At 43.4% G+C, this 144,179-nt stretch overlaps 1 protein-coding gene across 13 annotated transcripts; it reads right to left on the bottom strand.

Annotated features, from left to right (window-relative positions):
• Positions 1-64,421: 64,421 nt before the first annotated feature.
• Positions 64,422-143,475, bottom strand: VRK1 (VRK serine/threonine kinase 1). Of its 13 annotated transcripts, none has more exons than XM_069559425.1 (15): positions 143,360-143,449; positions 123,992-124,062; positions 118,149-118,263; positions 110,923-111,087; positions 106,133-106,188; positions 98,087-98,156; positions 97,130-97,217; positions 93,004-93,112; positions 92,793-92,885; positions 90,336-90,468; positions 89,442-89,562; positions 89,088-89,146; positions 85,220-85,398; positions 69,246-69,333; positions 64,422-64,636 (listed from the first exon to the last, which is right to left on the bottom strand). In XM_069559425.1, exons 4-15 carry the CDS (start codon positions 111,080-111,082, stop codon positions 64,605-64,607), a joined length of 1,188 nt encoding a protein of 395 aa, XP_069415526.1. In that variant the 5' UTR covers positions 111,083-111,087; positions 118,149-118,263; positions 123,992-124,062; positions 143,360-143,449; the 3' UTR covers positions 64,422-64,604. The 13 variants fall into 13 exon arrangements, with proteins under 13 accessions (XP_069415526.1, XP_069415520.1, XP_069415521.1 ...); XM_069559419.1 differs by having other exon boundaries at positions 69,246-69,336; positions 143,360-143,435; XM_069559420.1 differs by lacking the exon at positions 143,360-143,449 and adding an exon at positions 124,719-125,768 and having other exon boundaries at positions 69,246-69,336.
• Between the last annotated feature and the right edge of the window lie 704 nt (positions 143,476-144,179).

The raw sequence follows: 144,179 nt of genomic DNA, 5'->3' as shown, positions 1-144,179 counted from the left end.
AGTTGATCAATGAAATAAACAGTGATAGTAATGGGTTCAGTTCAGGTCGGTCACTCAGTCATGTCTGACCCCATGAACGCCAGGCCTCCCAATCCATCACCAACTCCTGGAGTCCACCCAAACCCATGTCCATCTAGTCGGTGACACCATCCAACCATCTCATCCTCTGTCCCCCCCTTCTCCTCTTGCCCTCAATCTTTCCCAGCATCAGGGTCTTTTCAAATGAGTCAGTTCTTTGCATCAGCTGGCCAAAGTATTGGAGTTTCAGCTTCAGTATCAGTCCTTCCAACGAATATTCAAGACTGATTTCCTTTAGGATGGACTGGTTTGATCTCCTTCCAGTCCAAGGACTCTCAAGAGTCTTTTCTAACACCACAGTTCAAAAGCATCAATTCTTGGGTGCTCAGCTTTCTTCACAGTCCAACTCTCACATTTATACATGACCGCAGGAAAAACCATAGCCTTGACTAGATGGACCTTAGTCAGCAAAGTAATGTCTCTGCTTTTTAATGTGCTGTCTAATTTGGTCATAGCTTTTCTTCCAAGGGGCAGGCATCTTTTCATTTCATGGCTGCAGTCACTATCTGCAGTGATTTTGGAGCCCAAGAAAATAAAGTCTGTCACTGTTTCCATTGTTTCCCCACCTATTTGCCATGAAGTGATGGGATCAGAGGCCATGATCTTGGTTTTCTGAATGTGGAGTTTTAAGCCAACTTTTTCATTCTCCTCTTTCACTTTCAACAAGAGGCTCTTTAGTTCTTCTTTGCTTTCTGCCAAAAGGGTGGTGTCATCTGCATATCTGTGGTTACTGATATTTCTCCCGGCAATCTTGATTCCAGCTTGTGCTTCCTCCAGCCCAGCATTTCTCATGATGTACTCTGCATATAAGTTAAATAAGCAGGGTGACAATATACAGCCTTGATGTGCTCCTTTCCCAATTTGGAACCAGTCTGTTGTTCCATGTGCAGTTCTAACTATTGCTTCCTATCATTATTATGGCTATGATTGTGCTCATCTTTATGAGTGACCTAGGCATTGGCCACAGGTGGACATTGACCAAAGGGCTTTAAGGAGGTTGAAGGAGGCTGTGTTCTACATTCTAGGAGAATCTCTGTGCTTGGATGCCTTGGTGTCTCCATCAGGCAAAAGACGGCACCAAGAGGACACGTTCACTGTTCACATAAGTTCTTTCTTTCCAAGCACTGCACTAAGGGGGCTCATAACTGATTAAATGATCCAGAGGCACTGCCAACACTGAGATCCCCAGAGGCCTTGGGCTAGCAGTGGTTCCTGGTAGCTGCATGGCACCTTAACCTGCCTGAGAACCAACTCCTTCACTGGAAAGTCTACCGGGAACCACGAAGAAAGATGCTACAGGTTCTATGAGTCTGTGACTTACCCGAAATCTCACAGCAGACCTAGCTCTTCTTTGTTATGAGTAAATCTTTACAGAGATCTGAATTGCCAAGGACCATGGCCGGGTCCACTAGATGAAGGACCAGGGCTTGCCTGGAATCATGCAGAGTCTAAGTGGCAAGACCAACTGTGCTGAGACTGGGGTCTTCCAACATGGGGATGAGACCAAAGGGGCCTTGACAAAGGAGCAGTCTGGGGGAGTGGGAAGGAAAGCTCAGAGGATTGGTTTATAGACACATATCTCAGGCAGGACAAAGAGGCAAAGTCACCAAGTCAACTGCTTAAAGACTGATTTGAACTGATGGGTTTAGGGTCAAATAGCAGCTCAACATTTAGGAGTATATGATCTGGAGCAAGTTACTTAACCTCTGTGAGCCTCTTTTCCCCATCTGTGATGTGGGATTATATCAGTCCCACCAAGAAAGCCTTGGAGCGTGTTGATTCTGTTCCCTCTCACCCTTCGTATGAAGGACTATGGTTTTAGACAGAGTGATAACTAAGGACTAACATCTACAAACCATCCTCATGAACCCTCTCACTCCACTCCAACCAAACTTGCATTAATACGATATTACAAATGATTCAGTGGAGGGCAGAGAGGCTGTGCAGTATGGTCAGTAAGAATATGAATGAGATACATGGTGTTCTAATTGCTTGTTTATTTTAGCATCTTTGGAAATCAGAATGCCTCTTACAGTGGATGTGTTTGTGCAATTAAGTAGCAGCATTTTTTTTTCGACTCAGTGATTCATAAAATAAACAGTGCACTTAATGAAGGAGTGATACCTTAGATATAACAAAATGTGGTCACTTTTCAAACTGTTTTGCTGCTGCTGCTGCTGCTAAGTCACTTCAGTCACGTCTGACTCTGTGCGACCCCCTAGACGGCAGCCCACCAGGCTCCCCCGTCCCTGGGATTCTCCAGGCAAGAACACTGGAGTGGGTTACCATTTCCTTCTCCAATGCACAAAAATGAAAAGTCAAAGTGAAGTTGCTCAGTCGTGTCCGACCCTCAGCGACCCCATGGACTGCAGCCTACCAGGCTTCTCCATCCATGGGATTTTCCAGGCAAGAGTACTGGAGTGGGGTGCCATTGCCTTCTCCATCAAACTGTTTTATTTAATAGTTATTTTTAATGCAGATTCTCATAGTAGCTTTATTCCTAATCGTTCAAACTGCTTTCATGTGCCAAGCGCTGTGCTGAGTATTTAATGGACATGATCTAATTTCATTCTTAAATCAACTATATGAGATAAATTCTACTAAAAGCCACTTGACCAACAAAGAAACTAAAGCCCAAAATGATTTAAGTAGTGCGCATGAAGTCAGATACCTAGTATATCTGTCAGGGTTCCCCGGAGGAACCAAACCAGTAAAACGATTAGAAGGTAGGTAGGCAGATAGACAGATAGATAAATAAATGGCAGATAGATAGACAGGTAAATAGATAGATACACAGGTAGATAGATAGACAGACAGACAGATAGATGGATGGATAGATATAGTCATGAACTGAGCTTTGTGTCCTCCTCTCCAATTCATACATTGAGTCCTAACCCCCAATGTGGTGGTACTAGGAAGTGAGACTTTGGGGTGATTAGGTCACGAGGCTGGCACCTTGTAAGTGGGATAGTGTCCTTATAAGAAATCAATGAGCTTGCTGCTCTCTCTCCCACATCGGAATACAAGTTGGCAGTCTACAGCCCAGAAGATGGCCCCCACCAGAACCCAGCCATGCTGGCACCCTGATCTTGGACTTTCAGCCTCCTGAACCATGAGACATAAATGTTTGTTGTTTATATGCCACCCAGGTTATGGTGTTATGTTTACAGTGGCTCAAACTAAGATAGGTGGTTTCTGTTGTTGTTCCGTCACTAAGTTGTGTCCGACTCTTTGCAACCCCAAGGACTGCAGCACGCCAGGCTCCCCTGTCCTTCACTATCTCCTAGAGTGTGCTCACATTTACATCCATTGAGTTGGTGATGCTATCTAACCATCTCATCCTCTGCCATCCCCTTCTCCTTTTGCCCTCAGTTTTCCCCAGCATCAGGGTTTTTCCAATGAGTCAGCTCTTTGCATCAGGTGGCCAAATTATTGGAGCATCAGCTTCAGTATCAGTCCTTTGTTCAGGGTTGATTTGGATACAATGTCACTATGTGGCCTGGTCCCAGAAAAAGAGAGAGATTTATTACACATAAAGATCTATTTCTGTTTTATTGACTATGCCAAAGCCTTTGACTGTGTGGATCACAATAAACTGTGGAAAATTCTGAAAGAGATGGGAATATCAGACCACCTGACCTGCCTCTTGAGAAATCTGTATGCAGGTCAGGAAGCAACAGTTAGAACTGGACATGGAACAACAGACTGGTTCCAAATAGGAAAAGGAGTACATCAAGGCTGGATATTGTCACCCTGCTTATTTAACTTATATGCAGAGTACATCATGAGAAGCACTGGACTGGAAGAAACACAAGCTGGAATCAAGATTGCCGGGAGAAATATCAGTAACCTCAGATATGCAGATGACACCACCCTTATGGCAGAAAGTGAAGAGGAACTAAAGAGCCTCTTGATGAAAGTGAAAGAGGAGAGTGAAAAAGTTGGCTTAAAGCTCAACATTCAGAAAACTAAGATCATGGCATCCGGTTCCATCACTTCATGGGAAATAGATGGGGAAATAGTGGAAACAGTGTCAGACTTTATTTTGGGGGGCTCCAAAATCACTGCAGATGGTGATTGCAGCCATGAAATTAAAAGATGCTTACTCCTTGGAAGAAAAGTTATGACCAACGTAGATAGCATATTCAAAAGCAGAGACATTACTTTGCCGACTAAGGTCAAGCCATAGTCAAGGCTATGGTTTTTCCTGTGGTCATGTATGAATGTGAGAGTTGGACTGTGAAGAAGGCTGAGCACCGAAGAATTGATGCTTTTGAACTGTGGTGTTGGAGAAGACTCTTGAGAGTCCCTTGGACTGCAAGGAGATCCAACCAGTCCATTCTGAAGGAGATCAGCGCTGGAATTTCTTTGGAAGGAATGATGCTAAAGCTGAAACTCCAATACTTTGGCCACCTCATGCGAAGAGTTGACTCATTGGAAAAGACTCTGCTGCTGGGAGGGATTGGGGGCAGAGGAGAAGGGGACAACAGAGGATGAGATGGCTGGATGGCATCACTGACTCGATGGACGTGAGTTTGAGTGAACTCCAGGAGTTGGGATGGACAGGGAGGCCTGGCGTGCTGTGATTCATGGGGTCGCAAAGAGTCAGACTGAGCGACTGAACTGAACTGAAGATGTATGTGTGTATATATATACACACACACACACATATACAGTTAACCCTTGAACAATGCGGGAATCAGGGGCACCAGCTAGCGGCACAAATATTGATGGATGACTTTGCAGCTGGCCCTTCATCTGCACAGTTCCACATCCAAATCAGCCAACTGCAGAGCCTGTGGTATTTACTATTTGTTTAAAAATCCACATATAAGTGGACCCATGCAGTTCAAACCCATGTTATTCAAGGGTCAACTGTATACACACACACATACACACACACACACACACACATATGACATGTCTTTAGAATTAGACAAATACCAGAAGAAACTATTGAAACGGTTGAAAGTGGTTTCCTCTGGGAGGAGGGATCAGGCGAGGGACAGGGGCTATTGTTTCTCCCTACAAACTGTATAGAATGATTTGATTCTAAAATTCACAGATGTATCACGAGAATAAAAATTAGAGTCGAAACAAGAAGGTTTCAGCAAGGTGAAGTCTCACTGATTTCCCTTTTATACACCTCACTTCAGATTCTCTCTGCTCCACGTCACCAAGCTTCTTCAAGCCTGGGGTCTGCATTTTCTCATGGGGAGAAGGGTGGCCAAGCTGCCTGAAATTCAGAACACTGACCTGGATGGTCGAGACATTGCTGCCTTTCTCACTCCTTAAAGATCCTCTGAGAAAGAAGATTCATGGCATCCTAACTGGAGACAGATGATAAACCAGTCCAGGAGGGAGGCAGTCCTCGCCCTCCACAGCAGCACTCCAGTGAGCAGCCCCCAGATCCGGGCCTGCCAGGCCCCCTCGCATCTTGGGGGGCTTTGCCTGGCTCGCCCTTCTGCTCTGGGCACCTCCCCATCCTCCCCGCCAGCCGTCTCTGCCTCCTCCGAGCTGTAATTTCCAGGTAAGTCTGACCTTCCCTGACCATGCCATTTAACGAGGCCCATTCCATATTTCCTTATCACTGATAGAAACATAACAGTTGTCAACATTTAAAAATCATGTGTTATTTCATGGTTTGCTTGTGTATTGCCTCTTATTCCTCAATAGCCTGGAAGCTCCATGAGGGAAAGAACCACATTCCTTTCACTCAGAGCCTGGCAAAGAGAAGGTCCTCAACTGGATAAGTGAAGAGGGTTTGGTCAGACGAATGTCACAGAGCAGCCCCCATACCCTCCCCGCTAGTTTTGACCAGCTCTCTACTTGATCAAGTTCCCAGACATGAAAGTCTCTAAATCAAGAATTAAAAAGGAGCCGTGGCATCGATTCCTCTGCAGAGTTCATGGGCCTTCCCAGGTGGCACTAGAGGTGAAGAACCTGCCTGCCAGTGCAGGAGACATTAGAGACATAGGTTGGACCCCTGGGTCAGGAAGATTCCCCTGGAGGAGGAAATGGCAATTCACTCCAGTGTTCTTGCCTAGAGAATCCTGTGGACAGAGGAGCCTGCCAGGCTACAGTCCATAGGGTCGCAAAGAGTCGAACACAACTGAGCGACTTCGCACACGTGTATGTACGTAGAATTCACAGCAGTAACACTTACATCCTGCACTCACTCTGGGCCAGACCCTATTCTTAGCAACTAAACACATTCATCCTCTTCATAACTCTACAAAGTGGAAAAGTGTTTCATTCCCATTTTACAGATGCAGAAACTGAGACACAGAGAGCCCAAGTGTCGGGACTTGGGGTGGAGACAGTGGCCCAGACATTCATCTGAACTCTCTTTTCCTTTATTCCATTGAGAGCCTACTGTGTGCCAGATTCTCAGTGCAAGGAACACACAGTCCTTTTCCTCATGGAGCTTCTAGACTATTGAGGAATAACAGGGAACAAACAAGCAAACCAATAAATACGACATACTTTTTAAATGTAGATTATCATTGTTTTGATAAGTGATCAGAGAAAATGGGATGAGCCTCACTGAACAGGATGGTCGGGGGGAAAGCAGCCCAGGGATGGACTGTGCCCACTCCTGGGCACTCTCCACTCTGTGTTCTTCCTCCTTGTCCACCGTCATGTCACACTGTCCCCAGCCAGCACCCCCTCCCGCCCCCGCTCCCACCCCCGCTCCCGCCCTTGTCAAAGGTCCCATGGCTGGTGAGCTGAGAACAGCCATTTGAACCCAGGGCTCAGGGCCTCAAAAGCCCACATTCTCTGCTGCATCTCATGCTTTTGTCCTGGAGAAACAGGAGGAGCCGGGACAGGGGATGAGGAAAAGAAAAAGAAAAGGCAGCCAGCAACTCCTTTAAACACTCCTAGAGGCGGGCAGTTCAGGGCTGAAATGCACCGCCTGCAAGAGACAGCCATTTCTGCTGAGAAGGGAAATGCCCCCACCCCTTTGAAGACCAGGTATCAGCATAATTGAAGTGACAATGCCTATAATCTTTGGGCAATGAAGGTTATTTTGAAACAAAAACTTTTTTTCTCTTTTCTTATTCTTTTCACTTACAAACTTGCCAGGAGGTTTTTCTTTTCAGAGGGAGATGGTTGAAGCTCTGGGCTGGTAAATCGGCCTCGACCCTGTGTTTTGACAACAGTTTCCAGGAGCGTGATCGTAATGTGCCGGGCAGACAGAGGACTCCAGCCATGCTGAATGTGGCATGTTGCCCGGGGAGGAGGTGACCCACCAGCGGGTAACTCTCCATCTCCATCGTGAGGCTGGACAATGGCGGGCAAGGCAGTGAGAAAGAAAGCATCTCTGGAAACTGCCCCTTCTGGAGGCCCACCTAAAATCAAAACAAGAGCCAGATGTAGAGTCGACTCCAGCATCATTCTGCGTTCTGATCACCAGGGAACAGGGGCAGCCTGACGGGTGGACCTTGCAAATCAATTCTATCTTCTATCGATTGGACAGCCTGTGTTTACCTTTCTGAGCTTTCCTTCCACTCTTCCCATGAGAATTTTATGCTTCCAGCAATAGCTGAGAACTCCTTTAGGACAGGGGTCATATCTTTTTACTTTCTATTACAGGTTGGCATTGCTTTGCCTACAAAGGCTCGTATAGTCAAAGCTATGGTTTTTCCAGCAGTCCCATATGGATGTCAGAGCTGGACCATCAAGAAGGCTGAGCACCAAAGAACTGATGTCTTCGAACTGTGGTGCTAGAGAATACTCTTGAGAGTCCCTTGGACAGCAAGGAGATCAAACCAGTCCATTCTAAAGGAAATCAACTCTGAATATTCATTGGAAGGACTGATGCTGAAGCTGAAGCTCCAATATTTTGGCCACCTGATGTGAAAAGTCTACTCATTAGAAAAGACCCTGATGCTGGGAAAGATTGAAGGCAGGAGGAGAAGGGGATAACAGAGGGTGAGATGGTTGGATGGCATCACTGACTCAATGGACATGAGTTTAAACAAACTCCAGGAGATGGTGAAGGACAAGGAAGCCTGGAGTGCGGCAGTCCCTGGAGTCGCAAAGAGTCAGACACAACTGAGCGACTGAACAGGAGCACCCCAAAAAAAGAAGTTGAAGTCCTAACCCTTAGTACCTGTAGCTGTGACCTTATTTGGAGATAAGATCTCTGCAGATGATCAGGTTAAGATGAGGTCATTAGTATGGGCCCTAATCCAATAGGACGGCATCCTTATCAAAGAGAAAAAATGTTCTCAGAAAAGCACTTGGAGAAAACGCCACGTGAAGATGAAGGCAGAGATCAAGGTGATGCTTCTGCAAGTCAAGGGACCAAGAAACACCGATGATCACCAGCAACACCAATAGCCAGATGAGGGGCTCTAACAGATCACCCCTCTCTGCCATCAGAAGGAATCCACCCTTCTGATGGATGGTCAAGTGACACCTTGATCACTAATTCTGGGCCCCTGTACTGTGAGACAATAACTTTCTATCCCTTCAACCACCCAGTTTAAAGTACTTTATTCCTGCAGACCAGGGAACAAATGCAATTTCCTATTCAGCCCAGTGTATCCAGCCCAGTGCTTGATATATAGGAATCACCCAATAAATGCTGGTGATGTAAATGAACGGACACGTGGCTGAAGGGTCCATGTCCAATTTCCTTGCCGGGGTGCTGGCTCCTTTATCTCTACTCACTTGGGTTATCCTTCAAGGCCAAGGTCAGCTGAGCCTCCTCAGGTCATGTGAAAACCAAATGACTCCTCCATCCTCAAGTGGTGGATTATGGCGTAGGGGGCTTGTCCTTCAATATCCCCTTTGCGCACAGGGTCCATGGGTCACACGTTCCTCTGACGGTGGTCTCTGCCACCTTACAGATCCCCGTCCACTCTGGAGCTTCCCAGGGGTCTGGGTCCACCCTGGCATTATTCTTTGGCCCATCACATTTCTTAGTTTTCTAGAGACCAGGGTAGACAGGCCCTACCCAGCCCCTCATCACATCTATCGCTTCCACAGAATATCATCCTTAAGATGTGTTTGCAAAGTTTTGAAGAAGATGAGTTATCAATTCTCAAAGCTTTTATTTGAGAAAGAAACTCAAGTCATAAGTCACATTTTTTTAAAGCTTTTAATTGGAGTGTAGTTGCTTTACGATGTTGTGTTATTTTCTGCTATACAGCAAAGTGAATCCACCGTGTGTATACATATACAAAATCCAACCAGTCCATCCTAAAGGAGATCAGTCCTGAATATTCAATGGAAGGACTGATGGTGAAGCTGAAACTCTAATACTCTGGCCACCTGATGCAAAGAACCGACTCACTGGAAAAGACCCTGATGCTGGGAAAGATTGAAGACAGGAGGAAAAGGGGATGAAAGAGGGTGAGCTGGTTGGATGGCAACCCCTACGTGATGGACATGAGTTTGAGCAAGCTCCGGGAGTTGGTGATGGACAGGGAAGGCTGGTGTGCTGCAGTCCATGGGGTCACAAAGAGTCAGACACGACTGAGCAACTGAACTGAACTGAACCGATCCCCGCTTTTTTAATTTCCTTCCCATTTGGATCACCACAGAGCACTGAGCAGGGTTCCCTGTGCTTGCTATGCAGTAGGTTCTCACTAGTCATCAGTTTTTTACATGGAATCAATAGCAGGTATGTGTTGACCCCAATCTCCCAGTTCATCTCGCCTTTCCTTTCACTGCTTGGCGTCGCCCATCAATTTGTTCTCTCCATCTGTGTCTCTATTTCTGCTTTGCAAATATGTTCATCTGTATCATTTTTCTAGACTCCATATCTATGCATTAATATTCATCCTTTTTTCTCTTTCTGACCTACTTCATTTTGTATGACAGTCACTAGGTCCATCCACAGTTCTACAAATGGCACAATTTCATTCCTTCTTACGGCTGAGTAATATTCCACTGGATATATGGAATCGTCTTTATCCATTCCTCTGTTGATGGATGTTTATCTTGCCTCCATGTCCTGGCTATTGTAAATAGTGCTGCAATAAATATTGCATCTTTGGGGATTCAGCATGTATCTTTTGGAATTTTGCATGCATCTTTTGGAACATTGGATGTATCTTTTGAGCTTAAGGTTTTCTCTGGGTATATGCCCAGGAATGGGACTGCTGGGTCATGTGCTGGCATAAGTCAAGTTCAAATTTAAAGAACTGATTTCAATTCCAATACCTGGAAAGCAGATGCTATGGGTTGAATCATGTCCCTCTCCCCAACCAAATTCATGTGTTGATGTCCTAACACCTAGAACCTCAGAATATGACCTTATTTGGAGATAGTCATTGCAGATGTTATTAGTCAAGTTAGGATGAGGTCATACTGGAGCAGGGTGAGCCGCTGGTCCAATATGATTAGTGTCCTTATGCAAAGGAAAATTTTAATCAGAGACAGACAGGCACACAGCAAGGGAGGCTTGGAGCATCCTTCCCCGGTGTCTTCAGAATGAACTGGTCAACACCTTGAGTGCAGGCTCCCAGCCTGTGGAAATGTCAGTCGAGAAATCTCTGCTGTCTTCAGCCACCCAGCTTGTGGCCCCTGGAAATTCATGCAGCAGATAATGCAGCTGTCTCAGTTTTACAGATGAGAAATAGAGGCTCAAGTCAAGAAGGTTTTCCCAGGGCTCTGGGCTGGTCCAAGGCAGAGGAGGACGTGAACCTGCTCAGGCAGAACCTAGGTCTCCAGCAACCTGAGCTGGTGGGAAACTGGCATCTGTGGTTTTGTGGTTTCCTGAGCGAGGACTGAACAAAGGGCCTTAGAGACACAGCTTAGAGACTCCCTCCAGCGGACATCCCCTGGAGAGCTGGGGCCAGGCAGCCTCTGGCCTGTGTAATGAGCTGGTAACTAGCCTCCGAGAGAGCCCACATCTTTGTCAGCGGGCTTTTCTGCCCCCTAAGGAAAGTTAAGTCCCTTTCTTGTGATCCCTCCTCGCCTCAGATTCTCTCCTAACAGGTTCGCAAGGAAAACATGAACCCAAACGTGGGAGGTTCAGGTCGTGGTGGGAGTTTCCCACGTCCTCTAAGAACCAGCCCCCAAAGGGCTGCCCTCTGCACGCACACAGGCAGGAGCGAGGTTGGCAGGGCCTGGGGTCGGGGGAGGTTCTTGCACATGGTTGTACAGCCCTGGGTGAGGCTGCCTTAGTGGCCCTCCTCCAAGAAACAAGGAAGGATGGGGAACCAGCTCCAAGGAGCACGATGCCGTCTTTGGAGTCCGGTGCCTGGCCGCATCTGAATCGTGCACCAGCTTCCCTGGCTTGACAGTACTCTGTCCCCCCAACACACACCAGCTCCTCACTCTGCCCCGCACCCCACGCTTTTCTGAGTCATCCTGGTGAGACTGCGTTCCAGCCTGTCCTGGCTCCCGGCTGGACCAAGTTACAAGTGCATCCGGAAGAGAGTCGGGACCTTGTGAGATGGAAGGAGACCCTGGCGGGGAGGAAACAAGCACAGCCCAGGTGGAGAGAGCCACGTTCCCACCCCTGCAGACTACTCACTCATGAGCTGCACGCCTGGCCCCGGATCAGCAACAGATCTTTAAATTTAGCTCAAAGAACACGGCCACCTTTCCCAGACCTTCCAGGCTGCCAGCCATGGGCACAGCCAAGCTAAGTGCCCACAGGCCCTGCATCCTCTGACATCTACCCTTTTGGGTCATAAACATCTTGGCGCTGTTCTCCCAGAAGAATGAAAGCTCCTGGGGGAGAACACAGCGAGCTGTCTGTTTCTGCAGGTGTGTTGGAAGTGACCCTAGGAACAGTCTTGGGGGACAACTTTGCCTGCCTGGGGGCCTGAACCCCATCACTAGTCACTTGGTGCTTGGGTAGCAATGGCAAGTGTGTGGGGAGGTTATAATTGTAATAATTGGAGCTGTTGGCCATGGAGCCAGGCTGTTTGGGTTCAGACCTTGACTCTGCTACTTAACAGGGTTCAAAACTTGGGTATGTTGCTTAAACTCTGTTTCCTCATCTGTAAAGTGGAGAGAATAAGAGTAAGTGACTCACACACTGCAACTGAAAATAGGTGGATGTTTTGGAAATATCTTGTGATATGGATCTCTGACATAATTCCACAGTGATAAGAGAACAGACTGCCCGATTTCCATACCTTTGGACCATGAAATGTTCGCACCTTGTTTTATGTCCCTGGATATGTTCCAGTGTCTCCTGGTTTATAGTCTATGGGAACTTGAACAGAATCTGTACCCTGCTGTCATGTGAAAATTGTGTAAAAACTTAATTATGTTGAATTAGTTTGTGGTGCTTTTCAGGTCTACTATACCCTGCTACTTCTCTGTATATTCTTTCTATTAATTTTTGAGAATTTGATTTTGAAACTCCAGCTAAAAATCTAAATTTATCTACCTTAAAAATAATGGTAATATGTAGTGGAATTATACGTCACCTTGTTCTGTACTTTCCACGTCTCCTGTAAACGTGTTATCATACTTTCATAATTTAAAAACGAAAAGAAAAAAGAACAAGTGACTCCCAGGAGCATCATGTGGCTGAAACCCACATAAATCGCTCGGAAGAAGGGCAGAGGCATGGTGACTGCTCAGGAAACAGCACTAACCCTGTCACCATTGGTCCATCCTCCTTCCGACTCCGCAGCTCCGAAGGCCTGGCTCAGGCGAAGGATCTTACCCCTGTGGACGATCCCACTTATTGATAAAAGAAGGGGATTAGATGAGCTGTCCCCAAACCCCCTTCCACTCTGTTTCAGCCCTGTGGCGCCTTCAGGCTACCATGTGGACGAAGTCCTCCCCCACCCAGGGGACTGCCCCCTCAGTCACTCCCAGCCTTGGAAACGGAACCCATCGCGTGGAGAGGCAAGGAGGCCACAAGGAGGAAAAGTTTGTACTCAGATTTAAAACCCTTCTTAGAAAACCTTCCAGCCGGGTCTGTTTACCACACCCAGCTAAGCACTTGATTTATGCCCAGAAAGCTGAGTGCTGACAATTAGGATCCAGCTCTGTAACGATGTCCCCTCCGACCGGTCAAGTCCCATCCTCCCTGCTCATTAAGGTGAATCTCTCGTTAGTGGCTTTGCAAGTTGGGGACAGAAAATAATCAGAAGCAGGTGGGTGGGTGCCGGCTCGCTCCCTTGTCTCAGACCTGCGGGTGTAGACGGTTCCCTTTCTCCCAAAGCAGCCCCTCAGCCCCTCCTCACCAATCCTCTGCCTGGTTTACCTCCCGTCCCTGGGCAGGTGGGGCGAGGGCTTGTCATCCGCCTAATTGTTCAACAGGATAATATGCTGGATTTCAAAATAATTAGGCTGATGGTAATGAGGGTTTGATGGTTTCTGTGCAATTAAACGGATGGACACAAACACTTTGTTTTTAACCTGTGCTGAGGCTAATGACCTCAGGGGGGAATACGGCAGGACTGCATTTTGAAAGGAGAGGGGAAAAAAATATCCTGGGAACCTCAGAGAAAAATAAATCACAGGGTGGGCTCCTTCTCACAGATTTGTTGCTCTGGATACCCGACCAGATGTTCCCCTGACATCGGTAATGAGGGATTTCAGACCAAAGGGAACACAGCTTCACAAGAGGCAGCCTGCTCCGGGCTTCAATCCATCCCACAGCTTTTACTGGCTCTGACCGGGAGCAGGCCACTCACCTAGTTGCACTCAGATCGCCATCTGTAAAATGGGGACAGTCAGGCCAACCCTGGTGGCTCAGATGGTAAAGCATCTGTCTACAATGCGGGAGACCCGGGTTCAATCCCTGGGTCGGGAAGATCCCCTGGAGAAGGCAATGGCAACCCACTCCAGTACTCTTGCCTGGAAATTCCATGGATGGAGGAGCCTGGTAGGCTACAGTCCCTGGGGTCTCAAAGAGTTGGACACGACTGAGCGACTTCACTTTCATGCCAACCCCACAGGCCTGTGAGTCCCTGGCACACAGTTAATGCACAAAAAAGATTTTGGGGGGAGTCTTGAGAGAAGGAAAGTTGGCTGTGGAAATATCCAGAAGCTAGAACACAACAGAGACCAGACATGGGTAGCGAGTCCTTTCCAACCAGCAAAGTAGAGTAGGCATCTTCAAAGGTCCAGACAGGGGCTTCCCTGGTGGCCCAGCGGTTAAGAATTCACCTTGCAGTGCAGGGGATGTGGGTTTGATCCCTGGTCAGAGAACTAAGATCCCACATGCCACAGAGCCACTCAGCCTGCACGCTGCAGCTAAGTCTGTGCACCACAACAAAAGATCCTGCCTGATGCGATGAAGATCCTGCATACCGCAACTAAGACCGGACATGGCCAAATAATTAGATAACCTTTTTTGGAAAAGGGTCCAGACAACAGTTACTATTAGAATATCTCACCAAAAGAAAAAAGAGAAAAAAAAAAAAACACAGAAGTTTAACTGCAACTCGTATGATTTGAGTCGCACTTCCACCACAGTGAAGCCACGGGGCCTTGGGAAAACTCCCAGCTCTTCCATGAGCCCCCTGCGTGGGCAGGCAACGAGTAGCTTCCCCTCACCTGAAGGTTCATGGGAAATAAGGTCTGCAAGGCTAGTCTAGGCACAGGGACCCAGAAACAAGAAGATTGTTGTCAGACGATGTGGTGATTGCCACTGGGGCCCCATGGGCTGCTATCTTCAAGGCGGGTGTCGGGGGAGATGGAGAGAAAATGCCCCCGGCTCTGGGCAGGTGCACAGTACTGGGGAGAGGTTTACCCACCCAGCACATGTCTTCTGAGCCTTGGTCTGTTCAGGGCCCAGTGCTCATGTTTGGGGCACAAAGATAAATAACACTGAGCCCCCACCAGGTGCATTGTCATAATATAAAGCAATAGACAATTTAAGCGTAACTTGCAAGGAGCTTAGGACAGAATGATCAGCTCTTCCTGGATGCAGGGAGAGCTTCCTGGGGAGATTCAGCCAGCCTTGAAGGAGGAATCAGCGTGGCTGGAGCACGAGGGAACCATTTCAGCTGGGAGTCAAGATAAGGACTCCAATCTACTCTGTACAGTATGTGAGTGACCCCAGAAAACATCTCCACTTAATTCCTGGAGAGAAAGAAGAAAACAAAAACTGGCTTGGCAACCGCAGTTTTCTCTGCCTCGCAATTCTCTATGGCTGGGCCACTCCCACAGCCTCTGTCTATCTGTCTTCCTGTCCTAACATTCTTACTCACCACTTCCCCACCAGGCCAGAAATCCCTGGGGAAGTGAGGGCAAGAGTCATCAACACCAAAGCTTCCATGGTGGCTCGGAGGTAAAGAGTCCACCTGACAAGGCAGGAAAAATGAGTTCAGTCCCTGGTCCTAGAAGATCCCACATGCCATAGAGCAACCAAGCCCATGCACAACACAACTAGAGGAAAGCCCAAGCAGCAATGAAGACCCAGCAGAACCAAAGAAATCACCAAATAAAAGTATTTTGTAAAGAAGAATCATCAGCACTAAGAGAGGTAATGGCTGGTGACTGTCAGGACAACGGACAGAGACATCGCTTCCGTCCTGGGCCCCAGGAGGTGACCCACAAATGCAGCTTTGTCCTTGATGCCCACCTGGGCTTCTGTAAACTGTCTTCCTTATTCACGGATAAAGGATGTTCAGCATCACCTTCTCCTCTTACGACATTTTGCAACACTATTAGCAAATGAAAGTCAAAGTTGCTCAGTCATGTCTGACTCTTTGTGACTCTATGGACGGTAGTCCATGCAATTCTCCAGGCCAGAATACTGGCATGGGTAGCCTTTCCCTTCTCCAGGGGATCTTCCTAACCCAGGGATCAAACCCAGGTTTCCCGCATTGCAGGATTCTTCACCAGCTGAGCTATCAGGGAAGCCCCAGGTGCCAAGTTTTGCTGGAATCCATTCAGATTTACAAGACTACACTTGGTGACTTTTTCCAGGTGCCACTTTGATCCAAGTTGGCAGAAGCACTGCAGATGAAAGGGTATTGTGACATGCTCTGCAAGTGTGGGAGTAGGTGAAACCCACAAGATTCTGATCCTGGGATCGAGGGAAGAAGAGGGCAGATGTTTAATTGAAGGCAAGGATCTCAGGGCTCCCCTGGGCCTTGAGTCCCAGGGTGATGCTATGTGTAATCCCCTCATTATGGGACAGAAGCCCAAGGGGCTTTCCTCAGGGGGCTCTGCCCCTTCTTTGCCCTTGGAGAGTCACCCCTCCCACAGGAAGGTAGAACGGGCTGCAGAGAAAGTCTTGAGCAAGGGCCATGCTTAAGGTTAATTCCTTGGGAGAGTTCGATTTCACTGCTGAAAACTCAAGGTCAGTCTGAGAAAGTGAGGGCATGAGGCGACACCCTGACACATCAAGTCCACCTCGCCTGGGTCACAAGGAGGGCCAAGGGAACAGATGAGGACTGGGGGCTGGTTGGGTCTGGCAGATCAGCAGGACGGTGGCTCCATCACACCAGATCCCACTTACCATGCAATTTCCCAGAATCTACAGGGAATGGGCTCGGGAATCTCTGACCAGATCATGGCACGCAATTTGGATGCAGAATTAGATCTCTGGAGAGACCTGCAAGTTTGGCAAGCGACAGGAAGGGGGTGAGAGGCTAAAGATGGATCACCGTGATCCTTGTTCACTGGAAGGTATCCAAAGGCGTGGGCTTTGGGGGGAGGGACGGAACAATCAGTGCCATGAATGGAAAGGAAAGATGGACTTGGAAGGGAGAAACTGGAGGCCTAAGTGCTCCTGGGGTGCTGTTGCAGGGCAGGCATAAAGAAATGACAGCTTAAATCAGGACAAAGGCAGCGGTGATGGAGAGAGAGGAATGGAATTAAGAAATATGGAGTGGAACTGACGGGACTTGACAACTGATTGGATGAGGGGGAAGGGGGGTAAAGATGACTTATTCAAGTCATGGTGTTGATGACTTCGGTGTTTTTAATATAAAATAAAGATAAAACATGCACGATCTTATATTCTTGAATACTTATCTGATTTGAAGAAACGGCCCCCTATCTCTCAGCTCCCAAAGACTTACAATGGCTTGAGACAATATTAATAATGATGTATTTCATAGTATATGAACTTTGCCATCTGCGGTGCAGGCATCAAAAAGTCAATATGAGTAAATTGACAAGCTTGTCAATGAATGAAATTAATTTTCTTTTTCTGCTGCATCACTAAACATAATTTCATGTCTTGGTAATATTCAGTGTCCATTATCATGGCCACGCGATGGAGAGACAGCAGAGTTAAAATACGGAAAGGAACGGTATAATGGTAGCATCTGATGCGCTGGGGCACATGAGCTGGCTTAACCAGGCATTTGTTCTGGTGGACACACAGCCCCAAGGATCTTCTCTCAGAATCTGCCACGTTTGCAGCTGAGAGACCTCTGCCCCCCAAGTGTGAGAAGATGGATTTTAACACATTGCCCAATTTTAACCTAAACCCAAGTGTTCTCCGACAGAACAGATGGTCAGGCCTTGGAGGAGACCATAGAGATCACAAAGTCCAGCCTTTTTATCCAAAAAACAGGGAGAAAGAGGCTTGCTAAAGATGCCACCCAACCAAGCCAAGACCAGAACTCAGAGCCTCCAGCTCAGGAATGAGCCGTAGATAGGGGGCCCTGCTGGGCGTTGGGGGTGGTGATGGGAGGGGGGCTTGGAGCAGCAGCAGACACAGGTCGAGACCCAGGCCACTGTTCTCTGGAGAGGCAGGGTCGGTCAAGAACGTGCAGAAAGGTCAGCGGTCCATTCGCTCACGCAGCTGGTGGACGAGCCTCCACTGAGCAGTGGCTGTGGGCAAACTCCGTTGTCTGCCCAGGGACCCAGCAGAGGATGGGTCCACAGCCCAGGAGGAAGATGCCAAATGGAAATACACAGGGTGAGCAGGGCGAAGGCAGCGGGGGAACCTCCCTGATGGTGCCTCCCCCAGCGTCCAGTCCATTCAGCCATTCTTTCCAAATCAATGAAGAGAGAAGAACAGCCACTGTTTCCTGCTTCTGAGTTCCCATTACGAAACAGGAGCTTGTTTAGAGCTTACCCTACCCGAAGGGGTGGGTCCCGCTGTCCCCAGTGGGCTCACAGAGGAGCTGAGACTGTCCACATGGGTCCAGGGGCCACCCCCTGTCTGCTTGACCTTCTGTCTTCAGCCCTGCCTCGCTCAGCCAGTTTTGCTGAGAAGTTCACATCTCTCCTCCCAACCCTCGACTTCCCAGAATATGAGCTTCCTACAGTGCCACATGGCAGGGTTCTCTCCCGAGCTTTCAGGACTCATCAGAACCTACGTGAGCTTCAGGACTTGGCAAAAGCCAGCGTCATGGCCTCATGATGGGAGGGGCCAGGCTTCACTTAACCAGTGCCCCTAGCTGGACCTCACTTCCTTCACCTTTAAAATGGTGAGAATAATTCACACTGCCCACAGCATGGGCTCTTGGGACAAATGAATGGGTGGAAAATTGTAGTAAAAGTGTCAGCATACCCATTGCCTTGACCATGGCTGACTCCCATGTGTGTACGTGTTAAGTGTCTGGAAGGGCGCTCTGTGGGCGTGCTCAGTCACTCAGTCGTGTCTGACTCTTTGCAACACCATGGACTAGAGCCCACCAGGCTCCTCTGTCCTTGGAGTTTTTTCTTGCTCTCCTCCAGGAGCTCTTCCTGACCCAGGGATCAAACCTGCGTCTCCTGCATCTCCTGCATTGGCAGGTGGGTTCTTTACCACTGAACCACTTGGGCAGGGAGCTCACCAGGCACCATAAGCACCCCCATTCTGAAAAGGGGCACCTGGAGGCTCAGAATGCTTCACTAACTTGTCTGCGCTACAGAGAAAGATAAAATCAGGTATCTGCAAAGTCAAGACTCAGGTCCAACTTCCCTAGGGAGAAATATCACCTTCCTCAGCTGGGTAAGCATCCTGCATGCCGTCCCTGCTGGGGCTGGTGGGAAGAGTCACTGGCCTGCCCCAGGTGCCAGCGGGGGGCTCCCCGGGGGTGTTCAGGCAGAACCAAGAGTAGATGACATGCCTCATTCCAAACCTGGGATTCTCCCAGCTTCCCACGCCAGACAAAAAGACGCCCTGTGCCGAGCCCCGCCCACGGGCTTTCTCTTCCCTTGTTGAGAGAAGAAATGGCCCTGTGAAAGCAAATAGGCCTTTCTTATTTCCTCTAAATGGTTGGAAGTGTTTTGCTTTCTTGTTTTGCCTTCTGGTTGACGATGCGGATGACAAAGGTGGATTTTGGAGCAAGTATTTGCGTTGTTTGTGGCCACGTCGGCCCAGCGGGAGGCGGGCAGCTGGACAACGGTGTCCCTTTGGGAGAGGGGCTGAGGGCTGTTTTCTGCACCACGGTCCTCTTGGGCTGAGCCACTAATTGGAACTTACTGTCCCATTAATGAGTTCTCTCTCCAGAGATTCATATGACCATTTCGACTCTAAAGGCCCTGCCTAATGGACTATTGAACGACAGAGAACCTACACAGCTTTGTCTCAGAGGCTCCTTATTAAATATACAGCAGTCCCCAATTAACCCCGGGCTTAAAAAACAGAGTGGCAAAGCGACTCTCAGGCCAGCTCTTGGAAGGAGAGCTAAATTGGTATGAGGTAATTGCTCTCTCTCCCTGGAAAAGGCCAGCATGGCCACCATCTGAGCAGTGGACATCAGGCCCCTCGGTGGCCAGGAATCGATTTTCATCCTCAAGATCCTGCCTGTCCATTCTGATCACGCAGGCCCTGACCGTGACCCCGGAGGGCCAGGCTCACAGAACCAGAGTCTTCACACAGGTCCCCGTGGACCTGGAGGATGGGTCCAGGACAAACATGGAGCCACGCGGGAAAGGTCAGCCCCGAGGGACGGCCAAGGAAGAGGCAAGTGAGTGAGCTCCTCCCAGCTGGGTGGGGATAAGGATTTCTTCTCCAGAGCCTCCTGTCGGACTCTGAGTACAGGCCTGGGACTTCCCTGGTGGTCCAGTGATTTAAGAATCCATCTTCCAAGGCAGGGGACGTATGTTCGATCCTTGGTCAGGGAACTAAGATCCCACATGTGTGTGCCTGTGTACCAAGTCATATCCGACTCTGTGCGACCCTTTGGACCATGGCCCACCAGGCTTCTCTGCCCGTGGGATTCTCCAGGCAAGGACACTGGAGTGTGTTGTCATTTCCTCCCCCAGAGGATCTCCGACTCAGGAATCACACAAGCATCTCCTGCACTGGCAGGTGGATTCCTTACTGCTGAGCCATCGAGGAGCTAAAATCCCAGATGCCATGGTGCACCTAAGCCCATGCTCCACAACCGGGGAGAAGACCGCACACAGTGACAAAGAGCCCACACACAGTGACAAAGGGCCCAGGCGCCGGAGCTAAGGCCCGACGAAGCCAGGAATAAACAAATATTTTCTTTCAAAAATTCGCAAAACCTTTCACTCTAAAGAAAACGTCTATCTGGTCACAGCCCTGCCCTGCTCATGATCCTTCGACGGCTCCCTACGGCCCTCCACCTAGAACACAAGCTCCACTGGATATAACACAAAGCCTCAGTCTGTACCTCCAGTCTCACCTCCCGCCACAGGCCTCCTCAAATTCTATCTCGGGAAATACAAGTCGCTGTGGTCCTCTCATGCCCTGGCCCTGTTATGCCTCCATGCCTTGCCAGAGACCTCCCAAGGGCAGAATGGCTTGTATCTGAGCACCAATGAGCAGAAATAGACATGCGTGGGTAAGACCCCAGCCACCCTCCTCCCCAGCTCAGTGTGTCCCCAGGCTAGCTGCTTCCTGTCCCGGGCCTCAGTTTCCCCATCTGTGAAATGGGATGATGGCTTAAAGGTTTCCTGCACAGCTCCTGACATTTACTGCAATGTCTGATGCTGGCCATCAGTACTTATTGCTCTGCCACCTGACTTTCTGCCACCCTTTAAATACATAGAAAATTTCACGTTGGATTCGGAGTCCAACCTAACCCTCACTGAGCCCTGTCAGGTACCACTTAGCTCTCATACTGTTATCACCATTCTACAGATAAGGAAACAGAGGTCCGAGCATCAGCTGACTCACCCAGGATCTGTGAACTTACCTGTTGGAAGTGGGGTTGGAACCCCATGTGTTGGCTCCAAGATTGTTAGTACCTCTTTCATCCCCATAACTTGGCAAATCCTCCCCAGCTCCCATCCCACCCCTTCAAGTGACCCCTGTCCACCCTCAGGGCTTAGTCTCATGTCCGTTCCTCCAGGACTTTGGGTCCACAGCACCTGTTTTCTCATTAAGGCATCACCGCTCATCCCCACTAAGCTGTAGATCCAGGTGAGTCAGTGACTGCATGTCCACCACTCCGTCCAGTCCCTGGCACAGTGATGGCATTGGCTAGATGTTGAATGAGTGAATGAATAACAAAGAATGGATAAGAAAGTGAGCTTACAGCAGTGAACTCCAACCAGGAACATGGTGGCCAGCAGGCCAGGGAGAGGCTCCTCAGCTCCTGAATGGTCTTTCTGTGCAGGTGTCTGCAACTTCTAAAGACACGATCTCTTTATAGCAAACTCAATGCCCCACGTACAGTGGAGACGGTCATAGATAGGTGATCACAGAGCCTGCAGTATTTAGAAACAAGGCTCAAGGCCCTTGATATACAGTCCAGCAGAGGCCGAGGCAGCCAGAGGCCTGACGGTGGTCAGCTCCATGGGCAAGGTCAGCCTAGAGCCCACTGGGTCAGTGGATGTGGAGCAGCGACACCCCAATAGCTGCTCCCTCTGATTCCTCCAGCTCCTCCACTGCCTCATGGACTCTGAGCACCAATCCCGGCCTCCTACTGTTCCAGCTTCCTCCCTACACGGCCGGGCAGCCGGGCGTTCTGAGACACCTGTGTGGTCCCCCCCAGGCCACCCACCTCTGCCTCGAGGCCGCCTCCCAGAAAGGCCAACCTTCCTCTCTGCTGTGACCAGGCTCCCATCCTGCCTTTGCATTTTCCTGGCATCAGTCTCCCACATCTACACCACCTATCACGACCGTCAGCTCCTCACAGTGCTCAGCTCCTTCACTGCAGAATCCCCGCTCAGCACAGGCCCTCAGTATAGACATGGCTGTGATGGTTGAATGAGTGTGTTTTGCCAGGAGCACACGTTGAGCTGGCGTGGCCTGATGCCACTGGATGTTGAATTTCTATAAATCCCTCGTTTGGTTACCCGAGCACCAAGCAACCCTCCAATAATGACCCCACATCTCTGCCCAGGAAGTGAGAACATCTTGGTCATCATTCAAGAATTCCGATGCACTCATTTCTCATCTTCACTATAAACTAGCACATTGGATTCTGGCTTCCTAAAGACAGAACCAAGTACTGAGGGACTGCCTTGCAGGAAATCTCCATATTTGCCTGCTACCATCCTGTCTCCCAGGACCGATACTGAAATGGTTCTCCCTTTGTCTCCTCCCAGCCCCTAGAAAGGCAGGCAAGGTGGGAAGAAGAGGAAATTTACGCTAACCTCCCATCTCATTCTCATCTCTTAGCAAAAGGAAAGCTGTGTTTACTGGAAAATACTATACAAAAGAATCTCTTCCCACAGGAAAAAAAAAAAATGTAATCATCTCTTCAGGGGAAAAAAAATAAATACAGGTCCTTAAAAACCCCAGTCATACCCCACATATGGTCTGTTTAAATTCATTTTATTAAGATTGATACCATTTAATGATGGCTTAAAGAACTGCTACATAAACAATACTATTTTAGTGTAAGAGGAATGGAATATTTCTAATTCAAGCCAGTAAAAACTCACTCCTCAGTGATTTAGGGAACTTGAGTACATTGACGCGGCAGCATTCAATTAATGTCAGGCCGTATGGATTTCAATCTGGCTTGAAATATATTTAAACAAATGAAGTAGATACAAATGTTGGCTCTTTGGCCAGCCAGAGCTGAAAAAATCCATTTTCTATCCCATTTATAATAAGAACTAATTTGAATGTCATTTATCTAAAGCACAATGTTTCCTAATTTTTACATACAACCATTACTTATAGTTTAAGTAATAGTTATATCCGCGGATCTTAGTGCACTTAATTGAAAATGCATGTTATTAAAACGCAAGACTTAATCCTTCAAAAATAAAAGCATGATCCTAAAGAATAATTGAATACTCAGACGCAGAGCGAGAGAGAGGGCGGTGGGGGGAGCTTTAGGAAAAGAAAAAAAAAAAAACCTTTAAATACAGCACTTCTCTCTTTTTACGTGGTATTAGAATTATGTCAGAGTGAAATTAGCCACCCTCGACCCGTTATTTCAATTCAGATTACGACTGCCTCTCATCCGGGTGTCAGACTTGGCATCGGAGTCAAATCCGTCTGCCGAGGAGTGACATGTCAAGGGTGACAGTGACAAATTGTCACTAAGTGAGGAATAACACATGACAGGGCGTGTGTCCGTAATGAGGCATATGCATGCCAGGACGCCTCGGGACGCGCGGGGCTGAGGGCAGAATGCTGGGAGCGCTCCTGATACTGCGTTCTCATTAGGGCTCTGTGCCTCCCTGGATGGGGGTTTCCATCATTACAATAAATAAATAATAAATAAGCTCCTAAATGAACAACACACGGACAAAGCTCTCTCTGGTTTTGTTTTGTTTTTGTTTTTTTTTAAAGGAAATCCAAATGTTTGTGATTATTTTTTTCTTTTTGAGGGCTTAAAATAAAATAGGACCTTTCTTTGTGACCTTTTCTTCCACATTCATGATTGGTTTCTTTGTTTCTTCCTTTAACTCCACCAAGATCAAGGAAATCCACACTCCAGAATGAAATGATTCTACCTCAGTGTGTTGGTGCAAATGTTTCTATGAGCACCTTGAGAGTCCATTTTCCCAAGCAGAGGCCAACACACAGATGTTTCACAGAAGCACCAAAAGAGCAGATTTCCTCTTGGTCTCCAGTGCAAATGACTGTCTTTTGACCCCAAGCAAAATGCAAACTGAGAGGGAGAGAAAGAGAGAGCAAGCAAGCAGGTAATAGGTATCATTATGAAAATTAGATCAAGAGGCCACAAAAATGGGAAGCATTAGGAGAGGAAGATATAATCCCCTATTGTTTTGTTTCTTTTTGTTGTCTTTAATTTCCCATATATCTCTGGAATTGTTTGTCCTAATGCACAATGATGTTTTTATACCCAAGTCACAGGGATACATAAAGAGGTTCAGTTCAGTTCAGTTCAGTCGCTCAGTCGTGTCCGACTCTTTGCGACCCCATGAATCACAGCACACCAGGCCTCCCTGTCCATCACCAACTCCTGGAGTTCACTCAGACTCACGTCCATCAAGTCAGTGATGCCATCCAGCCATCTCATCTGTCATCCCCTTCTCCTCCTGCCCCCAGTCCCTCCCAGCATCAGAGTCTTTTCCAATGAGTCAACTCTTCGCATGAGGTGGCCAAAGTACTGGAGTTTCAACTTCAGCATCATTCCCTCCAAAGAAATCCCAGGGTTGATCTCCTTCAGAATGGACTGGTTGGATCTCCCTGCAGTCCAAGGGACTCTCAAGAGTCTTCTCCAACACCACATTTCAAAAGCATCAATTCTTCGGCCCTCGGCTACTCTTGGGTTTTATTGGGTGATAGATCGAGGAATGAATGGATGGATGGATGGGTAGACTGAAAAATGGGTGAACAGATGGACAGTGAATGGATGGTTAGGTGGATGGGTGGATGGGTGGGCACAGAGGTAAGATAGGAAGTGATGAATTCACAGGTATGACTGGGACAGCTCCTGGAGGGAGTCAGATATCATGTAACAGTATGGCTGTCCAAGGTGGTGAGTAACTAGTGAAGGCCCTCAGTTGGAGTGGCGCGGCCAGATCCACACGGTGGGAAGATCACACTGGCTTCGGTGTGTGTGATCAGCGGGGGTCGATGAGCATGGAGACAGGGCGACCAGGGAGGAGCCTGCAGAAATCTTCCAGGTATGAGACAGTAAACCCCAAGATACAGTGCTGCAAGAGATCAGAAGTGGACAGACATAAGGGGCAGTAGAGAGAAATAATCAGCAGAAGCTGGTTAACTGGCTGAATTTACAAAACGGAGATAGAAATTTTAGACGTCTCCAAGGTTTCTGGTAGCATGGTGGAACCAGTGGCCAACAGCAACACAGAGAAACAGCAAGTCGTAGCAACATTTTATAAATGTTGAAATCTCAGCAAAAAACAACAAAAGAAGTGGATTTGGGAGCCGTCAGCACATTAGTGGGAATTGAAGTTGCAAGAGTGGAAGAGATTCCTGTAATCAAAGACTATATTTCTGCAAATTGGAAAGGACCCAAGGGGAGTGAAACGTGTACATTTCTGTAGTACACTTTCTCTACATACAGATCTCCACTGTTTTCAGTGGGATTATATTCTGTATTCTGCTTTATCTTTCTCAGCAAAAGTATCATAGACATTTTCCTTTATCCTTTTTCTTTAATCCCATTGGCAATAGCTGTTTCAATTCACGTCATGAATAACTGAATAGATCCCCTTGTGTTGGGCATTTAGGTTATTTCTGGGTTTTCAAGATTATAAACAGCCTCCTGTGAATTTTGACTCTAATATATTGATCTTCTTAGCAAAGATTCCTCAGAGTTCCAGTGTGATAAAAAAAAAAAAAAGAGGGATGGGAGAGGAGAGGCATGGAGAGCTGCAGAAAGCCCAGATGCTCTTTATGAGGGTCTAGTGGTGGAAGGTGATTTGGGGATCATACACCATCTGGGCTGCAGGGAAAGATGCAGATACCACAGGGGTTCTCCGAACAATTCCTGTCTGCATCTATAGCTCCACCAGTTCCAGGGAGCCTCTCCAGGAAACTTCTTGGTCAACCTTTCACTTAAAAGTCCCTTACAATAATTCAAAAAGACACATGCACCCCAGTGTTCATTGCAGCACTCTCTACAATAGTCAAGACATGGAAGCCACCTAAATGCCCATTGACAGAGGACTGGATAAAGGTGTGGTACACACACACAATGGAGTATCACTCAGCCTCAGAAAGGGATGAAATTGGGTTATTTGGAGAGACATGAATGGACCTAGAGTCTGTCATACAGAGTGAAGTAAGAAAGAGAAAAACAGATATTGCATGTTACACTTGATCTTAGCCAAAAGGCCGAGAAGCAATCAAATATTGTATATTAACACATATATGTGGAATCTAGAAAAACAGTACAGGTTAATCTATTTGTAGGGAAAGAACAGAGACACATAGAGAACAAATGTGCGGACACAGGGTGGAGAAAAGGAGAGTGGGATGAATTGAGAGAGTAGGATTTACGTACACACGCTTACATCTGTGAAATGGATAGCTAGTGGAAATCTGCTGTGTAGCCCAGGGAGCTCAGCTCAGTGCACTGTGATGACCTAAAGGGGTAGGATGGGGGGAGGGGGAGGGAAGTGATATATGTATACTCATAGCTGCTTCATTTCATTGTACAGCAGAAAAGAACACAATACTGTAAATCAACTATGTTGCTGTTGTTCAGTCGCTCAGTTGTGTCTGAGTCTTTGTGACCCCATGGACGGCAGCACACCAGGCTTCCGTGTCCTTCACTATCTCCCAGAGCTTGCTAATGCTCATGGAGTCGATGACGCCATCCAACCATCTCATCCTCTGTCACCCGCTTCTCCTCCTACCTTCAGTCTTTCCCAGCATCAGGGTCTTCTCCAATGAGTCAGTTCTTCACATCAGGTGGGCAAAGTATTGGAATTTCCACTTCAGCATCAGTCCTTCTAGTAAACATTTAGGATTGATTTCCTTTAGGATTGACTGGTTGGATCTCCTTGAAGTCCAAGGGAGTCTCAAGTCTTCTCCAGCACCACAGTCTGAAGGTACCAATTCTTCAAGGCTCAACCTTCTTTGTGAAAGCTCAGACCACTTCAACTGTATTTCAATTTAAAAAGTCACTTATGAAATTCAATACCCAAATATTGGTGCATCGAGTCTCACTGTGACTCATAGAAGTCAGCCTAAGTAAACAGCCTAACTGCCTCGTGACTGAATACAACCAAGTTTCCTTTTTGATCGTGTGAAATACCCTCATGTCCATCGTGGGTCTGTAGGGGACCCTGCTCCATACAGTGCCTCAGGGACCCAGGCTGACAAAGGTGCCACCATCCTGGAGCTTCACCATCTGGAACATTCTGCCTTGTCAGTCACTACAGTGAAGAGAGAGAGATTAGAGGATCCCTTGAGCTTTCCCCAATGGGAAGTTGCACACACTGCTGCTGTTCACAGTCCCTGGGATAAAACAAGTCAGGTGACTATGCCTAACTGCAAGGGGGTTGGGACATGTGGAAAGAGAACTGGAATATCAGAGGCTTTACCACCTCTGCTGCAGCCTACCCTGCCACGGCAGAATATGTCACTGTTCCATGAAATGCCCACTGTATCCCGGCAAAAAGGATCTGAGACAGCCTCAGTGTCCTTTAGCAGGAAACTGGTTAAATGAATCTTACAATCATCCAGGTTGTCACAGAGCACCAGCTTTGGGTTCCCTGCGTCACGCATCACTCCCCACTGCCTATCTATTTTACATATGGTAGGGTATACGCTTCAGTCCTCGTCTCTCAAATCATCCCATCTACAAAAAGAATATATTTCTATTTTAATATTTATTTCTTTATTTAGCTGGGCCAGGTCTTGGTTGCAGCGCTCGGGATCTTCAGCCTTTGTTGCTGCATGTGTGATCTAGCTCCTTGACCAGGGATCGAAGCCTGGGCTCCCTACATTGGGAGTGCAGAGTCTTAGGCACTGGACCAGCAGGGAGGTCCCCAGAGAATATATTTTAATCAGAAAAAAAAAAAAAAGAAAACACTCTTGCCCCAATAGGAAATAATCTCAAAATATATTATGAAGTAAAGAAATGAAAATGAAGAATGGAAGGTGTGGAGCCATGCCATTTGGTAGAAGGGGGATATACATATAGCTAACTAGAGATGGATAGTCTCTGACAAAAAAAGCTGGTAACATTGGCTGTCCTTGGGAAGAAGGTGAATGGCTGAGAAATGGCAGGTCGGACCACGTTCCCGGCTTCCCTTCCCTACCTTTGTAGCATTAAGCCATGTAAATGCATGAACTATTAGCAAGATTTCTAAATCATTTTGTAAAAACCTTTACTGAAATTTGACTTCCAGCCTTCCCTACCCCTGCAAGAACTTGGACACACACACACCCGCGAGCCCAGCCGGCAGTATGAGAAGGTCCCAGCTGCTCTCTCACACCTCTACAGGTCTCCTGTGAAGCCACCAGGTCTCAGCTGTGGCCGCCCACAGCCCTAAGCAGGCCACTTTCCTCTGAGCCGACTCCTTCCGGTGGTGGTCATTGCTCCCGGTCCTGCCCTCTGGCCTCGGAGTCAGGCTGCTGCCTTTTCCATCTGACACCCCTGATTCAAGGTTTTCGGCTGTTTCAAGGCATCAGGGAAGCCTGGGGCGAAACAGAGAGAACCGGGCATCTGCTTCTGGACACGGGGGTCCTTGGGGACCACAGACCCTTCCGGACGCTGCTCCCACTTCCACGCCCAGGGGCGCTCAGCCCACACCACGGGAGCATGCCCTGCGCCGCTGCACGTCCAAGCCTAGGAAGCCCAGAGTCGAAGCTCCTCCGTGGTACACCCACCTGTCCAGCCCTCATTTCATCCCCAAGGCGGGCCTCTCTGCAGGATGACTGACAGCGGAGTAAGCCACTCCCACCGGGGGCGTGGCCTCGCCCTCTGGCCCCAGTAGGTCAGGAGCCCGGGAACCATCCCACAGCTGTGTCTGGCAGGTGTGCAAACGCAGACTCACCTAGGAGGTTCTCCCTGATGTGGCAAAAGTGTGGCAAGCAGCGTGGGCAGACGCATGACAGACCAGGGCGGCAATAGGCTTGCCAAACCCAGCCCTGGCAGGGGTGAGATTCCCACTGAGAGAGAGGCTCTCGAAGGCTCTGGTCCACCTAATTAATTTCAAGTGTTTGGGGAAATCAGAGGAAATATGCTGAAGACGAATCCCAGAGCTCCCATTGGGCAACTGCTCGCCCTCCTCATTTCCCCCTTAAGTCTAGTTCTGATGCAAATGCATCCCCGCCAGCCCCTCTCCTCCTCTCAGGGGCCCCGCTTCCGCTCCCTCCACCCACCCTGAGCTCAGTCTCCCTTCCCTGCCAGGAGCATCCCCTGGGGGAAGCCTCCCCTGCCAGACCTCAGACCACAAAAACCGTGGTGGCCCCAGGCTGCCACCCTCCTGTGGGCAACAAGTGAGTCCCTGTGTTTCAGCGGTGTAACCCAGTGGGGACAGGGGTCTACCTGGCCTGCGTGACTGCAAGGGTCCCAGCTCTGGGGGAGGCAAATCCTGACCACGTGCTGGGCGCCGTTCTGGGCACTGGGGAAGGGGCAGTGAACAGGACGAAAGACTCCCTTGTAGTGGGGCAGGCCGAGGAGACGCACCACAGAAAACAAGCAAAGACTGACGAACGTGGAGCACTGTAACAGACCGTGACACACTGACTCTGGAGTCCCTGGGGTGGGGGTGAGGGGTTAGCAGTGGAGGTGATGAGCCGGTTAGGGCAGTGTGAGTGCAGGCATGTTCCCCGGAGGAGAAGACCCGAGGGCAGGGAGAGGGGAGCGTGTATACAGACCAAACATGAACGTAAGCTGGAACATTCCAGAAACTGGGGGGAAAACAAAACAAAGCACAATGCCTGGGGCAGAGTGAGCCGGGAGACAGGAGCCCAGGAGGCGGGAGGGGTGGGGGTGGGGAGGGGGGCTGTGCGGGGATTTAAGCCCAGGGACGGCTGGGTCATGGGAACACGTGTGAGATGCATGAGCTCAAACTGCACTCGAATTTCCGGTCATCAAAGAGCAGAAAGACAAACCACAGATACCCGCCGTTCACATAACCAGCCAAGTCAACAAATCAGAACGTATATGAAGGTCTACAAATCAGTAAAAACAAAAAGGGAGGTGCCGGGAGGGGACAAGTGAAAGGAAAGACTCTGAACAGACTTCGCAGATGGAGAAACACCAAGAGACCACAGACAGGGGCTGAGATGGTCCGCCTGGCAAATAACTGGGAGATGCCAACTTGCTGCCCTTGGGTTCCAGCTGTGCAGGGTCCATAACGAGCACACACTCCATTAGGAAGCGATTGGGCTTCCTGGTGGCTCAGTGGTAAAGAATCCACCTGCAATGCGGGAGACCCAGTTTTGATCCCTGGGTCGGGAAGAGCCCCTGGAGAAGGGAATGGCAACCCACTGCAGTATTTTTGCCTGGGAAGCCTCATGGACAGAGGAGCCTTGCGGGCTACAGTCCATGGGGTTCCAAAGAGTTGGACATCACCGAGCAACTAACTTGACTTTGACTTTTTGTGGTTGTTTAAGAATAAAATCAGAACATACTTTTTCAATTTGTATTTATTATTTCTTTCAGATAGCTACTGAGATGTTGTTGTTTAGTCACTAAGTTGTGTCTGATTCTTTTGCAATACCCCCCAAAACATATGTCCAAGTGCTAACTTCCAGAACTTGTGAATGGGCACTTACTTAGAATTAGGACTCTTCATGGGACTTCCCTGGTGGCCCAGTGATTAAGACATCACCTTCCAGTGCAGGAGATGTGGGTTCAATCCCTGGTTGGGGAGGGAAGTTCCCACATGCCTCACAGCCAAAAAACCCAAAATGTAAAGCAGAAGCAATTTTATAGCAAATTCAATAAAGACTTTTTTAAAAAAATGGTTCACATAATACTTTTTTAAAATTACTAAAAATGAGTTAGGAGCCTTCGCAGATGGAATTATGTTGAGAATCTCCATACGAGAGCATCCTGGGGTTAGGGTGGGCCCTACTTCCATGATTGGTGTCCTTATAACAGGAAGTCAGAAGGAGACTGAAGGCCCAGAGAGGCCTGGGGAAGATGGATGATGTGCAGACAGAGACTGGAGAGATGCTGTCACAGGCCGAGGATCCCCAGGAGCCCCATTCACTGAAAGAGGCGAGTAAGATGATCCGCAAGAGCCTTTGCAGGTGACACGGCCTTGATGACACCTTCATTTAGGACTTCTGGCCCTCATACCTGGGAGGAAACAAAGTCCCATTGTTTTAACCCACCTAGCTGCTAGCCCCAGGAAATGAGGTTCAGTTGTCATGGGATCTACCACGAGCCAACAGTGGGGACTGGGCTTTATTCAGAATTCAGGATGGAGTTGGCACACTGTAACTCCCAGCAAACCCACCAACTAGGTCCAGACGTGTTTCGTGGAGCATTAGCAACTCTGGCCTTGGCATGATGGTCTCCGCATGTGAGCTCACTTTTTCTTTCTCTTCTGCTGCTTCTTGTGCACAGCATTCCTAGGCAGAAGGAGATGAAGAGCTGCAGTGGGGGAGCCCTTTGCTGGCTCTCATCCCACATCCACGATTCTGTACTGTGCAGTCACGGATCTGCCATGCCCCTCCCTGGGCGCTTGCTGGCCCATCTGCAGATGGCCTTGCAGAGAAATGAGTCAGCAATTAGACCTTTAAAATCCACCTGCAAAGGACCCTATCATGGGCCTGTTAGCCACAGACCACCCTGAGTTGTCATGTCACCATGGTGATAGCATCTCATCCCTGGGGGGAGGTAAGGTGGTTTCTGGATGTATCCAGTCAGCTAAAACTGCCATAACAAAGTACCACTCTGGGGCTACCAGCTGGGTGGGTTAAGTGAACTGAGATGCATCGTCTCCCAGCTCTGAAGGCTGGAATTCTGAGATCAAAGTGTCAGCAGCATTGGTTCCTTCTGAGGAAAAGTGAAATTGAAAGTTGTGTCTGGCTCTTTGAGACCCCGTAGACTATACAGTCCATGGACGTCTCCAGGACGGAATACTGCAGTGGGTGGCCTTTCGCTTCTCCAGAGGATCTTCCCAACCCAGGGACTGACCCCAGGTCTCCCACATTACAGGCAAATTCTTTACCAGCTGAGCCACCAGGGAAGCCTTACGAGGAAGTGAGGGAAATCTGTTCCTGGGTCTCTCCCAGCTTCTGGAATCCTCAAGCATTCATTGGCTTGTAGATGGTTTTCTCCCTGGAGCTTCTCATCGGTCTTCTGTGGGTGTCTCCGTGTCCAGGTTTCCGCTTTATGTCAGGATGCGAGGACTTCATTTTAACTCAACTGCCTCTATAAGTGAGTGACTCCAGTGAAGGTCACAGTCTGGGATACTGGAGGTTAGGACTTCAACATGTCTTATGAGAGGGACACAATTCAATCTGTAACCTTGAAACAGCAACAACAACAACAACAAAATGGGTTGATTTAGCTCCTCCTCACATCTAACCAGCTAGAGGGTGCAGATCTTCCAGAAGTCAGTCCACCGCTTGTCACAGGGGAGGTGGGAAGGGCAAAAAGAGCGATCAAAGGTGGTATTTGTCGATTCGTTGTGACAAGTGGTCAAGTGCCTGGCCATGCTGTCTGGGCTTGAATCCCCAGCTTCATCTTTCACTAACTTGGTGAACACAGGCAATTTTCCTAAACCTTACAAGCCTCAGTTCCTTCTTCTGCTACATGAGAACCAAAGTCGGGGTCCCCGTCCTGCTGGGTGACTCTGAGAGTCAGTAAGATGCTCTAAGCACCCAGAGCAGGACAGGCATGTGGGATGCCCCAGATGAACCAGAAGTGTTACTGTTACTTGTGTACCCAGTTTCTTGCAGCTTGTGGGGGTTCCCTTCGTGCGTGGGGAGTCAGTGTAAGAATTCAGAGAATATATAAATGTAAACCAATATGCTGGCATAATTTTTACAGGTTTAGAAATGACCACTCACCTTCCTTGCTGATGCAAATGACACATGGGCCTGGTGGGCTGGAAAGATTGCCAGTTGCCGGTACGTGTTTCCACCAGGAGCGACTTCCATGGGAGACGGCAGCCCCACGGTTTCTCCCACTGTAGAGACTGGTAAATGTTTTATACTTATTTACAAGGCAGAGCAATTATGTGTAATTATTCCATAATGCAAACACATTATGAATACTTACAGCACCCCTTTCCCCTCCTCCTCCTGAGGAATCTGGCTGAACCGTGCGTGAAAAATATTTTGTGTAATTGAAATTTGGAACAGGTGTAAGAAGGGAAAAAGGAGCTTTCTTGATGGAGGTGAAGAGAACTGCAATCAGATCTCCTGCTAAAAAAAAAAAATCAGAAACAAGGGACTTCCCCGGCCGCTCAGTAGCTACAACTCTGTGAACCCAATGCAGGGGGCCGGGGTTCGATCCCTGGTCAGGGAACTAGATCCCACACGCCACAACGAAGATCTGGTGTGCCACAACTGAGACCCGGTGCGGCAAAATAAATAAATATCTTTTAAAAGAATTGGAAAGCTGGCCTAGGAAGGACTGGGGAGGGACTCTGTTATGGAGGAATCCTGCATATGAGAGAGCTTCAGACTCAATAGGCAGAGAAATCAAGACCTCAGAAGAAGAGGTCCCAGACACAGCGAGGCCACCCCTGAAAGAATCTTCATTTGATCCCTTGCCCACCTCCCACATGGGAGGTCTTGTTCACCGGTGTGTCCCTGTAGCCACAGCACCCCAGAAAGGTCTGGACACACAGTAGGCACTCAATAAATGCCTGTTAAATAAGCAAGCAAAGCAATGAACACATCACTCTCTGGAGGGAAGCCGAAGGGAGGAAGAATTAGCGTTAAATGAGCGCTTACTATGCAGGACAGTCACGTGCTCACGTTCACTCTCACAAACACTCTTGGGTCTGGGGTTTGACCCCAGTGCACAGGGGAGAAGCCTGGGATTCAGAAACACTAAGATCACAGAGGTACCGAGCTACGGAGATTAGAGTCTCGCTCAGGACTGGGCTCTGTCCGCTGCACCCCTGACCTGTCTCCCACATCTAATATCAGCACCCTGATAAAAGGGGCATGCTGTCTGGGTGCCCAGAACATCTTAAGTCCCGCAACTGAACAGCACTCCCACGATCAAAGGAGCCATTAGACACAAACGCTGTTTTCAGAAAAGAAAAGGAAATCTGAGTAGCTGGGGGAGGCCGTTCATCCAGGGAGCTCATTTTCCCCGACAGCTGCGTGGAAACTTGAACTACAGCCTCTCAACCTGAACTTCGACTTGGCCTCATTCTATATGGAGTGGCGACAGTTTGCCATCTGTCCTGGGTCTGGCCTGAAGAGGACCTCAAAGGGCAGATCTCATCTCTTCTTGCTTGGCCTTGACATTCCAATCCGTCTGTTCTTACTTAGGAAACAATACTGGCATTTATGGCCTGACCCCTCACAGATGGCCGGTCAGCCGTCTGCTCCCTCTGTCCCTCCATCTGAGAGAGCTGGGAAGGGACAGTCACTTTCAATCTTGGGTGGAGCCGATAAAAGCCCTCATGGCTGGGAATTAGATGGGACGTGACAGACAACACTCGTGCACCTTTGCCCTAAGTGTCAACTGGAGACGCCCCATGGAGACAACACGGACTTGGGAATCAGACTGTCATCGGACCCCGGCTTCCTCCATGCTAGCTGTGTGAACTTGGACAAAATAATTTACTTTCTCTGTTCAGCTGTCTTTAGCTTCAAAGATTGCCCCTTCCCCGGTGGACTACTGAAGATTTAATTTAATGGGATAATGTCTGTAAATCACCCTGGATCTGACATGGAAGGAGCTTCTTAAACGTAGGTATTACTGTTAGTAGGTTACTTAGGCTCCCAGCGAGTGTGTCTTAAGCCAGAGAAGTCTCCAGGAACATGGCTGCAAATCTTTGCCTTTGTCGCACTAAGCTCTTCCCAGAACCCATCCAGAAAGTAAGTTTATCACAGAGCCATGAGAGATCTTGGAAGCAATTTGATCAGCCCACTTTACAGATGGGGACACCAAGGACCAGAGGAAAGGGATGCCAGAGCCACCCAGCGAGACCGTGGCAGAGCCAGGAGTGGAACCCCAGATCCCCAAGTTCTCCATCCTCACTGCCCCAGCTATGTATGCTCTGTATCAGTTACTCTTGCTGCATAACAAATATCTCCCAAGTTTAGTGACTTCAGACAACCACCACCATATTCTTATCTGTATTCATTTGCTGGGCTGCCAGAGTAAAATAATACAGACTGAGTGGCTCGAACCACAGATTTTTTTTTTTTCTTCTTCTCACAGTTCTGGGGGCTGCAAGTCCAAGATCAAGGTGTCAGCAAGTTTGGTTTCTCCTGAGGCCTCTCTCCTTGGCTTGCTAATGGCCACCTTCTCGCTGGGACCCCTCTTGGCCTTTCCTCCGTGCACCCACATCCCTGGTGTCTCTTCCTCTTCTTAAAAGAGACCAGTCATATTGGAATTAGAGCCGCACCTTTATGAACTCAGTGAACCTTAACTGCCTCTTTAAAGACCTGATCCCCAAATATAGGCACATTCTTAGGTACAGGTTAGGACTATAGCATATATATTTGGAGGAGAGAGATGTGACTCAGCCCATGGTAACAGCTCTCACTGTTTCCGCAGGTCAGGGGGTTCAGAGGCAGTTCTGCTCCCAGTGGGCAGTTCTGCTAAGGGTTTCTCCGGCTGTAGCAGTCAGATGGTGGCCAAGATGGAACCACGGGGGCTGGGACACGTGAGGACTCTCCACACAGTCTCAGGGCTCCGCCAGGCGTCTCTTCACAAGGACTAGCTTGGGTTTCCCCTGGAGGTGGGATGGCTTACCTGGCAGCACAGGGCTCTGACCCAGGTGATCAGCCAATGTGCTGTCAGGTGTGCGGTCAGGCAGGGCATCACTTTCGCCCCTTCTGTGGGTCACACGTCTCTGGGTAGGAGACTGCACACCCAGAATCCATGTATACCCAGAACCCCAACATGTCACTTCATTTGGACACAGGGTCTTTGCAGATGTGATTAGTTACAATGAGGTTCTAGACTTCCCTGGTGGTCAGTGGTTAAGAACCTGCCTGCCAATGCAGGAACACTGGTTTGAGCCCTGGTCCGAGAAGATCCCAAATGCCACGTGGCAACTTAGTCCACACGCCATGCCTACTGAAACCCAGGCACCTAGAACCCATGCTCTGCACCGAGAGAGGCCACTGCAGTGAGAAGCCCGTGTGCCTCAACCCCACTCGCTGCAACCAGAGAAAGCCTGTGCACTGTGCTGAAGACCCAGCACAGCCAAACATAGATAAATTAAAATTTATTTTTAAAAATGAGGTCCTACTGGAATAGAGTGGGCCCTCAGTCCATTATGACAGGGTGTCCTAATAAGGAGAGGGGGATTCAGATCCAGAGACATGGAGGAGACACAGAGGGGAGGGGAGTGAAGACAGATGCAGAGACTGGAGGGCTGCAGCCCCAAGAATCACCAAGGATGGCTGGCTGCCACCAGAAACCAGGAAGAGGCAAACAAAGAGTCTCACCTAGAGCCTTCGGAGGGAGTGTGGCCCAACCAACACCGAGAGCCCTTGGTGCTCCTGAATAAACATCAAGAGACTAAATTCCTGTTGCTCTATCCAGTTCGGATAATTTGTTACCCAGCCTCAGTGAACCAAGACTCAAACCCAGCCAGATTCAAGGGGAAGGGAATAGAGTCCAGCCCTGGAGGGGAGAGGTGAAGGTCTCGAAGAGCACAGATCTTCTTCCAGGGGCACCTGTCACCAGCGCCATCTGCCCCAGACTCTCAATTAGACAACTATGACTTAAGTCACAGGCCTCCAGACCCTCCCGAGCCAATCCAAGCTCTCGGGGGTGGACCACCCCCAGCTTGGGGAGCTCCAGAACCATGAAGATAGTGGTTGGACCTGGGGCCAGAGTGAAGGCTGGCTCAGGTGGGCAGAGAAGCTGGGGAGGAATGGCCTCTGGACTAGCATGAAGCGAGTGCCCTTGAAGCCTGAATAGGGATGTTGACCAGGCAATGCCAAGAGTCTGTCTGAGCTTCAGGGAGATCTCATCTTTCCAGGGCCAGCTGGGGCTAAAGAGGACCCTTCTGATTCTGGAGATGCTCTGCTGCTGCTCCAGGCTGTTGTCCTGCTCTCTTAACACCTCACCCTCCACTGGGGCCAGAAGGAACTGCATTGCAGTTTTTTGCATCACAAGTGCCAACCTTGATTCAGTGTTAGGGGTCCGGGCTGGGGGCCAGGGTTGCGGCCCCCAGCTTTCCAGGGCTACATGCTAAGACCAGTGCCCAGAGGTCTCAGCAGGAAATCCTAATCATTCCATCAATCGGGATGCTGTGTGTGTTTGTGTGTGTGAGTGTGTGTGTGTTAGTCACTTAGGCATGTCCGATTCTTTGCAACCCCATGGACTGTAGCCTGCCAGGCTTTTTTTCCATGGGATTCTCCAGGCAAGAACACTGGGGTGGACTGTCATTTCCTTCTCCAACTGAGATGCTAAGCGCTGCCGTAAATCAAAACTCTACCTCGATCTCAAAGGAAAGGTTTTCCTGCCTAAGTGTCAGATCAGGGGTGGGGCAAACTCCAGGCAGACCGTATTCGTGAAGGAAACTCTAGCGCATGCAAAAGCAAAGTCCCAAGTGATTAATGCCACCAAGTACAATAGAGGTTTATTTCTCTTTATTCTCTTTATTTCTCTTTATTCATGTAAAGCCCAAAGCAGTGTTCTGATGGGCAGGTGCCCCTTCGCCGAGGTGTGATTCAGGGACCCAGGCTCCTTCCATTCTGTGGCTTCTGTATCTTCTCCCATATCGCCACATTCGACTGCATCGTTAAAGAAATGATAAGCTCAGCGTAGAGGGTTGCTTACTTCCTGTCTCCCCGACAAGAATGCAGGGGCCGTGCGGGCAGAAAGTTGAGTCTGTTTTATGCTCTAAGGTATCATCGAATGCCACGCAGTGCTTGGAACATTGCGGAGCCTCAGTAAGTCTGTGTTGGACTAATGAATAAAAGGACTGCCAGAGCAATCAGGGCCGTGTGCCTCCTGATTCACACCAAGCAGGACAAGGAGAGGGGATTTAAAAACTAATATTCCTCCAGCTATGAAATACAGACTCCCTTTTCTGGCTTTTGAATCTGACCAGGCCAGTTTAGGAGGCATGCTACCCCAAGACTAGGATCCCCCACCCTCACTGACTTGGCTCTTTTTATCAAGCTTCTCCCTCGTGGTTGCAAGATAGCTGCTATAGCCCCAAGCATTACATCTTCACACTGTATCATCCAAAGAAAAAAAGAGAACTCCAGCAAAAAGGAGGTCCCCATAGATACCTCTCTCTTCTTGTCAGAGAGGAAACTTTTTCTCAGAAGCCTTCCTGAGCAACTCATACTCCCAAATAGGAAGACAAGACTTCCCCTAGCTGCAAGAGAGCTGAGCAAAGGGACTAGCAGGATTTGTGAGCCTCCAGCATGGAATGTGAACAAGGGTGAGGGGTAGGCAGCCAGTAATGTTTAGCACACAGCCTCATTCATGACCAGCTCAAGGTGGAGCACTGTAGAGGCCGCAGGGAGGAAGAATCCGAGGTATCCAGGCCATCCTGGGAGAGAACCAGCATGAGCCACACACGGCTGTTAGTCAACTAATGGGAGCAGAGATGGACTCTATGCCCGACTCTCTACGCCCCAGCCAGCATCGTCCCCCAAGCCCCACTCCATGGGGTGTGAGCAAGAAGATCCTGGGAAGCACCCATGAGTAGGCTCAGTGGCGGCTTCCCAGCAGGCTCAGTGGTAAAGAATCTGCCTGCCAACGCTGGAGACCCAGGCTAATCCTTGGGTTGGGAAGAGCCCTGGAGGAGGAAATGGCAACCCACTCCAGTATTCTTGCCTGGGAAATCCCAGGACAGAGGAGCCTGGCGGGCTACAGTCCATGGGGTCGCAAAGAGTCAGACACGACTGAGATAACTGGGCACACGTGCATGCAGGTTCAGAGGTGCCCACCTCCCATAAGAAGGAGCACGGGATGGAGATAAAGCACATCACTGCTTTCGACCAATCCCTGCATTTCTGCCATGGCTCCTCTCCAAAATCAGCAGCAGCACGCTGACCAAGGAAGAAACCAGCAAACAGCACTGCTCACCCACCTCACGATACCCGTGCATCCTCCTGAAGCTGTTTTCCTCCTATTTAATTTCCTCCTCTTTGAGCCACTGTAATATACAGTACTATATATATATATATATATATATATATATATTTTTTTTTTTCCCCCCGGAAAGGGCAGCTATTTTATCAGCATTACCAAACACCTTCAATTTGAACTCAGCTTGTAACCACAGCTGAGGACTGCTTCATGTTAAGTCACTATTATGTTGGAATGTTATTCATCACTTTTTCCTATTTTCAGCAATATGTTTTCTATCAATGTGTAAATCTTTTGTGACTCTTTTTTCTTTTAACACGATTGAATTCTTCTCTACCACACTATTACTTGAGGAGAACACATGTGCTAAACTCCAGAGTGTCTTTGACTTCTTGGAAAGGAAAAGCAAGATGGAACTGAATTGAGGCTCTTTTTCCCGAGCCCATCCTCAGGACCTGTGGTGACCCCACTTCCTCCACCCTCCACCTGCCAAATGAGAACCAGGCTCCGTGGGGACACAGAGCAGGGTTGGTCTTCCTGGTTGCCCCAAACTTTGGGGCTTGGTGGGTCGTGCAAGCCCACAAGTCTAAGTTGGAGAGGAGGTGGGTGGCCCTGGAGACACCCCCAACAGAGGGGACAGCCTGCTCTGGCCAAGGGAGCGGTTACAAGTGATGACAAGTGGAAGCAGCCTCAGCACATAGGAGAGTCAGGCTAGGAGCAGAGCCTCAGAGCCGGTCTCCACAAAGAGGCTCATCCCCTTGGGCAGGGTGAGGGCCACCGTCCCTCCTGATCACAGTCTGTGGCCATCTTTAAAGTCAGGGCTCTCTACCTGGGAGTCTTGGCTGGTCTTCAGAAAAAGCAGAACCCACCAACAGGGGTTGGGGACCTGACAGTTTGGGAAGGAAGAGAAGCAGGAAATGCCTTCTAACTTCAAGGTCTGTCCAATGCCACCTCCTCCAGGAAGCCTTCCTGATTCCTCCACCCTCATCCCTGTTGCTCCTCTCACAATATTCACTTGGGTTCTGGGTGTTTCTGCCACACCTGAACTTCTCTCATTCATCAGTGAAAGCCCAGAGCCTAATTTCTTCTGTTTTTTAAGATTTTTTTTGATGTCAGCCATTTTTAAAGTCTTTATTGAACTTGATGCAATATGGCTTCTGTTTTACGCTTTGGGTTTGGGGACCCCGAGGCATGTGGGATCTCAGCTCCCTAAGGATTGAATCTGCGTCCCCTGCATTAGAAAGCAAAGTCTTAACCACTGGACCACCAGGGAAGTCCTGCAGAGCCTAATTTCTACTCAACACTCAGAAAATACTAGCTGACTTGCTTGATGAGCTCGGGCATGTTCAGGGTGCTATGGCCGTAGACCAAGTTGATTTGATTGAGACAGTCAGGGGTGCAGACACAGGTAAAGATAAGGCTGAATAGTGCCAGCCTCTGCATCAAGTCCTCTGAGCTCAGGGTGAGGGCGCTCTCGAAACACAGCTCCTTGAAGAACTGACTTAGAGAAAGGCAAGGCACATCCACAGAGAAGGCGATGGCACCCCATTCCAGTACTCTTGCCTAGAAAATCCCATGGATGGAGGAGCCTGGTAGGCTACAGTCCATGGGGTCGCTAAGAGTTGGACACGACTGAGCAACTTCATTTCACTTTTCACTTTTATGCACTGGAGAAGGAAACGGCAACCCACTCCAGTGTTCTTGCCTGGAGAATCCCAGGGACAGGGGAGCCTGGTGGGCTGCCGTCTATGGGGTCGCACAGAGTCGGACATGACTGAAGCGACTTAGCAGCAACAGCAGCAGCATCAGCAAGGCGCATCCAAGGGCCAGGTCGTGGCTGAGTGGTCCTTTGGAAAGGTGAATCCCATCATTTCCGCATCACCTGGAGAACCTGTAATTAATCAGCTCCTGGCAGGTGTGTTGCCATTTACAAAGAGTTCTGGAGGACAGGAAGAAAAATACATTTGAAACGCCTAGGCTAGTGTTGGGTTACTTAGCATCTAGAATGGCCACACTGCTGCTGCTGCTAAGTCCCTTCAGTCGTTTCTGACTCTTTGTGACCTCATGGACTGCACAATCCATGGAATTCTCCAGCTCAGAATACTGGAGGGGGTAGCCTTTCCCTTCTCCAGGGCATCTTCCCAACCCAGGGATCGAATCTAGGTCTCCCGCATTGCAGGCAGATTCTTTACCAACGGAGATATCAGGGAAGCCCACGAGCTTAAGAGACCACTGATTTCAGAGAGGTTAAAATAATTAAGAACATGCATATAAGAATCCCTGAAACTTGGTTATTTGCAGACCTGGAGGCCATCTGGGGCTGATGGAGGAGAGGAGATTGAGACCAGACAGTGGCTCGAAGCACTGGTCAGGATGACACACACGACTGTGTAAATCAAAACAATAATTCTTACTAAACTTATTAAGATGGGTGTCTATGTGGAGGGAAAGATAAAGAGGGGCATGGGGAGAAAGCGGAAGAAGTAACAAGTAATGAACAACAAGAACAACGGTGACAAAAGCGAGAAAGGGATCTTGAAAATATTAAAGGAGGTCACCCATTCAGGTCATTTAATCCTGACAACTCTGACAACCTCCAGCTGGTAAAATGGAAGCTCTGCAAGAAGGGGATGGAGACCCAGGTCCAGGAAGGGGAAAACTATTTATTGAGCACCTGTTGTATGCCAGGTGCTTGTTTAGCCTCCTAACAATCTGCCCAGGCAGGTACGACTGTCCACATTCTATAGATGCAGAAACTAAGGCTCAGAGAGGGAAGCTTTCTCGTCTGAGGACACACAGCTCAAAAGGACCAGGCTGAGATTTGAGGGTGGGGATGAAGCTCCACAATTTGCCTGTTTCACTGGGTGCCCTCTAAAGGCTTAGGCCAGGAGAGAGAGGCAGAAGAAAGTCTGAGGAGCTAGAGCCTAAGGCCATGTCTGCAGGGAGTTAAAGGGCTGTGAACCCTGGAAGATGGTGGGAATGGGGAGCTCCAGGCAGTGGAGGAGCCAATCCCCTCTCACTCTACGGGAACTACGAGCTCAGATGGCTGCATCCACAGGGCTCAACATGCGGGAGGAGACACGTGGCCCAGGAAGGCTACAGCCAAAGGGCAGGCTTGGTAGACAAACCCCTGTGGGTGTCTTTGCTGCATCCACACTCTGCCCAGACCTCCAGGCAAGTTTCAGAGCATCTGAGCCCCATGCAGCCTTCCTTCCAGCTGCCTACAAACACTTCTGTGCCCAGCATTGGAGGCCGGGCAGGAGGCTGATAACCAAGGGACAGTTCGGAAACAATGGGGTTAGTATTAAATTATGGGCCAGTTGAAAGTCAGGAGGGCTTCTTGGAAGAAGCGATCTTTTGAGCTGGCAGGAAGAAAGGATGACAGCAGCTCGCCAAGGGGTGTGGATAGACCGTGAACATCAAACCCCCAGGGCTGTGACAGCGCTGTCCTTGCACGGCCCTATGCACAGAAAAGGTGTGGCCTGTGTTGCCCTGATGAGAGATCTGAGTCCCAGAGACACGAGGGCTTACTTGGGTCTCTCTACCTCCAAACCCTGCACCCTTCTTGCAGTATCCCAAAGCCCAGCAGATGTTCAAGGTAACAAAACCACTGGGGCACAGGCGCCCTTCAAAAGGGAAGCAAGCTGGGGTGTGGAGAGACCTCGAACAGCCCCCTGTAACTGGAGCTGAAGTCAGAGGGCAGAGAATAGTCATGAGACAGGTGGGAGGGGGAGGCTTTGTTCAAAACTCTGACAAGTCTACCCTGACACCCCCTACGCGACACGTAACATGCAGCCCCCACCCCCATCCTAGCATCCTTATCCCAGTTCCAGTCCAGTTATTCAGTCATTTATCACGTCTTTGTGACCCCATGGACTGCAGCACGCCAGGCTTCCCTGTCCTTCACTATCTTCCAGAGCTTGCTCAAACTCACATCCATTGAGTCGGTGATGCCATCCAACCATCTCATCCTCTGTCGTCCCCTTCTCCTGCCTTCAATCCTTCCCAGCATCAGAGTCTTTGCCAATGAGTCGGCTCTTCACATCAAAGGGCCAAAGTATTGGAGCTTCAGCTTCCCAGCGGGGAGTGGGGGTAAATCCCAGCTCACACCATCAAATCACACGCCAACCAAGCAGCTTCACTGGCCCTTGGCCTTTGTGCCCTTCCCACATGTTAGTTACTTTATGTATTTAGCTGTTGTTTCCCCCCAGGAGACTGCAGCCCCCATGGGGGCAGAATCTGCTTTCTTCTCTGCTGCATCCTCCGATCTAGAACAATCTCTGTAAACAGGCAGGCTCAGTCAAAGCTTTGTTGAATGAATGAACTCATGTCCGTATTCCACACGGTAGCAGCACTACAGCACCCATGGTCCTGAGCTACTGGAGAGGCCACTGTATAGTCTGAGCCAAGTTGGGACATGCTCAGATGCGCAGGAGTGGATAATGGTCAGGAGACAGGTTGCCAGTGTGGGATTCCTGATCCTATCTCAGGCCAGGTAGTTTTTTTGTAGTTTTGTGGTTTTGTGCAGGTCACTGAATTATACCTTCCTCATATGCAAAACAGGAATGAAAATAGTACATCCTTCATGGTATTTTGTGAGCAGGAAATGAGTTAACACACATCGTGTTCAGAACAGTGCCTGGCACTTATGAAAGGCCAAAGAATTGATGCTTTCAAACTGTGGTGCTGGAGAAAAGCCTTGAGAGTCCCTTGGACTGCAAGACCAAACCAGTCAATCCTAAAGGAAATCAGTCCTGAATATTCTTTGGAAGTCCTGATGCTGAAGCTCCAATACTTTGGCCACCTGATGAGAAGAGCCAACTCACTGGAAAAGACCCTGATGCTGGGAGAGACTGAGGGCAGGAGGAGAAGCAGGTGACAGAGGATGAGATGGTTGGATGGCATCATCGACTCAATGGACGCAGCAAACTTCGGAAGACAGTGAAGTGCAGGGAAGCCTCGTGTGCTGCAGTCCATGGTGTGGGACAAGACTTAGCGACTGAAGAACAACAGTGGAAGTGTCAGCTGTGTTATCTGTTCGTGTTTACTGTGTAACAAGCTACCAAAAGTAGTGACTTAAAATGGCAATCATTTACTTAAGGCATGAGTCTGCCCTTTGGCAATTTCGATGGACGTCAACTATGAGGTTCTTCTGCTTGGCCTGGCTGGACTCATTGGTGCATGTGCTGGCAATCAGAGATCACGCTCACATGTTGTTTACAGGGGGACCTGGGTGTGTGTCTCTTTCATCTTCCAGCAGGCCCTCTCAGGCTTCGCTATGTGGAGGCAGGCGTAGTTCCCGAGAGCAGAAAGAGAAAGCAAGCCCCCACATGGAGGCACTTCCCAAGCCCCTGGTTGCCTCATTTTGCTAATATCCTACTCACCAAAATAGAGCCACCCCAGCTTCAAGGAACAGAGAGAGACAGACCATACTTCTTGATGGGAGGCGAAGAATTTGTGGCTGTTTTGCAATTTACTAGCCTTTCCTTTTTCAGAAAGGCCAGAGGCAGCTAAAGGGAACTCAGAAAGCCTTTGCTGATGGCCAGATCGGCTAGAAGACTGGGAGCCCTCTGGTGTGTGGGGAATGGGAAAATCCACCCATCCCCCCCCCCGCCCCCCGTTAACATTACTTCCCAGTCCTCTGCCATAAAAACCAGTTACTTTGAGAGGCTGATTTCTGCCCTGTCTCAAATGGTCCTTAAACTTCGGGGGGTGGGGTGCCGTCTCAGAGCAGACCCTCTTTCAGGGGGTGGCCCACCTCTGCCTGCAGCATCCTTCTGGGGTGGAGGGTGGTGTTCTCATCCTCAGTCCACACCATCCAGGCTGTAAAAGCCCAGTCTCACTCAACGCCTGCTCAAACAATAATTTGAAATCAACGAATTCTGCTCTAACGTCCTCCGCCCCCATGATTACTGAGCTCTAGACACAGGGAAACAGACATTCTCCGCTGAGCCCTCGATCTGTGATTACCGTTATTGCATAATTGAGGACATCAGGAGCAACCGAGGGCCTCGAGCTGCCAGGCCCCAGCTCCCACTCAAATGGCACCCTGAGTTCAGCTGCTGGGAGACGGGGAAATGTTGGGTAATTGAGACTAAAGACTGTTCTGTGCAGCTTTCTAATTTTCTACAGTTAGTTCCTATTCATTCTGCAGTGGGGTCCTTTTGGTAATTGACTTTCAAAAACTACTTGTTACATATCGCACTTAAGCGGGAGTGTTCATGGCAGGGCTGAGCTACACAACGGGTCTAGAAGTGGATTTCATTAGGGAAGCCAGCTCTGCAGATCTAGGCTACCCCCAACCGTGCCTGCCACATGCAAGTGCTCAAGAAACATGAGCTATGAGACACATTCGCACAGTTAGCAGTGGACAGAAATCACGGCACGATCCACGTGGCAACCACAAAGAGAATCCCCACGTCTTTCCTCTCACATCACAACATCTGGTAAAAACCTCAGAAGGACAAGTGATAAATAAGGAAACTGAGGTACAAATTTGGATCAGTCCTTCCCCCATGCAGTTTATTACACACCAACTCTAAGCCAAGCTGGAAATACTGACACGACTAAGGTACAATGTTCACAACCCTGATAGGGACACTGGTCGGGAGAGAGAACAAGAAAACAAATCGTAGTAAGGCAGCAGGAGCGTCTACATGAAGAGGATTGATAGAAACGCCACGATGGGGCTGGAAGGAGAGGAACTCCCTGCGGGCACCAAGGAGGTAAAAATCTAGTGGGGTCCTAAAAGGTGAGCAGGAATCACCCTGGTGAGAGAGGGGTAAGGCACCCCCGTTAAGGCAGCAAACAAATGTGCTGTCTATTGTAGGGAAAGGAAGAAATTCCCCAGGACCCATGTGCCAAGGGCATGCAGATTGGACTGACCTCAAGCCCCTGGCCTGGACAACATCCACAGTTTTGGGGGCACATGCTATCAGACTGTTTTGCAGATAAGCTGTCCGTTTCTGCTCACGTGGGTCCTCACGCAAGGCTCCCATGACATCCTCTGGGGAAGCCACATACACTCCAATCTTGTTTGGAGTCTTGTTTTCAAATTGCCACTGGAGTCCCTTTGTAAGCCATGTAACACTTTTGCTTTTATAGCAATATAATGTTTTTGATCCCAAGAGCTATATTCCTCAGCGTAACTATTTTGTTGCTACATGTGGATAACTCCAAAGAATTTGGAACTATCTCCAAACATTAAATCTAGCCTCAGAGATTGATGATGATCTCTGCACTGTGCATTTTCAAAGAAATGGGCAGGGGACCTGGTGCCCAAACGCTGATGACCCTGAGTATCCATCAGTGGCTCTTGTCTTTCATTTAGTGGGATTAAGCTGGTCCTGTCCTCATCCCCACCTTGGGAGTTAGCCAATTTATTCACTCTGGTCTAAAAAGGTCACTTTCATTTGCAATTCTTGTAACTCAAGGTCAGTCAGAGGAGCTTAGGACCCCAAGATTTGGATTGGGGTTCAGAGAGCTATAAGAGGTTCTGCTTACTTTGACAGACAACATACTTACTGAGGTACAGACAATACAGGATGTTTGTTATCAAAAGTCTGATGAGTGTTTAAAAGCCAGTTTGTATGCAGACAATGCTGGGAAGAGTAGCAAAGCATTTTCCATTAAAAAATGTTGACAAAGTCTTTTTCCAGGGAACACGATCCTGAATCCAGATACATGAACCCAGAGCCCACTTCTAGGCCAGTGCCTGAGTCACAAGATTCCCCTCCTGTTGTCAAGTGTGGGGGTGCCCCCCTGCACCAGGCTGGTGTGTGAGCCCTTAGTCCGGAACGCCCCCGACCCCGCCACCCGGAGGATACTGCTGTTCTAGGGTGCCAACTCTGGCTCTCGGAATTACATGCTGTGAACTAAAACCCCAGGGCCACAGAGAGTAGCAGAGAGAATGACTGGCATTTCCAGCCTGGGAATTCCAGATTGAGGTCCCTGGGTGGGGGCTATGGTCCCCCCTCGCTCCTGAGGGCAACCAGGTGGGTGGCTGCCCCGCTTTCCCCTTGCGCCAACGAGGAGGGTGACACCGTCATTCACCAGGAAAAGTTCACTTCCCAAAATACCACATGCTGCAGGTAAACGGAAGAAAGGTCAGAATGATGTAGCGTGCGTGTTATAAACCATCTCGTACATAAAAATTGCCTAATTACTGGGAAGATGTGGAAGAGCACATATTACTCTGAGCAGTGGACCCTCAGGGCTGTGCAGGAGTGGGGGGTTGCGTCTCAGGATGCTGAGAAATTCATGATTCCTCTCGCTGCAGAAAATGCCAAAATTCTTCATATCCCCATCCCCATCACGTTATTACATATAAAGCAAGCTCTGTACCAATAGAAGGGAACATCACGCATATGCGAATCTTCTGTCTTCATTTCACACTTAAGTAATGTGACCGATCATTGTTTTTGACTCTTTGCTCTTGGGTTTTCATTATGAAGATTCAAAAGGTGTAAATTTCATCCATTAGGTTTGGGAGCACACATAGTATGCTATCTGAATGAATTACATTTTGTTGACTTGTGTCTATTTCAGTCAGATTTCAAAATAAGATGGGTATACATGGTATGCCCCAATCTCCTTTTATTTTGCTGGGTACCCAGTCTCTCTGTGGCCCAATTCAGCAAATAGAGGCTCTTTACCATTCAAATACAGTCTCTTCTGCAGCAATACCGTTGTTTTTTAAAAAAACCTCCTAATTCAATTACCCCACCCAAAATCTTTTATTAAATGTCTCTTATGTTGTAGACCTTGGGCATTGCTCCCGTATTTCTGTTACCTTTTTGGAAAAAGACCACATAGCAGATATGTAATTATAAAACTAGCTGTTCATAAATGTAAGACAGGGAGCAAATAGGAGGTTGATGGGATCTAAGCCAGCATGATGGGATCAGGGAGGTCTTCCTGGAGGAAGTGAAGCCAGACTTTTAAAGAATTAGTTCATTGCAAATGGAGAAGGCAATGGCACCCGGTGGGCTGCCGTCTATGGGGTCGCACAGAGTCGGACATGACTGAAGCGACTTAGCAGCAGCAGCAGTTCACTGCAAAAGAGAAGAAAGGGCTTTGGGGGCAGCGCGAGTGTCCTGAGCAAAGACATGGAGGCTGACGGAGCAGCTCATTTGAGTAACTGCCAGCTGTTTAAGATGCATGACATTGTCAAGAATTGTGAGTGGCAAACCCTTTATTTCCAATTAGTTTCTCTGTGCAGTAAATAGAGCTCCTTCTTGAGTCTTCCTTCTTCTTCCCTTCAGGGTATGATGGTGACATCAGTGTTAAAAGTCGATACCGTTTTTTCTAGGAAATAGCCACTATTAGAGTACAGAAGCCAGGATAACAGAGATTTCTAGGGAGATGGATGGCAGGTGGAAGAGAGCAGACAGTGAAGCTTTTGGAAGCGCCAATGAGGGACCTCTCTGGTGGTCCAGTGGCTAGGAGTCTGCCTTCCAACGTGAGGGACACAGGTTTGATCCCTGGTCAGGGAACTGGGATCCCATATGCTCTAGGCAGCCAAGCCAGCATGCTGCAATTAAGACCCTACATGGCCAAATAAGAAAATTTTTTTGTTTTAAAGGCTGATGAAACAATCCAGGGGCCATGGGAAGCAACTCTCTGACCATCACAGGAAAAATGGCAGATGCTGGTTTCTGCAATTCCGTTTCCCATTTCTGCATGTGTGAACACACACACCTAAGGGTCATCTGGGTTGACTCTTGGGTCATTTAGGTGAAGGGTTGAATAGATTCAAACAATAGATGAAGAGAAGGTCACTCATGTCAGACAAGGAACTCTCCAGAGACACGGCTCACTGCTCCTTCCTCTGTAGTTATCAGGGCACACAGTCAGAGTAGGTTCTTCCTGGGGAGTCCTGCCCTGGACTAGCTGTCCTCTGTGGACGGGGCACATAGGAGTGGGGTGAAATATCCAAGGAAGGAGGTCATGGTCTTAATATTTCTAATACTCTTCAGATAACTACGTTCCATTAGTGATGTAGCATAGTGTAGTGGTAAAGAATCCGCCTGCCGGTGCAGGGGATACAAGAGATGTGGGTTTGATCCCTGGGTCGGGGAGATCCCTTGGAGGAGGAAATGGCAACCCACTCCAGTATTCTTGCCTGGAGAATCCCATGGACAGAGGAGCCGGCCGGGCTACAGTCCGTGGGGTTGCAAAGAGTTGGACACGACTGAGCACACACACACATTAATGATGCGCTTTGGGCAGCTGATACTTCCTGTCTTTCTAACGCGGATCTTCCTAAAGGACTAAATTAATTTAAAAAGTGAAAGAAAAAAAATGCAGCCAAGGGCCTGAAATGTGAGCTGGACTGGGGCTGTGGTCCCCAGACCTTTACTGAACACGCATCCCATCACTGGTCCACCCACCGCTTCATGGTCTGACGTTTGTCAAGCACCTTCTAGATGCCAAGAGTCGTGGGAGACGCGAACCAAGAAGTGCTTCCGGCCGGTGAGGAGCAGTGAGAAGATGTGATCACGCTGTAGGAAGGGGGCTTGGGAGCGCCGCACCCCCACGCTGTGCAAGCAGAGGAAGGGCAGCCCCCGTCCAAAGACGGTGATCCAGGGAAGGCTGCACAGGGGAGCACAAAGGTTTGGGACCCCTCCTCTCGGGGGAGGTGCTGGGGCCTGTGACCACAGTGTGGTCTAACTTCACCCTCTGTCTCGCCTGGCTTGTTCCTTCACTCCCCATGGGCACTGATATACGACCCTGGGCACCTCTTCCCAAGTCTACCTCCTGTCACATCAGTGGCTAGAAATCAGCCACGGGGGGTCTTTTACCCCAGGGAGATTGTCAAACTATAGATCAAGACTCCTCCCCGCCAGGAAGTGGTTGTTAAACCAGTACCTACATGCATGCCCCACTGGTGGTCCCCAGACAACTCAGCGAGCTTCCTGCCTCAAGACCCCGTCCCTGCTCGGGGCCCCTTTCCTGGAGACCCGGTTAAAGACACCAGGTGACTCTAGGTGGGTACACACTAGCCCTACCTTGACATGGGGACTTCGGGCACTTCACCTGATCACAGTGAGCCTTCTGTTTCCCAAATGCATTCTGGGTTGTGTTACATGGAGTGTGGGATGCCCAGGGCACCTGCAAGGTGGTGGAGAGGACACCTCATCCCAGCGCAGCCTGGGACCTAAGCCCCAGGGTCCCCGCCTAGTAAATGGGGATATGTCCCTCAGGTTACTATAAGGAATGGAGGAGACCAGAGCCCAGTCCAAGCATCTCTCTGCATGAGTGAAAGGCTCTCAGACGGTGGTCCCTGAGAAGGGATTCTTTACTCCCCCAGAACCCAGTGGCTCAAAAACGTGCCAAGTGATTAGACAGAGTAGGCCACAGCAAAGAAACAGGTAACCAACCAATCCAAACACAAGACTTTCACTCCCTTTTCTTGTTGCCAACGTAAACAGAAGGCAGAGACTTCTAGGAGAGGCATGCAATAGCCACAGAGTCCAATTCTTTAGGACCGCTCCGCTCTGCTTCAACCATCAGACTACCGGAGGGTGTTGGTTTTCGGCATCACGCTCTTGCTGCAGAGAGCAGGTCAGATTTACCCTCGCCCATCTGCATCCAGCTACAGTTGAGGGTTAACTGTTACCTTGGAGTGGGTACGTAGCTGTAGGTCTCTCCTTGTGGAGCCTAATCAAGAGGATTTCTAGTAACCCAAGATGCAGTGTCAGGCTTTTCTTGGAAGCAGATGAAAGCCATTTGTCTTTAGCATTCCATCGTGCACCTAACTGATCCCTAAATGATGTGTTCGGGAAGACAGTCTGAGACACTGCTTCCGCACGGCTGTTTGGCAGGGTGCTTTCCCAAACTCTGTCTCACATCATTTGGAAATTAGCAGCAGGTGCAATTCAGGTGGGGTTTAGCAAGTAGAAACACAAGACACCCAGTTACATGGGAACTTCAAATAAAGAATGGATCGTTGTTTTTAGAAAAAGTATGTCCCAGGCAATACTGGGGAGATGTTTATATGAAGAAGTTACATGTTCATCTGAAATTCAAAAATAACTAGGTATCCTATATTTGGGGGCTTCCCTGGTAGCTCAGCTGGTAAAGAATTCACTTGCAATGCAGGAGACCTGGGTTCGATCCCTGGGTTGGGAAGATCCCCTGGAGGAGGGCACGGCAACCTACTCCAGTATTCTTGCCTGGAGAACCCCCATGGACAGAGAAGCCTGGCAGGCTGCAGTCCATGGGATCACAGTGTCGGACACGACTCAGTGACAAACACTTTCTTAGCCACCTGCGACATCTTCTAAGTGATCTCAGCTACTGCCCCATGACCAAGTCCTGCCGCTTTGTCCATCACGCCCGTGTTCTTCTGGAAACAGAGGGGAGCTATGAGTTAAGAACCTCTGCCTTTTCTAAGTTGGTTTATTTCTGGTTTGGTGCTTGATTTCCAAACAGGGGAGGGTACCACATTCTCTCTGAAAAGTCGGTGGTGGGTGGGGAGAGGAGAGTAGAGGGTAGAGGAGATTGAGAGCCAGAGCTAGAAAGACACAGAGAGACAGGGAGAGAGATCTGAAACTGTGTGTAGCACTGGGCTTGCCCTCAGCCAGAGAAGATGCTTGATGGATTCTCACCTGCATTCCTGGACCAAATGAAATAAAGAGGTGGGGTGGGGGCGGGGGCGGGAATCTAAAAGCTTCTGCACTTCTGCTGACTATAGGATCAGTGCTACCATTGCTCACCTTTGGCCACCCAGGCTTGCACCCAAGGGAGTTAACGACTGAGGCTGTCCTCGCAGTCCATCGGTAATTATAAAACAAGATCGTCTTCCATAAGCTACAAGCAAACTCAGCTCTCATTACTTAATATTGCTACATTATGATCTGATGTCAGTAACTTGTTATTTCAACCCCTTCCTGCTTAGAAATGAACGCCACTCACGTTGCTGACCAAGTATTCCCGGTTCTTCTTCCCCAGGAAGGCTGGGTCGTGGAGTCTCCAAGGCCTCATACTGTTTGTTCACAAGACAGATTTTCAGCTCTCTGCCGACACTGGCCTTCTCCACCACACTCCCCGAGACCACTTCTGTCCTCTTCTCCAAATGAAGTTATCCGTTTTCCCACTGTTCCCTGGTGTAGCATGGTTTCTTAACCATCCTCTATCCTTCCTACACTCTTTGGAAGCACCTTCCTTTGTCTGGGTCCATGCGAATGGGGCACCAAGATGTGGTCTATTGGTTGCAGAGTGTATCAGCCAAGCAGCTTCTGGCTGGTGACCGCCCTTCCACTGACCTGGCCCAGGAGACGGTCAGCAGCTTACGTCTCCTTCCCTTCCCTATGATTTGCTGCTGGGCCATGCCTTCTTCATCCTGCTCTTGGTTAAGTGTTAGTCACTCAGTCGTGTCCAACTCTTTGCGACTCCAGAGGTAGCCCACCAGGCTCCTCTGTCCATGGGATTCTCCAGGCAAGAATACCGGAGCGGGTGGCCATTTCCTTCTCCAAGGGATCTCCCCGACCCAGGGGCTGAACTGAGGTCTCCTGCATCACAGGCAGATTCTTTTCCACTAGTGCCACCAGGGAAGCTGATACTCTTGGGTAACCAACACTTTTTCCCTGAACATTTATGCTTGGCAGATTAATTTCGTTTTCCCAGTTTTCCTCAACTTCCAGCCAGTCATTCATTCATTCAGCAAATATTTATCCCCCATCAATTATGTGCCAGATGCTGTGCTGCTACAAAGACAAGACAGGAGGCTCAAGGACTGCTAAGGGGGAGGGACCGATAATCAGAAAGGCTGTCCAGACTCTTCTGACTTCTGATATCATCCAAAGTATAAGTTTCTGTTGCTGGTAACTTATTTCATCCGTAGACATGACGTTTTTGGGGCTCCAAAAAAAAGTGTCATGTCTACAGAAGAAAGAATGACAGCAAGGAGATCAAACCAGTCAATCCTAAAGGAAATCAGCCCTGAATTCTCATTAGGACTGATGCTGAAGCTAAAGCTCTAATACTTTGACCACCTGATGCAAAGTGCCAACTCACTGGATAAGACCCTGATGCTGGGAAAGACTTAGGGCAAAATGAGAAGGGGGTGGCAGAGAATGAGATGCTTGGATGGCATGACCGACTCGATGGATATGAGTTTGCACAAACTCTGGGAGATAGTGAAGGACAGGGAAGCCTGGTGTGCTGCAGTCCATGGGGTCACAAAGTCGGACACGACTGAGCTACTCCACACCAGCATGATACGCAGGTTCTTATGTCTCTATATAAAAGACAAAGGAAATGTGTAGAGGACTGAGCAAGACAGCAGGACAGTGAGGACTTGTCTGGGGAGCTCTGCCCTCCAGCTACGACCACCTGATATGATGCCCACATTTCTGCACTTTTCCCAGGACCCTTTGTTTTGCTTAAGTTTCACTTTTTATTCCTAACTAGTGGCAAAGGAAATATACGAGAGAGGAAGGGAGGAAGGGGGAAGGAAGGAAAAAGGGAAGGAAGGAAAAAGGGAAGGAAGAGGGGGCGGGAGGAAAGAGGAAGGCTTAAAATGAAAAAAAAAAAAAAGTTACATCAGCATCATGTTTAAATAAATCCAGAATATGATGTGATGATGACACTTGAAGATTTGCCCAGTCTGCTATTTTTTTTACTTTTTTACGGGTTACTCAAAAATCACCAACTGTGTTTCAACCATCACATACCAGCACGTCCTGGCTGTTCCCTAGGGCTCAGAGGTCAGTGCTTGGACAGCTCGGTTCACGTGACGTGTCCTCCTGACTCTACACTTTTCTTGAGCTCTGAGCACTCCTTAGAGAAATATATTCCTTTAATAGTTCTGCTTGCCCTTTCCTCTGCCAACAATTACACAGCACCTGGCAGGCAGTGGGCACCCACTGGTGTAGCAGCACAGAAGCAGCCCCTGGAGGGCTCCCCTGGGCAGCACAGGACCCCAGGTTTCCCAGGGAGCCGGGGAGAGAGATGCAGGGCTGGAAACGAGGCAGCTCACTTGGACCCTAGTCTTCCGTCCCCACTCATTGTGGCCTTAAACATTTAACATTATCTCTAAAATGTTTAAGGCTAAAATGAAGGAAACCTCCCCAAAACTGGGATGAAAAAAATTAGAGAAAAAACAAAAAAGAGGTCCAACAAGTAACTGCTAAGACATAAAACAGAGAAATCGGAAGGAAGGACATAAAGACGACAAGAACGCTTCTCGGAACTGAGCGGCAGTCTCCTCTGGCCGGGAGGGCCGTGGATGCCAAGCCACAGCATGCGAGTCTGAGACGGCCTCCGCAGGGCTCGCTGCCCGCGTCTGCTCCCGCTCCTCTGCGGCCGGTTCTCCCAGCGCGCCTCAGGTTGTCTTTTAAAGGGGGAAGTGGCGCCTACCACTCCCCTTGTGTCCGTGTGTAACATTCCAAAGACTTTCCATTTCAAGGAGAATAAAACCCAGACTCTCTCCTACAGCCCTGCGTGGTGTGGCATCGCTGAGCTACCCAACCTCACTTCTGCCAGTCTTTCGTCCACCTCTCCCCCAACTCTACTCCCTGCCCGTCAAAACGCGCTCAGCTCAGGACCTTCACACTTCCTTTTGCCTCCAATAGAGAACCATCCTCTCTGGATTGCTTCCTCCTCCTCCTCACTCACCAGAGCGATCTCATCAGAGGGAGAGGGGTCTTCCCAGGTGCTGTCCCACAGACGTCCTCCAAATTCATTTTTCTCTTCTATGTTCTTCACTGTCCTGTCATTATGTGAAATTATATAGCTATCTGTGTATTTCTTAGTTTCCCCTACCCGATTATAAGCTCTACTGAGAGTGGAAACCTCATCTATCTTACTCACACATCATCTCCAGTGTTCTGAACAGTGCCTGGGACAAAGTAAATTCTCAATAACTGGCAAATAATTGATTTCCTAATACCGCAAATGACAAGATGCCTTGTTGAGTCGTGAACTGTTATAACAGCAAAGTTAAAGAGAAGATCCTAAACGTTTCAGAGAGAAAAAGAACCAACGCACTGGACGTCCCTCTGGCAACATTAAATGCCAGAAGGCAGTGGTGCAAAATTCTAAAAAATCTCAAGGAAAAGACTTTTCAACCTAGGCTTCTATACCTAGCTAAATATCTATTACATATGAAGACAGATTAAAGATACACTTTTTCAGACATGAAAAGATTAAAAAACAATTAACCTCCCACACGTTTTTAAAGAAACTTCGGGAGGATTACTAGCACAGAGTGAGGATCGAGAGAGGAGCTGTAGACCAGGAGATACACTACAGCAAAGTGACACGGAGTTCAGTATTACAACCAGGAGATGCCCTCGGTACAGAGCTCTGCAGGAACCCAGGGACTGACTGACTCAACAGAGCAAGGCAGGCTCCAGCTGATTTTTAGCATATATATGTAATATACTATAGGTTCCCAAGTGTTATATGGCATGCTATTTTAAAACTACTGTCAATCACTTTTCCCCATCATCCTCTCTATACAGTTTTAAATAGTAGACATACAATATTATTTGTTACAGACATGCTATATAATTACTATTTACTATTCCTATCGATTTATTCAAAATGAGTATTTCCTAAAAATTAGTTAAAAATGATGTATGGATAAGGGAGGTCTAACATATATTGCAGACATTCACTTAAAGCCCACAAAGGCCATCCATCAGCTAGAGGGTCCCCTGAGAAACCACGGGAGGGCTGTTTCTGCCTTCAGTCGCCACAGGAGAAACCATCAAGCCCTGACCTCTGAAGAGTTTGACCTGATTTTCAAAGCCAGTTCTATTTTTATCAAAGGCCAATTAGTTACATATACATTTTTAATAGTATATTAATTTGACAGACTTCAGAGTTGAACCATAAAGGCGGCTGAGTGCTGAAGAATGGATGCTTTTGAATTGTGGCACTGGAGAAGACTCTTGAGAGTCCCTTGGACAACAACGAGATCAAACCAGTCAGTCCTAAGGGAAATCGACCCTGTTTTGGAAGGGCTGATGCTGAAGCTGAAGTTCCACTTCTTTGGCCACCCAATGTGAAGAGATGACTCATCAGAAAAGACCCTGATGCTGGGAAAGACTGAGGGCAAAAGAAGGGGGCAACAGAGGCTGAAATGGTTGGATGGCATCACCGACTCAACAGACATTGCACAGACCCTGGGAGACAGTGAAGGACAGGGGAGCCTGGTGTGCTGCAGTGCACGGGGTTGCAGTTGTACATGACTGAGTGACTGAACAATAAAATTTGACTGCACATAATCTAACACGGGATAAAATGACCTTGCCCTCTTCTGTCAGCTTCTAGCAGAGGACAGAAACCACCAGAGAGGCCCTCCAGCATTTCTGGTCCTCTTCTACGACAGGTGAAGCTCTTCACCCTCGTCAAGGAGGGTTACTCTCTCACTGATGGCAGCCCAGTCATCTAGCCAAACGCTACCGGAGCAAATCCCGATGAAAGACCGTGTGTGAATGAGGACTATGAAACACACTCACAGTGGAAATGTAACTATAATGAATGCTTGGGTTTCACTAGAATTTGTCTGCCAGGTGGCCTTCAGTAGGGAGGATAGCACCAGCAAAGCTACAGCTTCACAGTTCTGAGAGTGAAAGCTAACCCAAGTTAACAGCCAGACACTGGGGAGGGGAAAATATTCAAACATGCTTACTGCTTTAAAAATTAACATTAAACTACAATTCCTAATATCTTCTAAATGGGGAAATTTACAAAGCCACCATTTGGAGTAAAAAAAAACCCACACAAATAAACCTGTACATTTTTGATGGGGATCAACTATTCCCATTCCAAAACAGGTCATGGGCAAGATGGGCAGCCGGAGGTGGGAATGAGCTTCGGGTGCACTCTTCTGAGTCAGGGTGACAGGACCTATTTACCGGCTAGTTTCTCCCCACATCTTCATTCCCAGGGTCCTGACGATTCAGAGAGGAAATGTCAACTGAACATGCCTGTGCTAGTCTAATTTCTTTTGACAGCCTGTTTCACAAATTATAAAAAAAATTTTGAAATTAAGGATCTTTGAAAATGGAAAACAGACGAACTGTCCCAGTACGGAGGGAGGGGGCACGCCATGTAGAAAGTAAAACTGTGGCAAACCAATTTGCAAAGGGCTGGGGGTATCAGTGTTAGAAATGGTCTGAATTAAAAAGCACGAACAATAGAGACCATCAATTAAGCACGAGGGCTCTGAGCCTATGTGCTGGCTCGTCTACAATTTTTTTTTTTTTAATGTCTGGCAGAATGTTTTACAAACTAAAACCCAGCAAGACTACAATTCTACCAGAAGGTGCCTCAGATGGTTTTGCTAATAATTTTGATCAGCTGAAATGGAGAAAAGCATCATTTCAATTATTCACTTTTCAAAACCTGTCAATTTTAAGTTGGAATATTAAATGCCCCTTTTCTTCCTCCACCACCAACCAAATAAAACCAAATCCCAAAAGAACACTCACAGAAAGGAAAAGGGGGTCGGCAGTGACATTTTCCAGTATGTTAACATACTAAAAATCTTGATGTTGATTTCTTGCCACTCAGAAGGAAGTAGGAGTCCAGCTTATACGTAACTTTGAGGGAGAGAAAGTTCCTTAAGAGAGTGAGCTGGGGGGAGGCTGGCATTGCTCCTGCCACAGAGATACAAGTGCGAACCACCATATATTGGCTTTTGCTTTAATAGCCTTTTAACCAACTTTGTTAATGGACTGAATGCAATTTAGATATGGAACTTGGCTAAAACGTAGCTTCAATTGGCTATTAAAATTTAAGAGCCAACTAAGATAGCTAATTACAAAAAAAAAAAAAAAAGCCCCAGTGATAATGCTAAGCAGAATTAGTAATAGCAAATGACAGTCTGTCTGGTCTTATTCCCACAGGGAAAGAAACTCTTAACTGAAGTCAACCAGAGACTGCAGCCAACCTAACTGCATCACTGGCATTGCGGCATGCAGACCTGGCAGCCTGCTGGGACACAGCAGAAGAGGCAGTCTACCCAGCCCGAGGCAGAAAGCAACTGACCCTCTTCTCCATTCCAGTTACAACAGGTTCCGGGAAATTCTTTTTTTATGCGGTCTTTTTTTATGGTGGTCTTTCCTGAGGAAATCTCCCAGTAAAACCCTGTGAGGAGTGAAGACGAAAGCAGACAGACTCCCGAAAGCAGTTCAAAAGGAAAAGAGCCTTCATGACACGGAATGAGATTCTCCCGTCAGATATTTAGGACTGAAAGAGACAACAATAAATATCTGACTGCTAAAAAGTTGAGCTTGAGGCGGGGGGCGGTCAGTGGTGGTGGTGGTGAAAGTTCCACTTCTTTGCTTCATTATAGATACCCTCATTATGGCATCGGGGAAGTGCAGACTAGCTCTCCTGTGAAGATTTATCGTGTGTGGTGGCCACTTTGAATAGGAGGTGCCGGAGTCTTTAACATTCCCTAGTCAAGTGTCTCCCTGCTGCGTCTGTAAATGTCAGTCCAGTTTTTTCACGGCTGTGCGCACAGATTAGAAACAGCAGGAGAGCCGGGGAGTATGACTACAATACCAGTCAGGACACTTGTCTTCGTGGCACTGCTCAAGTGATTCTTGGAATGCAGGACCCCGCTGTTTTCTAATATTTACACACAACTGGAGTCATCAAGAGCAGTAAATGCAGTCTAAAGGCAGTCTGCTTCTTTTGTTAGGGACTTTACATTCAAATAGGGACATCAACAATAACACCAGGAAAAAGAAAAAAAACCCACAACCACCATTTTTAAAAGTTTCGTATTCCCCTCCAACCCCCACCCCCCCTCCACCCCGATTTTGCTGCTAAACGACCAACCAGGTATTATCAGGACTGTTCCCTTAGCGCGACCCTCTCTTCCGAACATCTTCTGTGAGCATCACACAGTTCATTGGGAACAGCAGGGGTTCTGGATTCTTGACCCCGAATTGTGATTCTGCAGGCTGCGGTTCCTCTGACCTCCAAACGAACAGACGGGGCCTTGGAAACCATTTTGATGTAATTTCAGCCACCTCTGCTTTCTGAACACTTTGCATGACATATCAAAGACTATCTGGGGCCTTGTATCACCTGGAATACAGACTTCTTTTTCAAAAGCATGGTTAGGAGCTTTAAGAAAGGGCAGTTGTGTGTGGGGTGAGCCCACTGTAACTGCATATGTATCTTAAGAAATGTCTAAACGATCCTATTTTAAATGATAAATTATAGGGTAAGTTATGTATTTGGTCTTAAGTTTTTAAACAACTGCCAAGAATTTGTGGAAGAGAAACCCGAGAGGTGCTTTTCACCTTATGAAACCTACAGTGACGTTTGTCAATTATTTCTCAGTGAAACTGGAACAAAAAACAACACAACACAACTTCGGTGGCTGGTAGAAGGTGATGGAGTGCTTACGTGTGGACCACACTTCACACACTTTGGCAACCAGTGCTAAACAGGTAAGGATATGCATAGCACTCCTCCAGGTAGACTGACTCATGGGTCAGCACCAAAATATTCTACAAGAGGTAAAAAAACACATGAAGATAAAAATTTAAAAAAAAAAAAAAAAAAAGCTTTTTTTATTTTTTCAGGGGTTGGGGGTGGGCAGTGCAGTGTGGAATCTAAACTGCCTAGAACATGAATATCTTCTTAAGGATCTTAAAGGCACAGGTCTCCACCTTGAAAAGTTCAAGAAATAAACCATTCCTCTTGGCCAGGCAATCTAACAGAACAATGTGTACTTCCAGATGTAATCTTCCGAGATACACAGCCCTAGAACGTCACAGTGTTCAGGGTTAGCAGACCCTTCAGTTGCTTCACTATGAATTTTAAGTACATCCGTATGAGGAAAGCTTGAAACATCTCTCAGATCTGAGAATACCGAGAAGGTGCGCCATGAACTTCTGTACCATGATTTTTGTGTTACGGTCAGAAAAATTGTAAAATGCAGCAATTTTTTAGTTATTAAACAAACTGAGGCCCAGGTGTTATAATGTGCTTATTTACATAACTGCGATCACATTTCTAAATCATGACCACTTGCTTCTAAGACACCAGAAGCAGGAAAACCTAGAGAAAAATGGAAACAGATTTCAGCCTACTGTCCCACCCCCTCCCCGCCCCCACCCAAGGCTGGATTCGTGCCTTTAAAATTCCTTCCTGCCTCTGTACTCCAACCACAAAGATTACCTTATTTCCACTGATAACTTGACCCCTGACAAATGGTGGACCTAACCAAGACAAAAAGAAGAGTTTTTCTGAAGAGGCTTTTGCAATTCACAAATAAATCTGTACTTTGCTCAATGGAGAAATTTTACAGGTAATTTCATGACAAGTCAAGACTACAAAAATTCAGGACTACTACTCATCAGCTACAAAATGCTACTGCTATAATAAAAAAAAAGCTCACCAATATACGAATAACAAGCCTTAGTACAGTGGAAACAGTAGTTATTTTATGTGTAAAATAACAACCAAGTGGTATGAGTTGCCTAAACCATCTGGGCAACAATATACTGCACAGAATCACTAATATAGTGAGTGCGGCTGTATTTACCTAAAGAACCCCTTTCCAATGTTAATTCTTCAGTGTGTCTTGTATTTTTTACATCAGTAGAGCTTAATGAGTGACAGGTATATAGAATAAACTGTGGAACTTTAAAAGACACACATGCAAAACTTTAACAGCGCAACTAGTACAGCCGGAAAAATTACATGAAACAAGACTGAAAAATAATATAACCAAAGGATAAGAGTTTGATTTCTGTGGCAGTGGTGAGGTCATAAATGAATTTTTTTTCTTTCATTTTGATTTCTGTTAATGTGGTTTGGGCAGTAAATAAGAATTAATAAGTAAAACGGCACTAATTAAATCAGCGTGATGCTGGCATAAGAACAGACAAGACAGATCAATGAAACTGAACTGACAGTCAGATCCTGGTATAAGAACTTAACATGTAATAAAACAGGCAAAACAGACCAGAGTGGGAAAGGGGTAGGGAAGAGAATTTAACAAATGGTAGTGAAACTACTGGTTAGCTCTTTGGAAAAAAATCCATTGTGATCCTTATCTCACGGTATACATAGCAAAGTGAAAGTGAAGTCGCTCAGTCGTGTCCGACTCTTTGAGATCCCATGGACTGTAGCCTACCAGGCTTCTCCATCCATGGGATTTTCCAGGCAAGAGTACTGGAGTGGATTGCCATTTCCTTCTCCCATGGTATACATATACACTAAATTTCACATGGATTAAAAACTCAGAAGCATTAAAAAAAAAAAAAAGCCCTGGTAAACATTTGATATCAGGATGAGAAATATTTTAAAACAGTAGCAGAAATTACGATGAAAAAGATCAATAGATGAAAGCCACAAAAATTAAGTCTTCAAAAAAAAAAGGTCAGCAACAAAGATGACAAAAGATCATTACTATACAAACAGTGTAAACATACACATTCAGAAAGTGAATAGAACAGTCAGTTTACAAATGCATGCTCAGGTTCACTAGCAATTTTAAAAAATTACCCTAAAGTGTAAAAATTAGTAGTAGGATGACAAAAATGTTAAGCTGAGCACTGATTTATTGGGTCAAGTGTTAACTGGTGTCATTTTGCAAAGAAAGTTGATAATGTGCACCAAAAACCTTCCATTTTCATAGTCTTTCACCCAAAAGTTCCCTTTGGAAAATCTAAGGAAATACTTCCAAACCTAGTGAGACTCTGAAATGTGTGTTAGTACTTTAGGGCTTCCATAGCTCAGTCGGTGAAGAATCTGCCTGCAGTGCAGGAGACCTGAGGTTCGATCCCTGCATAGGGAAGATTGCCTGGAGAAGGTAATAGCAACCCACCCCAGTATTCTTGCCTGGAGAATTCCCTGGATAGAGGAGCCTGGCAGGCTGCAGCCCATGGGGTCACAAGAGTCAGACACGACTCAGCCACTGAACCACCATCACCACCAAAGAAACACTTGTACATGTGGACAAAGACTTCTGCCCAATTTTATCCAAGAATATTGTTTATAATACCCTAATATGGAAAAAAACTTAAACGTCCAGTATGAGGGAAACGGTCATGAAAATATAACGAATTCATAAGAAAAAAGTATTATGGAAGCACAAAGACTATATTTACAAAGGATCTGTAATAACATGGTCAGTATTTAACGTTCACTTTACAAAGCAGAACATAAAGATATGTAAAGTATGATGCTTAAAGACAAAAATGCATAGAAAAGATATGTCAAAATATTAACCACGGGTTGCCTGTGTGTGGTAGAATATGGCTAGACATTTCTCTGTATATTCTAAATTTTCTACAGGGATCATGTATTACTAACACACTATGATGACAGAAGAATACAGAGCACTGAAAATAGAATTTTAAAGGATAAACAGCATAACACACACCGATACAATGAGGTGTTTATATTTCCACCAATTATTTACCGCTATGCAACTCAAGCTCTTGATATGCACATTTAAGTTAGAAATTAAAGAAGTAACTGGTGAGGATGGGGGGGTGGGGGTTGCTGCCCTGGCCTATTAGCGTTTGATTTGTCTTAAAGATCATTATTGAAGAACACCTAGGAGCTACCTTACACCAGGGCTTCGATGGTTATCTTAAGATTTATCAGTTGTTTTCTAGAAAATACAGAGCACCTCTAGCTCTCGTTGTCTGAAGGCAAGTGCCTGGCACAGGTGTGGGCCCTCAACAGAGCTGAAACCCTCGCTCATCACTAAGAACCTAAGGAAACAGAGGAGAAGGCAGGCCACGGTGGGGACAGGAACACGCCCCACGTGGACACTGCACGGTAAAGGGAGAAGGAAGAAAGGCAGACCCACTGGATGCAGGGACCGGAAAGACAACCCAAGACTGAAAACAACAAGGATGGAGCTGAAAAAGTCAAGGATCGAAAGCCTAACTCCGAATGACATGGCGGTTATCTAACCACGTTTTAGAAAAATATATGGGTAAGAAAAACCAGAGAGAGGGAGAAGAACAGCAGAATGAGGGATGCAGCTGAGGAATCAAACTGGCTACTGCGGCTACTGGGTTTTCATTTCTGCAGCCCTGCCAACAGAGCAACATTCGAGAAAATGCCAGCACTTGTTAAAAACAATATGTGAGGAAATATTTGTTTTCTTAATATTTAACCAACAGGTTTTTGCTATGTTTTTGTGTTTTGAAAAATAAAAAGGCTAAGGCATACACACAAAAACACGCCACACACACTTTATCCTATTTTAAGCGTCAATGTGCTTGAAACAGAACTCGAGAGCTGATTTTAGGTGCTGCAAATAAACCTGAGCCCACAGCACTGATGAGCACTAAAACCCAGCAATCTACAGAACACTGGAGGAGGCTCTGCCCAAATCTAGTTCTCTATTTTGCAAAGACACAGAGCCCAAGAACTACAGGAGGCATTTAAGATTAACCTTCAAAGGAAAGTTTCAGATCTGCTTTCATATTTCAATATCCAACCACCACAGTGATAAACGCTTCGTGTGACAACTAAATACCCACACTGGAGAGCAAAGGGTGAAGTCTTTGTGTTGGTTCAGAGTGGCTCAAACCTGGTACAACCCTGTCAATTTCTGGTGTGTCTACATCCACCTGTACTATTATTTAGTTAATATTTTCTTCAAATTAACTTGCTTTTTGAAAAAACTCTAATACCTAACTTTAGCCTTGTCCTAAGCAAGAGAAATTGCCAGTTTAATGCGCTATTTATATTCTGAATACATATTAAATAAACACAAATATTTAAATAAAAGACCATCTAAAAACACTGTATAGGTTACAAGTCATAAGGCATTCCACCCTTAGAAAATCCAACCCGATTCCAATTTCTCTAATGAAGCAAATCTTGAAATTGTTTATGTTTAAATTCCAAGCTTTATTCCTAATACAACTATAAAAAGTCCACATTTTAAACTTTCTAATCACTTAAACTCTAAAGTGTTTGGTTTTCTGTACAAATATACACTACAAAAAATAAAAACTTGTAAGAAAAATAATCTCCTGTAAGTGAACAATAAGTCACATGTATATACTTGACAGTATTTCCTTAAAGGAAGCCAGTCTATAAAATCTTTGATCATGCCACCATGTGATAACTGTTTTCTTATCATACAGCTTGCACACTTAACTAATTCTCATGTAATCTTTCAAATACATATTTCATTTCTCACTGATATACTTACTATTCTATGTTTTCTTCCATAATCCTTTCCCTCCTTTTTGTACCTCTCATTTCATACAGCAGGTGATTAATAAATGCTTATGAAACTGAACAAGATCAGTACAAACTAAAATCTTATGGTCACAACAAATTGTATATTTGTATCAAGCAAAAAAGGACCTTTATTTTAAGTTGTGTATTTCCTTAAAAGTAAGGCTTTTGTCGGACATTTATACTCTGGAAAACATACAACAATTAAAAAGTGCAAACAAACTGCATGGGACATCTTAAAGGGTATAACCTTAAAACTGTTAAATTTTATAAATTAGGCTTTAATAAATTGTATAAAGCATTTATTTTAAAAAGTCTGCTTTTCAAACACACAGGTACTTCATTGTTACCCCCACTTCCACGAGACACACATGAAAATAAAACACTTAATACAGAAAAAGAGGAAAAGGTCGAATTGAAAGGAGGAAAGCCAAAGGAAAGGAGGAAAAGAAAACCAGTTCACAATATTTACTTCTGCACTCTCTTTCTGGTTTTTGAACCTTGAAGAGAAAACAAAGAGATTTAAATCATTAATCATTAATTTACAAAAGCAAAATAACAGATATATAAGCATTTCCATATACAGTTACTAATATTCAAAATCTAACTGACTATGATTTTGTGTAGTCAGTGGACATGAAATTCAGACACCAATTTATAACTGTTAATACCCTGAAAATCTTAGAAAATTGTGTCCTTTTTTTTAGTGTGTCAAAAGACTTGCTAACGAAGTCTACCTTCTACTTTGAGGTTATATGAGAATGCATCCACTGGTAAAATATACTCCATTTACACTGGTCATGAACTATTTCTCCCCCAAATTTTTATTGTGCAATTTAAAACATTAACTCCTAATATAAATCATAGCAACGAGGTAGGTGTTCCTTGGGGGAAAGCACTGAGTTACGCTATTATGAAAAGCCAGGAATTTTGCCTAGATGTGTTGCTTTTTAAAGCCTGCTCCCTCTACTCTTCAGGCAGGAGAGCAGTGGGCTATTCCGAAATGCAAAGTCTTGTCCACTAGGAATTAAGTAGATCCCAATCAAGTCGCCTTCTAGAAAAGCATCACATCTGACATTGGCCTAACGTGCCTTCGGACAGCTCCTGGGCTGGGAGAAGCCAGCGCTTCTTTATCCGGGGCACGCGGATCTGCCTCCCCAAGGAGACGCTGTCCCCCTACACCCCAGGCCACCTCCACCTCGAGCACAGCAGAGGCAGAAGGACGAGCCCGGCCCAATCAGAGCCGCCTGTGCTGGCAAGTGGAGTGTGCCTTCCAGGCCTCAGGGCTTCCTTCCGCCAGGAGAGAGCAGCGGAACCAGGGTGAGGGCAACGAGGAGCCCGCAAGTGATCAATGAGCGCACTGAACAACGAAGAGATCAATATTTCTTTTCTGAAGTGAACAAAACATCCTTTGAATCTAGGACAAAATATCTACCACACATGTCTAATCACACACAGTTTCTAAAGGCTTTCTGATTATAGGTTTATTTAGATACTTAATTGGAAGATCAGGGTTTTTTTTTAATTTTTCCAGGTTCTAGTTTCAGTGGCCATACATTTCAATTCATGCAAACTTTAATCTTATATAAATGCCTTTTTTTTCACCACCACTCATAGTGCCCAGCCTATATACTCTGGTGGGCTGAAGAGTTTTTCTTCAATTTTTGTGATATGGCCTTCTTTTAAAAATATGCCAGGGCAGATTTTTAGGTTTTTACTATCATAACTTTGAAATTAATTTTGCATAGAAAACTGAGACCGCTGTGATTGTCTGAAACTGGCATAATAGAATACCACAAAATCAAGGTCAAAGGGAACACATCTCCCTTTCAATAAAATCTGAATCTACTGCCACATTACAAAGGACACTAAAGTTAACAGTTATAACTACTTTCTCATTAATGTCCTAATTTGACATTCTACCCTTAGATTAAATACCACTGCTACTTATCCCCATTCAATCTAGATTTCAAATTTTCCACTGCAACTAAAAGCGCCATCACCACCTGGAATTTATTATATAATAAGTATTATGCAATTTAAGATACCTTGCTACAGGTATCAACTCAAAATGGCTCCTAATAACAAATTCTGACTGTTTCAAGAAAAAACCTATTTCTCCTCCAATCCCTTAAAATATATACTCATTTTCTTAATGTTTTACTATGGGTAAAAGGCCCAATCATAAGACTAATGTGTAAAATTTAACATTTGAAAACTAAAATATACAAGATTGGGATACTCTTCTATGATGCAGAAGGAAAAAAAAAAAAGTGGGAAATTTCTTTGCAGGGTGCCTTAGAAATATCTCTTCTTTTACTAGACCATAGCTCTTCAAGGGGTAAACATGTCATGCTTTCCTCAAAGAACCCTCAGGAACAGTCCAAAGTCCAAGGTACTTCAAAAATACCATCACCAAGAGTAGGCTGCTGAGTACTGTCTATTGTATGAACAGTAGGGACAAAGTATACTAGCCATAAATATCATGGCTATATTAACTGTTAGTGCAGTTCTAAAATATTGTCATGGTTTTGAAATGCCAGAATACATGTGGTTTTTTTAAAGGTTTATCATTTTGTGGGGGAAAAAAATTACTTGCAGCAAATTACCAAATTTCCTCAATTGGTAAAAATTATGCCTTGCATAAAAATAAAAGGATTAGAGGCCTCTGTTCTTCCTGAAAACCACCCCGTCACCCCCTCTCTTTCTTCAAGAAAACCTACACAATACACATTTTGAAAGCTTTCAGAAAGTGTTCTTACACAATAGACCCCCAGCTAGTCAAAATGAGTTTAGGTGTATCAAGAAAATTATACACATTTTTTAAATGGTCTAAATAGATATTAAAGGAAAGTTGCTCCCATTTTGCTAGGCACAGCATTCTGAAAGATCACACAGTGAGAAAAATCTCTTACCATATTGTAAACCATAAATTGTGTTTGAAAATAAAATTGTTAATGAAGAAACTGACATTTCTAAAGCAGCTGTTAGAGGTAACCATTCTTGAAACATGTTTCTGACACAAAATCTTAAAGCTCTAGAAACACAGAATTCACTGAATCGTATTATGTTATTTCTTTAAAAAATTCAAATGTAATAATGTGCCTTCTCCTTCAAGTTACTTTAAATTGATGAATACAAATACATACATTTTCATGAACCCCTGGATGGATTTTTTTCTTTGCAAGAAGCAATAACATTTTACTATCTCAGGTAAAATTTCTCTCATTTATGAATATTTAGACAGCAAAATACCTTAACTAGTCTTATATTTTAATGGAGGGAAAGAATTACAATGGGAAAATAACCGCATTTAATTAAAGCAATTCAGAGTTTATATGAGTAAAAGAGAATCTATTATCTTCATTTTTCATAACATCAAAAAAATCTGGATTGTTCTTAGTGATGGAGTCTATTCTCTTCTTTTGTCATTAATAAATAAAACAAAGATACTAATATATTTTCTTACAGTAAAAAACCATCAGTATAAGGATCTTAAATTAAAATTTCAGGTATAAAAAACACTTTTCATAATTACAGTCAAACTGAAAATCAGCACCAAAACAAATATCTCAGATGCTCATTAAGCAAAGTTCAGGGAACAAACGACCCTCAGGCATGAAGGGAGGCAGGAGACTCCCCAGGCACAGCTGGGAACTGGCTTCAGTCTACATGGGTATCAACCTTGCTATAATATCAACGCAGGCCCTCTCCTAAACTAAAATTGCCTGTTTTAAATGTAAGGGGTTTCTTTAGGTAAAAATATTGCTCGATTGTTATAAATGCTCCTTAATTTGGCTCCCAGTCTCCATCATAGCTGTTGCCACTAGCCTCTGGCTGAGACATACTTCCATGTATTGCTCCCCGGGAATCCTCACTTTCTAATAACAAAATGAACAAGACAGGGGAGGGGGAGGGAAAGAAAAACAGGAGGGAATGGGAAGATGGCAGCGGAAAAGTGAGAGGCACTGTTTCAGAGCCTTTAGCTTCCAGAGTGATGCTATACACTCCCTCTGCAGGTGCCCCAAGGGTTCTCTTGGGTAAATTCAGATAAACCTAAGGATGAACTATCCATAATATACAACGAAGAAAATGATCGTAACATCAGGGTGAAGGTGATTCTCTCTCAAAAGTCAATTTTTGCCTTTCACAAACATGCACCAGTGCTGCTTGTCAAAGGGAAGGAAAAATACAGCACTGGCCTGGCTCTACAGGGCACTGACACTTTGATGAAATTTTTCCCAAAATAAGCCTTTTCTTTCAGAAATCAGAAATATTTCAGGGCCAACAAACTAATAAATAAAAGGCAGACAGAGAGGAGAGAGATTTGGTGTGGGGGGAGGGGGGGCCTGGGGGCGGTGAAGAATGGTACTGTAGCCAGCTCTGAATCTCTCCTCAGCGAGGCAAGCAAACCATCTCTCATGAACCCTGGAACATTCCCCCCGTTTTCTGAGCCCCACAGGTGTGCCTACACACCACAGGCTGGCCATTCGCTAACCAAACCGAAGTCCCACCTCGTCTTGCCCTTTGCAGATGCTGCCTTGCTAAGGTCACTTCTGGAAGCCATGCTCTCAGAACCAGTGTAGGAGTCACTGAAGAAATGACTTTATACTTTGCTTCCTGCTTCAAGAGCTTGGAAAAGCGATGATTCAAGGCTTTAATTCCTTGCAGCCCAAGCTGTTGACAGAAGAGCTGGCAGACCTAGCGGTAAGTCATGTACTAACCACCTGACCTGACATGGCCCTTCAAGCCCAGAGTTCTATGGTGAAGTGTGGGCAGCCGGACAGAGAGCAGCCAGAGAAGTAAGTGTTCTGGCCTCCACCTCTAACCCTTCCACAACATTCTGTCATGTGAATGCTCCGTGTATTGGGCTCCACATCTGCAAAACGAGACCAACTTCTGGTCCCAACTTCAGGATTACTGGAAACATGATGAGAGTATATAACACAAAGCATGAACAAGGGACAATGTGATGGATGGTGTCTAAGACCTTCTCTTACTTTTTAAAATTATACAGTGAGAATGTTATGACCCAAACAGTTAACCCTTTATTCCGTGGGAAGAAATGACATTTGCGATTATATAAGAACTAATAGACCGTCAACTTACGGGTTTGCGTGGCCTCTTCTGTCTGTCTATCCGAGCATTCCATCTCTTCAACACTACATTCTACGCTTTCCTCAGCTTCTTTCTTTCTCTTCTTACATATAAAAATTAAAAGAAAGAAAAAGAAATGTCGCATGATGGTTAAGTAAATATACAAGTTTACCAGATATTAGCATGAATGTATCTATACAGGATTGAGTGTGTCAAAACATACAGGAGAATATACACAGCTTCATGGGTGGGAGTCACCTAAGGAAAGGGTAAGGGATGAGAGAAAATGTGGTTAAGAGAAACTTATAGGTACCTATATAGTTAGCACAGGAATGGGTACGTTTGCAATATCCACCTTTTTATGCTTAAAATTTATCATTGAAAGTCATGTTTTAGCCACCTGGACTGACTATACAGAAACCCTTTTTGAAAGCAAAGTGTTTTACAAATTTGATACCACGGCTTGCTCAAGCCAATAATACTTTTGCCATTTTACACTGTGGAAGCAAGGGTCGGGGGTGGGGGGGGGAGTAAATTCATTTAATAGGAAAATATATACCTGGCCCATGTATTGCATCCGTGATTATACCGTATAAGTTGGTTGGAAAATTGCATTAATCAATCATGGCAAACTTCCAATAAATTTTTTTTTTTAAGTTTAAGGCCATAAACCTTACTGTAAAGGAAGAGTCTTAAAAGTATACAGTGCTCCTAAAATCTCAGAAACAGAATGGATCTTCTAATACTCTCTCAGGCCTTTGCTGTTTTCTATGTACTTTTCTAGGCAAGTGTTATTAATACTTAGGAGCTAAGGCCTACATTCTGTCACATCCAACTCTTTCCAAATGCTCATATAACTTATTTTCCTTATTTTCTATCACAACTATAGTTTCTAACTAGTTCAATACTGAGTAAAACATTTTAAAATTCTTTTTTTTTCTTACTTTCTTAATTTTATTTTTTCTTGAAATACAGTTAAGTTACAATATTGTGTTAGTTTCAAGTATACAGAAAGTGATCCGGTTATTTTTTTTTAATGGAGGAAAATTACAATGTTGTGGTGGTCTCTGTTGTATATCAACACAAATCAGTCATAATTATATACATTTGTTATTATTTAGTCGCTAAGTTGTGTCTGACTCTTTTGTGACCTCAGGAACGATAGCCCACAGGCTCCTTTGCCCATGGGATTTCCCAGGCAAGAATACTGGAGTGGGTTGTCATTCTTCTCCAATCATATATATATATATATATATATATATATATATATGTGTGTGTGTGTGTGTGTGTGTGTGTGTGTGTATGTATGTATGTATGTGTGTATATATATCCTCCCTAAAATTCATAACATCTCTATGTGGGTATACCTATAGAAGGACATTAGGAATGAACCGAAAACTTTGTATTTTTCATACAGCTATTATCCCATGTAGTCTCAAATTTAAATGCGTTGAAATCCACATCAGAACTCAGAGCTTCTCTTGGCTTCCTAAAGTAAGTCTGTAGCATTTAGGAAATCATCTGATACCTCCCAAATCTCAGAGATCACAGCACATCAGAAGGTCCTCATTTATATCTTCCTAACAATTCATTTTAAGTTAAACTTTGTTGAAAAAATAATTTTCCCAGCTTCAGGCCATACTGTGTACAGCTATGAAAGAGTGTATATAATGCCTGCTGACAGGACATGGTTCTTTTTCCTAATGGCAAGCATGGGTTCCGTTCCACAGACAACTACAGGGAAAGCACAACTCTATCCAAATGACATCATCTTAAAACCGCCAAATGGTCAGAACTGTTGTTATCTATGTACCACAATTAATCCCACTGTTTCAAAACACGCTGAGGGTGGCTGTGGAAAGATGAGAACTCAGACATACCCACCATGGTCCTGAAGAAAATGTGTTGCAAATATAAAAATAATATCCTGACTAAACCTTAAGAAACTTTCAAAGGCATTCATTTAGCAGATTTGTATATGGAGGTATTGCTTCTCAAAAGTAGCTGGAAGAGGGGCTGTAACTTCACGTAAGTGATGAGAGAAGGGGAGAATGCCTCACATCTTTCTTTTCCAAAGTGTTGCTTCATGATTACCATCTAAACCCTGCTGGGCTGAACAGATTGGTTCGATAATTACATACAATAACTGCAGTGGGCAGGTAACCCTCAGCTGGCACGGGGCAGCTCCCCTGTGAGAACTTCCATATGCAAACTGCACTGATGGAGCGCATTAGGTGCCTCTCTCCTGCCGGTGCACAGGCCTGATTAACGCCAGCCAAGACTCCAAGGTTAGCATGTCAGCAGATTTGTGATGCATTAGGCAGGAATAAACACAGACACTTTTGTTAGTTCGGACCAAAATTAAGAAGGAATATTTCAGTACTATGTTGCTTTCCATACAGGAGAGAATGCATTTTCCAGTTTTAGGAGGGCAGATTTTTAAATGCTCATTATAAAGGGAGCTATCCAATACGTTCTACCCAAGAACCCAATGCATTCATCTTGTTTTCAAGCTTATGTAATAAGTAGGAGCTTTCTTTATCCCCATGCAGGTAAATTACAGAGGAATGAAAATCAGACAGTATTCAACCAACAAAAGAAACACCTGTGTTTGAGCAGGATGCACTGGGGAAAGCACTGAATTTCATGAATCCACGCTCCAGTTGGGTGTCTCTTGCCCAACTCTTCTGACAACACATACAGTAAAGATGGAAAGGACCAACGGTCTACAGACTAAGACCAATTAACAACAAAAAGAATATCTAAGTATGTTACTCATTTTACAAGGCAATGAGTAAACTTCCTAATAATGTGCTGCCAGCTTCTTTCTCCCGATATCACCAAATGCTTCACTTTGTTACCTGACAGCGTCCTGGGCTTCAGACAGTGCATTATTTTGGTTCTCTGTGAACAGAAAACAACTTCACAAAGTGTGCTGAGCTCTGACTTTGACATATTCCATATCAGGTCTCACAGGTCCCTTTCTTCACATTTATAAACAAAACCAAAATATTACAGGACATACAAGAGTAATTCATAAGCTTAGGATAAGGCTTTCTTTTAATTCAGCATGGCTAGAATATCTTTTAAAAATCAGGTTTATTTCAAAGGGCATGAGTGCATACATTACACATTGTATTTCTAAGTGCCTAGATATGCTGGCTACAACTTACTTAATTAGCAGCTTCTCACCTCTAATTTAAAAACGGGAAGACAAATCAGCTAGATGCACTGAACTGATAACTTACCAACAGTCTAACTGAATGGAGGCCAGTAAGCTGTATTAAGGAAAAAGAGAAGAAAAGTCTTCAGAGACAAAAACCAAGGACCAATTCTTTGCACCCCAACTCAAACATCCAAAGTGAAAGTGAAGTCGCTCAGTCATATCCGACTGTTTGCGACCCATGGACTGTAGCCCACCAAGCTCCTCTGTCCATGGGATTCTCCAGGCAAGAGTACTGGAGTGGGTTGCCATTTCCTTCTCCAAAGATAACTTCTAAATGCTTTTAGCAGCATCTAAGAGAAGCCAATCAAATTCATGGTTACAGCAAAGGAGATGTGTGCTCAAGGACTGTTATTGGGTTTTTTCCCTGCTTATTACAAAAGTCATAAATGTTTATTACATGGGACTTCCCTGGTGGTACAGTCAATAAGAATCCACCTACCAATGCAGGGGACACGGGTTCGATCCCTGGGTGGGGAAGATCCCACATGCTGCAGAGCAACTAAGCCCGTGCCACAACCACCAAGTCTGTGCTCAAGGGCCCGCAGGCCACAACCACCGAGTCCGTGCTCGAGGGCCCAGAGGCCACAACCACCGAGTCCATGCTCGAGGGCCTGGAGGCCACAACCACCAAGTCCGAGCTCGAGGGCCCAGAGGCCACAACCACCGAGTCCATGCTCGAGGGCCTGGAGGCCACAACCACCAAGTCCGAGCTCGAGGGCCCAGAGGCCACAACCACCAAGTCCAAGCTCGAGGGCCCGGAGGCCACAACCACCAAGTCCATCTGCTGTAGCTACTAAAGCCCACGCGCCTACAGCCTGTGCTCTGCAACAAGAGAAGCCATGACAATGAGAAGCCAGTGCATCACAACTATAGCGTAGCCCCTGCTCGCTGCAACTAGAGAAAGTCCATGCGCCGCAATGAAGACACAGTGCAATCAAATATACACAATTTTTAAAAAATTACTGTTCCCTCTATTCTGTTCCCTCCCTTCCTCATAGGAAACCGTATTTTTAAAAAGTGTTTCTTACAGAAACTTAGAATGCACAGCTTAAAAAGTTTAAATGTTTGCTATTGCACATGTGTCAAAGAAAGAACTCTACACACAAACATGAGATTGCAACAGACAGTTAATCTTATTGGACTTCTTTGATTAAGGCCACTGAAATCATGGGGCAAATGTAGACACTTTACAAATTACTATTATATTCCTTAATAGTAGCCAGAAATAGAATATTTGTTACTAGTGGTAACTAAAAGGAAAAAGACAGAATGTATCTTCTATGACAGTAAAGAAACCTATGTGCTGCTGCTGCTAAGTCACTTCAGTCGTGTCCAACTCTGTGTGACCCCACAGACGCAGCCCACCAGGCTCCCCCATCCCTGGGATTCTCCAGGCAAGAACACTGGAGGGGGTTGACATTTCCTTCTCCAGTGCATGAAAGTGAAAAGTGAAAGGGAAGTCACTCAGTCGTGTCTGACTCTTCGCGCTACACCACAATATTTATAAAACCAGTGGATCTTAGTTAAATTTCACTATCTAGGCAGAAAAAACTGAGGCTGGGACAGAAGCAAAGCTGGGAGAACTCGTTCAGTATTTCAATCTGGTGGGGTAAGGCCGTGAGGACTCAGAGCTCATGGTTCTTATCAGAACTTCCTTCCACAGGACCATACTTCCTCCCACAAGACTTTTCAGAGTGACGTGGTGGTCACCAATTGCGGTGCTTTCACTGTAACAGACCCCTTCCTGGAGAGCCAGTGAGCACTTACATTCATGTGTTCCTGGCCAGCCACTGCCCACGCCCTCGTTACCTGCTCTCCCACCCGGGACCGAACCGCCATCATGCATGTTACACACGCATCCGTATCTAGGGGTCTGCACCTGTTGAGCAAACAGTCCACTACTGCAGTGAAAACAAAGAGCCGACGATGCAAGCCCCTTAAAAACCATGTAAATGGACATGAAGTAATTCTAGAGATGTTTTGAGAAGAAGTAGGAAACGATCAGACATAACGGAAAAGAGAAGAGATGAAAAGATGGGAGGTGGGTTAGGAAATAATCCCGTGACTTAAGTGAAGGGCAGATGAAATTTAAAGAATGGTCTAAATGTTACAACACATCAAAGTGATTTATTACTTTAGATGAGTCTGTGTGTCAAAGGCTGTGATAAGAACACCACATGCTGTAATCTCCTTCCACAGTGACCTTGATTCTACTGGAAAAGAGGCAGGAACCCCGTCATGTGTTTTCTAAGCACCTACTGCATACCAGGCTTCCCTGGAGATCCAGGTTTGATTCCTGGGTTGGGAAGACCCCCTGAAGAAGGGACAGGCTACCCATTCCAATACTCTTGGGCTTCCCTGGTGGCTCAGATGGTCAAGAATCTGCCTGCAATGTGGGAGACCTGGGTTTGATCTCTGGACGAGATCTTTGATGCCCTGGACGAAGGCATGGAAACCCATTCCAGTATTCTTGCCTGGAGAATCTCCAGACAGAGGAGCCTGCGGGCTACAGTTCACAGGGTCTCAAAGAGTCGGACACAACTAAGCAACTAACACTTTCACTGATAAGAAGTCATTTCAGAGTTCCATAAATGAGTCCAATGTAACCACACATATAGAGAATTTCACTCTGTGAAGTATTAATTCATCTGTAAAGTGACACAGGCAACACGACATGGTCAAACCCTGATCTTCCTTCCATGGCTAACAAAATGTGGAATATCTACGTCCTTCACCAGTTCAAGCTACCACATTCTTTTGCCATGAAGAATGAAGCACTGCCTGTAATTATATGAAAATGGTGCAGCAAAGATCACTGCTAACTCATGAGTTAGCAAATAAAACCAATGCATCTGTAAACTCTGTCAGAATACATAAACAAGTGGAATCACTGCAACTTGGTGGCAAGCACACATGATTGCTTGCTCTATGGGCAACACATTTTTTAGCAAAAACTGCTTTCACAATGTAGGCATAAAAGTCCACTTGCTTATCTGGAGCAAATACTGTCACCCACACTTCTACAAAAAATACAGCCACTGAGCAGTTAACGAGCTGAAAAACAAGCTGAATCTGAGCACGTGATCTTCAAGGAATACTACATGACTGAGAACTTACTCTCATCAAGTAATAAGGACAATCACAGCCTGGCAAGACCTCCCAATATAAGCACTTTGGGAAACAGTAAATCCATCTTCCACAGAGTTGGCAACAATGGCTTTTTGAGACTCTATCATCACTCACATCACAAGCACCACAAATATGATCAAACTTGTGATCACTGAACAACTGAGAGCTGTATCCAGACATTTAACAAGGAAACGTCTAAAAACTAACACACGACAGTACTCTCTTCTGTGTTGGAATTAATATGACCTGAGGCTTCCATGACCTGTACCATTAACGTCAAAACCTCCAGCAAAGTCATGGTGTTTCAAGGGCAACTTACCAGGAGAGGCAAATGCATAGCTAGTGATGCTTTAATTGTCTTTAATATTTTATATCTAAAACCACTAGGAGATTTTCAAGTGCCTTGAGTTCATATGAGGGAAAAAACTATATAAATGCATAATAATAATAATAATTAATGGTTATATGGCCCTGAACAATTCATCTAACTTCCGATTTTCACTTTCATCATTTGTAAGCAGATATATATATCATATCAGTGCTGTAAAGTATACGCAAAATAACGTGAAAGTACTGAGAGACTACAGAGTACTACATAAATGTTCAAAGGAGACCCAAGGTTGATATAACCAGCACTGAGCACTATCAAGTCCCCTGGGTAAATTTCAAACTAAGAATTAAAAGCACAAGACTCTGAAGCTGCAATGTTGCAAACTAAAGAGGCCAATATTTATAAAAATACATATTTCAATGAAAACCAAATCCTCTGTATGTATTGGTGGGGAATTAAACGCTCTCAAGGCATTCATGAACAAGTTTCTTAAAAATAAACCAGGCTGCATTAGAGTTCCTATTAAAAACAGACTGCCTGACCTCCCCCCACAATACATCTATGCCACAACATTTCTAATTCCTAAACAACACGGGTGAATGGTGAACACAGAATCCTCTGGCATCAGAAGTCCTCTGCTTTACATCAACTGCCTAGGTCCTTTAGTAGCAATTAACAGCTTGAGGAAAGAAAGTTAACTTCAAACTCATTAATTTAACCATTTTTAATATGAGTGAGTTATGGAGCTCCAGTTTGGAACCTTTATTTCATAGCAATTATCATCTTGTCTTTCTTGCAAAATCTACTTTTACCCATTCCCCATCATTTACTATTCCAAACAATCAACTTGAACACACATACTCACCAAGTCAATGTAAGCCAGTCTTCGTTCACATCTGCCTGATATACTTGATTGCATAAACTGAACTTTAGTGATATATGATCTTAGTACAAGAGGTGTTGAGAGTCAAATAAAAGTTATTTCATTTGACTCTTTATTTTCTTGACATCAAGACACCAGAAAGACTTGAGAAAATGCACTCAGTGAAACAGCATTAATGCTGCAGTTAACACTTACTCATCAATCATGAGCTCAGCACTGTTCTAAGCACTCTCTAAATCTCATTTAATCCACATAACAATCTTATGAGCACGACAGGCAATATTATTATTTCCACAGAAAGATAACTTCTAAAAAACTCATCCCTTATTAAAAATAAATTCATACAAATGTTTAATATAATTCCTAAAAACTAGTCATGATATCACAGAAAAATGGAATCTTGGTCTAATACTGTCTTTTGAGATCTAAGTTTTGAGCATACCTTATAAGCGTATCTGTTTATTATGTCCAAAAATAAATCTCCCTACATACCATTCAAAGCACTTATATGATGCCAAATTTCCTTTTCTATCTCTTCCAATAAAAATTAAAACATGGCATGTATGAATAACTGCCTATGAATACAAAATGGTCATGAAGCTGATAAGTGCTATTATTTAAACTCTTTTCAGACTTAAATGCCCAATACCTGCTTTGTCTATTTGCAAAAGGAATGCTTTCCACATGGAAGTTAGAATTCTAAGATACTCAAATTTTGGTTGGCAGTGGTTCTCAGCTATGCCTGCACAACATAATCTCCCTAAAATCCTGAGGCCTAGGTCCACTCCCATAGCTTTTGGCTTAATTGGTCTGGGGCTAAGCCAGGTAGCGGAAGTTTTAGACGCTCCCAGGTGATTTTAATATGCAGTCAAGGAGGCCACCCCCTGCCTTTCATTTGCACTACAATCATCTGAGGCACCTGTGGTATGGTGCCCTCCCAGATCACAGCATGCAATACACAGCTGGAGACGCCACCGCAGAAGAAAACAGAGTCCTCCCCTCAAAAAGAAAGCTCATAAAGTAAACTGGAGGCTTAAAAAAAGATTTTAACAATTAAAGAAATGAGAAATAAAAGAAAAATAACAGGGAAACCAGATAGCTAATAAGAAGAAAAATAATCATTATTGAATTTATAAGTATATTACAGAGCTGACAACTAAATGACATGAAGGTCTGGGATGATTATAGATGATGCAAAAGGAACAAACTAAGAATTAAATAAGCAGTTAGACATGGAAGATGTGTATATTCTCTACACCGCCAGATGCAACCACAAACATCACTGAGGTCAGTAGAAGAACACCTAAATAAATATAGAGGTATACCATATCCATGGAAGAGAAAAGAACACTGTGAAGATGTCAGTTTTTCCCCCAAAGTCAATGCAATCTCAATCAAAATCCCATTAGTATTTTTGAGGAAATTAGTAAAATTTATAGGTACAAAGGGCCAAAAATAGAAAGAGAATCTCATAGAAGAACAAAGCTGGAGAACTTAACTATCAAATATTACCACAAAGCAGTAGTTCAAGCAGTGTGGCACTGATACAAACACAGGAGAGCAGGCCAGTGGCAGAGAACAGAGCATCTAGAAACACATTCAGCCACATGTGGCCACCTGAAAAGCAGCTTCCTGCTCTAGGGACACTATGATCTTCCCAGTAAATGGTTCAGATCAGCCAGATAACCAGAGGGTAAACAAACACCAATTCACACCATTCACAAAATCAGATTATGTTAAATTACAGACCTAAGTGAAAAAGAAAAATTTCTTGACAAAATGATTGTGAACAAAATCTTTCTCGACTAGAATACACAAAGCACTAGCCATAAACACATACACACACCAAAAACCCCTGATAAATTAGGCTTCATTAAAGTTAAAAACTTCTGTTCAAAGATGTCATATTAAGAGAGTGAAAAGAAAAACCGCAGACTGTATTAAAAAAATGTGCAATACATATATTGTGTATATACAAAGTACTTAACTCAGCCAATCAAAGAAAAGCAGACAACTCTGACATATTTTAATGGACCTGAAATGCACTTCACACACACACACACAAAGGTTAAGACTGATGTGCACATGAAAAGGTGTTCAAAATCAATATTCCCAAGGATATAAAACTAAAACCATAAAGAAATACTAGTAAACATCTACCAAAGTAGATAAAATGAGAAATGCAATAACTAGTGTCAGTGAGCAACTGAGACTCTCCTAAGCTGCTGGTGGGAGAGCAGAGTAGACAGAGCCTTGGCAGGATCCGCTAAAGCTATTAAGCATAAGCTCCTATGCCCTGGTAACTATACTATGTACACACCCAACTTGAATTAATTATGTGTTTCTTAAAAATAATTTGTAAGAGTGTTTTTAATAGTATAATCGCAATCACCGAAAACTGGAAACAATGCACGTGTCCATGAACAGCAGAAGAAACAAATGAATCATGATACAGTCACATCAGAGTCCCACGTGTGTGCTCAGTCACTGCAGTCGTGTCTGACTCTCTGTGACCCCATGGACCATGGTCCGCCAGGCTCCTCCGTCCATGGGATTCTCCAGGCAAGAGTACTGGAGTGGGTGGCCACTTCCTTCTCCGTAACAGAGTACTATACAGGAACAAAAACCAAAAAGACTTTTGCTACTTGCAACATCACAGAAATTTGAAATACAAATGAATCAAAGACTCAAAAGTGTACAAAACATATGGTGGTACTGCTAAGTTTTTTTTTTAATAGCAAAATGAATTCACAATGTTAGATGTCATAATGCTGGTTGTTCCTAATGAAGGGGTAATGGCTTAGAGAGGTTTCAATGATCCACATCTTGATTTAGGGGTCATTTAAATGCATGTGTTCACTTTCGTGAAGTTCAAATTTCTCACTTATTTGTGCACTGTGCTGCACAGGGAGGGCTTCCCTTGTGGTTCAGCTAGAAAATCCACCCGCAATGTGGAAGACAGAGCTGAGTTCAATCCCTGAGTTGCAAAGATCCCCTGGAGAAGGGAAAGGATACCCACTCCAGTATTCTGGCCTGGAAAATTCCAAGGACTGTATAGTCCATGCAGTCACAAAGAGTCAGATACGACTGAGTGACTTTCACTGCACAGATATAATCTCACTTATTTTAATGGATTTTTACAAATTAGGGACAAAAGATACTTGACAAAATCCAAATAAGACAATGTTCAAAGTAAAGAAATCAATAATGGGATTTATTGATACAATAGGATTTATTGATTTATTAAGGACAGAAATGGTATGGACTTAAGAGAAGCAAAAGATATTAAGAAGAGGTGGCAAGAATACACAGAACTATACAAAAAAGATCTTAATGACCCAGATAACCATAACGGTATGATCACTCACCGAGAGCCAGACCAGACATCTTGGAGTGTGAAGTCAAGTGGGCCTTAGGAAACATCACTATGAATAAAGCTAGGGGAGACGATGGAATTCCAGCTAAGCTATTTCAAATCCTAAAAGATGATGCTATGAAAGTGCTGCACACAATATGTCAGCAAATTTGGACGACTCAGCAGGGGCCACAGGACTGGAAAAGGTCAGTTTTCATTTCAATCCCAAAGAAGGGCAATACCAATGTTCAAATTACCGCGCAAATGCACTCATTTCACATGCCAGCAAAGTAATGCTCAAAATTCTCCAAGCCAGGCTTCAACAGTACATGAACTGAGAACTTTCAGATGTGAAAGCTGGATTTAGAATCGGCAGAGAAAACAGATCAAACTCCCAACATCCACTGGATCATCAAAAAAGCAAGAGAATTGCAGCCGAATATCTATTTCTGCTTCACTGACTATGCTAAAGCCTTTGACTGTGTGGATCACAACAAACTGTGGAAAATTCTTAAAAAGATAAGAATACCAGACCACCTGACCTGCCTCCTGAGAAATCTGTATGCAGGTCAAGAAGCAACAGTTAGAACTGGACATGGAACAACAGACTGGTTCCAAATCGTGAAAGGAGTATGTCAAGGCTGTATATTATTAGCTTATTTAACTTATACGCAGAGTACATCATGAGAAATGCTGAAGCACAAGCTGCAATCAATCAAGACTGCCAGGAGAAGTATCAATAACCTCAGATATGCAGATGACACCACCCTTATGGCAGAAAGTGAAGAGGAACTAAAGAGCCTCCTGATGAAAATGAAACAGAAGAGTGAAAAAGTTGGCGTAAAGTTCAACATTCAGAAAGCTAAGATCATGGCATCCGGTCCCACCACTTCATGGCAAATAGATGGGGAAGCAATGAAAACAGTGAAAGACTTTATTTTCTTGGGCTCCCAAATCACTGAAGATGGTGACTGCAGCCATGAAATGAAAAGATACTTGCTCCTTGGAAGACAAGCTATCAGAACAAACCTAGACGGCATATTAAAAAGCAGAGACATTACTTTGCTGACAAACGTCCATCTAGTCAAAGCTATGGTTTTTCCAGTAGTCATGTATGGATGTGAGAGTTGGACCATAAAGAAAGCTGAGCACTAAAGAACTGATGCTTTTGAACTGTGGTGTTCGAGAAGACTCTTGAGAGTCCCTTGGACTGCAAGGAGATCAAACCTGTCAATCCTAAAGGAAATCAGTCCTGAATATTCACTGGAAGGACTGATGCTGAAGGTGAAGCTCCAATACTTTGGCCACCTGATGTGAAGAACTCACTTCTTAGAAAAGACCCTGGTGCTGGAAAAGATTGAAGGCATGAGGAGAAGGGGACAAAAGAGGATGAGATGGTTGGATGGCATCACTGACTCAATGGACTTGAGTTTGAGCAAGCTCCAGGAGTTATTAATGGACAGGGAAGTCTGGTGTGCTGCCGTCCATGGGGTTGCAAAGAGTTGTTCACAACTGAGCGACTGAACTGAACTGAATGGGATTTATAGGGAAAGGAATTCTTGGTAAACACCAAATCCACTTAGATATAGATTTAAGAGCAAACTACCATTAAAAAACAAATGTTATCAACTGCAACAATCTAAATTTATATAGTTAAAATACAGCCTGCTATTCTATCATACAAAAACAGCTAGACAGACCTTCACCAAATTTAGATGGTATATTTGGAGCAATCTGACTTCAATTACAGGCTACATGGTGTAAATTTAATGATGCTGAGGTGTGATCACATCAAAGAGACAGAAGTTGTCCACCAGAGCAGCTGCAGGCCACTGATGGGAGCTGGAAGATCTTTCTTTGCTCTTGTTCAGTTCTTTGTACCATGTTCCAGGCTGAGTGCCAGCAGGAATTTATTTATTATTTATTTAACAATGGTTAATGATTTTTCAGAGGAACTATGGAAAGGTCAACTAGCATCACATAACTTAGAAAAGCAAAAAATTGGAAAGTAGGAAAAAAGGGAACTTGGACATCACTTACAGGGAGCAACAATATATACTGCTTGAAAATAAAGTTTAAAAAAAAAAACAAAAACAAATTGTAGGCCCATGCTCTAGACCTAGTCAGCAGATCTCCAGGGATGAGACCCAAGAGATTTCAATCAACAGCTCCTTTTGTTGGCTTGGGCAAGCAACTTAATCAAAACCTTATAAAAAAATAGCTAATGGAGGTATTAATGTCTTTTAACTTGCTGAGTTCTTTCCAGTAAATTAAGCTGTTCTTAACCCAGATGGGACAGGGAGAAATTCTTTAAGGACAGAACTACATGTTATTGATCCCTGTAGCCCCGGGGACCTAGCCTAGATCAGGTACATAAATTAGACCTTACACATAATTGCTGAACGGTGATTTAAGAGTACACAGTGAATCCAATAACTGTTGGAACTATACCGACAGATCCTAAGTGTGGAGTTCTAATCAACAGCTGAAATTTTTGGCTGCAGTACTTTTAAAGGATAAACTAATACTTAGTATCTTTCTACTTCAGCTTTATGTCAAACCCAAATTCTGTGCTTTAAATAATACCCTTAGGTTATTGAGACCAAAAACAGTTACAAGGGGATACATTCATATTTCACTACAGTTTCTAAATTTACTGTATCACAATCAAGTATGGTTATAAAATACTAGATTGAAGCCTTGCTTCATTTCACTGCTGATCAATTCTTACAGGTTTTGTTTTTTTAAAAACTCTTATCTCTTAGGAATATAAAGAGAAATATACATTGAATTAATTAAACTCATCCCTTTCAGAGATTTGCTGCTGCTAAGTCGCTTCAGTCATGCCCGATTCTGTGCGACCCCATAGATGGCAGCCCACCAGGCTCCTCTGTCCCTGGGATTCTCCAGGCAAAAATACTGGAGTGGGTTACTACTGCCTTCTCCGTCAGATTTGAGTGTCCTAAATACAAAGAATGTATACTTTTATTTAAATGTTTTAAAAAATTATGACAGAGGAAAAGAATTAAGAATAAATATGCAATTATAAGGATTAATACAGCTTCTATGACAAAGCATTATACGCAGCTCTGAAATTCTGAAAATCAGAGCAAAAAAAAAAAAAAAAGAGGAATTTCAACTAAATACACGTTCCTAAAAAAGAGATGGAATATACTAATTTCTCAGAGAAGAAAGCTTTCTCTTTTTGGAAGTCCTCAGACTCACAAGTTGGATGAAGCTCTGCTTTCATCTGTTTTAGATGTGGTATATTTGGAATTTATTTGAAGAAAGTGTTCTGATGCTTAAAAACAAAAACTAATTCTTTCATTTTACAAATAACAAACAAAAGGCTAACAAAATCAACAATTAATCTACAGTTAAATGCCTAACAAGCAGCTTCAGGATCTTACCTAATCTTAACTTTGATTAATTTCTTTTCAATACAAAAACAGTCCTGTGCCAGTTTTGAGGTGGAAAAAAAAAAGGAAGCAAACCAATGAAGGAAACCTAATGGTTCAGTTTTTTATTCATGTTCTTTCCTTAAATGAAGCTTTATGCATGTAGGGGATGATCTAACAAGAAATTTCCAGCTTTCTGAACTATCCAAGGACACAAGAGAATTATAAGGTCACAGATGTTAGCTCTGCAGCAGACTGACCTATTCAGCTGTAAAGTCAGCCAACCTGGGGAAACAAAATTTTCTCCAGCATGTAGTTACAAACAACAGCGATTTGCACAGGGAAGGGCGATGGCACTGGACAAGTTCTCAGGACAACAGAGTTATTTTTCAATCAGCAAAATTTTAGAGCAAAACACTAAGAAGCCAGCTATAAATATTAATGCACAAAAATCTGTCCTGAGCAAGATGTGAGCTGTATGTTTATACATATATGCAAATTCTAAGTTTACCACCTTCCTGAAAAATCCAACTCAGTCTTCAATTTATCCTCTTCACATAAAACTGGATATGGTTTTCCTCATGGTCGTTGACCACAAAAATGGAATAAGGTGCAATTAAGAGAAAACTTATGAAAGCAAGATGTATATATAGATGCATATGTTTAATTCCAGATTCTATGATGAAATTATAAAGAAATCTACTATTAGCCAAAAAAGTCAAATTTATGATCCAATTTCAAAATTCCTATCTACTCTGTAAATTAAAAAAATTATGGAAAACTTTTAATATGCTGCTTATTTTAAAGGGAGAAAATCTGTTTTTAACTCTTTATCTCAGTTTGGAATATGAGACTTCCAAAAAGTCTACTCGAATTTACAGAGTTAATGACAATTAAAAGTCAATAATGTAAAAATATATTTTTCTTCTAAAAGTAGTCTTCCTTTTTCATATAAAAGTAACTTACACAATTTCAGATTAAAAAAGGAAAAAGTTAACCACTAATTATTAATAACAACCAGTAAGATAATGCATACCTTAAAATCTGAATTTTAAAGTGATACCAGGGGTTATCTACAAGTCTGTACAATACTTCTACCATAGGTTTATTATTTAACATTTCTTTCCAAAAAATTAATCTTCTTATATACAGATACACAGCTTTATGAAGTGACATTTCTGTAAAGAGCAAAATAATGTTTAAATGGGAAATATACCAACAAATAAGGAAACTTTCAAATGCAATTTTCAAATGATAATTTTTCAAAACCAATTTTCAAATGGGCAAATACTTGGACCACACCAATGAACAAGGAAATAGTGAAACATGGGATCAACCGAAAGGGATGGTGACATGGGAGAAAAGGACACACGGTATGTAAATTGAGTGCTCCATCCAAATTCCTCTGCTAGATAGTAATATCCCAAGTTAGACTCGTTCAGGGAATTTCTTAACTTGCTACCGAACATAAAAAATACATACTCATTTTTCTAAAACCCTCTATGTATTTTTCCGTATCATAGAGTTTGCTTTTATGTAATGATGATAAATATTTAACTGCAGAGCAATCTGCTATTTTCTTTACTGAGCTACTGGTTTACTTGCCTATATTTGTTGCAAACAGTCACAGGTAACCCAAAGGAAAATTCAATAACAAAACTCACCTTTGCCACTGGTTTTGCTTTCAAACTTCCATTCTCCACAACAGTGAGGTCCAGCTTGCCATCATCCTTACTTCCTATAGCTTTCAGTCCTTGCAAAAGAATATCTCGTAACTTTTGATAAAGAGGTTTTTCGACATAATCCAGTAATTTCACTGTTTCCATGTACTTAGCAATTTCATCTAAAAGAATAACACAATTATTTTGTAGTTTTTTATCATACATACAACATACTTACCTCTTCTAAGAAGATGATTCACAACTATAGTAACATTAGAATGCAAATATATAGCTTGTTAAATATGTTTTTCTATCACATCTTCATTGAAAGTATGCTTTTGAATTCAGGAATTGTCAGATAAGTCAAATTTAAAAATGTATTTTTAGATACAATGCAAAAAACATCTTTTAATTCTGACAGTAAGAAAAAAGACAAGCTTAAAATTTAAATATATATAAAAACAATTACTAATATAATTTTAAAGCTACTTTTTAAAAGGACCTAAAATAAATATTATGAAGTAAAATGTGCTTAAGTACAATAAATATCATAGCCAGAATTTTTTTTTTTTTTTTGGCCACAGAAGCCATTAGTTCTAGAGAAGACAGCTGCATTTTTTAGGTAAATGAAAAATAAAACATGAAGATCAGGTTGAAAAAAAGAAACACAAGCAAGGCCTGGTTGTCCCATATAAGAGAAAAACCAACTTGTGAATGATAAAATGTCTACTGCACAGAGGCAGAACCAAACCCATAAAAAGAAATCGTACTAGTCAAGATCAACACCTCTCAACACCCATCTAAAAATCCATCTTTGGGTTAATGACTCATACATGTATATGCCTAGTCCAGCCTTTCCACTGACCTCCAGACTTGTGTATCCACTGACTTCCACTGACTCATATACTGGTTCTGTAACTGGCATCTCACATCCCAACCAAATCCAAAATCCTGACCAACCCCTAAAACCTGCTCACCCGATGGTTTTCTCTGTCTCAATTATAGAAAATCCCATTCTCCCAGCTCCTCAAATCCTCCTCCCACATCCAATAAATCAAGATATTATGTCAGTGCTACACACACACTCATTCACTCATTCATTCATTCATTCAGACATTTTAAGTACCCACCACATGTCAAGCATGATTCTAAATACTCAGGTACATGAGAAAAAAGAAACAAAAATCCTTCCTTTCAACTTTCTTAATCTGACAAAGGGGATCTACAGAAAACCGAAAGCAAACGTCACCGAGTGTGGTGAAATACTGGACTTCCCTTCTGACAGAAGATCAGCAAGGGAGTCCATCTGCACCATTTCCATGCTGCCTGGAAGTCCTGCAGCTTGTAGCCAGTACAGGAAGGCAAGAAAAGAAACAGACGGCACTGAGCGGAATGGACGATGCAAAACGGCTTATTCACAACGTGAGAGTGCATGTAGAAAAGCCTAAGGAATCTATCAAAAACCTTCTAACCAATAGGTAAAGTTAACAGAATCACGGGACATAAAGTATTTAAAAATCTATTTTACTTCTATACACTAGCAACAAGCAACTAGAAAAGTAATAAAAACATATCACATACAATACCATCAAAAAGCATCAAATACCTACAAACATATATAATGAAAGATGGGCAAGATTTTTCCCAAATGAAAACTATAAAACACAGATCAGAGACACTGACACCAAATTCAATGGAAGCTACAAAGTATCAATTGTATAAAGATGCCAATGCTCCCCAATTAGTCCAGAGTCCCTGCGATCCCACTCAAAACTTCAGCACATTGCAGAGGGAGAGGATATGTGTGGAAATGACAAGGTGACTCTAAAATGTACAAATATACAAAGGATCACACAAAACAGCAAAGTCAAGTTTAAAGAAGAAAAAGTGCCAGAGGACTTAAACTACCAGAGAAAGCTATAGTAATTAAGACAGTGTGCCCCAAGAACAGAAAAAAAAAAAAAGAAAAAACTACTATGAAAGAGCCCAGAAACAGACTCACAGATTCGCACATGATTGAACACAAAGGTGGCATCACAGAGCAAGGCTGGTCTTTTCAAGAAAGGCCGCTGTTAACGCTGTGAACTATGAGAGGTGATAGCGGTGTTAAATCATGTTCATCTTGGTAATCGGTCTCCAGTCTACACGTACAGGCAGATCTCGGGAGACACCGTGGGTTAGCTCCAGACCGCCGCAATAAAGCAAGTATCACAAAAAAGCAAGTCACCTTTTCTGGTTTCCCAGTGCACTGAAAAGTGATGTCTATGCTACACTGCAGTCCATTATGTGTGAAATAACATAATATCTAAAAAAATGTATATACCTTAATTTAAAAAATATTTTATTGCTAAAAAGTGGCCACCATTATCTGAGCCTTCAGTGAGTCATAATTTTTTGCAATAATATCATTGATCACAAATCACCAGAAGAAGTATAATAAGAATGAAAAAGTTTAAAATATTGTGGTAGTTACCACAATATTTGACACAGACAGGAAGTGAGCAAATGCTGTTGGAAAAATCGGCACCAACAGACTTACTCAACATAGGTGGCCACAAACTTTCAATTAGTAGGAAAAAAAACATATGTAAAGTGCAATAAAGTGAATCGCTATAAAATGAGGCATGCCTACACAGAAAATCATCACATTATAGAATATTTGTCAATTATTCCTCAATAAAGTTAAAAAATAAATAAAAACATTAAAAAAACCTAACAATGGGAATGAATTTCACAAATGCAGTATTGAAAGAAAAAGAATGCCACCAGAAACTAGAACATTAAAAATCCCTGCCCTCATGAAATTATCTGTTTTGTTCACTCTATGATTCCATTTCCATATAGCTCAAAGAGAAATCCTTGATGTTGCAAGTTGTGCTAGTGATTCATTAGGCCAGAGGAAAAGGTTGGTGACTGGGAGAAGGCAACAGGGAGCAAAGCTGAAAAAGCGCTAACATTCCACTTCCAGATGTGGTTGATAGGCTGCAAATTTAAACAGCTTAAGCTCACGGTAGACCTCCCTGAAAAGGAGACAACTGAGCAAAGGCTTGAGAAGACCCAAATTTATCCAGACTGACCACTGCTCACACCTGCACTGCTATTTCCCTTGCGAGGATTAAGGCAGGAAGCTCCTAACCGGCTCCTGTTTGTACCCGGCCTTGCCTCCTTAGCGGTCGATCTTCAAGACAGAAGCTGGAGAGAGTTCCCTTAAAGACAGGCAGTTCACATCCCTCCTTCCCTCCACACCTCATGCACTCTTGCTCAAAGTAAAAGCCAAAGCCCGTGATGGCCTAGATGCAGGCATCAGCAGGCACTCATGTTCCTTCCGCGTGGACATGTTCTTCCCCAGAGCTCACTCCCTGTCTCCTTCCCACAGCTGCTCAAATGGCACCTCCACAGGAGGACCATTCCAGGCCATCCTATTTACAGTAACAACCCACCCCATCCCTCCAATTCTATTTCCTGTGTTTTTCGTTTTTGCCACAGTACTAACCATGCAATAAACTGTGCAATTTCCTCACTTGTTTACTGTCTACCTTTCCCAACTAGAGCTTCATGAGGATAGGAGTTTTTATGTATTTTGTTCACTGATGTATTCCTAATGCCTAGGAGAGTCTGAGGCACAAAACAGAGCCTCAACTAAGAAAACAGCTGCATTACTGAATGAAATGTGGTTCCTTGACCGAAAGCACTGAATAACAACTGAGTAAGGCCACTTGTGGAAAGGCCTACGTGAGCAAGGCTCCAGTGAGATGGTTACATTTAACGACACCGAAGCTCTTACATTAAGGGTTGTTAGTCTACGGACCTCAGGATGCTTTTCCTCTCAGAAAACAAAATCCTTATGAACGCTGAAGAAGTCTTTTCTTACCCGGCTTGTTTCTCTCAGGAAAACATTTGTCCATCAAACTTGCAATATTTTCTCTGTATCTGTTAAAAATGAAAAGAATGAGCCACTGTTTGATGCTTGATGCCATGGAAAGTTATTAATACTTAATAACAGTGAAGAGCACATTAAGCAGCACTGTGCTATCCTAAATACACTTACAAACATTCTTCTAAAATAAATTCAACAAAAATAAATGCAAGGAATCTTACTGTTAAACAAGTACTTTCTTATTTCTACATTAGTGTCAGTTAAAGCTATAGTCCTCGTGAAGAAGTTCTGACCAAACATCTGCCTCATCGTTTTGCCCGAAATAATTTACTGTAAGTTTTCCTTTACCTGATTTTGGAATCTCTAACGTAGTTAGGATCTTTCAAATTATCTTCCCATGGCAGATGGCCACTAAGCCACTGGATCATGCAATAACCAAGGATTTCCAAGTCACCGCGTCTTGATGGCGCTGTGAAACAAAAGAAGCAGATTCAGCACAGTGAAATGATGTTTAAGGCAGGATTTCAGGTATATCTAAAGCAATAAGGTAAAAAGAGTCAACCCTACAGTCTTCTTTTTCATCATACAATCTTGACTCCATTTTGAAAAAAACATCAAATACTGGGCAGTATCAAAGAACTCATTTACCTCTGACTAATAATTTACTTTATAACCCAAACTGGCAAAACTCTACAATTTCAAACTGAGACTACCAGTCTACGAAATAAATTATAAAGCAATGACACATTTAATAGTGCCCTTGGAAAACGTGAAGATATTAAAAATGCTGCAAGCTATTAAGAAGCCCAGAGAACTGGGGGTTTTGGCTCCTCCACAGTGTTGGACACAGGAAAAAAAGAAACAACGGCTGAAGAAGTAGGCCAGCTGAATGAGTGACAAAGTAAGTCTACTGGTTACAAAGTTGTAGCTGCATAAAAAAACACAGACCTTTATGGGGGAAACCCCCAGCATTCCAATTAAGCTAAAGAAAAGCAAAAGAAGCCTCACTGCAGCTGACTGCACTACCGTGCCACCGACCCGTCACGACCTCTGAAGGGTGAGAGGAAGACGGGGAGCAGGTGTCCTGTCCCTCAGATGCAGTAGCCTGAGCTCTCTCTTCTTCCCCATCCTGCCTCTTCAGTTCTGATCCGTCTGCTTATCTACTGACGCAGGACGAAGAGCCACAGGAGTTCAGCGGAAAGCACCGGCGCTGTAGCTAAGGTTCAGGTGCCTCGGACATACCCACACCGTTGTGCGCGTCGATGCTGGTGAATTCAATTGTGCCATCGTGACATCTTTTGGGGTCTTCTTTGTATTCTTTATGAGTCCCTTCTGGGCAGTATCGATAAGCAAGGCCATAGTCTACCAAGTACACCTATAAATGTCCAAGCACCAAGACAAATTAAAGCCTGTAAAGCTCAGAAACAGAGTACTGTCACTGGAGGGCAGATTCCGCCCACAAAGCCACACTATGACACCCCACATGTTTGATCCAACACCCGAACAACATCAAGTACTTAATTCTGAAATGCCTTTTATTTAAAGAAAAACATTAAATGACCATGTAGCTACAGTGCAGATAATACTAGCTGACTTTCCTACGCAAGTATGTGCTTTACTTGTAATAATCTTGTCTCCTCAATTTGAGCAAGGATCATAAATCATACACTTTTTCTTATGGCATCGAAAACAAAACTGAGCAGAGTAAACCATCAATACTTGTCGCAATACAACTGCCACACACTGAGTGCAAGTGCTAACTTAGCTGACACGTGGCATGTTAGTTTTCCCTCTCTTTACTTGTAGAATAATCAAGTATCAATTCACTTCATAAAAATATTTTCAAGATTATGATGATGACCTGAAGAACTTTTAGATGAGGCTCTTAGGTACATTTAAATATTATATGTTAAAGTCAAGTCTTCATAATTAAAACTAAATTTTAATATAATGTATACACATATCTATGGGCATGTACATGTACATCTGATTAGCATACAAAGCTAATAAATTTGGCTTTCCTCTGTCTCAGAGCCACATATTACATCTCCAACTCCGGGTAACTGTCTCGCAGATGTATGCATCTGGTCACAGGAGGGAAGTGTAGTAAAAATATGGGTCTGGATTGAGCACATACATCAAATACTAAAAAAATTATCCCATCCAAAGCCTATGCCCAAAGGATAACCAAGCTGCAAAAATATCTCCACCCGAACAAAAGGCAGCATGTTTCAGTCAACTATAAAGAGAAATCATATTTGTATTTATTATATAAGTCTGGTCTACTTCAATTAACGGAATCCTTTCCATTCAGGTTCTTAACTATGTGTTGTTTGCTTGCTTGCTTATTTTTAACATAAATGCAAATAAAGTAAGTTGCCTGGAGATTCTGTGGCTGCCTTTAGGATTTCTCCATTAGCCTGCTCTAACCAGCAACTTTCTTCTCTGGTACCTATATAGCTCCTTACAGCCACCGTAACAGAGAGAGGGAAGGGGAGGACAGGAAAAGAAAGAGGAGTCAAGGGAGAAAGGGAAAGCTAAGCAAGAGGAATTCAAAGTCAGGCCTAAGACAAAGAAGAAAAAAGTACAGTATATTGACTTAACACACCTAAAATGCCTAAGTATCCCTTTCTTTCACAAGCTCAAGTTAAGAAGTGAGAACATATATGAAATGGATTAAATACAGAGGCCCAACTATGACTTCAACTAAACCTGTGTTGAAGACGACTCTTGAGAATCCCTTGGACTGCAAGGAGATCCAACCAGTCCACCCTAAAGGAGATCAGTCCTGGATGTTCATTGGAAGGACTGATGCTGAAGCTCCAATACTTTGGCCACCTCATGTGAAGAGCTGACTCACTGGAAAAGACCCTGATGCTGGGAAAGATTGAGGGCAGGAGGAGAAGGGGACAACCGGATGAGATGGTTGGATGGCATCACTGACTCAATGGATATGGGTGTGGGTGAACTCCGGGAGCTGGTGATGGACAGGGAGGCCTGGCGTGCTGCGGTTCATGGGGTCGTAGAGAGTCGGACAGAACTGAGCGACTGAACTGAACTGAAACCTGACTTTTACCAAAATCATGGAGTCAGCTTCAAGAAAATTATAAACCCCTCTAACTCCAACTAAATTGACCCAAAAAAGGTATAATAACATCAGCTTTTCTCTTCTCCTTAAAAAGTGAAAATTACAAAGTCAATGCAATAAGCTTAGAAAATGCATATTTGAATTCCAAACCCTATACAAATTTAGACAGCTAAGATATTTCTGTAAACCAATTGATTTCAATAATCAACATGTTAAAGAGCAAATTTTCCAAGTAACAGAACACTTACATTTGATGGATTTCTTGAACAAAGGAAATTTAAAAAGTGACAAAGCAGACAGGCGAGCGCAATTCATCGGTGCACTGTGTAATTTTAAGCTCCCGCCCCCAAATAACTATTTGAAATTCATTTTGTATCACAAGTACTTCCTCTGAATATTATTTAGGGCAAAATAGCCAACTTGATAAAGTGCCAACAAATCGCATCAAAAATGTAGAATGTTAACTAGATAAAAGTGTCAGGAAGAAATATTATTATTACCATATCTACTTCAAAAAGTAAAACTTCTGCATGGGTTCAAAAGTTCATAGCAACTCTATTTGTTTTCAAACAACAGGTTTTAAACAGTAGAAATTAAAGTTATAAAGCTACCTGGTCAGGATTCTTGTAGCTGAGAAGAAGATTTGAGGCCTTGATATCTCCGTGTACATACTCATGCTCATGAATATATTCCAGGATATCCAGCTATAAAGCATCATATACAATAAATTAATGCAGTACCTGACACCAACCAGCAGAGGACCAAGCGTCAACACAACTAGCCTTTACTGGATTAAAAACGAGAAGAATGTAGCTCACATACAATTCTTAAGCTTAGCTGCAAGACAGTTTTCCGAGAAAATCTTTTGGCATTTGCTTCATATATTTTCTGAAGGTCACTCCCAAAGCGATCTATTATCATAAATCTGTAACTAAAGACAAACAAGAAAAGTCAATGAACAAAATGTAACTCAGGAAAACCTACTCTGCCATGAGTACTCTCCTTTCAAAGTAACTTTTTTCAAGGCAATGTTTAGTAAGAAAGTAAAAAGTGAAAGGAAAGAAAGACATCTGAAACTAGTTCTTAAAATGAAAAATCTCAAGAGCTGCAAGGGCTGTCCTGGTTTTGCCTTTTATCTTAGGGGCCTCCTGGTCTCAACAAGTTACATGATACCGTATTCAATGCAAGGAAAAAACACCCACAGAGAGAAAACAACAGATGCTTTATGGTAAAGATAATAAAGATAAAATAATCTGAGTAAGGCTAATATCACTGATTTTTGTCATAAAGTTAATTTATGCTTCGGGATATCAGCTTCCTGTCTCTGACTGTTCTCTATCTTTAAGGGACATTTTAGCAGTATTACATTCTGTTAAAATCAAGACTGTCAAGAGATGCTATAACAAAAGCTAAATGCAATAAAACTGCTTAGATGGTATAAAAGAACTGTATACTAAGTACTTGACAGGTAAGATTTGGGGAACAGTCAATGCACCAGAAAAACACAGATTTTCAGTTTTGCCACAAAAGCAACTCCTGTCACCTTGGCTGAGTCACATCTCTTGTTTGGGCCCCAATTTCCATAGGTGTCAAACGAGACAGTGGGGCCTCACGCCTTCTAAGGTCTTTTCCAGCACCCAAACTCTACGATTCAGTAACTATACATGTATTTCTGTATGCTGTGTATACAGTACACTTCAGGGCACTGGAAAGCAGCACCTGGTCGCAGTGAGATGGTTCATCTTTTGCTCTGTGAACCACTTTTATCTTTATTCTGAGCTGTCTAGTTAAACCATTCAATAAATCAATAAAAAAACCAAGATGTATCAAACACTCAAAATGTATGAATCTATTTTCTAATGGGAATAAGATTAATAATCACTGTAACAACAACAGCTGGCATTTACTGAAATATGAGAATGGCCCTATTCTAAGCACTTTAGATGTATTAATGTCAGTGCATTTAAACCTCCCATCACCCTGATGAGGCAGGCACCCCCAGGAGCCCCATTTTACAGCAGAAGAAAACTGATCATTAGTCATTTGTCCTCTAGGAAGTGGTGAATCCACGTTTTTGACCACCACACTAAATTTATCAAAATAAACAAACGTAAGTAGGACACAAAAATCTTACTTACATATTTTACGTTTCTAAGATACAAGTACAGCATGACAATTCTATAGGAAAAAGGAAGAGCTAACAGTTAAAAGGCAATATGCCAAATAAAAAATCCAAGATTCTACCTATTCTTGAGCTGGAAAAGAATTAGAGATCCTTCTAAACATCTTTTAATAAAATAATTAACATTTATAGGGCAAAGTTATTTGTCTAAAGTCACATAATTAGTCAGTGGCAAAATGTCTTCAGTTTTCTAAGACCTTCAGTACCCCGACCTCAAACATAATAAAGAGGGAACAGTGATGCTGACTTCCTGATTTCCTCTGTACAATAGGTTTTGAGAGGTTGAGGGAGGAAACCAAGGACACATGGATGTGTTTGTTTTTACAAATGAGTGATATCATTGTGTAATTATTATAAAATAACATGTAGGTAACAAAAATACAGCCTCTGCTGACACTCTGAAAGGGAGCTGAAGCACACGTGGTTTAATTCTATTGGAGATCTATTAACACATCACAGGACGGGAGCTCTGTCTTTATTCACAGATCACCCCACCGCTACTCTCAACAGTTCCTCCCTCTTCTCACCATGCCTGAACTAGTCAGAGCAAATGAAGCAAGATTCTGTATACTGCACAGAAATCTTTACCACGTTCTTCCACAAAATTATTTCTACCACTGAGCACTAAAAGAAAAGCTACTTCTAAGTAACATCTCTAAAGCAAAACCACTGATGTATGCTTTCCTGGGGACTTGAATAAAACAACGCAAATAATGGGAATCTATAAATCAGCATAAATGATTTAATAATGATAGCAGCTAACATTTTTACGAGCCTAACACTGTGCTAAGCACTATATTCACATCACTTCAGATGAGTTACAGGAAGAAGTAAGGACTTCTGGCAGGGGAGGAGGGCAGGAAGGAGTCTTACTTTCTTTTTTTTTTTAAACTTTTGTAAGAACTAAAATGATTATTTCTTAAGAGCTTCAACCTAAAAAGTAAATCATTACCTTACGGGTGATGTACTTTCCCATTCAGAAGATATCTGCAGCCAACTCTATGTCACAGAAGACATGGGCTCAGTGGTAAGGTCACCAGGAGTCAATGGGGGGTCAGCTGTGCCTCAAACATGTCTGTTCCTTGTTTAAGCACCTGCAGCAGCTTCCAGCCACCAAATGCACACAGGCTCCGAAGAGCCCTTTCTTCCGTGTCTTCCATTACCTGCCTCAGCCTCTTTCTCCAAGTCATTTCCTTCTCTTTGTCATGTGTGTGCAATCACCCTTTCTTTGTTAAAGACCGATGGCCACAAGGCCACCCCGAAGGCCAGACGCCTACTCTGCCCCCGTGTTCAGGTCACTCCCCGCTGGAGATGCTAGTCCTTGTCTACAGTGCTTCTCTAAACCAGCAGTGCTTAATATTTAAGGGATTACAGACCCCTTGAGAGTAAAGCTAACACTCACACATATTCTAACAGCTTTACATGTAATACTCTTTATTACGTGGGTAGGTGTTACTCAGCTTCATAGATGTGGTAACAGAGGCAGAAAGGAGTAATGTACCCAGTCACACACATTTTAAGGGGCAAAACACAGATTTGAAACCAAGTGTCTGCGTCTAGCCTGCTCTATACTACTTCTCTAAAAAATTTCATGAAAACTACAGAAACTTGTCCCAGCAAAACTATAACAAAATACTATCTGGCCATTCCCTGGAGTTGCCGGGCTCCCTGGGTTCCAGGATCAGAACTTCCTGATGCAGAGTGCTGGCCACCCACCAGCAGCTCCTCTGATCTCCATCTTGTCCAGCGGAGCCCCGCTCAGGTTCAGGCTGTCTAGCCTTTTTCCTCTGTCTCATCGCTGTGACCACCCTGCCCTTGCCAGTGGCTGGTTTAAGAATGAGCACTGATAAAACTCCAACAAAGAAAACATGGAGGGACGTCGGCCACAAGACCCTTGGGAATGGTTTCCCTGCCAGGAAACTGAAACTCACGAGAAGCAACCCTATTTTCTGCTGTGGCAGGACTGTTTGCATGTGAAGTCTAGAAATAGGCAGTCACCATGAGACTGCACAATGGAGAATTAACAGAGAACAAAGCCAAGATAAAGGAACCCAGGCACTTGATGGTGACTTTAAGAGAGCTGAGTCAGTTTTATCTTTACCTGCAGCTGAGAGCATCCTAACCAGTACATCCCAGTTCCAACCAAATCAACTCTCCAAATCTCAGCTACCAGCATTGCTGAATGACACTCTATTCATTCAATCAAATATTTTTTAAAGTGTCAATTATGCATCAAAAGCATTGGAGGTTTCCTCCAACTCAACTCTGCCAACAATGTCCTCTCCTCTCTGAATTCCTAAGACACACACCAGGCAGAATCACACAATTTGGCACTTAAACTAGTCTCTGGTTGTTTCAAACAACTTTGCTTTTCTCATCAGCTAGACTGAAATCTCATCAAGGTGGGCAGATTATACTGATGTCTCTAACAGGAAATGCCATATTGAAGCCCGAGGGCTCCCTTTGACATAAGCAACATGAAGTTTTCTCTTTGCTTATTCATTATTAAGAGGAAAAAAATAATGCAGGCACATTTGGCTTTGTGTTCCTACTCGTCAGCTGAGTTCCAGGCAGCCGCTACCACTTGGGACAAGCCCCCCAGATGAGAGAGAACACCTTGTTCATCTCGGCAGAAGGCACTCCACACACCCAGGTGAAGGCCAAGCAGTACTGTAGGGAGGCGCTCAGTACATAACTCTTGACTAATCAAACTGAACAATAAATGCTCAAAACGGGAGGAGAAAAACAAAACACGCATGTTTTTACCTTTTTCCATTTTTGTCATGTAGACCAGACCCCCAATACTTAGGGACACCCAGGTACTTCAGTTTATGGGTACGAATCCATTTCTGAACTACAAGTTAAAACACATGCTTGTGATTTCAGTTTTGTTATACATACGCAGGCTTTTATATCTTCAAGAACAGAATGTGTAAGAGTCCACCTTAATTCACAAAAAATAAGTGAACAGTACATAATAAGCAATAAATGAAAAGTACTTTACAACTGAAACATTTTTATTAACCTACAAAATTGGGCTATCCTGCCCTAACTGTTGTCTTTAAAATGAAAAATCTGCAAAAGACATTTTTAAAAAAAGTCAAACCACAGTACTGCCATTAAGATTAATATCTCCAATTACCTAAGTGTTTACTTATTTCCAGAGTCTTACTTTTTACCTCATTCTAAAGGTCCTCAGCCAGGAAATCAAGCTCGAGGAGAGACAGAGCCTCTAGAGAGATTCCCAAACCCAATACCAGCCTACCAGGAGACTCCCTGGATCTGCAGAGGGGATGGAACAGGGGAAGGGGGCAGGACAGGCAGGATCAGGGGAGCGGGAAGACATCTTGCCCTCCCCCTTGGCGGTCTGTTCTAGTTCATCGTGATGGCAACCCTACAAGTCATGGTCTCCAGAACTGAGGAAAACACTCAGAAGAAGGTTTGGAGATCCCTGAGCCATTCTCATGGATTAGGGCTCTCAGTTTTTAACACTATGTCCTAAATCACATATTATTTATTAACTCTGTATTATCAAGATAAGTGAAATCTTATCACAACAAATCCATTAAGAGATCAAAATTCTTTCACACAAATCTCATTAAGTATAATCTATCTATAAAGTAAAAATTAACAAAACCATACTGCTCTAATCTTGGCTTAAAACAAAAAACAAAACCAGTGGTCATTTTAAAACTGCAAACACACGTGTACTGTATTTCTTACTTTGTTCTGGTTTGGCAGCTCGCTGGTAGAACTTTAATTCAGTAAAAAGAGGTCCATTATCACTGGGTTCCTTAAAATAAAAGAGTTCATTAGTACACACATTAGTTAAAATCACTGAGTAATTTTCAATGAGCCTTCAAAAAACACTAATGTATCCATTTTTCTTTCCAGACTCTTTGTGACCCCATGGACTGTCCCCCGACCAGGCTCCTCTGTCCATGAATTCTCCAGGCAAGAATACTAGAGTGAGAAGCCATTCCCTTCCTCAGGGTACCTTCCCAACAGGAACCAAACCTGGGCTTCCTGCATTGTAGGCAGATTCTTTCACCATCTGAGCCACCTAGGAAGCCCTCTTCCAACAGTGTGATTTTGATATTTCAGTTTATAAACTGTGTTTGAGACTAAGTAAAATGCTTGGATATGTTTCAGATAGTCTCAGAAAAGTCCATAAGTCTTGTATTTCTGAGGGTTCATTTCTACATGTGGTAAACTATACAAAATCAGATATATAGCTTAATCTTTGCAGAAACTTAAGAAAAATTGTTAACCTTATTTTCACCATTATTACACTGTCTCTTAAGCAAAGATCAGCAACCATGTTAACTGTTTCACCAAGGGGCTACAAGATTATTTCTGAGATTTAACAAAAATTTCAACACTTGATTTAACCCATTAGTGGCAAAATCCCATTCCTTTCCTATTTCTCATTACAGTTCTATCTAACTGGCAGGAAACCAATCTGATCACCAAGACAAGTGTTCTGGAACCCCAGGGCAAGCAAACATGTCCACGTGACTAGATCCTCTGTTTTCATTCCTATGATTTTCAAGGAGGGAACCCTGCAATTTATTCCCCGCATGGTAATTTAAAGTTCAGAGGGGAACGAGGCTCAACAAGCACGTTTTCCACCAATGTTAGTGAACTATACTCATCTAAGGGATATGAACAGTCAAAATTATTTGTAAAGAGGCTTACATTCATAAAAAAGTACTTGAAAAATAAGAAACATCAGCCTGTTGGGACTTTTGCCTAGCTAAATAAATCTGGGATGGTGGGAAACATAATTTTGTGAACTTTCTAAATAGTAAATTTGGCCTAATTAAAACTGATCAGTATTTAATGTTTGATAGTTCATGTTGATATTACCTTAATTATTAACAGTCTAAAAAATTTTGAAAAGTATCAAATTTTCAAATAAGGAGGCTAATATTTCTAAACTAATTTTGGGGCTGTTTTCTTTTGGAGAAGTTCGGGAAGAAAGTTATTTCAGTCAGAATGTCTGTGTAACCGGACTTCCAGGGTCAGCAGAGCATTAGAAGAAGCGGTAAGAGACGTCTACTACCGTACCAGAGAGAAAATTTGCAGAAATATGCAGATTTCCACAAATATGCAAAGACTTAATATATGTTCACGTTTTCTTTATTCAAGATACTCTCACTGTCAGAGAAGTTAATTTTGCTCCTTAAAGTTTAAACAAAACTACTCTAAATACACAGTTTAGTATCTCAGATTTCCTGTTATTCAGAAGAATAGAAATCCCTAGTTTAAGTATTTACAGGAAGATTGATTAGACAATATGCAGAGTCAGGCAGTAGCCACTAAGAATAAGTATTCCACAGCAAAAGAGCAACATACATAATACTGGTATCAGAACCGGAAAATAAGCTAGCCTTATTTGTTACAGGCAAGCTTTGGAAGAGACTGGTATACAAGGGCTGTATACCATGTCTTAAGAAGCAGAAACTAACCAATATACTAAGGTGTGCCAAATCACTACCTGTGGACTCACAACCCAAGTTTTGCCATAACCTGTAGTTTTTTCCTTGCAGCAACTGGAGCCAGGCAGACACTTGTGAATGCTTAGAGCCCATGGCTGAGAACAGGCCTGCAGCAGGAGTAACAGACTCAGTGTAAGAAATGGAAATTCAGGAGAGGAATTTTGGGAAGTTACTCTCCAAAGGCTAACTTTTAGAGTAGCTCATAACTCAGGGTTGAAAGGAGTTTCCTAAGACACATTCCTGGCTTATTACCATCTGTATAAAATTCTGATTTATTCAGTTTCAACCTATGTCATATCAACTTTAATTTTCAAGCTTTCCTTCAGGCAATAATTTATTAAACTTATAATAATAAGAATCAACCTATATAAATCAAGCTATTATATTGAAAGTCCCATTAAAATAAAGACTCTTTGATCTCATTTCATCCTTTTTTCTAATTCAATAAAATTCCATTATAACAAAATAAAGGACCTACTTCCTTGGCATTGCACTCCAGCCAAAGCTAGCTATTTCTGTTGAAGAAAATACCTTAACTCATAACTAAAAATTTTATTAACATACTTCAAATCTAAAATACTTTGCCAACTCTATAATAGCCAAGATTTAGAAAAGAAATTGGGACTGACATTTTAACTAGAATATCACTAAACGTTTCCTTAAGACTTCTAAGTGTCAAAATGAAGATGACAACAGAAAAAAAATTAAAATGTGATATATTTCAACAGCACCATCTAAAAGCAACTGGCTGCCATTTAAAAATGAAGCTGTATAAAGTTTCTCCTTCCTACCAAAAAATTATGATATATGAATTGAAAATTCAGGTCACTTCTCATAACATCAGTGTGGGAAATGAAACATCAGTCTTCAACTTCTTTCCAGAGAACTTCAGACTACAGATATCTGTTAGTACACGCCGGGAACAGACTATAACATAAAGAACTGTTAGAATACAAGATCCCAAAGCCTGACCTCTACCCCCAGTTTTGCTACTAGCTCAGGACATGACCACAAAGGGGGGCTGAATGAAGTAATCCATTATACAATCTGTTAATAAGGAAACACAGAAGGAGGGACTTCTGGTGGTCCACTGGTGGTCCAGTGGTTAAGAATCCACCTTGCAGTGCAGGGGACAGGGGTTCAATCCCTGGTGAGGGAACTAAGATCCCACATGCCGAAAGGCAACTAAGCCCAGGCAGCACAACTAGAGAGAAACTTGCCTGCCACTACAAAAGAGCGCGAGGGCCACAACTAAGACCCCATGCAAATAAATCAGTATTAAAAAAAACCACAAACACAGAAAGATGTTTTCCTCCTTGCATTATCCAATTTGCCATTTCTCTCTGCACGTTTACTTTCCTGAAATAAAATACAGAGAGTGTCTCTCAGGTCTCCATCACAGGTGACCCAGCACCGTGAGTCCAGGACCACTCCCATAAGTCAGTAAGGGTTAACCAGACACGGTCACTGAGGAGGACAGAGACTATACCGGCTGCTGCTGCTGAGTCGCTTCAGTCGTGTCCGACTCTGTGCGACCCCATAGACGGCAGCCCACCAGGCTCCCCCGTCCCTGGGATTCTCCAGGCAAGAACACTGGAGTGGGTTGCCATCTCCTTCTCCAATGCACGAAAGTGAAAGTGAAGTCGCTCAGTCGTGTCCGACTCTTAGCGACCCCATGGGCTGCAGCCCACCAGACTCCTCCGTCCATGGGATTTTCCAGGCAAGAGTACTGGAGTGGGGTGCCATTGCCTTCTCCGGAGACTATACCTAGCATATACCTACACATCTATCTTAAATGTGTTAGTCATTACTTCACTTCAAGACCAAATGTAAGAAATGCGTGGATTAGTATTTGGAGCTCTTGTGCACACCCGTTAACACTGCGAGTGCAATAATCAAATGTTCTAACCAGTCCTCCACACGGAGACAGCAAGCCTACCAGAAGCACAGGGCACCTGGTGACCCCTGGGAATAAAAGGATCACAGGCAAAGGTAAGCATGGCATGGGCACAGAATCCCACTGAACACTTCAGAACTACGGTGCTCTAGGCGCCAGACCCCACCAGTGGCTCTCAACCTTGATGCACAACAGAATTTCTTGAGAAGACTTTACCAAAAATACGGATAACCCAGCCCTGCACTTGGAGATTGCAATTATCCCGTGTAACTGGAGCTGAGAACCACTGTTTGATTTGATATGCTATAAATTATTAAGTCTAATTTCACATTAAAAATCTATTTGCCTTTATTTCTTAAATAATTTTTTTTCTTTCTCTAAAGATAAAATACCAATTCACTTTAGAAAATCTGGAAATACTCTATTTTCTTTCTATATATAGTTATTTTATAAAATTACCTCTGTATTATAGTTTTATATCTTGCTTTTTGGGTAATTAATTATGAAGCTTCCCCAAAGAATAATACTTGTTCTTTGAAAAAAATGGTATTTAATAGCTCCTGATGTTTAAACAGCAAATGTTCATAAACAGTTCTGATCTTAATACTGGAAAGAGGTGATAATCATTTCACATGTTTGTATTTGATGAATCATTCTGACTTCTACAAAGCTCTATGAGAATAAAAGAACTGCAGGTTAGTAATGAACAGAGCTACGGCACTGCCTATCACAAGTGAAGACAAATCACAGACAGGCCTGCGCTAAAAGGCACAGACAAGAGACAGAAACAGGCGCATCAGGAAGTTACAAGGTGGCAAGCAATTATGGCCAAAAAGTTTTGAAAAGAATAAAACAGGCATTTAAGGGTGGCATAAAGAAAACAAACTTTAAAACAAGGCCCTTAAAATCTAGGTAGGGAGATAAAATTAACACATAAAAACTAAAACAAGTAGAGCCATGAGAAGGATATTAGCAAGTGAAATTGTAAAACAGATGAAACTATATAAAATGGGGGCTACAGCGGTTTAAAGGAGTTCAGGAAAGACAGGTATGAGGGAAGACGACCAACAGCAGTCACTAACCCACCTCTTAGACAGGAAAAAAAAAGTCAGCATTATTTTGCTTATGGCATTCTTCCAGGATCACAGACAAACCAGGACACTGAAAATGTTACTGAAATATTAAATGCAAGAGAGAAATCAGCTGAATATTTATCATCGTCCTAATTACAAAGAGAAGACGTAATATAGGCGAATGGGAGTAGAACCAAATTAGGAGACAGGAGACACAGAGGACTGAACCAGGGTTGATGACAAATGGCTTTTAACTTAGAAATGTAATTTGCTACCTTAAGCAGTGAGGAAATACTTGTTTCTACCCATTTTCTTTCATAATTCTGTAAGCGAAAAAGACACTGAATAACAAATAAAATTCTTAGAACTACTCATAATGAAGAAGAATATTATAAGCCTAAAATAAAACATACTTTCAAGAAGCTAGGGTTACACAGAAGAAAAAGAGACACGGTTACATAGCAGCCCCACCTACAAGCCACACGGCTCAGACACTTTCCTCCGAGACCTAGAAATAACTGTTCAGGTAAAGCAGCTGCCAAGTGGTCAGAGGCACTGTATTTTCTGAACCTCACTATTATGACAAGTTCATAAGGGGACTTGTTTTCTTCCCACAGTGGAAACTATTTAAAGATTCTAAGAAGAAACTAATCTTACCCATAGATTTTAATATTTTAATTTGTCATATCAAAGACAAATGCAGATAATATTCCATGCAAATTCCATGCAAATGACCCAATTTAACAGTAGAGACTTCTGTTCCTCTGATATAGCAGCAAACTAAGTATTTCAAAGGAATTTAATACATGAGAAGGAAGAAAAATCCAAAACGGAAAGGCATAAAGTGAAATGGCAGGGGAAACAAACCAATCACATCCACTCTAAAGTTACCCACGTTGCTTCCACCCACGGGCGTGACGGAATAGCTGGGATCCAATTAGCCCTCTCGAAGTAAACAAATATGAACACTGGACAAAATACAGGAAAATTACTATTCTCAGACATCCGACAAAACAGACAGTACAGGACTGTGACTTCTAAAGGACTGGAGACAAGCAAATGAGCCCCAGGACAGGATACTTGAGACGCTGTGGGGCCAGAAGGGGAGACCAAGCTCAGTGCGCCAAGAAGCTTGACACCTACACCAAACAAGGAGATGAGAAATGCTTTCATTGCAGGAATATTAGGAAAAATTAACAACCGACATCCTTCATAAACAAAGATGCAAAAATCCTTAATGAAATATTAGCACATCAATTCCAGCATTATGCAAAAAGCATAATACATTGGAACTAACTGGAGTGTCTGTTAAGAATACAAAGTCAGTTTACCATTCAAATATCAATCAATATAAATGCCACATTAACAAAATAAAAGAAAATGCTATGATTCATCTCAAAAGATGCAGAAAAAGTATTCAGAAAATAAACAGACAAACTACAAACTAGGAGAAAAGATTTACAACACATATATTTAAGAAAGGACTTGTATACAGAAAAACTCTTACACTGAATTATAAAAAGCAAAGCTGAGTTATTAAAAAAAAGAGGGAGAAGGGCGGTGCCAGCAGACCACAAAAGACTGAAGCGGCTCCACAAAGGAAAATATATAAATTGTCAACAATCATAATGCAAAAGTGCTCAAAACCAGTCAGCAAGTAAATATAAGCTAAAACTATGAGACACTACTATACTTCCGGTATCACGGTCACAACACACCAACAACACACCTGACAATCCCAAGTGTGAAAGGGGACACAGAGCAGCTGGAATTCTCACATGTTACTGGTGGCTGTGTAAAATAGTAACCACTTTGGCAATCTGGTTAGTACTTTCTTATAAACTTAAATATGCACCTTCCCTATACACCAGTAATTCTAGGTACCGATCCAAGAAAAACAGTGACCAGAGTATTTACAGAAGGTCTATTCATAAGAGCCCCAAACTGGAAACAATCCAAATGTCTATCAACAGGAAATAGAAAACTAACTCTAATATAGCTACCATATAATACTACGACATAAAGACTGACCAAGCAACTGAGATGCCAGCAATATACCCAAGCCTTTAAAACACTATGCTGAGCATAAGCAGTCAGAGACAAAACAGAATGTACTGCATAAATACCATTTACAGGACATTCTAGAAACAGTCCACACGGAGGAAGGAAACTCAGACAAGTGGTTTCCTCCACGGTGATCAGAAAATGACACCAGAATCTTCTGGGAGCGATAGAAATGCTCTGTATTTTAACAGAGGTAGGATTATACAGGCATATGCATTTGTCAAAAAAGGATTCAAACTGTTTATTTCATATCTATTTCATTATAAAAACAACACGTGAATAAAAACTTGGTGAAAACAATAAAAAAAAAAACTCAGATCCAAGAGTTATTAATTCAAATGGCATCAAATATTTTTTGTTTAAAAAAAGAGAGTAAAATAAGACAAATCAAAACAAAAAACCTTGAGGTAATTCTAATTCCAGAAATCTGTAGCCTTTAGGAAAAAAAGCAGTGTTGGGGAACTCTGTGGCAATCTGCCCAAATAACAGACCCTTTCACTTCTTCTATTTAACAAAAACATGCTCTTCATACATAATAAAGAATTTTGAGAGGGGAGTTACAAATGTTGGTAAGCAACAAGACGCACACACCCTCACTTACTAGCAAATAGTAGTTAAAATGCTTGTTACTGCCAATATATAAATTGACCCGGCTATTCAGAGTATGTCTATGTTAGACAAGATATCGTCTGCCTTTACCCATTACAAATTAATTTCAATGTCAGTGTAGCAAAAAGAAGTTTCAAAGTGACCACAAATAAATAACTGTATTTACTAAAATGAAAGGGGAAGGGAAAGATAATGGGAAATAAAAAGCAAACTAACCAAGTGTAAGTTCAGAAGCAAATGCATGACAAAATACAATAAAGGTCATGAAAGTAGTATAATCTTGTAGGATATAAAAAAAAGCATCTTATCTGTTATAAATACAGCTGAAATAAAAAGAATGAGCTAAACATTTTTATTCCACACCTGCAAACCTCCAGCCTTTCATTCATTTTTTCCACAAGTACTAGTGTCACTCTAACTCAAAAGAGGGGAGAGAATTTTTGAATTCAAATTATTTAAAACTATAAAACTACGTTTTGTCTCATTTAGTAATTATGAAACATTATTAAAAATGCAGTACCTTATGGTTTAATTAATTCTAGTTATTAAAAAGAATGCTTTACAAAATATATACTACAACTAAATCAACAGAAAAGAAAAAAATCAGCCAGAAACATTTCCTTACCACTTTTACAACACAGGGTGCATCGCTGCCCACGGATTTTGAAGAATTCGTATCAGCTGTTTGAAAAAGTGACATATATAATATCAGAACAAGAAGTAGCACTATTATAGCCTATTACTAACCCCTTATTAATATGTAGATCTGTATATCTATAACCTCTTGGTAGAATAAATTTCAGTTCCCAAATATGTGTCTCAGGATATCATTACTGCATATTTCATCAATTTTAAGGCTTTTTTCCCACAATTTAACATGCCTGAAATTGGAAGTCATCTTACAATTGCTGCTATTTTCAATGTGATCATTAATTAAGTATGGAAAACTGAGTTAAAGATTTCTTTAATTCAAAAGTACTCATGATCTTTGACATGCTAACATATGCTCTAGATTCCCAAGAGGATGATAACTGATACAATTTCCTAAATTTAACAAACTAGGGAATCCTTTTAAGAAGTAGCATTAGGTAGGAAGGTTAAGAAGAGAGGGAGCTAAAGTTCTAAAAAGCACTCGTTTGGGGTAAAGATAGACCAATGGTTCAGGATATTGGCACTAGACCTTTGAAATGCCATCCAGAATAATTTTAATGTGGCTGTCAGTATTATTTTGTGCAAATAAGAAGCATAGTTGCCCTGAAATGCTGAATTAGGAAAATAAGGTTTCCCACACTCATTAAACACATATTTTTTACCAGATAGCTATTACATGCCAGTTTCTAAGAAATTGATTTAGCAATGAATAGGAGCAAACAATCTCTACTTTTATGATGCTAACATTTCAGTAGTTGGACACAGACAACGATTAAAATATAAAGTATATTTGATGGCAGTAAGCGCAAGAGAAAGAAAAGCAGGAAAGGAAGGTAGAGAGCTGCAAATTAGTAAGAGGAACCTCAGTGATAGGGTGTCACTGGATAGTGGTCTGGAGACAGTGAAGGATGGAGCCATGGAAATAATCTGGGAGAACATTCCAGGCAGTCCAGCGCAAAGGCCTACATGTGCCCGGAGAGGAACAAGTGAGGTGCAAAGTAACAGGGCACAGACCAGAAAAGCAGCAGAGAACAAATACAAAGACAGGTGACCTAACGCTGTGGCCATGAATGCGATGGCGAGCCACTGGAAAATGGAGAAGAGAAACGGTAAGCTCAGACTGATTTTCTAAAGAATTCTGCGAGTGGCTCTGTGAAGAATGGAGGGTGGACAGTAAGAGCAGAGCAGAGAGTTAAGCTAGGCTATTAGAATACTCTGGGTGAGGAATGGTGGCAGCGTGACCAGAGCGGCAGCACACAAGGTGGTGATAAGTGGTCGGATTGTGGACATATTTTTAAAGAAGAGCCAACAAGATTTGCTGATGAATTAGATACAGAGGGTAAGGCGGGGTCGGGGGGAGGGGTCAGGATGACTCCAGGTTTTTGGCCTGAGCAACCGGAAAGAGGAAGTTGCTACTTGCTATGACAGAAAACTGCAGGAGGAGCTGGTGTTTTGGGGTGTCTTAAGTTTGAGATGCTTATTAAACATCCAAGTTCAGGTGTTAAACAGGCAGCTGACGTACAAGTCTTGAGTTCAGAAGAGTGGTCCAAGTTGGATAAAGAAATTTGAGAGTCATCAACACAGAAATGCTATTCATTCAAAGTCATGAAACTGGAAGGGCCCCTAGGGAATGAGTATAGACAGAGGAAAGAAGAAATCCTAGGACTGGGCCCTAAGGCATTCTCACAGAAGAAGCTGAAGAGATGGAGAGGGACAGGCAAAGGAAACCGAGAAAACATCAATCAGCTGGAAAGCAGCAGTGCTGTGAAAAGGCTGTAGCTAAAATACTTCAGACGACAGAAGGACCACCAAGTCCTAAAAACAGCCAAATGGGCAAAACAGTAAGTCTGAGCTCCTTAAGGAACAGTCCTGCTGTGGTGACTACATCACCCAGACACTGGATTAATAACAGAGCAAAGTTAAATTTTTTTAAATAAGCATTTAATGCACAAGTGTTGAAATGAGGATCGTATCCCCCAAATACTGCACAGTTCAAATGAGGAAAGGAGCAAAGGGAAGTTCGATAATTCATTCAAACAACAAATACTGGAAAAAAAACGCCAGACACCAGGAAACAAGAAGAAGAGTTGCTTCACTGCCAAGGAGGACATATTTATTCTGGGAAAAACAAAAGTAATCTCAGTGCAGCGTGAAACATACTATGAAAGGGTTAACAGAGGAGCATTATAATCAGATACCACCTGCCCTAAGTTCAGCTTTGGAAAAATAAAGCAAAAGAAACATCACATACAAAGATCAAGAGGCAAAGGGCAGCATGAGAGTCAAAGACAGATTCTGAGGAAATAAAAGGGATGAGGAAAAAAGTTACATAGGGACCAGACTGCGCGGAAGGTCTGGGACGCCATTCTCAAAGTCTGGTACTGCATCCTAAGGTCCCTGGGGGAGCCATCGGAGAAGCATAAACTAAACAGAGTAGGTCACTCAAGCCACAATGTGAACAGCAGGACGTAAGAGGGCGGGGCTGAGCAGAGAAAAGTCACTGCTATACCGAGAATCCAGACAAGACATGACAATGACCTGCAGGACCAGCAAATGCTGCAGGACCAGCAAAAGAGAGGGAGAAATGAATGTATCTGAGAAGTCTCACAGCTGAAGCAACAGCACCAGATGAAATACCAGGAATATTAGTGTAATAACACTTGAGAATGCTTTCCAGTATCTGGCTTGAGGGGTGTCATTCAATCAGATCATCTTCTTCTGATCCTGACAGAATCACAAGATGGAAGAGGATGATATAAATTTTAGACATGCCTGTGGGTCACCCAAACAGAGATCCCTTGTAGGTCACTGACTATGGGCTTGGACTCAAGGGCCCAAGAAAGGCCTTGGCTACTAATAAAAGATGGAAATCAACAAAAGAGAGACAATGGAAGCCAAGAGACTCAATGAGATCACTCTGAGAGAGACTACCCAGAAGGAAAAGCGAGCTGAGAGTACAGAGGTACCTACAAAGATGACCAAGCACATCAAGAGGCAGGACGAAAACCACAGGTAAAGGCGTGTATTATGAAAGACGATGGAAGCAACGTTCATGAGGAGAGGTAACCCATGTCAAATGCTGCAGGAAGTAGCTAGACAAAAAGGCAATCTTTTAGCAGAAAACCATCAGTCAGCATAAACTGCTGATCATCTTGAAAATGGCTGTTCTGGTGTCAGTGGGCAGAGAGAGAGAAAGTGGAGGCTGCAATACTGAAGAAAACTCCTTTTCCAGATCAATCTAGTTTTTAAAAAGTGAAAGCTTTATTACAGAAATCTGTCAAACCACTGAATATTAAAAATACTGTTAGATGGCACTTTCTGATGAGAAATACCAATACAGATAAAACGGCCAGCACACAGGGAAAGCAAGCTGCAAATTTGCCAGAGGTTACAAAAGCAGCTTAACTAACAGAAAATGAAGAAGTTACTTGCTTTAAGACAAGCTCCCATTCCTAGTATAGGAAGTCTTCAGTATACACATTCTGTAGTAGAGCAAGCTTACAGAATTGCCATCTCTAAATTACAAGGTGACAAATATAGACCTGGCTAGTGTAGCTACTAACCTTTCATGACTTATGAAGGCTTTCAGTTTAAGTCAGATAGTCTAGGTCCCTGGGATGGGTTTGGTTCTTAATAAAACTAAAGAAACAATTTGTTTCCCCTAAGACAGGTGCCACTGATCTAGAGACACAGCATTTATAAAATACAGTAAAGTGCTGGTTTTCAAACTATGTTTCATGAACATACCTCTAGAGACTACAGCTAACCAACTACAACTCATTGGTCCTGGTTGAGTTAGACCCCTCCTGACTAAGAGCAGTTGCTCTTCCATCTATGTCGGTGGTTCTCAAACTTTCCAGGCATCTACCTGCACCACCTGCAGGGCTTCCCAGTCACAGGGATATACCTTCTCCCTACAGCTGCTGATTCGTGGGTCTGGGGTGGGACTCAAGAGAGTACACTTCTAACAAGTTTTCATACGATGCTAACCTAGTATTAATAGTAGCATTGTGAGGAAGATGTTGCTTGAAAGAAAAGGAAAGTTTTTAAAAAGAAAATTTTATAAACCTCATACAGAAATTTAATAATTAAATAAAGATTAGAGGAGTAAGAATATACAATAGAAAAGTCAGAGAGAAATATCAAAAGCAATCATTAAATGCACTGTATCAATACTAATATTCTGAGAGACACAGCTTTAGAAGCAATCAGGTAAAATGTTTTTCAAATAAACAAACTTACAGTATCTCAGGGTTCCACAATGGGTCCCCTAAAATTTAAATAATATGCTAATTAAATAGCACATTTCAGACTTAATATGCAATTTCTAGGTCATTCTCTTAAATTCCACCATGATGACTATTAAGTTTGCATAGAAAGAAAAAATATCCATGCCTATTAAAGATATGAAAAATCTCCAAATTATACTAAAACAAAGGGAATGTATCCTAACTGGGTGGAGGTGGGGAAAGAAAGATATGGCTGTCTTTGGGTCTCAAAGGAGATTAACAGCATACAGAATATCTAAGAAATGTGAAGCTTATGCTCACTGGTGGCAACCCTAGAGATGTTTTATCCTCTATTTCTGCTGTGATTGCATCAACCGTCTTCTCCACTCCCACATCAGAGGGGTATTTTTGCCTAATAATATTATGTTGACGTAGGCTATTAGGAGCATCCTGCAAAAGTCTGCAATTAAGAAAATATTTTGAAAACAAACTTGTAAATCTTTGGACTGACAACCAGAAGTAGTGGAATACTTACCAAGATATATACAACCAAAGCCACCTTGGCCAATGGGAGACCCCAGTTTCCACTCCTTTTTGGCCATATCAGTGATTATCTCCCCGGCTGCAAAATGTTCTGCGAGACGTCTCTTTGCAGGGCCCTGTCTTCCAGCCTGAGCCGCTTTTACACGAGGCATTTTCACTATAAAACAAAGCAACACTCAAAAATGTTTTCACTGAGGAAAGCTTTCTAGGCAAAGATGCTATTCAAATTCCTACTTACTCCGAAGTTTAAATAAAGGACTCATAAGTGCTGAATTCTGTTTATCTCTTAACTTGGAAGAGGAAGCAATAAGTAACATGATCCATGCAATTACTTGCTAGAAAATATTTCAAGTTCCAGTGGTATAAAATCATCAATGACTAAAAATGCTATTTAATGCTAACAGTGTATGGGGGTGGTGTGTAATTTCAAACTCTAAGAAAAACCTATTTTAATCTACTAATTGAAAAATATTTAAAACAAACAGTTTTTAGGATTCTATAGTTCCTTAAAACTATATTATAGATACAGTAAAGAAAGAAAAGAGATCGATAAAAGCTGTAAGGTAGTCTGTAACATCTGAAATGGCTATTCAGATAAACGATGTCTGTTAAGACTTGACAATTTATGTAAGTAGTTTGGTTTTGAGCCTAGATATTCTAAATACATACACACCACATTAGACTGGAAAATTTAAGCAAGTATCTACCCACTATCAATTCTACCTACACAAACTCCATTTATGCAAATGCTCTTTATTAATTTACTGGGAATTTTTAAATTTAACTTTTCCTGACAGAGTACTGATATATATCTTCATTGTCTATATCCTAAGTTTTCAAAATAAATGAATGTCAATTAATATCATATCAATTAATTCTCTTAATGTATCTGTAATCATTAAAAGTTTCCTGAATGGCATTTCAGTGCAGCCGTTAACAGCCCACATTCAAAACATCAAAAAGAGGTGATTTTGACAACTACAGTTAAATAGATTGAGTATAATAACTAAAACACACAGTACTATCAAATACTAAAAGGAATGCCTTCTAAATTTTATCCAACTTTATCAAACCACCAGAGTGATATCCTATTAATTTCCTTATAGCAGTCAAGACAGTTTAAATGATTTAATTAGAGAAGATTGCTGAACTTAAAAAAAAAAAAAAAACCATGAAACTACAAAATGAAAGATCACACCTACATACTAATCAACCCAGGATGACCAGCTCTAAGACACAGCCTAGTCTGGTAAAATTACTGAAATTAACAATAGAAGAAAATATTCTTTGTGCTTCCAGGCCAAAAAGAAGATATTCTGTAAGGAAAGTAAAATCATATTGTCATCACAATGACAGCAACACTTTATGCCAGGAAAAAAGGGAAGTAACATATTTAAGACTCAAGGAATGAAAATACGAACCAAAGAGTCTATACTCAATTAAATTTCAAGTCTAAAGACTTCAAAGTGTTATCAACATAGAAATGGGGGAAAGGAGTAAGAATCCACAAGAAAACAAGCCTCAGATATCCCAAATGACTAAAGAAACGTCACTGTAAGAACTGACAGTGAGCAGTAAATAGATAATTATTTGCAGAACTGAGTCTCAACAAGGGTTATAAAGGAGATGATAGACTATATAATAGGTATATGTTCTGACAATGCAGACATAGCACAACTGCAAAAAACGGGAAAACAAGCTGAAAAAAATCAACTTTCGCTCATACTGTGGTGATCCTTGGTTTTGTTAACTAAGGATATTGTAGGCAGACATGGAATAATGCAAATGAATAATTATGTGATGTTTTAATTTTACCAGTGCTGTGTCCTTAAAAAAACAAGATTCAAATATGGAAGAGGATGCAGATGAAAGAAGAGGCAGGATTATATTTCGAAGTATTGTTTTTAATTCAAAAGGTATTTTCTCTTTTACAGAAAGAATATATATATAAACACACAGAGACATATACCTTGGTATTCCCAAGCCCCATTCATAAATAAAGAAGCTTAGAAAAAGAAACAACACAGTAGCAAACAAAGAGCATTCCTAGTGTACAAACTGTATTCTTGAAATACTATTTCCTGTTAAAATGGTGCCTTCAACAAATTACTGATTTCAGGTGTGGAGCTAGAAATGTACAAGATAATCTTGGAAGATCTCGTCATTTCTAGATGTCAAGGACGCTATCAAAAACTACTACAGTTATGTCAAATATGTCTAAGGAGTCAACCTGGAAGATGCTACCACTAACCAAAGATGAGTCAATTTGAGTCAGTAAAGATAATAACCATAATGGATTAAAACACATAAAATGGGTAAGTCGAAGAGTTTGTAACAGTAAGAAAACTTAAGTGGTCACCTCCAGAGGATAGCAAGAAACCACTCAATTTTGAAAACCAGTGAATAAAGGGAAACAATCAAGCATCCATCCTTCCTTTCATATATGAATTGTACCACCAGGTAACCAAATAGAAGATGAAGAGAAACTTCTCCTTACACAGAAACATTTCAGCTAATAAGTGAGTAAGAATGGTTTTAACTTAACACCACTTCTACCTCCTAATGAATTACGGGATCCAGGCATGGAGCACTGATGGACACCAACATCACAAGGAGAGAACTATTCAGACAGTACATGCCTCCTGATAAAAGAACACGCCACTAGCCATGAAAAAATCCTGCCAAAAAGAAACAAAAAATAAACAGACCCTGAATCTGATTCAGCCTATCAAGTCACAGGATATGAAGGGGCCAGAACAATATGATAAACTATGACACAGGAATGCAGTCAGCAGAATTCTAACTGTGGGAAGGAAACCCTTATGGCGCATATGTTCCCACTTCTTCAACAGATACAGAAGGGAAAAAGAGACGGGGGAGAGGAAAACTAGGTTTAAAACACCTTAAAACATATCTAACAAAATCTGGCAAATCTAAACCACAGTGTTGAGGGATACACACCTGAATGATAAAACTACAAAGAGAAGAAAGCAATTACCATAAAAGCTGGAGGTGACTCTGGGGAAGCGTAAGAAAGTCAGGATTTGGATGGGGCCCACGGTGGGCACATTTTTCTTGACACAAGTGGTGGTCATGACAAAAGTTCCCTCTGATTCCTTATGTCTGTATGTGCATAATAAGGTTTTCTGAATTGTGACATATTTTATGGTTTTTAAACTTTAGAAAAAGACTGTTCCTATAATTAACAATCACCAAGAGATCAAAATTGGAAGTCTTTCATACTCCATGAGCTTGGTCCAATCACACACACACACAAAAAAAAAAAAAAAGAAAGAAAGAAAGAAAAAATAAGATTCCCAAGTAAAACCTGTACTTCATTTCCTGTGAACTATTGGTGGCCTTTTGCTTTTTCATTCACAGGCACTCCTTATACATTCTATACGTATTAAAGAAATGAGCTCTTGGCATTGCAACTAATCGTCCCAATTTATTTGTCTTTTGACATTGTTTATTTTCAGTTCTGAAGTTTTATGTCATCCTTAGAAAGACCTCTCCCAGTAAAATTACTTTTTTTCAAACATCTCCCATGTTTTCCTTTAGATATCTTATGGTTTCATAAAATTCTTTGCTAATTTTTTTGTCTGTCTACACTTATACTGGTCTAAGATATGAGGTGGGAATCCAGTTTCTTCCCTTTTAGTCAGTCATCCATACACATCAGGGAGCTGCACAAGTATTGGAGAAGCTCACTCCAGTGCTCTCGCCTGGAGAATCCCATGGACAGAGGAGCCTGGTGAGCTACAGTCCTTGGGGTCTCAAGAGTCTGACACAACTTAGCAACTAAACCATCACCATATATATCAAAAAAACCCAAGTAAACTAACTATAGAAAACAGTTCATATAAATTGCATAACGTAGGTCCTCTGCATCACCAGTTTATTTGGAATGGAATGGAATGGAAGGTTGGTTACTAGTTAGTATTTGCAACTAACCTCATCCCTGGGTTAAAACTTCCCTCATACCTCTATCTACTCCACGTGAATGTGAAGAAGTCACTGAAATATACTCTGCTGCTCTGACAGAAAGGGGCCACTACAACACAGAATTTTCTTTAGAATAATCTTAACTGAAACTCCTTTCCTCTGGTGCCTTTTTGTGGAAAAAGATACGATGGTCCCCCTCCGGGCAGTCCTACAATCTTAGATGGGCCACAGACAAACAACAGCCACGCCAGTGCTCAGAGCTGGCTTCTGCTGGGTGTGAGAGGGCAACAATGACAGTCGATTAATAAATAAGCATCTGGTCAACAACCTTTTTAAAACATTTACTTTTAATTGAAGGATAACTGCTCTGCAATGTTGTGTAGGTCTCTGCCATACATCAGCACAAGTCTGCCACAGATACACGTGTGTTCCCTCCTCCTTAAACCTCCCTCCCATCCCACCCCTCTAAGTTGTCACAGAGCCCCAGTTTGAGTTCCCAGAGTCATAGAGCAAATTTCCCCGGCTATCTGTTACATATGGAACAACCTATCTTTTAAAATGTGAGGACAAACAAAAGACTTAAACAAATGCAGCTGGTTATGCTCATTTCATAAAAAGACTTTAGAAGTTTGTCTTCTCTTACCACAATATACAGAGTTTAAACAGCATTTAAATTATCTATTCCTAAAAAGTTGTGAAGATCTGCTCTGTGGATGCAGAAGGCAATGGCACCCCACTCCAGTACTCTTGCCTGGAAAATCCCATGGACGGAAGAGCCTGGTAGGCTGCAGTCCATGGGGTCACTAGAGTAGGACATGATTGAGCAACTTCACTTTCACTTTTCACTTTCATGCATTGGAGAAGGAAATGGAAACCCACTCCAGTGTTCTTGCCTGGAGAATCCCAGGGACGGGGGAGCCTGGTGGGCTGCCGTCTATGGTGTCGCAAAGAGTGGGACACGACTGAAGCAACTTAGCAGCAGCAGCAGCAGCACTGTGGAAGCCTGACAATACCAAGTACTGGTAAGGATGCGGAGCAAAAACATTTCAACCACTCTGAAAATCTGTTGTGAGGAGCTGCAACCCGACCCAACAATTCCTCTCCTGTGCACATACCTAAGAGAGATGGATACACATCCACCAAACCCACGTTAAAGGATGACAGCAGCTTTACTCAGAATGGCCAAACACTAGAAACCCACATGTCCATCAACAGGAAAACAGATACAATAAAATAGATGAACCACCGGAGACATCACTTTGCCAACAAAAGTCAGTATAGTCAAGCTTTGGTTTTCTCAGTGAGAACTGGATGTGAGAGCTGGACCATAAAGAAGGCTGAGTGCTGAAGAATCGATGCTTTGAACTGTGGTGCAGGAGAAGACTCTTGAGAGTCCCTTGAACTGCAAGGAAATCAAACCAGTCAATCCTAAAGGAAAGTGAAAGTCGTTCAGTCGTGTCCAACCTTTTGAGACCCCATAGACTGTAGCCTGCCAGGCTCCTCTGTCCATGGAATTCTCCAGGTCAGAATACTGGAGCGGGTAGCCATTTCCTTCTCCAGGGATGGAACCCAGGTCTCCCGCACTGCAGAAGGATTCTTTACCATCTGAACCACCAGGGAAGCCCAAGAACACTGGAGTGGATAGCCTATTCCTTCTCCAGGGGATCTTCCCAACCCAGGAATTGAACTGGGGTCTTCTGAATTGCAGGTGGATCCTCTACCAGCTGAGCTACAGGGAAGCCCATATCCTAAAAGAAATCAACCCTAAATATTCATTGGAAGGACTGATACTGAAGCTAAAGCTTCCAATACTTTAGCCATCTGATGCAAAGAGCCAACTCACTGGAAAAGACTCTAATCCTGGGAAAGTTTGAAGGTAAAAAGAGAAGGGGGCAGCAGAGGATGAGGTGGTTAGACAGCATCACCAACTCAATAGACATGAATTTGAGCAAACTCTGGGAAATAGTGAAAGACAAAGGAGACTGGTGTGCTACAGTCCATGGGGTCGCAGAGTCGGACATGACTCAGCGACTGAAGATCACCCACCCAAATGGTATGTTGATAGAAGGAGGCCAGACACAAGACGACACACTCCATGATTCGTCTCATGAATCCGTGATGTACTAAGTCACTTCAGTCGTGTCCTCCTCTTTCGACCCCATGGACTACTGGAACCCAGCGGGTTTCCCTGTCCATGGAAGTCTCCAGGCAAGAATACTGGAGCGGTTTGCCATTTCCGTCTCCAGGAGATCTTCCCAATCCGGGGATCGAAGCCGCATCTCCTGAGTCTCCTGCACTGGCAGCCAGGTTCTTTACCGCTAGCGTCACCTGCAAAGCCCACGCCGTAATGACAGAAGTCAAATAGCAGGACCACTGAGTCAGAAGGTTTCTGGGGCTCTGGTCATGCCCCATACCCCAGTCTGGGTAATATCTACATTGTATGTTCACATCATTAAAATTAATCAAGTTATACACAGGACTTATTTCATTCTATTTTTAAATTTATGTAAAATTAACAGCTGATTACACAAACCTTAAGTGTTATTAACAGTCAGGATCCAATCAGGAGTTAAAATGCATAAGTAACTTAAAAAAACTTATAATAAAAATTTATTAATTTCTAAAAGGTACTATTGACTATTAAAAGGGGTAAGAGAACTCTAAGGAAGAGCAGAGGCAGGGAGCAGGTACAGTCTACAAGATCAAAGGAGAGAAGACAGAAAGGAACTCCTCACTCGATGGGCTGTGGGCACAGCCCACTGGGCGGCAGAGCCCTCGAGGGCGCCTGCCGCACCCAGGACTCCACCTGCTGGGGTCCTGGTGGAAACAAGAGAACTGCTACTGGGATGCTAAACAAAGCCGTGGAGGATAAGCATGCTTTGCTCATCCACGCTTTAAAAGGGGTGGAGGGTGGGGACCAAGCACACCGCAAGAGCAGGAGAAGCCCCTTCCCCACTCTGCCTAGCAATGTCCCTCCCTCACCCTCTACTGACTAACCTAACATTGTTCTGGAAAGGAAAAATGCTTCCAGGGTCTAGTTCAAGCATCATCAACAGAGCGAAGAAAGATGCTTATGGAATTGAAAGGCAATAAACTGATAACCTGCATAAATGTTCACAAAGGCTGGCAAATCTCTGTGTGCACACACATGTGGGCACCAAGCACACTGGAACACTCTCACCCAGCAAGGGTCCCTGGGCCCTCTCTGCCTCCAATCCAGACCTGATCAGGCCTCAGACCTCCCCTCCTGGCACCCCCTACACCCTGTCTGACCTGCACTCCACTTGGTCACTCCTCTTATTCTCTGGTTCAGAGTAAAAGACGGCTCCGAGCTTCAGAGAATATGAAGTCTGTGTGTCTCAATCTCCTTGTCCTTTTAAGAGGATTTCTAAAAAGAAGAAAGGAGAAGTACTTAAAATCAGAAGTCTCTGGTCAAAAACTAATAAATAACATGACCATAAGCACTTGCCTCAGTAAAGAACTTAAAATATTCATTGGAATTAAACAATTGCTTTAGTATATTATAGGTTTCTGTTAACAATGAAACCAATACCTACATTAAGGTTTCTATTAAAAGAATAAACCAGAGGGAACAAACCTCCACCAAATTAAATCTTTCTGCATAATTTCTGCCCAGCTGGAGCAAAGCAAATCCAAGTTATGATGCCCAATCCAAGAGAGAGATTTCAAAGAAAAGAAAGTTCACTGCCACTAACCATTACATAATCTGACCACTTCTTCTCCCATTGACATTAAATGAAATTCACATTCAAGTAAAAAGCACATGAAAATGTAAAGCAACACCACCCTTTACTGAAATCATTTGCTGGTATATTCCATATTAGCATATTCACCAAAACTTAATTGTAAACAGAGTAATTATGGTACTAAAGTTATTAAATACACAAAGCAAGCTTGGAACTATACATATTCAAATAGAATTTCAGTGGCAGATCAACTTTTATATTTGAAACAATACCCTAATTAATAGTCAGCTCTGATAATAAAATGGTCCTCTGTTTTTCAGATAACATTCCAAAAAAAGTTCTGCTATGAATATTAAAAGAAAGTTTTGTGAAAAGATTCTTAAAATTTCAAGAGCTATATTTATCACAATATGGTACTGTATTTAGACAACCAGCATTTTCCAAGTCCTGGATTCAAATTTGGAATTTTTTTTTAATCCTCTGTTGAAGAGAGGGAAAAAAAGCTTGAATGAATCCAATAATGCTGCTTACACTCAATGAGCTCTGAATTCATCATATCCAAACTGGGAAATTACAATGCTGTATAAAGCTTGTCACGTATCAGATGACTAACCATACATTTTCCCTAAAATAGGTGTGTACTTGAGTTTCTCTGAGGGGATCATATATTTTTATGAAATTTTCTTTAAAGTCATAAGTTCTCTGACGCTTTTAAACTGCACAGAGACACGCTGATTCAAGGATAATTTTGAACAACCTGGACTATTCACCAGGCCATTAACGTGGTACCAACACATTGCTAGCTCTACTCTTTGCAGCAGAGAGCACTTTCTCGCCCCCACTCCCCATATACACTTGCTGAAAATATTTTCCAAACACAAAGATCTAGCTCTTTTGCAGTCAGACATGACCTCTCAAGTCCTGTTCTTACTGCGTATTGCATTTGATAAATGTTCCCTATAAGTTTATGAGCTCCCTAACTACGAGACCTGTCTTACAATCACTGCACTTGGTAAGAATTCAATATATGTGTCAAAGTATGCAGCAAAAAGGTTAATAAGTTATTTTTTCCTCAAGTACCTGACATCTAACTTTATGCTTAATATACATCCAAATGGAGAGGACAGTGCCACTCCTTCGAAAAGCCCAGCAACTGAAATCCATATCAAACCCTATTTAGTCTCCTCAAAACTGTAATTCTCCTCCCTAACTCATAATTCTCAACAGAGGACCTCATCTCCTAATTTAGAGAAAAAAGCCAGAAACTTCAAAGGGAGTTTCTCTATCTTTCCAAGACTCAAACCTACAAACCACCTGCATCCACTTCAAGTCCAACTCTGCCTCCATCCTATCCTCCAACACCAGCTCCTTCACCTGTATCCCATGCCCTTCTACTTCCTGACTGAAACTATTAACTAACCCTTCTCTCAAACATTCAACATCTCCCTCAACTAGAGCCTTCCCATCAGCTCTTAAATATGCTCATGACATGCCTATTAAAAAAAAGAACTTTTTAATTCCCCTCTGCTATCATCAGTACCAACCATCTTAAACTTACCTGTTCTTACTAATGTACCCTTTCGCCTCAAGTCACCACAACTCACTCCACCTGGATCATGAGTCCACTCGACCAAAACCCAAGTACCCTTCGAATCACCTCATTCACTCTGCTCATTCCCCAGCAGCACTCAACACTGCTGTTCACCCTTTCTCTTGCTTTTCTTGCACTTTGCTTTCATTCTCTTGCTTTTGCTTTCTCAACAAAACACTTTCCTGGTTCTCAATCTACTGCTTCCAGCCCTCACAGCATAGATAATTTGGAAGACACAACAGTGAGTAACAGCTCATTCTTTCAAGGAACTCGTTCCACTTTTTGATGTATATTTTTCCAGGATTGCATCACTCTAAAAAAGCAGACCATCTATATTTCCACAGCTTACACCACAATACAAATTTATGAGAATAAATTACATAAAAGAAAAACATGCTGTTAAGTAAAATTAAGACCTCTGGAAATAAAGCTAAGAGCTTTAAAAGATGGAGGCATATGCAGAGAACATAACTGATTGATGTGACTTCCTTAAGCTAACAGATCTCAAGAGTTTATAGCCTTCAAGCAGTATGTGCACACCCGTGCTCAAAGCAGCACTATTCATAACCACCAAAATGTGGAAGCAACCGAGATGCCTGTCCACGGGTGGGTGGGGACACAAAATGCGGTGAAAACATGACGCAGAATCTGCAGCCTCATAAGGACGGAAATTCTAACCCAGGTCACAATACGGAGGTACAGAGACCAGCGGTATTATTTCAAACGCTGTTCTTGTAGATGTTAATTACACAAATCTATCCGTCATCACAGCAGTAAATAAAGGTCAACTGTGAGTGATGTGCACTTATGAAGGAGAGGAATGGTTTGTTCATTCACTCATTCATTCATGCACTCAGCAAGCATTCCCTGACCACCTGCCACTCACCAGGCACTGCTCTAGTTCTCCTCAAGCTCTTCACTGCTCTCCAAGGAACCAGAAAAAGGTCCTACCTCTGACACATTCTGTAAGAAAGAGAATAAAACCTACCAGAATGGGAAGACTATCTAACATTTTAGAGGATGTACAGGCTATGTTCAAAGAGAAGAAGAGCATGTCAGGCGACAGAGGACAGGGAGAGCACAGTGGCTGGGGGCGGCGTGTGGTGTCAACAGAGAGGTCACTATCAGCCCCCTGAGAAGGGGAGATCCGAGCAAGGACAGGAGGGAAGTGGGAAAGCTGGCCATGAGTATCTGGGCAGAGGGCTGAGCGGTGCAAAGCCCCTAAGTAAGGAGTGTGCCATGCAAGCAGAGAGCAAGGGTGCCAGGTGCTGGTGTGGAGTGGGCGAGGGGAAAGAAGTCAGAGAAGGAACACAGGAGCAAGAGATCAAGGGGAGCCCCAGGGGCCACTGCAAAGACGCTTCTGACCTTAGCAAAAGGGTAAACAGGGTACTAGGAACAGGTATTATACTTGCATCTTGATTCACAATCCTTCAAATCAGTCAGGATGAAAATCACACTCTGATTACTCAAGTCAAGACTTCTCCCACTGACCAATTTCTCACCAAAATGTTTACATTTTTAAAATGTTTCTGGCTAATGTGAATTATCCCATCCTCAAAATTTATTCCATCTACAAGCTGAACTTGATATAAATCTAAAACCTTAAGTACTTTTGTCATTAAAGTCACCTCAAGGTAGGACTGGTTTTATAAAGGATCAAAATTCATTTCTCAACAGCACAGACTAGGACTAGACCTTACCCTCCCTTTAACATACACATAAGTCACGTGGTAATGCTATTACACTAAGTGGCTGCAACTTTGGGGCAGGAAATACAAAACTTTACTATGCTATGCCTCCTTTAAAATTTAAAATAAAAATAACACTGAATCATACAGAATTCTGTACTACAATATGTAGTGTCTGCTTCATTAACTCATTTGCTCACCAAATATTTACCTCCGTGCCAGTAACTGCTCTGGCAGATGGAAATAAAGCAGTAAACAAATCAGACAAAAATCCTGCCCTCACTGAGCATAAGCTCATTATTTGAGGAGAGAGACAATTTTTTTTCAAATTTGAAACATGTGCTATGTCCAATGATGACAAGTACTGACGGAAAAAATAATAAAGGGCGAATAAAGGATGGGGTGGGGGAGCTGGGGCTGAAACTGAAATGTGATCGGTAAAGCCGCACAAGAAAGTGACATTCAAGCCAAGACTGGTGCTTCCCAGGTGGCTTGGTGGTAAAGAATCTGCCTGCAATGCGGGAAATGTGGGTTCGATCCCTGGGTCAGAAAGGTCCCCTGGAGAAGGAAACGGCACCCACTCTGGTATTCTTGCCTGGGAATCCCGTGGACAGAGGCGGCCGGCGGGCTATGGTCCATTGCATCCAAGACTCAGAGACGACTTAGCAACTAAACAACAAGAAAGCAAGGGAGGCCGGCCAGGCGGTGACGGAGACGAAAGGCATCTCACGCTGAGGGAGCCACAAGCAGAGGCCAAGGGCCAGCGCCTGCCCAGCACAGCAAGGAGGCTGGCGCAGCTGGCGGAGAGTGCGCTGGCTGACGTCAGACGCGGAAGAGGGCCAGGTGCAGCCATCACGTCCAGGACACAGGCCACTGTGAGGACACTGACTCTAAACCTCACTGAGGTGGGAAATCATGGCAATGTTTGGAGCAGAGGAGTAGTATGCTCTGACTGAGGTTTTCAAAGGACCACTCTGGTAGAGATGTCAAACAGACTTGGGGGGCAAAGGGGGCAAGGCAGAAACCGCTACCAGCTACTAGGACAGCATAGCCACTGGAATAACCAACCCCTGCCTTCATGCTTCCTGACTAGTCGGAATGGCAAGTTTTTAAAAACTGATTTTAAGCCACCAAAGAGAGGGATACAGAATAACAGGAGGTTTTTCCAACTTTTTTTTTTAACTTTATACAAGCTATCCACTCCCAAAAAAACAAGGCTCCAGTGCCAAGTGGAAACAATCAATATTAGTGACAGATGGTCTAGGAAACATGCTAATCATCTCTTCCTCTACATTGTCTAAGCTCTATCTCGTGGCAAATTAGTTCACCAGGAAATGAAACGTTTGAACTCATTTATTCCAAAGGCCTTTATAGAACACCTCAGTATATGCGCTGGGCAATGTACTGGGGCTACAAATATAAACACAAAATGCAACATTTGGCTTCAAGAAGCTGCACTAAGCTTCATGCAGAAACACCATCACACAGTTAGGATTGAATATTAGACCATCAGCTTCAAACAAGGATCAATAAAAGCTTGCCAGGTAAAGAATGTTTCTGAATTCTTTGATAAAAACTATTTATTAAAGAAAGTGAGCAGTTGCAGATATCTACAAGATCAAACTTTATTAGTTTCACGGTGGGAAAAAGAAGTGCCTCTTCAGTGACGGAAGTTTTAAGCCATTAAGAGCTATGAAACTCCTGTTTCCCTCTTTTCACTGAGTGGCAGGAAGTTCAAAAGAAAAGTATAAACTCGATTACATAACTACCCATTGTGGGAGACAGTAATTCTCAAATCCTGGCTACACATGATTATCGGTAGAACTCTAAAACACTAAACCTATTTCACAAGAGTCGCAGTGCCTTATGTTTTAATCCTGCACAGGCAGCTGTGAAGTGCAATCTGGACCACTGGTCTATATACATCATCCCTCCGTATCGTCAGGAGAATGGTTCCTCGACCCCCTTAGAAATCAAAATCCATTCAAGTCCCTTACATAGAATGGCACAGTATTTGCATATAGTCTATGCACATCCTCCCGTATACTTTAAATCGTATCTAGATTATCTATAGTAATGCAATGCAAATGCTATGTAAATAGTTGTTCATGTGGCAAACGTAAGTTTCACCTTTAGGAATTTTCTGGAAATTTTTTCTGAGTATCTTTGATCCAGTTAGTTGAATTCACAGTTGACTGAACCTGTGGATGCAGAACCAATGGATATAGAGGTCAACTGTGTTCTGGCACATCTTCCTTTCCTCATTAAGTGAATCATTTTCAATTAAGGGCTCTATTACATACAACTCTATTGCATCAGAAAATTTTAATAAAAGCCTCCTTCATTGCAGAAGTTGGGTAAAACATATAAAGTAGTGAATGAATGATTCAGAACGACTCCCCCCGCCCCACCCAATCACCTTTTTCGCATCCCACCCCAGGCCAAAAACCTTCATTCATATTTCACACTTATTTGAAATTAAGAAATAATTACATATTTGGTGTAAATGGCTTCCTGCCAGTCTACAATAAGTCAAAGAATAAAATCAACTAGAAGATAATCAGTCAATAAGAACTTCATCACCTCTTTTGCTAAATTGTATCAAGAATAATTTGAAAGCAATACATCTAAAGACAATTCTCTTACAAATGAGCCAGCTAATCAGAAGTTGATTAATGTATCTGATGAGTGCCAAGAAATCATATGAAAAATATAGACTCTTGAGTTTATATATCCTTCCCAACAATATACAGGGTCTCTTTCATATATTTACTTCATTTTATCCCCACAAATCCTACAGTTGAGACAAAACTGTGAGGATGACCACAGGAGTGAATGCAGACTTACTACCATTTACCATAAACTAGTGAGAAGCAGGAAGGTTTCCTCTGACTTCCTGTTCAGTTCAGTCACTCAGTCGTGTCCGACTCTTCGTGACCCCATGAATCACAGCACGCCAGGCCTCCCTGTCCATCACCAACTCCTGGAGTTTACTCAAACTCATGTCCATCGAGTCGGTGATGCCATCCAGCCATCTCATCCTCTGTTGTCCCCTTCTCCTCCTGCCCCCAATCCCTCGCAGCATCAGAGTCTTTTCCAATGAGTCAACTCTCTGCATGAGGTAGCCAAAGTACTGGAGTTTCAGCTTCAGCATCATTCCATCCAAAGAACACCTAGGACTGATCTCCTTTAGAATGGACTGGTTGGATCTCCTTGCAGTCCAAGGGACTCTCAAGAGTCTTCTCCAACACCACAGTTCAAAAGCATCAATTCTTCGGTGCTCAGCTTTCTTCACAGTCCAACTCTCACAGCCATACATGACCACTGGAAAAACCATAGCCTTCACTAGATGGATCTTTGTTGGCAAAGTAATGTCTCTGCTTTTCAAATATACTGACTTCCTGTTAGAGACACCCAATCAATCTCCTGGGCTTACCGTGTGGCTCAGCTGGTAAAGAATTCATCTGCAATGCTTGAGACATGGGTTCGATCCCTGGGTTGGGACCCTGGAGAAAGGAAAGGCTACCCACTTCAGTACTGTGGTCTGGAAAATTTCATGGACATTATAGTCTTGGGGTTGCCAAGAGTCGGACACGACTGAGCGACTTTCACGTTTCAATCAATCTCCTAGTTTCACTTAGAGAACCATGCATATCAATACAAGTATGAAAAGTAATCATGGCTGTTATGAATACCCTCAGCAACACTAACAAGTCAGTTAGTGTTAGTCACTCAATCATGCCCAGCTCTTTGTGACCCTATGGACTACAGCCCACCAGGCTCCTCTGTCCGTGGAATTCTCCAGGCAAAAATACTGGAGTGGGGCTGCCATGCCCTCTTCCAGGGGATCTTCCCAACTCAGGGACTGAACCAAGGTTTCCAGCATTGCAAGCAGATTCTTTACTATCTGAGTCAAATATAAGACAACAAATCATGCGAATTTAGAAGTGAACTTCCACAGAAAATGATCCTATCAATTCATAGGTTTATTCCTGAAGAACATTAAGCTAAACTCAAAGAAACATTAAGCTAAACTTAAGACTGTGACACAATCTTTAGAAGCAATTTGTCATACTAGTCATGTTTTTGCACCTAAGCTGCAAAGCACTAGGTGAAGACTCAAACTTCTAACTTGGAAAAATAAAGCAGATTATCTTCATAGGAGAAAAATTTCCTCCTATTCAGAATTTTTAAACTTGTATTAAAAGTGATTAACATTAGATTTTTATAAAAAGTTTTAGTACAGTGAATAAAATGTTTAAAATACAGTATCAGATGTACTTCAACTTTTATTTCCTTTAAATGATATCCAGAAGCTCCAAAAGAGGAACACTAATTGCAGAACTAACTTTAACTGAAACTATATAGCACAATATACGGCACAATTTAAAACACAAGCCCAAGACACCTCACTGCCACCACTTCCCCACAAAAGGAACAATTTCCTGTGGTTTCTGCTGAGCACTTCTCCTTCCAACTTTTGATGTAGTGGTTAAAAGATCCAAATAGGTCTCCACGAATCAACCGTGAAGAAGACACTACAGTAATACCTGGAAAACTCCTGACTTTGCCCAGACGAAGGCATCGACTCAAAGAAAGGAGCAAGCTTAAGGACGCCGAATTCAAACGGAGGCAGCACCTGGCCCCTTGACCCAGCAGCTCTACAAAAAAGAGCTAAAAGGAATGCTTCTTTATGTAAAGAAAACACTGAAAATTTTCTAAAATTAGAAATTTTGAACTATATTGCTAATTTATAAGATAACATTTAGCACACTTTGATGATCTTGTTAAATGACAGACTTCCCATTAGCTCTATGGCGGCAGGGTGCGGCACGGCGGAAAAATTAACTATACCGAACTTGGGTCACGGTAATTCTCCAGGTGTTCACTATTAAATCTCCACAGGACAGCGACTGAACAACATCCTTCCTTGTATATTCTTGCAGCAGGGCTCCAAGGAAGACTATTTCTACATACTCTAAAAGAAATTAAGATGACCAAACAGTCACCGCAAATCAGAATAGGGCTACAGCCATTAAAAAGTTCTGCATGGAAACATAATAAACATTTCAGCATCCCAGAGAAGGGTGTTCTGTGCAACACACAAAATAAAACACACAGGCCTAAAGAAAATTAATAAATTTGACAAAATAAAAACTCTCCACAGATTAAAAACACCATCAACAAATTCAAAGACAAATGAAAAATATCTACAGAATATGTGACAAAGGCTTATTTTCTCAGTACATATTAAAGAATCCTATAGATTATAAGAAAGTCAAAAACACAACAGAAAAATGGCAAAGTGACAGAGAGAGGCAAATTCATGGAAAAGGAAATACAAACAGCCTGAAAAAAAAATTAGAGGAATTAGCAAATGCAAACAAAGTAAGAAAGGGATATAATGAACTCCTATGTACACATCACCCAGTTTCCACAATTACTCACATATTACCAGTTGGTATACCCAATTCATAGCCCCTCCCAAGAGTATTTCAAAGCACACCTCAAATACAGTATCATTTCATATGTAAGAAGTATTTACTTCTAACAGGGACTTTCTAAAAATACAACATTAACATTGCCACATCAAACAAAATAACAATTCCTTAATATCACTTAATAAATAAATGTTCAAATATCCCCAAGTGTCTTAAAAAAAAAATCTTCCTATAGTTGATTTTTTAGTCACTGTAACTGGCTGATATGTCTCTGAATCTCTTAAGCAGACAAGTGCCACCTCCCTCTTTTTCTTTTTCTTTCCCTTGTTGGTGTTCCACACTTTGGATATTGCTGATTATCTCTTAATTGTCAATCTTTACCCCCGTACTTTTTGTTGCTGTGATTACTAAAACTGCTCTATCTCTGGTATCTACCTTTCAGCAAGAGACCACCAGAACACACCTCTAGTCCCAAGAGTTGGAAGAACACACACCCACGGAACAGTGGGGCATCCTGATAAGAGAATGGTGTAAAGAACTCCCTGGGGCTACAGTGGATAGGAATCAGCCTGCCAATGCAGGAGACATGGTTTCAATCCCTGGTCCAGGAAGATGCCACATGCTGAGGGCAACTAAAGCCTGCACGCTGCAACTACTAGAGCCTGCGGGCCTAGAGCCCGTGCTCCGCGATGAAGGGCAGCCTCCACCCACCACCAGAGAAAAGCCTGTCCGCAGCAACGAAGACCCAGTGCAACCAAAAATAAACAAACTAGTCTAAAAAAGAAAAAAAAAGAATATGACAGGATTTGGGTTTTGCTTGGGTAAGCCTGGGGAGGGTCTAGGAGGGAAGCTTCCCTGATAGCTCAGTTGGTAAAAAATCTGCTGGCAGTGGAGGAGACCCCAGTTCAATTCCTGGGTTGAGAAGGTCCCCTGGAGAAGGGAAAGGCTACCACGCCAGTATTCTGGCCTGGAGAATTCCACAGACTGTACAGTCCATGGGGTCGCCGAGTCGACACAACTGAGTGACTTTCACTTTTCAGGGAAGCCAGAGTTTCTCGAAACTGGGTGCAATTAGAAAGCAGGGGGAGTCTATGTTGGGTGTCTCAATAAATCTTATTTGAGAGGAGACAGGAACAAAGACAAAGTGGTAACTGGTAAAGAAGCTGTGGTCACTCACTCCAGCCAAGTATTCTGCGGATGGCAGCAACTCTGGCTTTGCTTGTGCTTTGTCTCGGTTTTCTGTGCCCGCGGAGAAGCCTGGTGTGAGGCGTTCTGTGAGGCTGGCTGCTGAGCTGGAGGACGCAGGGCCAGCTGTGCCCCGGGCCAGCTCCTGACGCTGGGCCACTCCTCTTGCTTTTCTTTTGCCCTCGACAATGAAGCCCTTCCAGCTGGCCACCCTGTCCCTCTGACTCGACCCCAAGAGTGTTGGATATTTTTCTGGTCTCACAACCCGGGACAGTTAACAGGGCCAAGAATCAAAACATACGGATGGCAAGTATAATTTTTTGTAGAAAATGCCTCTTTTGCTAATTAACAGAAGCACTGAGAGAGTAGAGTGCATACTGCAGAATCATCTGCAAAATGAAGTTTTTGGGTGGTAAAATATTTGCTTTAATGACTAAGTATATACACATCATGAAAGTAGTATAAAAGACAAAACAGAAACATATCCTTGTTACTACAAATACACAGCCTACTGTTAAAAGAAGGATGACTTCCAAAGATCAAGAGGACAAAAGTAACAAAATAACCGATGTATAACTCGCCAGAAAAATGCTTCTCGTTGCAGTTTACTAATACAAAACATGACAAAAATTCAGCTGGAAAAACTTGATGTGATAAACTACTGCAGAATATATGATAAAATAGTTAAAATACTGTATAAAAATAGTATGAAGAGACTGTCTTCTAGATTTCAGTGACAAACGCTGAAGATTCTAAAGTCAGTTTCTTCTGCAACCTCAGCATCTGGATGATGGCATTTGTGTTACCATTCCTTACTGAGAGGTCCAGATAAAATCAAGTACTCAAAAATCTACCTGCAAAAGAAAAGTGGTAAGAGCACCAGCCCATACCTCCTTGCACACCTCTCACAATGTCTGTGACACTGTATCACCATGAGTTGCCTATGTGCTGTGCCTGTGTGATGTATTTTATGAGGATATGAAGTCAGGGAATCTATCTTACCCCAGTATCCCTTGAGTCTAACATATCACCTGGTGAGAAACCAACAGCTATTTCCTAAAACTAGGCTGAATGAAGCCGTGGTCCAGGGCCACCTGCTATTGAGACAAGGTCCAACTTCTCCAGGTCCTTTTCCTCAACTAAAATGACCTGAGTTAAAGTTTAAGCAGGTGCTTAACCTACTGGTTTTTAAGGGAGGAAGCATGGTTCATTTTAGAAGTAGGATGAACTACAAAAGGATCTATTCCAATAAGCAGATGTATACTTTTCATTCTAAGGTATTTCACAGTCACATATTTTGCCAATGGAATCTGTTGCCAAGAGAATGCAAAAGGGCTAGAGAACCTTCTTGACCTGCCTGCTCACTTCAGGAAAAATAAATGGTCCCTGAGCAAAAGGAAAGAAATATAAAGGAAGGAAAATCGAGGGAAGAATGTTTTTAGTTGCAAATACATCAAGGTGAACACTAGCACTCAATAAGAAAAAGTCAACCAATTTAAAAACATACAAAGGATTTAAACAGAAATTTCTCCAAAACAGATAAACAACTGGCCAAGAAACACACAAAAAGATACTTGACCTCATTAGTCATTAAGAGAAATAAAAATCAAAACCGCAATGAGATACTACTTCACACATGCTACCACGTATACAAACAAAAAGACAGAAAATCACCAGAACTGGTGAAGATTTGAGAGAACCGAACCCTCAAACAACTGCCAGTGAAAATGTAAAAAAGATGCAGTCAGTTTGGAAAACAGTTTGGCAATTCCTAAAAATAAGTTAAACAGAGTCACCACGTAACCCAGCAGTTCCAAGGGTAGTATATACTCAGGAAAAATGAAAACGTGTACACATAAAAAACCTGTGCATAAATGTTCACAGTAGCATTACTCATAATAGTCCACAAGTGGAATCCACTCAAGTGTTCTTCGATGGGTGAATGGATAAATGTGATATATCCATACCCTGGGATCTTATTCAGCAATAAAAAGAAACGAAGCACAGATTCTGGTACAACGCGGATGAACTTTAAAAACATGCTAGCTGACAGAAGACACTCACAAAACACCACATATGGTATGACTTCAATCATGTAAAACTTCAAAAACAGGTAAATTTGTAGAGACAAGAGCAGATTAGCAGTTTCTTAGGGCTCTAGGGGGTGCTTCCCAGGTGGTTCAGTGGTAAAGAATCTGCTTGCCGATGTAGGAGATGCAGGAGACACAGGTTTCACCCCTGGGTCGGGAAGATTCCCTGGAGGAGCAAACGGCAACCCACTCCAGTGCCTGGAAAATCCCATGGACAGAGGAGCCTGGTGGGTTACAATCCATGAGATCACAAAGAGTCGGACCGGACTCAGCAACCCTGAGCATGCACGCAGGGTTCTGGGGCGTATGGGAGAGAATGAAGACTGACTGCTAGTTAGTTGGTGGGGGAGTTCTCTCAGGGCTGAAGAGAATATTCTAAAATTAGATTGCGGTGATGGTTGCAGTCCTGTGGCTAGACTAACACTGAGCAATACCCTCTGAATGAGTGAGCTGTACAATAACTGAACTGGGTCTCAGTAATGCCTTTTTTTTTTTTTTTCCTATGACAGGTGGCATGCGGGATTTAAGTTCCCTGACCGGGGATTGAACCCATACCCCTGCACTGGGAGCACAGAATCTTAACCACTGGACTGCGAGGGAAGTCCCAATAAAGCTTTTTTTAAAAAAAGTTAATGACAGGGAAAATGTGATATCAAGAATGACGAAGGAGTTATGACATTCTGCATAAGGAAATTATACTTTCTGAATGAAGGACAGAAATCACCCCGACACAGACTACCAAGAAGACTGAGGAACCAGCTAAAGGCAGACTTTGCTATGTCACCAGTGTGGTTCCTGACCGCGCCACTGAAGGCACCAGTACAGTACACAGCTATCCGCAGGCACTGCCACATGGGAGAGAGAACTCACTGAGACCGTAACTCACTTGATCACGAATGCCTTCTGCTGATCCCTGAAACTCTACATTGTCATCTGTGGTTCTTAGAAGTTCAAGTCGGAAACCAAAGGAAAGGACAAGTGAAATGAACAGTTGTGTCTATGTGAATGGCATTCAACCTGGAACTGGTGTCTTGAACCACAGCTTACCAAAACAGGACAGTGGGCTCCTGGCAAGGGACAGAGTACAGCAAGATCAGAAGACCACGTGCGGGGCAAGGCCGTGCCGCCGTGATGAAGAAAAACTAGATGGCAGGCTCACCATTAAGCTGGGGGAGATAAGGGACACATTAGGTCCCGGAAACCAGATTCATGAAGATTCTTACAGGCCTAAGTAAAACTGCACGCTGAGCAGAATGATTCAACAAACCAGAGCCAGAAGGAAGACCAGAAACATTTCATTCAGATCCTTCATACTGCAGGTGAAGTTGAGGCCAGACGGTTTTAACAGTCTGCCCAAGTTCAGAAGGTGCATTAAGGGTGGATGAAGGCTGAGAATGCAAGAATGGTCACTCTCAGGCTGCTGCTCACCAGGCCCAGCGCTACCTGCTACTAGCTGTGGAGACAAGCAAACGGGGAGAAAAGGAAACTTGGCCCACCTCACCACACACAAAAAATCAATTCCTGGAGACTGAGACCTAAATGTGAAAGGTCAAAGGATAAAACTTCTTGAAGATAACATAAGAAAATATCTTCACAACCACAGAGTAGCAAAACTTTGTGAACAAGACACGGAAAACACTAGTCAAAAAGGAAAAGATTTGTAAACTGAAATTGATTAAAATTTAGAATTTCAGTTCATCTACAGACATAAGAGTGAAATGGCAAGCCACAGGATGGAAAGAGATTTTTACAGTTCATATTTTCAACAAAGACTTCATATCCAGAATACACAAAAACCCCAACATTTCAATAAGAAAAAAGACAAGACGATTTGTTTAAAATGGGCAAATGACACTTGAATAGACACTTTATAAAACAAGATATTTAAAAGGCTAATAGCAAATGAAAAGGTGCTCAAGTCACCAGTTAACAAAAAAAATGTCAATTAAACCACACTGAGATCTTCAACACAACCACAGAATAGTTAAAAAAAAAAAATGTCATGTTTAACTGATAGTACCAAGCACAGGTGAAGCTGAAGAGCAATGGGAACTGTGTTTTCTGATAGAAGCATGAATTGGTACACACTTTGGAAAACTGGCAGTAACTATCAAAGCTAAAGATACACATACACTGGGACTAGCAATTCTACTCAACTAAAATGAATACAGATGTGAACCAAGAGATACGAACAAGAATGATTTCAGCAGCACTCTTCAAAACTTCTCCAAAGTGGAAACTTCCAATATCCATCTACAATTACAACAGAATGGATAAATTGTGTCTACAATTTATGGTGGTTTTTAAAAATTGTCACAGAACTTTTGACACACCTTTCATAAAGATGTGAGGTCTAAGTTTTTTCCCCTTGAATCCAGGCAGACATGTGTCCATTTCAACCAATAGAGTACAGTGGAAGTGACACCGTGTGACCTCAGGATGAGTCACTCTCAGCAAGCTTCCTGCGGGAACCCACTCCACGTGCTTGAAGAGCCAAAGGCCCCGTGGAGAACCTGCAGCCAGGGCACAGCCACCTTCAGAGCAACCGCCACACCAGCGACCACCTCTCCGTCTCAATGGAAATCTCTGCTTCTGGATACAGATGATGACTTTCCTCTGGTTAAAGACCATCATCAACACCGTTTATACCCTTTCCAGCAGCAATATCTGAACACTATCCAAACAATCTACTCAAAAGTTGCAAAGAAGCAAAGCAAGTTTCAAGTAGAAGTCTTTGCCTCCATTCAAACTGTTTTAGATATACCACTGGAAAAACAAACAGCCACTTTCAAAAGAAAAAAAAAGTTAAGTACTCCAGTCAACAATCCCAGATGGTCCTGGTCTTCATGACATCCCAGCCAAAGCGCCATACACGTCAGTGAGGAACCCTGAAACGACAGGTCAAGCTGTCCTAACCAAATTCCTAACCCACAGAATCCATGAGCATAGTAATATGGTTGCTGTTTAACTCCCACTAAGTTTGGTGGTGTTGTAACAGATGGTGGCTCAGACGTAAAGTGTCTGTCTTTGGTGTTAGGTAGTAATCAATAACCAAAAAACTCATGTATTATACAGTAACAGTTAACCAGAATTAGAGAGCTACTACCAACACACGCAACATACTATATGCAGCATGAATGAATCTCAGATGTGTGTGAGCTCAGTCACTTAGTCACGTCCAACTCTGACTACAGCCCACCAGGCTCCTCTGTCCATGGGATTTTTCATGCTAGAATACTGGACTGGGTTGCCATGCCATCCTCCAGGGGATCCCAACCCAGGGATCGAACCCAGGTCTCCCACATTGAAGGCAGATTCTTTACCGTCTAAGCCAGCAGGAAGGGTATGAAAGTAAAATAAAGAGTAACTCTAGGTTTTCAGGCATAACTGACTAGGTAATACCATTAACTGAACAGTTAAACCATGGGGCAAATAAAAACAGGAGGAGCAGAAAGCAGAGACAATGTCCTATTCATTTTGTATTCAAGGATCTACCCCAGTATTTAACACACAATCTCTCCAGCTTCCAAGATAAACTCATTTTCACCCTACTTTTTTTGGCCCACCCCTTCCTGGTCTCCTCTGTTGCCTCCTTTGTGTCCAGCTGCCTCTTAATGCCAGGATTCCCAGGTTTCCATCCCCAATTCCCCTTTCAGACACGTGCACCACACACATACCTTTCTCCCATATTTTCAATCTCAGTTGATAGCATCATGATACATGCTTATTGAACACATACAGTGGACCGGTCATTACACCCAGCAATTCACTGTACATGTTTCACAGGCCATTCTCACAACCACCCTATGAAACAGCTATTATTTCACCTTGATGTGATGGTAAAATTAGGTTACCCTGATGTCACACAGCCATCAGTCTGTGAACTCAGGTCTACCTGACTCCAACCAATTATGTACATCACTGTCCACACCATAAATACCTATGGCTTCAGAGCTTCTGTAGGCTAGAAAAAAAAATGCAACAGCATATATTCTAGAAGTATCGGGACCATGTCTGAACAGTTTTGTACTCACTGCAAACCAAGTTGGCTTGGAAAAAAAGAAAAGGATTATTTGAAGTAGTCCTGGGATGAAAGAGAGGACAATTATCCTGATTGTCCCCAATTGCCTACTTCTGTAAGCGCCAAGAAGCTCTTACATACCCATGGAATCTCAGTCAGAGGCTGAGATTAATGATGGCATCCCTTTATCCATAGGCGTGAACGCTCAGGATGGACAGACGTTTGAACATCCCCGACTGGGAATCCTGCCCTTAACAAATACACGGGTTTCTTGGCTGCCTCTACGCACGCCCATCTGTCAGGATGGCAGTGTGCCTGCTCACATGTTGGTCAAACTGTCACTAGGGCATAGGTGCCAAGCAATGATAGTTTTAAATGGGCAGCTTGCGTAGCACTAAGAGCTTGCTCTTCTGCAGAAAAAAAAAATTCTGTTTTAATACTGAAGGGTTGCAATCATGAGTGAAACAGTCTTGGTCAATCTAAACATTTCAGTGGGGAAAAGATCTAGACTTGTAGAAAAGAATCAGACTAAGAAAATTAAATCAAAGAGAAAAACTGCTCTGAAGGCAAATAAGTGATCACACGAAAGCTTCTCACACTGCCAGTCTTTCATTAATACACGTCACAGTAATCTCTTATGCAGTAAAATCCTTTGCTCAACAAGTCATCACTGATGTTTTATAAAAACGAGATGATACGCTTTTCCATGTTTTAAATTTTAAAAAGTATAAACGCATGGATATTTAGCAGTTTGACATTAAAAAAGTTCTATTTGTTGAGAAGCTATTTTTTAAATGACAGAAGTCTAATCTACATCTAAGATAATCTTTTAAATGCACAAGAGAAGGCAGAAACCAAATGAGATTCCCAAAGGTGAACAGAAAAAGAAATATAATTTGTTCAGGGAAAGAAATCAAGAACAGGAAATGGTTGTTAAGAAAACAGAAACTGAGTATTTCTGGTTACAAATTAATAAATTAGGACTCGGGGGCTGTCACCTGTCACATCCTCAACTATAAGAAAAATGTTCCTAGACTACATCTAAGCTTTCTATTCCCTCTCTAAAGACCCTTCCATCACTGGCAGGAAGCATCTTATGTTCTCACTGCCTGGAAAGTCCTTCCTCAGACTAAACCCTAATCCTGCCATCTGAGCTGTCTGTCCTTGTTCAGTCCTCTGTGACTCTGAAGAACAGCTGGCCATCACCACTCTCCGTGTGGTTCTTCAAATACAAGTATCAGGACGTTGTGATTAAATAACCCCTGAGTCTGCTCTTAGCCATGATAAGTAAAAGAGATTCCATTAACTTTTTCTCATTGGACCAATTCATCAACTCTTTTATGTTTTCATCATTTCAGTTGCTCATCTCCTGGACTCTTTTTAGGCCTGATAAGAAATGTCATCCAAAGTCAACAATGAGCCAACACACACAACTTACTACAGGAAGCATTAATATGAAGGAGTTAGAAAGTCCAGCAGAGTTCTCAGGAGCCATCACTAAGGAGAAAAATCTGAAAAAGTGGCAAAAGTCTGAAATCTACCAAAGCCCTTCTAAGAAATACAAGGGACTTACTGTTACAAAGTAACAACACTGTCAGGGTCATGGCTGTATCTGCCCTTCCTACTAACCTAGCACTGCCATCTGAGTGCTTGCTTAGTAACTCAGTCATGTCCAACTCTTAGTGACACCATGGACTGTAGCCCGCCAGGCTCCTCTGTCCGTGGGATTCTTCAGGCAAGAATACTGGAGTGGGTTGCCATGCCCTCCTCCTCCAACCCAGGAATCGAACCCACATCTCTTATGTCTCCTGAGTTGGCAGGCGGGTTCTTTACCACTAGCACCACCTGGGAAGCCCCATCACTGCCATACATACCCCTAAAAAAGTCTCTTGAAGACTATTTCTACCACATCCTTCTTCCTGCTCCAGAACCCACAGTACCTTCTAGCAGTCAATAAACTGATTATAAACTAGCCAGCAGTTTCCTAGACACATGAATGAATTATCCTCCCCTGATGTTCCTCCTCCCCTTCTCTCCCATGACACCCCAAAACAGCCAGTTCTTATTTTCTCTAGGACCTAAATTTGCTCATGATATTCTCTAAAATGTTTTCCCACTTCCTCTCAAATCTATACATATTTTTTTCAAGACTCAAGCCATGAGCCTTTATACCTTCAGACATCTGTATTAATTTTCATACTTAATTGCTTATTCATTTCCTCCTGTCTTCATTTTGTTTGCAGTTTACAGCCAACTGATTTTTGATAAAGATTTAAAAAAAAAAAAAAGACTCAATGGAGAAAGCATAGTCTTCTCAACAAATGGTTCTGGAACAAGCAGACATCCATATACAAAAGGAAAAGAAAAGAAAAAGACCTAAAAGTCATACTCCATGCAAAAATTAACCCGAAAGGGATTCACTAATCTCAATGTAAGACATAAAATTATTAAACAGTTAGGAGAAAACTTGGAACATCTACCTGACCTATGGTTCGGTAAAGAGTTCTGAGACATGCATGACACCAAAAACGATCCATACATTGGTAAGCTGGACTTCATGAAAATTAAAACCTTTTGTGCTGCAGAAGATACTGTAAGAGAATGAAAAGACAAGCCACAGACTGAGAGGACACATTTACAAATCACATATCTGCAAAGGACTTATATTCAGAATATATAAAGAATACTCTAAATTCAATAGTAAGAAAACAAATCAGAAAACAGAAAAATGATTTGAACAAAGTAAGATACGACTGTGTGGGAAAGAAAAAAAAAATTCCTCTACCATTCTAGGTTCTTTTGCTACTGTATCAATTAAATTGGCCTAAGACAAATCAACAGGAGAAAAACAAATTTAATTGTACCTCCATAAAAATATGGGACCCAAGGGCAGGACAGGCCACTGAGGCTTATTTGCCATCCTGAGCAGAGGAGGGACATGGGGCTGGGACTTCAAAGAGGAGGAAGGTAACTCAGACATGGGATCAGATGTTTGTTATTAGATGCCACACAGTTAGGTCTTTCAGTTAAAAGTTATCTCTGGTAACAGCTCTCTCTGACCAGGCTCCTTATCTAAACTAATTTGTCAGTTGAGGGGGCGGTAAAAAGCTCTGAAATCTTTTGGGTCTTCATTGTCTTTGGCTTAAAGTAATCCACTTGCTATAGTGACACATTTTGTGGAGGCTTGTTCTGAACCACTTCAAAGGACAAGCATATGGAAAGATGTTGAACATCATTAGCCATCAGGAAAATGCAAATTAGAGCCATTCTGAAATACCAATATACAGCTATTAAAATGGCTAACATAAAAAATACTGCTAACACCAAATGCTGGTAAAAATGTGGAAAATTGATCACTTATATAGTGATGACAGGACTGTAAGATGGCACAGCTCTGGGAAAGTTTGCAGTTTCTTAGTGGATAAAACATATACTTACGCCTACAACCCAACATCATGGAGCATAATAGTGATCAAAATTAGGAAACTCACTGATACAGTGTTAATAAGTACTTATTCAAACTTCTGGTAGGCTGCAGTCCATGGAGTCGCTAAGAGTCAGATACAACTGAGCGACTTCACTTTCATGCACTGGAGAAGGAAATGGCAACCCACTCTGGTGTTCTTGCCTGGAGAATCCCAGGGACGGGGGAACGTGGTGGGCTACCGTCTATGGGGTCACAGAGTCGGACACGACTGAGGTGACTTAGAAGCAGCATTCAAACTTCAGTTTTTACCGTGTGTGTGTGTGTCTGTGTGTCTGTGTGTGTGTGTGTGTGTACATCCCGTGACATTTCATCATATGTAAAGATAATTAAAACCATCACAATAACCAAGCCACCGAACTGTTCAATCACCCCCAAAGAAACTCCCCCAGGCTACCCCACTATAGTAACATCATACTCCCAGCTCTCACTGTGGCAAAAGTGAACTCTTCTGCACTGCTGTAACTTTATCGTCCTGGGAACGTCATATAATGGAGTGTGAATCACACAACCTTTTGACTCGGTACTATGCCCTTAAACTCCATCCAAGCTGTTGCTCGTGTCAGTAGTTTGCTCCTTTTTGTTAGGAGTCGTTTACCATTATATGGCTAAACCTCATTTTATTTGACCATTTACCCACTGAGGGATGCGTGGGGCTGTCTCTGGGTTTTGGCTTTTATAAACGAAGCCACTAGAACATTCACGTACAGGTCTTCATGTGAACATAAGTTTTTATTTTCTGAGGATAAATGCCCAGGAGTGCAACTGCTGGGTCATGTGCGTGGTATATGTTTAACTTTTTAAGAAACTGTCAAACTAAATCCCAGAGTGGCTGCACCATCTCACATGGGCTGCAACATGTGAAGTAATGCATTTCAAAGTCACAATTTCTACAATATTTTCTAAAAGCTTGTAAAACCAGTAAGATTAAGCCTCTTAAATGTTATATCCTGGCCTTTTTTTTTTTTTTAAATGAATTTCTAAAACTTTGCCCCTGATTCCCAAAAGACTTTTTTCCTTATTACCTCTAATAAAGAATGCATAATTAGATATAATCTGTACGGTGATAGCTCTGCTACCATGTTAAATAGTAAATTACAATAACAAGTGGCACAAAACCAACAATTCCAGCAGAAACAGCAAAAGTTTGTTTCTCTATGTTGACAGTCTATGAAGACTGAAGGCTTAATGGCACTTTCTAACAGGCCATGTGATCACAATGCATTTATACGCAGCATTATCAAACAATGGCATTTGTTCGGCTGTTATTAATACTTCGTAAGACAATTTGAGGAAAGCAATTAATCTGAAATAAAGCTGTAGTTATCTTAGCTCTAAGATTTCTAACTTCATGACTTTTTTAAAAATTCTGGATCTAACTGACAGAGATAATGGAGCCTCTCTGGGATTCTTGAAACAAGGAGCCAGCACTAACGAGACTATCTGCCCCAAACGTGAACAGCGCAAGACCGGCAGTCTGCAAAGAGAAAACTAAATAAAGACACAGAAGGAAACTATAATGCCGGGAAAAGTAAAAGATGGTGCTGCCCTTTGCCCACTGGCTTTCCAGTTCTCATTCAGACTGGGTACTGAGCTCCGTTAAGACAACTGTGCCCAGAACATTCCCAAATCTCAAATTAATAACCCTGCAACTTAATTACATGACTTCCATCCAGTGTATCTTCCCACTTATTACATACAGTTTCTTGATCAACACTCCAGTCTACGTGCAGGTTTAATATTCACCCTAAACATTGGGCAGTACGGACAGCATCTCATTTTCAAGTCGGAGATGGTTCCTTTCTCTTGGGTCAGAGACCTATGGAGAGACAGGACTAACTGCCAAGAATCATGGAAATCCACGTACCTCCATGAAGACTAAACAAACAACACAATTCAAGCTGCCAAAAACGCTGTGGCTAATAGAATTCTTGATAAATTCACCAATGAATGTTACTAGTAGTTTCCTGTCGTTGGTATTTATCAGTGAATATTAAAAATCAAACTCCAATTACAGGGGAAGGGCAGATTTCATACCTATCCAGATTCTAGAGAGCTTTTCTTTTCAAGTGTTGTCCACTTGTCATCCAGAAAAGTCGAGTAGAATGCGCTTGAGTTTGAGTGCAAATATTCAAGGTGACATTGGGAGAGATGGAGCACCACTCGAAATTAGTTCAAAACAACAACCGTGGAATGTTAGGTACTTAAATATCATTCAGAAGCTAAGGGGACAAGATATTAAAGGGCATGGCCCTCTTTACATCTTTTTTTTAAATTATTTTCAGTGGAGGCTAATTACAATATTGTGGTAGTTTTCGCCATACATCAACATGAATCTTCCCATCTTTATAAAGGCAAGTTAGAACATATTCACAGGAATTTGGGTCAAAGGGGCCAAATGTATCACAGAGTATAAACACATCTAGGTTACACCACCCAGCTAAATGCTTTAGCAGGATTCCATCACTTTTCCATATCATCCTTACACCCTTATTAAAAATTTCCTGTTTTCTACATTTTACCACTAACAGTACAGTTTTTCGAATGTGCCATACACACTTGACTTTTCTTGTGCTGGGTGCTAAATAACCAAAGCTCAAAAGAACGACCTCTATTAGCTTAAAAGATAAGTTGCTTCGACAAGACACTACAATCACAAGAACAGATTCTGCCCCCAGCACAGTTCTAGGCACAGGAAATCTGGTGAATAAACAAGTCCATCTCTGCTCACTCTGAAAAATAAACTTGGCAAACATGCAAAATGTACTACCAGTCTGAAAAACATTCTCCAGGCCTATTCGGTAACCCATCCACTCTTAAAACTCAAGAAGACCAATTTCCAGGAAAGCCTCAGACACACACAGACACACAGACACACACACACACGGAGGCAGCACTTAATTTCCATTAGGTTCAATGCCTGATCTATGAAGATACTAACATTTGCATAAATTCAGGAGTCATCTTTCATTTTGATATGAGGTAAACTTTTAAGCTTTGCCTCATTTCCAGTAAGTTTTATCAAATCAAAAATACTTTCAAAGTTTTATTTTTTAAACCAAAATTCTATTCATAGCACATCATATCTTATTAGGGATGGCTTTAAGGAAAAATATGTACATAGTTGTCAAAATAAAAATCGTATTTTTCCTTCCAAGACATCTGGGACCCTCACTTACATTATTTATTATTATTTCACATTAGCTCTCAAAAAAAAAAAAGAAAAAGCCTGGCCTATTTAAGAAATTTAATTTTAGGGTCTGCCAACATTTTCAATGCACTACTATTAATTTTTAAATATACAACTTGCACCCTGGAATAAAACTTAGCATAAGCTTTCCACTTAACCATCTCCTGGGCACTTACTAACTTATATGCCATGTTCTACGAATGTCACATTCCTTCATTTTCTCATTTGTTTAACAAATATCCTCTCACAATTTTTGCTGTGCTTAACATAAGCCATTACACTCTAAACCTGGTATTTGCACTAGACTGTTGTTGCTGTTTAGTCGCTAAGTCGTGTCTGACTCTTTGTGACCCCATGGACTGTGGCCCACCAGGCTCCTCTGTCTATGGGATTTCCCAGGCAAGAATACTGGAGTGGGTTGTCATTTCCTTCTTCAGGGGATCTTCCCGACCCAGGGATCAAATCTGCGCCTCCTACTTGGCAGGAGGATTGTTTACCATTGACCCACCTGGAAGCCCTTCTGCACTAGATACCAGCATAATAAATGGACAGTAATGCTTAACGCAACTTTACTGTCACCAGATTCAAGCTGGGTTACTATTATTATCCCAGAATCTAATGAGCAACGTTGACATGCACAGAGAACAGCACCTGTAGCAGCTTCAGCAGAGAAGTTTGTGTTAAGTGACTACTGAATTCCCTTCTACAGATGGCTGATGAACATCATCTTATCTTGGGGGAGAAAATGGCAACCCAACCCACTCCAGTATTCTCGCCTGGGAAACCCCACGGACAGAAGAGCCAGGGGAGCTACAGTCCGTGGGGGTCACAAAGAGTCTGGACACAACTGAGGGACTAAACAACAACATAAAGAACCCCTGCTGCCCTCTGAAACTTCTTCACAACTGTAGATTAAATTCTTCCCCAAAAGTATCACACTCAGCAGGTCATGAAAGGTAAGATGCCTTTATTCTGAACTCTTAAAAATAAATGCTGCCCTATTTATTTTTAACTCTCGCCAAGTTCAGCCTCCACAGATGGGCAACTGCAGTTAAAATAGAAAGAAATGAAAAAAGTCATTAATGAGGCTCTTCAACAGTTCCTTAAACGCACCACCCTCCCAACAGCAAAACTGGTTATTTCCAGGTTGTTCCAAGAAGAGATGAGGTAAAGAAAGAGTCAACCCCAAGCAAAAAAAAAGGGGGGGGGGAGTGAAAAACGGGTGGCCTCAACAGGAACCTAGTGTCTGCGTCCCCTTCCTCGCTCGCTCTCTCAACCCAGAGACTCTGGTGCTTTTTGTCTAATTCAAATAAATCACCTATGAGTTTTGACACCAGAGCCAAAAATTATTTCGACAAAAGGAAAAACTACTTGCTGCCCTTGAATACGGCTACATCAGCAAAGGGCAACAAAAAACCGTCAGAAGAATGCTAAAATCCCTTGTAAAACTCTCCCACGGAGCTTCACAGCCTTGAACCTTGCGGTCAAGTGCAAGCAAGCTCTTACCCGGCCTCAGCCGGACACCGACTGGTTAGAAACGCCTGGAACGCTACCCTCTGGGGAGCAGGCTCCTTCCCCCATCTCAGGTCTCAGGACCAACGTCACCTCCTGAGATGCTCTCCGTCACCCCTACCACTCCGGCCCACCGTCGCCTATCCTATTACTAGGGAGCTTTTTGGCATCCGCAAATGGTCCTATTTGCTTCTATTCCGACTCCCCTGCAGAGTATGAGCTCCGAGAGGGCGGAAAGACCCTGGCAGTCGAGACTGGCCTTACAAGGGCCATCTCCCAGACCCGGCCAGAGCTACCAGGACACGGCGCGAGTCTGACCGGCCTACGTGTCAGCCAGAACGGGAAGCTGAGCCTTGGGGACCCGCCCGGCCGGTGCAGGAAACCCAGGGCCGCAGCGGGACCTGAGGGAGCCCCGGCGGGAGAGGACGCCGGCGCCGCGCCGACTGCAGCCCTCGACACCGCCTGAGGGCACGGCCACTCGGCCGCCCCACGCTAGCCCAGCTCCCCGGCCGCCCCCTCCACAGTCCCCGCTCTGCGCCGGCGCCCTCGGACCGCTTGGCGCGCGGCCGCCCTACCCCAAGCCGCAGACCGTCGCCTTCTGCCCAGTACGAACTTCCCGCCGCTTTCGCCGACTTGCAACTCCGCGGCGGCGCCGGCCCCGTCACACCCTGCAGTATGGGGCCTTCCCATTGGCTCAGGCGAGAGGGAGAGGCGGAGCGAGCAGGAACGCGCGGGATGGGCGGAGCCCGCGCTCCCCAGGAATGCCGGGAGCCGCGGGCGGCCCTCGCACTGCGTGCTGGGAAATGGAGTCTTTCACTGGCAAAGCGAGATCGCCTTGGCTCGGCCCCTGTGCGCCTCTGGGAAATGCGGTCTACAGTCTCTTGAATCCGTTCTTATGGTCAGATGTTGTATCCGTCAAAGCCCTAGGAACCGAAGTAAATATCGCCCGTGTTCGCAGTAGCTTGATTTATTAAATAATGTGTTGAAAAGAGTTGGATGTAAAAGAATATTCCCGTTCGGCCAAGTGGTGCTTCCATTTTCCCACCTGCTGGTCCACACCTGCATGCTTGTCACACAGCCGCTTGGTTCTGCATATTAGGGCCTGGGTCTGGAAGCAAACAGCTCGCGATCAAATCTCGGCTCCTCCACTCTGTAACTTTGTGAACTAAATGATTTAACCCCTATGAGTCTCAATATCTTGTTTTTGTCAGGATTAAATGAGATATCCTAGAGACAGTGCTTTGTCTGTAGTAGATGCTCAATAAAGAGCAGAGAGTATTATTCTCTCCACTCATAGCCATAAGTCTAGATCCTGTCTGTCAAAGACTACATCCATGCCTACCTAATCTGTGTATTCCATCCGTAATTATCTTATGCTATAGTTTGCTTTGTAAT

Source organism: Ovis canadensis, chromosome 18 (assembly GCF_042477335.2).
Source record: "Ovis canadensis isolate MfBH-ARS-UI-01 breed Bighorn chromosome 18, ARS-UI_OviCan_v2, whole genome shotgun sequence".
NCBI classification, from domain to species: Eukaryota; Metazoa; Chordata; class Mammalia; order Artiodactyla; family Bovidae; genus Ovis; species Ovis canadensis.
The sequence above is the reverse complement of the archived record's forward strand: the minus strand, read 5'-3'. Positions and strand labels throughout refer to the sequence as shown.

Bases quoted from the DNA above. Each gene is read 5' to 3' on its own strand.
- VRK1 (XM_069559416.1), bottom strand. From the start codon at position 133,211: ATGATGGTCTTTAACCAGAGGAAAGTCATCATCTGTATCCAGAAGCAG. The intron at 89,147-89,441 runs GTAAAGGAAAAC...CATTTTTAACAG, and splicing joins GTTAGAGATTCCAAAATCAG to ATACAGAGAAAATATTGCAA. The intron at 64,637-69,245 runs GTAAGTTGACGG...TTTCTCTTCAAG, and splicing joins AGAAGAGGCCACGCAAACCC to GTTCAAAAACCAGAAAGAGA.